At 45.8% G+C, this 144,179-nt stretch overlaps 1 protein-coding gene across 2 annotated transcripts; it reads left to right on the forward strand.

Moving 5' to 3' along the window:
* Positions 1-42,075: 42,075 nt before the first annotated feature.
* LOC134965029 (phospholipase A2 inhibitor and Ly6/PLAUR domain-containing protein-like) lies at positions 42,076-115,539 on the forward strand. 2 transcript variants are annotated; one of them, XM_063941615.1, is made up of 5 exons: positions 42,076-42,215; positions 51,328-51,447; positions 71,903-72,049; positions 95,520-95,663; positions 115,194-115,539. In XM_063941615.1, exons 1-5 carry the CDS (start codon positions 42,095-42,097, stop codon positions 115,406-115,408), a joined length of 747 nt encoding a protein of 248 aa, XP_063797685.1. In that variant the 5' UTR covers positions 42,076-42,094; the 3' UTR covers positions 115,409-115,539. The 2 variants fall into 2 exon arrangements, with proteins under 2 accessions (XP_063797685.1, XP_063797686.1); XM_063941616.1 differs by lacking the exon at positions 95,520-95,663.
* The last annotated feature ends 28,640 nt before the right edge of the window (positions 115,540-144,179 follow it).

Raw genomic sequence — 144,179 nt, forward strand, 5'->3', positions numbered from 1 at the left:
CGTTAGGAGTCTGCAGTGCTGACAGTGTCCAGCAGGTCCGTCATTATATAATATATACCTGTCCTGCAGTAGTGATATATATATTTTTTTTATATCATTATCATCCAGTCTATACTAGCAGCAGACGCAGTACGGTAGTCCACGGCTGTAGCTACCTCTGTGTCGGCAGTCGCTCGTCCATAATTGTATACCTACCTGTGGTGTTTTTTTTTTTTTTCTATCTTCTTCATACTAGTAGTTAACTTTAGGAGTCTGCAGTGCTGACAGTGTCCAGCAGGTCCGTCATTATATAATATATACCTGTCCGGCTGCAGTAGTGATATATATATATTTTTTATATCATTATCATCCAATCTATATTAGCAGCAGACGCAGTACGGTAGTCCACGGCTGTAGCTACCTCTGTGTCGGCAGTCACTCGTCCATCCATAATTGTATACCACCTACCTGTGGTGTTTTTTTTTTTTCTATCTTCTTGATACTAGTAGCTTACTTTAGGAGTCTGCAGTGCTGACAGTGTCCAGCAGGTCCGTCATTATATAATATATACCTGTCCGGCTGCAGTAGTGATATATATATATTTTTTTTATATCATTATCATCCAGTCTATATTAGCAGCAGACGCAGTACGGTAGTCCACGGCTGTAGCTACCTCTGTGTCGGCAGTCGCTCGTCCATCCATAATTGTATACCACCTACCTGTGGTGTTTTTTTTTTCTATCTTCTTGATACTAGTAGCTTTCTTTAGGAGTCTGCAGTGCTGACAGTGTCCAGCAGGTCCGTCATTATATAATATATACCTGTCCGGCTGCAGTAGTGATATATATATATATTTTATATCATTATCATCCAGTCTATATTAGCAGCAGACGCAGTACGGTAGTCCACGGCTGTAGCTACCTCTGTGTCGGCAGTCGCTCGTCCATCCATAATTGTATACCACCTACCTGTGGTGTTTTTTTTTTTCTATCTTCTTGATACTAGTAGCTTACTTTAGGAGTCTGCAGTGCTGACAGTGTCCAGCAGGTCCGTCATTATATAATATATACCTGTCCGGCTGCAGTAGTGATATATATATTTTTTTTATATCATTATCATCCAGTCTATATTAGCAGCAGACGCAGTACGGTAGTCCACGGCTGTAGCTACCTCTGTGTCGGCAGTCGCTCGTCCATCCATAAGTATACTAGTATCCATCCATCTCCATTGTTTACCTGAGGTGCCTTTTAGTTGTGCCTATTAAAATATGGAGAACAAAAATGTTGAGGTTCCAAAAATAGGGAAAGATCAAGATCGACTTCCACCTCGTGCTGAAGCTGCTGCCACTAGTCATGGCCGAGACGATGAAATGCCATCAAAGTCGTCTGCCAAGGCCGATGCCCAATGTCATAGTACAGAGCATGTAAAATCCAAAACACCAAATATCAGTAAAAAAAGGAGTCAAAAATCTAAAATAAAATTGTCGGAGGAGAAGCGTAAACTTGCCAATATGCCATTTACCACACGGAGTGGCAAGGAACGGCTGAGGCCCTGGCCTATGTTCATGGCTAGTGGTTCAGCTTCACATGAGGATGGAAGCACTCAGCCTCTCGCTAGAAAAATGAAAAGACTCAAGCTGGCAAAAGCACCGCAAAGAACTGTGCGTTCTTCCAAATCCCAAATCCACAAGGAGAGTCCAATTGTGTCGGTTGCGATGCCTGACCTTCCCAACACTGGACGTGAAGAGCATGCGCCTTCCACCATTTGCACGCCCCCTGCAAGTGCTGGAAGGAGCACCCGCAGTCCAGTTCCTGATAGTCAGATTGAAGATGTCAGTGTTGAAGTACACCAGGATAAGGAGGATATGGGTGTTGCTGGCGCTGGGGAGGAAATTGACCAGGAGGATTCTGATGGTGAGGTGGTTTGTTTAAGTCAGGCACCCGGGGAGACACCTGTTGTCCGTGGGAGGAATAGGGATATTGACATGCCTGGTGAAAATACCAAAAAAATCAGCTCTTCGGTGTGGAAGTATTTCAACAGAAATGCGGACAACATTTGTCAAGCCGTGTGTTGCCTTTGTCAAGCTGTAATAAGTAGGGGTAAGGACGTTAACCACCTCGGAACATCCTCCCTTATACGTCACCTGCAGCGCATTCATCATAAGTCAGTGACAAGTTCAAAAACTTTGGGCAACAGCGGAAGCAGTCCACTGACCAGTAAATCCCTTCCTCTTGTAACCAAGCTTACGCAAACCACCCCACCAACTCCCTCAGTGTCAATTTCCTCCTTCCCCAGGAATGCCAATAGTCCTGCAGGCCATGTCACTAGCAATTCTGACGAGTCCTCTCCTGCCTGGGATTCCTCCGATGCATCCTTGCGTGTAACGCCTACTGCTGCTGGCGCTGCTGTTGTTGCTGCTGGGAGTCGATGGTCATCCCAGAGGGGAAGTCGTACTCGTAAGACCACTTTTACTACTTCCACCAAGCAATTGACTGTCCAACAGTCCTTTGCGAGGAAGATGAAATATCACAGCAGTCATCCTGCTGCAAAGCGGATAACTGAGGCCTTGGCATCCTGGGCGGTGAGAAACGTGGTTCCGGTATCCATCATTACTGCAGAGCCAACTATAGACTTGTTGGAGGTACTGTGTCCCCGGTACCAAATACCATCTAGGTTCCATTTCTCTAGGCAGGCGATACCGAAAATGTACACAGACCTCAGAAAAAGACTCACCAGTGTCCTAAAAAATGCAGTTGTACCCAATGTCCACTTAACCACGGACATGTGGACAAGTGGAGCAGGGCAGGCTCAGGACTATATGACTGTGACAGCCCACTGGGTAGATGTATGGACTCCCGCCGCAAGAACAGCAGCGGCGGCACCAGTAGCAGCATCTCGCAAACGCCAACTCTTTCCTAGGCAGGCTACGCTTTGTATCACCGCTTTCCAGAATACGCACACAGCTAAAAACCTCTTACGGCAACTGAGGAAGATCATCGCAGAATGGCTTACCCCAATTGGACTCTCCTGTGGATTTGTGGCATCGGACAACGCCAGCAATATTGTGTGTGCATTAAATATGGGCAAATTCCAGCACGTCCCATGTTTTGCACATACCTTCAATTTGGTGGTGCAGAATTTTTTAAAAAACGACAGGGGCGTGCAAGAGATGCTGTCGGTGGCCAGAAGAATTGCGGGACACTTTCGGCGTACAGGCACCACGTACAGAAGACTGGAGCACCACCAAAAACGCCTGAACCTGCCCTGCCATCATCTGAAGCAAGAAGTGGTAACGAGGTGGAATTCAACCCTCTATATGCTTCAGAGGTTGGAGGAGCAGCAAAAGGCCATTCAAGCCTATACAACTGAGCACGATATAGGAGGTGGAATGCACCTGTCTCAAGCGCAGTGGAGAATGATTTCAACGTTGTGCAAGGTTCTGCAACCTTTTGAACTTGCCACACGTGAAGTCAGTTCAGACACTGCCAGCCTGAGTCAGGTCATTCCCCTCATCAGGCTTTTGCAGAAGAAGCTGGAGACATTGAAGGAGGAGCTAACACAGAGCGATTCCGCTAGGCATGTGGGACTTGTGGATGGAGCCCTTAATTCGCTTAACAAGGATTCACGGGTGGTCAATCTGTTGAAATCAGAGCACTACATTTTGTCCACCGTGCTCGATCCTAGATTTAAAACCTACCTTGGATCTCTCTTTCCGGCAGACACAAGTCTGCTGGGGTTCAAAGAACTGCTGGTGACAAAATTGTCAAGTCAAGCGGAACGCGACCTGTCAACATCTCCTCCTTCACATTCTCCCGCAACTGGGGGTGCGAGGAAAAGGCTCAGAATTCCGAGCCCACCCGCTGGCGGTGATGCAGGGCAGTCTGGAGCGACTGCTGATGCTGACATCTGGTCCGGACTGAAGGACCTGACAACGATTACGGACATGTCGTCTACTGTCACTGCATATGATTCTCTCCCCATTGAAAGAATGGTGGAGGATTATATGAGTGACCGCATCCAAGTAGGCACGTCAGACAGTCCGTACTTATACTGGCAGGAAAAAGAGGCAATTTGGAGGCCCTTGCACAAACTGGCTTTATTCTACCTAAGTTGCCCTCCCACAAGTGTGTACTCCGAAAGAGTGTTTAGTGCCGCCGCTCACCTTGTCAGCAATCGGCGTACGAGGTTACATCCAGAAAATGTGGAGAAGATGATGTTCATTAAAATGAATTATAATCAATTCCTCCGTGGAGACATTGACCAGCAGCAATTGCCTCCACAAAGTACACAGGGAGCTGAGATGGTGGATTCCAGTGGGGACGAATTGATAATCTGTGAGGAGGGGGATGTACACGGTGATATATCGGAGGATGATGATGAGGTGGACATCTTGCCTCTGTAGAGCCAGTTTGTGCAAGGAGATATTAATTGCTTCTTTTTTGGTGGGGGTCCAAACCAACCCGTCATTTCAGTCACAGTCGTGTGGCAGACCCTGTCACTGAAATGATGGGTTGGTTAAAGTGTGCATGTCCTGTTTATACAACATAAGGGTGGGTGGGAGGGCCCAAGGACAATTCCATCTTGCACCTCTTTTTTCTTTCATTTTTCTTTGCGTCATGTGCTGTTTGGGGAGTAGTTTTTGGAAGGGCCATCCTGCGTGACACTGCAGTGCCACTCCTAGATGGGCCAGGTGTTTGTGTCGGCCACTTGGGTCGCTTATCTTAGTCACACAGCTACCTCATTGCGCCTCTTTTTTTCTTTGCGTCATGTGCTGTTTGGGGGGTGTTTTTTGGAAGGGCCATCCTGCGTGACACTGCAGTGCCACTCCTAGATGGGCCAGGTGTTTGTGTCGGCCACTTGGGACGCTTATCTTAGTCACACAGCTACCTCATTGCGCCTCTTTTTTTTCTTCTTTGCGTCATGTGCTGTTTGGGGAGTAGTTTTTTGAAGGGCCATCCTGCGTGACACTGCAGTGCCACTCCTAGATGGGCCTGGTGTTTGTGTCGGCCACTTGGGTCGCTGAGCTTAGTCATCCAGCGACCTCGGTGCAAATTTTAGGACTAAAAATAATATTGTGAGGTGTTCAGAATAGACTGAAAATGAGTGGAAATTATGGTTATTGAGGTTAATAATACTTTGGGATCAAAATGACCCCCAAATTCTATGATTTAAGCTGTTTTTTAGGGTTTTTTGAAAAAAACACCCAAATCCAAAACACACCCGAATCCGACAAAAAAAATTCGGTGAGGTTTTGCCAAAACGCGTTCGAACCCAAAACACGGCCGCGGAACCGAACCCAAAACCAAAACACAAAACCCGAAAAATTTCCGGTGCTCATCACTACATAACACACCATACTCATGCACATTACACACATATACATAGCACACTATAACGTAGATAGTACACCATACACAAATACACATTGCACACATACACAGCACATCATACACACACAACTACTGATCACACTCATACATAGCACACCACACTCACATTGCACAAAATCACATACATAGTACACCACACATACATATTGCACACACAGCACACCACACATACATTGCTCACAAATTCATAGCATATCACACACTCATACACAATGCACATACATAACACAGCATATACACATATTCTCACCATGCACATTGCACACATGCATACATAGTACAGTACACCACATACACATTAGCCACACATACAAAATAAATATAGCTGCCATAATTTATTAAACATCGCCTCCCCCTTCCCCTTCCTTCGTGAGACCCACACCTGTCTCTCTGATGCAGAGCTGCTCAAGAAGACACAACAAGCAATGGTAGATGCTAGAATCAATTTGGAGAAAGGATCTCTGATGTCATGGAGAGGAACCACGACACCAGGGGGAGGAGCTAGGACAGCGGGATAGTTCTACTATCCACGCCACCAACTACTCTCTTTAGTAACCCGGTTGCAAGCAAAGCGAGCCACCGAGCCCAAAGCATGGCGAGCGAAGCCCACGAGGCTACATTTCGGGTACACTCTTCGGGCACGACTCCTCCCCCTGGTGACATGGCTCCTCCCCCTGGTGACGTCAGATGTCCCTTCCCCAACTTGGCTCCCCCTACATGAGTCAGCCAGCCAGCCTCTTTGTAAGTGTGAAGAGCAGGGCAGGCAGCTGCGCACTACTGACACAGCTGCCTGCGCTTCACTCTGTCTCAGCCCCATCCTTCCTCAAAAGAAACATTGGTGAGCTGTGCAATGGATCGGCAGGCAGGGGGGGTTTCCAGGTAGTCGGAAACCCCTCCTGCGTGCCCGTATGCACCACTATCACTACCGCTGTCTCTGGTGACACAAACCGCTTACTCTGTATGACTTTGTTACCTCTGTTACCCCTGACAACCGCTGTTATATCTGCTATCATGTGTTATCCTAAATAAACCTGCAAGCCTGGCCTGGGCAAGGAAAAACTGTCTGAACTAAACTCTATTTAACTTTCTTCTGGTGCCTATTATTCTACACTAATAGGACATACAGTATTAGCATATCTCAGATGTTTCTTATGCAGTTAGTAAGCACAGAGTAGATGCATCTTCTCCGGAGCACAGTGGTGAGATTTAATGTTTCTTAACGCTTAGCATTGCTGAAATCACTGCTATAACCATTGCTAAACCTGATGGTGTTCAATATGGCTGTCTCTCACCACTGAATTATTTTCCCATGCCATGGCGTAGCCTATCATTTATTGAAGTGGTAAAAGTATCTCTGCATAGTGCTTCAGAAGGGATAAATAACCCCTATTGATCTGGACAGTTTGCACTGTGGCAGCTGAGTTACTTTCCTTACGATCAGAATCTATATGGAATGGAGGTGTGGTTTTGAGATCTACATTCATTAGATCTACAGTCATTAGATCGATCCCATATGGTGGACAGACACAAGGTCAACATGGACAAAAGGTTGACACTGGACAAGGTCAAAAGGTCAACATGGCAATGGTCGATACAAAAATGGTCGACACGCTTTTTTTGTGTGCATGTTTTGGGGTTAGTGTGGATAGTTTTGTCATCTAGTACCACCATATGTAGAAACTAGAGATGAACGGGTTTGGTTCGTTAAGATCCGAACCCCCTCGAACTTCACCTATTTTTCACGGGTACGAGGCAGAACAAAAATGTGGAGGGTAAAATAGGAAAAGATCAAGACCCACTTCCACCTCGTGCTGAAGCTGCTGCCACTAGTCATGGCTGAGATGATGAAATGCCACCAACGTCGTCTGCCAAGGCCGATGCCCAATGTCATAGTAGAGAGCATGTAAAATCCAAAAAACAAAAGTTCAGTAAAATGACCCAAAAATCTAAATTAAAAGCGTCTGAGTAGAAGCGTAAACTTGCCAATATGCCATTTACGACACGGAGTGGCAAGGAACGGCTGAGGCCCTGGCCTATGTTCATGGCTAGTGGTTCAGCTTCACATGAGGATGGAAGCACTCATCCTCCCGCTAGAAAACTAAAAAGAGTTAAGATGGCAAAAGCACGGCAAAGAACTGTGCGTTCTTCTAAATCACAAATCCCCAAGGAGAGTCCAATTGTGACTGTTGCGATGCCTGACCTTCCCAACACTGGACGGGAATAGGTGGCGCATTCCACCATTTGCACGCCCCCTGCAAGTGCTGGAAGGAGCACCCACAGTCCAGTTCCTGATAGTCAAATTGAAGATGTCACTGTTGAAGTACACCAGGATGAGGATATGGGTGTTGCTGGCGCTGAGGAGGAAATTGACAAGGAGGATTCTGATGGTGAGGTGGTTTGTTTAAGTCAGGCACCTGTTGTCCGTGGGATGAATATGGCCATTAACATGCCTGGTCAAATTACCAAAAAAAATCACCTCTTCGGTGTGGAATTATTTTAACAGAAATGCGGACAACAGGTGTCAAGCTGTGTGTTGCCTTTGTCAAGCTGTAATAAGTATGGCTAAGGACATTAACCACCTAGGAACATCCTCCCTTATATGTCACCTGGAGCGCATTCATCAGAAGTCATTGACAAGTTCAAAAACTTTGGGTGACAGCGGAAGCAGTCCACTGACTACTAAATCCCTGCCTCTTGTAACCAAGCTCCTGCAAACCACACCACCAACTCCCTCAGTGTCAATTTCCTCCTTACACAGGAAAGCCAATAGTCCTGCAGGCCATGTCACTGTCAAGTCTGATAAGTCCCCTCCTGCCTGGGATTCCTCCGATGCATCCTTGAGTGTAACGCCTACTGCTGCTGGCGCTGCTTTTGTTGCTGCTGGGAGTCGATCGTCATCTCAGAGGGGAAGTCGGAAGACCACTTGTACTACTTCCAGTAAGCAATTGACTGTCCAACAGTCCTTTGCGAGGAAGATAAAATATCACAGCAGTCATCCTGCTGCAAAGCGGATTACTCAGGTCTTGGCAGCTGTGTTGGTGTTAAACGTGTGTCCGGTATCCACCGTTAATTCACAGGGAATTAGAGAATTGCTTGAGGTACTGTGTCCCCGGTACCAAATACCATCTAGGTTCCACTTCTCTAGCAGGCGATACCGAGAATGTACACAGACCTCAGAAAAAGAGTCACCAGTGTCCTAAAAAAATGCAGTTGTACCCAATGTCCACTTAACCACGGACATGTGGACAAGTGGAGCAGGGCAGACTCAGGACTATATGACTGTGACAGCCCACTGGGTAGATGTATTGCCTCCCGCAGCAAGAACAGCAGCGGCGTCACAGTAGCAGCATCTCGCAAATGCCAACTCGTTCCTAGGCAGGCTACGCTTTGTATCACCGCTTTTCATAAGAGGCACACAGCTGACAACCTTTTACGGAAACTGAGGAACATCTTCGCAGAATGGCTTACCCCAATTGGACTCTCCTGGGGATTTGTGACATCGGACAACGCCACCAATATTGTGCGTGCATTACATGTGGGCAAATTCCAGCATGTCCCACGTTTTGCACATACATTGAATTTGGTGGTGCAGAATTTTTTTTAAAACAACAGGGGCGGGACTTCCGGTGGGCAGGGCACCTCGTGTGGCTGCATTTTAATATCTATCCAGACGTGGATCACATGAATCTGCCTCCATCTACCACTATTAATCTATTTATGGGGATTCTGATTGTATCCTCGGATAGCTGAGGAGTGGAGGATTCCTTAGATACCTATTTCACGTCTGGAGCTTCTATATATCCCCCGGAGTCCGGCCTCTGATAGTGGCCTGTATGAGCGCCTCTCCTTTGGCGCGAAAGCTGGCGTGCCGGAGCGCCCACCCTTACTACAGTTTGCTACTCTTCCTACCCGACTTCACTGTCTCCCTCGACCCCTCTCTGATTGCTGATATCTGGAGTGGACCCACTGACGACTGCCTGTGGGGGATGCGCCCCTGCCCGCAGGTTACTTTATGCTCGATGGCCTGACCCTCTCTCCCGGCTGTGAGTGATCGGGCTGGGGTGGGTGCCCTCCTTCACCGCTGGACGTGCTGTTGCACTCAGTCCGTGCCCGTCCGCTTGGCCGCCAAAGATTGACCGGCGGGAGCCGACGTCGTGACTGCGGGAGACCCTGGGCCCGCTTACCTGACCCTCTCCTTCCGACTGCTGTTGGCTGACATCGGGCTGCGGGGGGTCCCGCTGTGGAGCGCCTGCCGGGCGGAGTTGCTGCGCTGCCCGGGATGGAGGGGCGCACCTGGCTGGTGTCTTCTGCCTTGGGCCGCCTGTTTCTTTCCTCCCTGCGTTGGGCTTTGATCCTGCTGCGCCTGAAGGCTTTGTGCTCTGGCTCGCCGCTTCACCACCGCTGCGGGATACGAGTGGACTCACTGCTACCCGAACGTGCTCTTTCCCTGCGGGCTGAGACGGCTGTAACACCGTAGCCTCAGGGGCGGACGTCGCCTGAAGTGATCCTGGCTGGCGGGGTTTGTTGCTGCGGAAGAGTCTTCCATCCTTACTGCAGGGATCCTTCCAGTCTGCAACGTTCTCACTGGATATCATCTCCTATTTACCTGGTATTTGTCATTTACCCTTACTAACAACCTTTTCCCTCCCTATCTTGTGTTTTACCCTTCCCCTCAGACCCCTTCTGCCCGCTCCCCCCCTCCCTTTTTTCCTACCCCGTCCTTCCTATACCTCTGGTGGCCACAATAAACTGTATCCAGCTGGAAACTTTACATAGGCTGCTCACCTTTACTTTAGTTTGCAGCTGCGAAGGGCTCACTGAGATTTTTATTTCAAGTGGGTCTGATCTACTGTTGGTCATACATTTGTGACTGTTATTCCATTTTTTTTATTTTTTATTTAATTTACGTTTTTGCGTCAAAACCTGCCCCTGCTGCCCCCTCTCTACTTCTGCTGGGAGGCCTCCTGTGTCATCGGTTATTACGTGGCCCCGGCTGGTGCTGCCAAGACGAACTCTACTCTCAGAAGAGGACTTTCCATCTGGCCTATTTGACTGCCGGCCACAGGCTTTAATTGCAGTCTTTGACTCATAGCGCACCCTAATTTTCTCTCACTATCCGCTGATTCCTTTTGGAATTTCTTTGTGCTGTTTGTTATTTTTCATATTTTATTGAATGTTTTCTTCTATTTTTTATTTTTTTTCCCTGCTTAGAATCATATATGACGTTTGTTATTTTGCCAGATACTCTATTCTGTATTGCTTGACATAACATTTTGTATCTGGATACATAGTATATTGTTTATAGATATATGTTTTCACTCCAATTGAGAACTGCCGTAGCTTTTTGCCGAGGCTATTTTATGGGCTCTCTTGCAGGTTGTGGTATGATCTAGATAATGGGCTTGGCTTAGCACCTCCGTCTGAGTTTTATATGTAACTGCCTCTGTACTTCTGCCGTTGTCTACATCGGGGGAGGCACTAATTGTAGGTGACGTTGACTGTTTCATATTTCATTCTCTGAGGTATGGACAGATACCTCGACAGGAACATGCCCCCGAAACAGTCCAATACCTCTTATAAAGCAGGGAAGGGGAAAGAGCCCCTCCCCAAATCAGGCCCACCCTCCCCGGTTGGACACGGGACGGAATCACCTAGCTTACCTAGTGACAAAACCCCTCCCCTCACGGCTAAAGAGATTTCTGACTTCCTCATGCCCTTGCTTGATAAGCGATTTTATGACCTACAGGCCCGATTAGAAACGGGCTTGGCTCGCATAGACTCTCATGCGACGCTTCTTACTGCGTTGGAAACGAGACTGGGTGACACTGAGGACTTGGTCCAATCCTGTCAGGAGGGGATATCATCCCAACATAAATACATACAACAACTGCAGGATAAAGTTGAGGACCTGGAGAATAGATCTCTGAATAATAACCTTCGATTTATAGGTGTTCCGGAGTCCTTAATGGGCCAAGCCCTCTCCTCATACCTTTCTATAGATCTCCCAAACTCGTTGGGAATTGCTGATGATATGGAAATCCCACATCTTGAAAGAGTCCATAGGTTGGGGGCGATACAGGATGGGGCGCGGAAGCGCTCACGCCCGGTCATTACTCGATACCTTGACTATAGGGCCAAAGAACAGGTTCTCACGGCTTATCGTAAATCTAGAGAATTGTTAGTGAAGGGTCACAAGATCTTGATATTCCAAGATTTCTCAGCTGCAGTGGCTCAGAAAAGAAAGGAATTCACTGAAGTTTGTTCTCATTTACACAGTAAAAATATAATTTTTGCTCTGTTGTACCCAGCCAAACTACGGGTCACAGAGTATGGTAATCAAGTGTTTTACACAGACCCGGAGGTAGCGAGATCTCACTTTCTGACTCATAAATCCCCATCAGGATCACCTGTCAAATAGGGTATCTGTCGGGGAGGAGATATGGGTTGATTACATCGTGTACTCCCGCCTCGGGCGGATGTGTGCTATCCAATTATTGGTTTATTCTTCTTTCTAAAGTTAATATAGGCCCTCATTCCGAGTTGATCGCTCGCAAGGCGATTTTAGCAGAGTTACACACGCTAAGCCGCTGCCTACTGGGAGTGAATCTTAGCTTCTTAAAATTGCGACCGATGTATTCGCAATATTGCGATTACAAACTACTTAGCAGTTTCAGAGTAGCTTCAGACTTACTCGGCATCTGCGATCAGTTCAGTGCTTGTCGTTCCTGGTTTGACGTCACAAACACACCCAGCGTTCGCTCAGACACTCCCCCGTTTCTCCGGCCACTCCTGCGTTTTTTCCGGAAACGGTAGCGTTTTTAACCACACGCCCCTGAAACGCCGTGTTTCCGCCCAGTAACACCCATTTCCTGTCAATCACATTACGATCGCCGGAGCGAAGAAAAAGCCGTGAGTAAAAATACTATCTTCATTGTTAAATTACTTGGCGCAGTCGCAGTGCGAATATTGCGCATGCGTACTAAGCGGAATTTCACTGCGATGCGATGAAATATACTGAGCGAACGACTCGGAATGAGGGCCATAGTACTTTACTATAAGTATCTACTTTTACTAATTTAGTAATACCTTTATTGGTATTTTGTGTGCGCACCACTAGACCTAGTTGGTGCCCACTATGGTTTTGGATGTTAAGAAAATGTTGGAAAAAAGAGTTATGAGTCATTATGGTTCACTATTGTTATTTCACATATTAAGTCTGTGCCATATATTCCATGTCATGCTGATGTTTATGCTGTTGAAATCGCTGATGTTCAGGCGGCCTTGGGTTGGGAGGTGCGCCGCTGTCCGCTTGAGTTTATTGCTTACCAGTCAAGTTTCTCATGGCCCTGGGGGGATTGGGTAGCCATGTCGTCTGTAGTTTCTTCCTCAGATGAGGTACTACCCCCGAAGCCGATACAATTTATTTCTTGGAATGTTGGAGGACTTAATTCCCCAGTCAAGCGACGACGTGTGGTCACGCACCTCAAACGTTTCCATCCCGATGTGATTTTCTTACAGGAAACTCACTAGCTGGCGGGTGAGGAAAATGTATTGAAGGCTCCATGGCTTGGTCCCTGTATCGCTGCTCCCTTTCGCACAAAAGCCAGAGGGGTAGCCATACTTTTTCAGAAAAACCTTCCTGTTACTGTCCTGACAGAAATCATTGATCCCGAAGGCAGATATATCATTATGGACATAGAGCTTTTTCATACAAACTATACCCTTGTCAACTTATATGCCCCAAATGTCAATACACATACATTTATTCATGACATTGCCCATATTCTTCTAAGCAGAACTAACTACTCCCTAATAGTGGGTGGGGATTATAACATGGTGGACGATCCTACAGTTGACAGATCACGAGTGTGCCGAGAACCACTGATTCCCAGAGCAGACACCTATTGGCATTTCGCGACTCCTTGGACCTGTCTGACCCATGGAGATTGCTGCACCCGACTGACAAGACGCACACCCATTTATCGTTGGCACATGGAACTTTGTCTCGTATTGACAGGTTTTTCATTGCCGATGACTTAATGTCCCAGATTGCTGGGGTAGATATATTAGACATATTGATCTCAGATCATGCCCCCGTCACATTAGCGCTGGCTCATCCCCACATGGATTCGACAGATCGTATCTGGCGATTTCCACAATACCTGGCAAATTCAGAGGACTTTAAACTATACCTAACATATCATTGGACTAATTACGTTGATGACAACATAGAATATTGGGACAATCCTGACATTTTTTGGAATGCCTCGAAAGCAGTGATGCGGGGTCATATTATTAGTTATGTCACCCGGAAAAAAAGAGATTCCAAATTGGAATACACTATGTTAAAAGCAACTTTGTCCAGTACCTTCCGAATGTATACTTCTAATCCAACAGAGACTACCCTTGACGAATACAAACAGTCTAGACGCCTACTTGAAACCTACTTAGCTACCCAAGCGAAACATTCCTTAGATTTCACCAAAAATAAATTTTATAGATGGGGCAATAAGGCTGGTAGGTTATTGGCGGTCATTTCTAGACCCCCCCCAAAAACGACATGTTATAACTAGAGATGAGCGGGTTCGGTTCCTCGGAATCCGAACCCCCCCCGAACTTCACGCTTTTTACACGGGTCCGAGGCAGACTCGGATCTTCCTGCCTTGCTCGGCTAACCCGAGCGCGCCCGAACGTCATCATCCCGCTGTCGGATTCTCGCGAGGCTCGTATTCTATCGCGAGACTCGGATTCTATATAAGGAGCCGCGCGTCGCCGCCATTTTCACACGTGCATTGAGATTGATAGGGAGAGGACGTGGCTGGCGTCCTCTCCGTTTAGATAGAGAGTGAGACACTTGATTTACTGGAGCATTAGGAGTACTCAGAGAGTGCAGAGTTTTGCTGATAGTTATACTAGTGGTGACCACCAGTTTTATTTATTATTTAATATAATCCGTTCTCTGCCTGAAAAAAAACGATACACAGTCACATACCATATCTGTGCTCAGCCTCAGTGTGCTGCATGATAATATCATCTATGTATATCTGACTGTGCTGAGTAGTGCTCACTGCTCACACAGCTTAATTGTGGGGGAGACTGGGGAGCAGTTATAGCAGGAGTACATATTTAACAGTGCACACTTTTGCTGCCAGAGTGCCAGTGTGACTGACCAGCAGTGACCACCAGTATATTGTCTGCCTGAAAAAGTTAAACACTCGTGTGGTGTTTTTTTTTTTTTATTCTATATATAAACGCATTCTGCTGACAGTGTCCAGCAGGTCCGTCATTCATTATATTTCTTCATACTAGTAGTTTAGGAGTCTGCAGTGCTGACAGTGTCCAGCAGGTCCGTCATTATACAATATATACCTGTCCTGCAGTAGTGATATATATATATTTTTTATATCATTATCATCCAGTCTATACTAGCAGACGCAGTACGGTAGTCCACGGCTGTAGCTACCTCTGTGTCGGCAGTCGCTCGTCCATAATTGTATACCTACCTGTGGTGGGTTTTTTTTTCTATCTTCTTCATACTAGTAGTTTAGGAGTCTGCAGTGCTGACAGTGTCCAGCAGGTCCGTCATTATACAATATATACCTGTCCTGCAGTAGTGATATATATATATTTTTTATATCATTATCATCCAGTCTATACTAGCAGACGCAGTACGGTAGTCCACGGCTGTAGCTACCTCTGTGTCGGCAGTCGCTCGTCCATAATTGTATACCTACCTGTGGTGGTTTTTTTTTTTTTCTATCTTCTTCATACTAGTAGTTTAGGAGTCTGCAGTGCTGACAGTGTCCAGCAGGTCCGTCATTATACAATATATACCTGTCCTGCAGTAGTGATATATATATTTTTTTTATATCATTATCATCCAGTCTATACTAGCAGATGCAGTACGGTAGTCCACGGCTGTAGCTACCTCTGTGTCGGCAGTTGCTCGTCCATAATTGTATACCTACCTGTGGTGGTTTTTTTTTTTTCTATCTTCTTCATACTAGTAGTTTAGGAGTCTGCAGTGCTGACAGTGTCCAGCAGGTCCGTCATTATACAATATATACCTGTCCTGCAATAGTGATATATATATATTTTTTATATCATTATCATCCAGTCTATACTAGCAGACGCAGTACGGTAGTCCACGGCTGTAGCTACCTCTGTGTCGGCAGTCGCTCGTCCATAATTGTATACCTACCTGTGGTGGTTTTTTTTTTTTCTATCTTCTTCATACTAGTAGTTTAGGAGTCTGCAGTGCTGACAGTGTCCAGCAGGTCCGTCATTATACAATAAATACCTGTCCTGCAGTAGTGATATATATATATTTTTTATATCATTATCATCCAGTCTATACTAGCAGACGCAGTACGGTAGTCCACGGCTGTAGCTACCTCTGTGTCGGCAGTCGCTCGTCCATAATTGTATACCTACATGTGGTGGTTTTTTTTTTTCTTTCTTCTTCATACTAGTAGTTTAGGAGTCTGCAGTGCTGACAGTGTCCAGCAGGTCCGTCATTATATAATATATACCTGTCCTGCAGTAGTGATATATATATATATATTTTATATCATTATCATCCAGTCTATACTAGCAGACGCAGTACGGTAGTCCACGGCTGTAGCTACCTCTGTGTCGGCAGTCGCTCGTCCATAATTGTATACCTACCTGTGGTGGGTTTTTTTTTTTCTATCTTCTTCATACTAGTAGTTTAGGAGTCTGCAGTGCTGACAGTGTCCAGCAGGTCCGTCATTTTACAATATATACCTGTCCTGCAGTAGTGATATATATATATATTTTTTATATCATTATCATCCAGTCTATACTAGCAGACGCAGTACGGTAGTCCACGGCTGTAGCTACCTCTGTGTCAGCAGTCGCTCGTCATCCATAAGTATACTAGTATCCATCCATCTCCATTGTTTACCTGAGGTGCCTTTTAGTTGTGCCTATTAAAATATGGAGAACAAAAATGTTGAGGTTCCAAAAATAGGGAAAGATCAAGATCCACTTCCACCTCGTGCTGAAGCTGCTGCCACTAGTCATGGCCGAGACGATGAAATGCCATCAACGTCGTCTGCCAAGGCCGATGCCCAATGTCATAGTAGAGAGCATGTAAAATCCAAAACACCAAATATCAGTAAAAAAAGGACTCAAAAATCTAAAATAAAATCGTCGGAGGAGAAGCGTAAACTTGCCAATATGCCATTTACCACACGGAGTGGCAAGGAACGGCTGAGGCCCTGGCCTATGTTCATGGCTAGTGGTTCAGCTTCACATGAGGATGGAAGCACTCAGCCTCTCGCTAGAAAAATGAAAAGACTTAAGCTGGCAAAAGCACAGCAAAGAACTGTGCGTTCTTCGAAATCACAAATCCACAAGGAGAGTCCAATTGTGTCGGTTGCGATGCCTGACCTTCCCAACACTGGACGTGAAGAGCATGCGCCTTCCACCATTTGCACGCCCCCTGCAAGTGCTGGAAGGAGCACCCGCAGTCCAGTTCCTGATAGTCAGATTGAAGATGTCAGTGTTGAAGTACACCAGGATGAGGAGGATATGGGTGTTGCTGGCGCTGGGGAGGAAATTGACCAGGAGGATTCTGATGGTGAGGTGGTTTGTTTAAGTCAGGCACCCGGGGAGACACCTGTTGTCCGTGGGAGGAATATGGCCATTGACATGCCTGGTGAAAATACCAAAAAAATCAGCTCTTCAGTGTGGAAGTATTTCAACAGAAATGCGGACAACATTTGTCAAGCCGTGTGTTGCCTTTGTCAAGCTGTAATAAGTAGGGGTAAGGACGTTAACCACCTCGGAACATCCTCCCTTATACGTCACCTGCAGCGCATTCATCATAAGTCAGTGACAAGTTCAAAAACTTTGGGCGACAGCGGAAGCAGTCCACTGACCAGTAAATCCCTTCCTCTTGTAACCAAGCTCACGCAAACCACCCCACCAACTCCCTCAGTGTCAATTTCCTCCTTCCCCAGGAATGCCAATAGTCCTGCAGGCCATGTCACTGGCAATTCTGACGAGTCCTCTCCTGCCTGGGATTCCTCCGATGCATCCTTGCGTGTAACGCCTACTGCTGCTGGCGCTGCTGTTGTTGCTGCTGGGAGTCGATGGTCATCCCAGAGGGGAAGTCGTAAGACCACTTTTACTACTTCCACCAAGCAATTGACTGTCCAACAGTCCTTTGCGAGGAAGATGAAATATCACAGCAGTCATCCTGCTGCAAAGCGGATAACTGAGGCCTTGGCATCCTGGGCGGTGAGAACCGTGGTTCCGGTATCCATCATTACTGCAGAGCCAACTATAGACTTGTTTGAGGTACTGTGTCCCCGGTACCAAATACCATCTAGGTTCCATTTCTCTAGGCAGGCGATACCGAAAATGTACACAGACCTCAGAAAAAGACTCACCAGTGTCCTAAAAAATGCAGTTGTACCCAATGTCCACTTAACCACGGACATGTGGACAAGTGGATGTCACAATCCCATGTAGTTTCTACTCCATGCCTGGGGTGGCGCTCTCTGCTCTGGTGTTCAGAGTTCTGCTCTGTATCTGCATCTTGATTAGTAGCTGCTACCACAGCTGTGAGCAGCACCTGTACTCACTACTTAGGCCAGCCACACAGGCTCCCTGGTGCCAGTTCATCAAGTCAAGTTTGTTACAGCTCCTGGTCCTGGTCATGATCTCTGCTGCTAAATCGACCAAAGAACTGCCAGTGCTCTTGTTCCCGGCGAGTTTCTCCGCAGTCTACCCCAGTGTCTCCGGTGCTTCCAGCATTAACTGCTGCACAGCTTCCAGCATTCTCAAGCAGCTTCTGGACTTTAATGTGTCTCGGTCATCAGCGTGCTGGGAGTCAGTGTCTGCATCAGAGTCTTTAAGTATTATTTTCAAGTTCCTAGAATCATCAGTGTCCAGTCACCGTGTACTACTCTGCAAACCATCAGTGTCTTTAATTGTTATTTTCAAGTTCCTGGAATCATCAGCGTCTTCAGTCACCGTGTACTACTCTGCAAACCATCAGTGTCTTTAATTGTTATTTTCAAGTTCCTAGAATCATCAGTGTCTCCAGTCACCGTTTGCTACTCTGCAAACCATCAGTGTCTTTAATTGTTATTCTCAAGTTCCTGGAATCATCAGCGTCTTCAGTCACCGTTTACTACTCTGCAAACCATCAGTGTCTTTAATTGTTATTTTCAAGTTCCTAGAATCATCAGTGTCTCCAGTCACCGTTTACTACTCTGCAAACCACCAGTGTCTTTAATTATTATTCTCAAGTTCCTGGAATCATTAGCGTCCTCAGTCACCGTTTACTACTCTGCAAACCACCAGTGTCTTTAGTTATCATTCTCAAGTTCCTGGAATCATCAGCGTCTCCAGTCACCATTTACTACTCTGTAAACCACCAGTGTCTTTAACCATTATTCTTAAGTTCCTTAACTCATCAGCATCTTCAGTCACCATTTACAAGTCTGCAAATCACCAGTGTCTTCAATCATCATTTACAAGTTCCTTAACTCATCAGCATCTTCAGTCACCATTTACAAGTCTGCAAATCACCAGTGTCTTCAATCATCATTTACAAGTTCCTTAACTCATCAGCATCTTCAGTCACCATTTACAAGTCTGCAAATCACCAGTGTCTTAAATCATCATTCACAAGTTCCTTAACTCATCAGCACCTTTAGTCACCGTTCACAAGTTTACAAATCATCAGTGTCATCCTGTGTTCCAGTTACAGTGCAATCCTGCAACCCTGGTACGTGCATACTCTACCACAGTCTACATCATTCTCATGTACTCAGTTTCCTGGCATCCCATGCCCCCTCAGTTTTCCCTTTGTGTTCTCTAGTTATTCCTGCTTTATATTTATTGTTTACAGTTGTACATTGCTTTAATAAACTAGTTATTATTCCGTGAACCTCAGTCCCTGCTAATATGTTTTCACACTGGGAGATCCAAACGAATTCTGACAGTATGAACTGGCCAAAAACAAACAGCAGGGGAGATAATTGCAGTCTGCCTGAGGGAGTTTTCTCACAGCTCGTTAACCCCTCAGCTCCCGTGACATCACCTTCTTTAGATTTGTTACAACTGGGGGTTTTAAAGGAGCAGTTAGACCAGCTACAGACTTTAGTGTCCGGTATTCTATGCGTTCTTCCTGAATTCCTGGGGAGACTGGTGGACCCCAGTAAAATAGCTCCAGAAAAGGAGTTTTCTTCTGACCCATGGACTAGGCATGATAGGGGCACCTCTCCTCCTCAGACAAGAGGCAAGTTCCAAAGTTTCCCTCGACCTAGCCTCTCTGAAACAGAATGCCAGTATCGAAGAGACTATAAACTTTGCCTGTATTGTGGGGGTCAAGGACATTTTGTTTTAACCTGTCCCATTCGAAAACCAAGAAATGAGGGCAGAGTGTATCTCCAATCTTTAAATACCATCTGTCACAAAACTGGTCTTCCACCTAGAGTTTCCAAGCCTGTCGCCCCAGGAGGGGGTTCTTCAGAGTGTCCAGCCCCAAGAAGGGGTTCTTCAGAGTATCTTGCCCCAAGAAGGGGTTCTTCAGAGTGTCCAGCCCCAGTGAGGGGTTCGGAGCGTCCAGCCCCAGTGAGGGGTTCTTCAGAGCGTCCAGCCCCAAGAGGGGGTTCTTCAGAGCGTCCAGCCCCAGTGAGGGGTTCAGAGCGTCCAGCCCCAGTGAGGGGTTTTTCAGAATGTCCAGCCCCAAGAGGGGGTTCTTCAGAGCGTCCAGCCCCAGTGAAGGGTTCAGCGCGTCCAGCCCCAGGAGGGGGTTCTTCAGAGTGTCCAGCCCCAGGAGGGGGTTCTTCAGAGGGTCCAGCCCCAGGAGGGGGTTCCGAGGGTCCAGCCCCAGGAAGGGGATCCGAGGGTCCAGAGCCAGAGGGTCTACAGAGTGCTACCCAGCCAGAGGGTCTACAGAGTGCTACCCAGCCAGAGGGTCTACAGAGTGCTGCCCAGCCAGAGGGTCTACAGAGTGCTGCCCAGCCAGAGGGTCTACAGAGTGCTGCCCAGCCAGAGGGTCTACAGGGCGCTGCCCAGCCAGAGGGTCTACAGGGCGCTGCCCAGCCAGAGGGTCTACAGGGCGCTGCCCAGCCAGAGGGTCTACAGGGCGCTGCCCAGCCAGAGGGTCTACAGGGCGCTGCCCAGCCAGAAGGTCTACAGGGCGCTGCCCAGCCAGAGGGTCTACAGGGCGCTGCCCAGCCAGAGGGTCTACAGGGCGCTGCCCAGCCAGAGGGTCTACAGGGCGCTGCCCAGCCAGAGGGTCTACAGGGCGCTGCCCAGCCAGAGGGTCTACAGGGCGCTGCCCAGCCAGAGGGTCTACAGGGCGCTGCCCAGCCAGAGGGTCTACAGGGCGCTGCCCAGCCAGAGGGTCTACAGGGCGCTGCCCAGCCAGAAGGTCTTCAGAGCGCTGCCCAGCCAGAGAGCCTTCAGAGCGCTGCCCAGCCAGAGAGCCTTCAGAGCGCAGCCCAGCCCCGTGAAGAAGGGGCTCTTGCCTCAGCCCAGCCCCGTGAAGAGGGGGCTCTTGCCTCAGCCCAGCCCCGTGAAGAGGGGGCTCTTGCCTCAGCCCAGCCCCGTGAAGAGGGGGCTCTTGCCTCAGCCCAGCCCCGTGAAGAGGGGGCTCTTGCCTCAGCCCAGCCCCGTGAAGAGGGGGCTCTTGCCTCAGCCCAGCCCCGTGAAGAGGGGGCTCTTGCCTCAGCCCAGCCCCGTGAAGAGGGGGCTTTTGCCTCAGCTCAGCCCCGTGAAGAGGGGGCTCTTGCCTCAGCCCAGCCCCGTGAAGAGGGGGCTCTTGCCTCAGCCCAGCCCCGTGAAGAGGGGGCTCTTGCCTCAGCCCAGCCCCGTGAAGAGGGGGCTCTTGCCTCAGCCCAGCCCCGTGAAGAGGGGGCTCTTGCCTCAGCCCAGACCCGTGAAGAGGGGGCTCCTGCCTCAGCTCAGCCCCGTGAAGAGGGGGCTCCTGCCTTAGTTCAGCCCCGGGAAGAGGGGGCTCCTGCCTTAGTTCAGCCCCATGAAGAGGGGGCTTCTGCATTAGTTCAGCCCCGTGAAGAGGGGGCTTCTGCCTTAGTTCAGCCCCGTGACGAGGGGGCTTTGAGCATTATGTCAATTTCAGAAGAAGAATCTAGCACTCTCGTTTCTCACAACACAGGCCATATATCTAGACACATAGGCACTGTTGTAGTCCTGGGTTCCGATTCTACTACTAACTTGTTGGCTCACGATTTGGGTACAGCCCAGTCCCCCAGGACTTCCAGGAAGGACCAAATCCAAAAAGTACCATCCAAGCCTTTAATCCAAGTTCAGTTAGGATCATCATATATTTCTGACCAGTCTTCTGAAAGTCTGTCCCCTCCTCAGTGTCCTGATGATCCATCTCCAGTGTTTCCAGAAAATCAAGTTTCCACTTCACAGAATTCATCCAACGCTCCATCTTTGGATTACTTTGATGGAGATTTAACGCAATACTACGCACTAGTTAATCGATCTGTTTCTATGATGGAGATAGATCTTTCCCTTGGAATTACTCCATCCAACATAGTTAAACTTTTATTCCTGACCTTCAGAGGAGAGGCCGCGGCTTGGGCTAGTCCACTTATTGAGACCAATGACCCAGTTCTTCTCAATCTTGTGGCCTTCAGTGAAATGGTAATTAAGAAATTCAATTCATGGTCTTACCAGTCTTCAGTCCCAATTGAGGTTCCTGCCCAGCCGGGGTCATCTAAGGTATCTATCTATCTTGATTCATCCGAGAATCCTGTTGCCAGCTTAGAGACTCCAGCAATCAGCTTACCTGTTGGTTTTCTTCAGCTCCAGTTTATTGTTCCTACTGGGAAATCCACAAAAAGGAGAAAGAAGAAAAAGGGAAAATCTAAGTTGAAAGCCTCTGTTGGACTTCCTTTGCAGCATGAGGATACCGTGATATGCCCTCTACCTTTTGATTCAGACTCTGACATGTGTTGAGCGTCTGGAATCCGCTCCTTAGGGAGGGGGTACTGTCACAATCCCATGTAGTTTCTACTCCATGCCTGGGGTGGCGCTCTCTGCTCTGGTGTTCAGAGTTCTGCTCTGTATCTGCATCTTGATTAGTAGTTGCTACCACAGCTGTGAGCAGCACCTGTACTCACTACTTAGGCCAGCCACACAGGCTCCCTGGTGCCAGTTCATCAAGTCAAGATTGTTACAGCTCCTGGTCCTGGTCATGCTGATCTCTGCTGCTAAATCAACCAAAGAACTGCCAGTGCTCTTGTTCCCGGCGAGTTTCTCCGCAGTCTACCCCAGTGTCTCCGGTGCTTCCAGCATTAACTGCTGCACAGCTTCCAGCATTCTCAAGCAGCTTCTGGACTTTAATGTGTCTCGGTCATCAGCGTGCTGGGAGTCAGTGTCTGCATCAGAGTCTTTAAGTATTATTTTCAAGTTCCTAGAATCATCAGTGTCCAATCACCGTGTACTACTCTGCAAACCATCAGTGTCTTTAATTGTTATTTTCAAGTTCCTGGAATCATCAGCGTCTTCAGTCACCGTGTACTACTCTGCAAACCATCAGTGTCTTTAATTGTTATTTTCAAGTTCCTAGAATCATCAGTGTCTCCAGTCACCGTTTGCTACTCTGCAAACCATCAGTGTCTTTAATTGTTATTCTCAAGTTCCTGGAATCATCAGCGTCTTCAGTCACCGTTTACTACTCTGCAAACCATCAGTGTCTTTAATTGTTATTTTCAAGTTCCTAGAATCATCAGTGTCTCCAGTCACCGTTTACTACTCTGCAAACCACCAGTGTCTTTAATTATTATTCTCAAGTTCCTGGAATCATCAGCGTCCTCAGTCACCGTTTACTACTTTGCAAATCACCAGTATCTTTAATTATTATTCTCAAGTTCCTGGAATCATCAGCGTCTTCAGTCACCATTTACTACTCTGCAAACCACCAGTGTCTTTAGTTATCATTCTCAAGTTCCTGGAATCATCAGCGTCTCCAGTCACCATTTACTACTCTGTAAACCACCAGTGTCTTTAACCATTATTCTTAAGTTCCTTAACTCATCAGCATCTTCAGTCACCATTTACAAGTCTGCAAATCACCAGTGTCTTCAATCATCATTTACAAGTTCCTTAACTCATCAGCATCTTCAGTCACCATTTACAAGTCTGCAAATCACCAGTGTCTTCAATCATCATTTACAAGTTCCTTAACTCATCAGCATCTTCAGTCACCATTTACAAGTCTGCAAATCACCAGTGTCTTAAATCATCATTCACAAGTTCCTTAACTCATCAGCACCTTTAGTCACCGTTCACAAGTTTACAAATCATCAGTGTCATCCTGTGTTCCAGTTACAGTGCAATCCTGCAACCCTGGTACGTGCATACTCTACCACAGTCTACATCATTCTCATGTACTCACAGTTTCCTGGCATCCCATGTCCCCTCAGTTTTCCCTTTGTGTTCTCTAGTTATTCCTGCTTTATATTTATTGTTTACAGTTGTACGTTGCATTAATAAACTAGTTATTATTCCGTGAACCTCAGTCCCTGCTAATATGTTTTCACACTGGGAGATCCAAACGAATTCTGACAGTGGAGCAGGGCAGACTCAGGACTATATGACTGTGACAGCCCACTGGGTAGATGTATGGACTCCCGCCGCAAGAACAGCAGCTGCGGCACCAGTAGCAGCATCTCGCAAACGCCAACTCTTTCCTAGGCAGGCTACGCTTTGTATCACCGCTTTCCAGAATACGCACACAGCTAAAAACCTCTTACGGCAACTGAGGAAGATCATCGCAGAATGGCTTACCCCAATTGGACTCTCCTGTGGATTTGTGGCATCGGACAACGCCAGCAATATTGTGTGTGCATTAAATATGGGCAAATTCCATCACGTCCCATGTTTTGCACATACCTTGAATTTGGTGGTGCAGAATTATTTAAAAAACGAGAGGGGCGTGCAAGAGATGCTGTCGGTGGCCAGAAGAATTGCGGGACACTTTCGGCGTACAGGCACCACGTACAGAAGACTGGAGCAACACCAAAAACGCCTGAACCTGCCCTGCCATCATCTGAAGCAAGAAGTGGTAACGAGGTGGAATTCAACCCTCTATATGCTTCAGAGGTTGGAGGAGCAGCAAGAGGCCATTCAAGCCTATACAACTGAGCACGATATAGGAGGTGGAATGCACCTGTCTCAAGCGCAGTGGAAAATGATTTCAACGTTGTGCAAGGTTCTGCAACCTTTTGAACTTGCCACACGTGAAGTCAGTTCAGACACTGCCAGCCTGAGTCAGGTCATTCCCCTCATCAGGCTTTTACAGAAGAAGCTGGAGACATTGAAGGAGGAGCTAACACAGAGCGATTCCGCTAGGCATGTGGGACTTGTGGATGGAGCCCTTAATTCGCTTAACAAGGATTCACGGGTGGTCAATCTGTTGAAATCAGAGCACTACATTTTGGCCACCGTGCTCGATCCTAGATTTAAAACCTACGTTGTATCTCTCTTTCCGGCAGACACAAGTCTGCAGGGGTTCAAAGAACTGCTGGTGAGAAAATTGTCAAGTCAAGCGGAACGCGACCTGTCAACATCTCCTCCTTCACATTCTCCCGCAACTGTGGGTGCGAGGAAAAGGCTCAGAATTCCGAGCCCACCCGCTGGCGGTGATGCAGGGCAGTCTGGAGCGACTGCTGATGCTGACATCTGGTCCGGACTGAAGGACCTGCCAACGATTACGGACATGTCGTCTACTGTCACTGCATATGATTCTCTCCCCATTGAAAGAATGGTGGAGGATTATATGAGTGACCGCATCCAAGTAGGCACGTCAGACAGTCCGTACGTATACTGGCAGGAAAAAGAGGCAATTTGGAGGCCCTTGCACAAACTGGCTTTATTCTACCTAAGTTGCCCTCCCACAAGTGTGTACTCCGAAAGAGTGTTTAGTGCCGCCGCTCACCTTGTCAGCAATCGGCGTACGAGGTTACTTCCAGAAAATGTGGAGAAGATGATGTTCATTAAAATGAATTATAATCAATTCCTCCATGGAGACATTCACCAGCAGCAATTACCTCCACAAAGTACACAGGGAGCTGTGATGGTGGATTCCAGTGGGGACGAATTGATAATCTGTGAGGAGGGGGATGTACACGGTGATGAATCGGAGGATGATGATGAGGTGGACATCTTGCCTCTGTAGAGCCAGTTTGTGCAAGGAGAGATTAATTGCTTCTTTTTTGGTGGGGGTCCAAACCAACCCGTCATTTCAGTCACAGTCGTGTGGCAGACCCTGTCACTGAAATGATGGGTTGGTTAAAGTGTGCATGTCCTGTTTATACAACATAAGGGTGGGTGGGAGGGCCCAAGGACAATTCCATCTTGCACCTCTTTTTTCTTTCATTTTTCTTTGCGTCATGTGCTGTTTGGGGAGTGTTTTTTGGAAGGGCCATCCTGCCTGACACTGCAGTGCCACTCCTAGATGGGCCAGGTGTTTGTGTCGGCCACTTGGGTCGCTGAGCTTAGTCACACAGCTACCTCATTGCGCCTCTTTTTTTCTTTGCGTCATGTGCTGTTTGGGGAGTGTTTTTTGGAAGGGCCATCCTGCGTGACACTGCAGTGCCACTCCTAGATGGGCCAGGTGTTTGTGTCGGCCACTAGGGTCGCTGAGCTTAGTCATCCAGCGACCTCGGTGCAAATTTTAGGACTAAAAATAATATTGTGAGGTGTTCAGAATAGACTGAAAATGAGTGGAAATTATGGTTATTGAGGTTAATAATACTTTGGGATCAAAATGACCCCCAAATTCTATGATTTAAGCTGTTTTTTAGGGTTTTTTGAAAAAAACACCCGAATCCAAAACACACCCGAATCCGACAAAAAAAATTCGGTGAGGTTTTGCCAAAACGCGTTCGAACCCAAAACACGGCCGCGGAACCGAACCCAAAACTAAAACAGCCGGGTTATCACAAAGTCTCAGGAAATCGTAGAACAATTTCAGTTCTACTTTCAGTCCTTGTTTCAATCGACACAAATAGATACCGATATACAAACACAGTTGCTCACAGATGTAGTATTGCCCCCCCTGACCAGAGACCAGAGAGAGGCTCTTGTGGGTCCTATCACGGCGGAGGAAATTAACATCGCCATTTCCAATTTGCCCCATGGTAAGTCCCCAGGCCCAGATGGCTTGTCGGGCGATTATTACCGCATGTTGCAGGCCCAAATTGTCCCTTCATTACTGGAATTATTTCACGCAATACATGAACGGAGTTCCCCATCACCGCTTTTTAACAAAGCTTTTATTACCCTTATCCCCAAACCTGGTAGGGACGCCAATTTCCTTTCCTCCTACAGACCAATTAGTCTACTAAATGTAGACTACAAACTACTGGCCAAAATAATGGCGACGCGGCTCCAATCCATTCTCCCTAACATTCTCACCACGACACAAATGGGTTTTGTAACTGGCAGACACGCAGTTAAGGCAATCCGCATGGCACTAGCGGCGGTAGCGGCGTCCCAGTCTCCCTGCACAGACTCAAACATGCATCTTAGCCTCGATGCCAACAAGGCTTTTGACATGGTACTATGGCCACATTTGTTTGCTGTGTTGGAGAGAAGGGGGTTTGATATGAGTTTTATTAACTATATACGATATATCTACACCGCTCCATCTGCCTCCCTATTAATTAACGGGATCAGAGGCCAACGATTCCTATTGGAAAGGGGAACCCGTCAAGGATGCCCTCTATCACCTCTACTATTTAACTTGGCCCTCGACCCGCTACTTAGGACATTGCAGGATTGGTCTGTTTTTAGAGGTATAAAAGTGGGTGGTCAGGAAATTAAACTTTCAGCCTTTGCTGACGATATCCTTCTTTATATATCGGACCCCGAGCATTCCCTTGCTCAAATTTTGGACAAGATTCAATTATTCGGCCTTATTTCGGGTTTTAGTATTAATATGGACAAATCTAAAGCCTTGTTATTGTGTGGCAATGTGACATGTCCGACTTGGGCCACACGTTTTCCCTTACACTGGGTGTCCACATATATTATATACTTGGGTGTTAAGGTACCACGTTATATTTCAGAACTCTACACACTTAACATACATAAGATAATACACACTCTAACAGATGATATTAAGAGATGGGAGCGTCTTCCATTGTCGTATCTTGGTAGGGCTAGCCTCTTAAAAATGGTGGCTATACCACGCATACTGTACCCCTTGCAAATGCTTCCCATACTGCTGACGAAGCAAGCCTCACAACAGATTAACAAACTTATTAGAACCTTCATATGGAGGGGGGGCCAAGCACGTATTGCTCTGCGCAAGCTTGCTCGACCTAAATCCAATGGGGGTATCAATTTTCCAGATGTAGTGGTTTATAATCATGCTGCTCTTCCGAGACACTTAAGGGATTGGTTGCAGAACAGCTCTATCTACACGAATACACTCCTCGAACAGTGCTTCTTACCGACTATAGCCTTGACATGTTTCCTCCACCAACATGACTCGGAAATACCTGATCATATTCGGTCTAATCCTCTTCTATGGTCTACCAGGAAGATGTGGCACATACTGCGACATGACGCAAAATTGAACCCGTATCATTCCTTACACCTACCCTTAATTAAAAACCCAGACTTCTTAGACGGCATGGCTGCCCATCCCTTCAGGGTGTGGGGGGAGGATGGTATAACGTCAATTCGCTCCTTGGTGTCAGTGGAGGACCATCGTCTACTCACCTTTTCAGAAGTCTCAGCGAAACATGATGTGATTGCTTCGTCCCCCCTCCCATTTCTACAGACGCAATTCTATGTCAGGCATGTCCTTGCACGTTTGGCGGATGGGGACTGGACCAACCCTCTGGACGGCCTCTTAACACACCCTGTACCGAGTCATAAGGCCATTTCCATCTATTACACCTTTTTGAGAAAAATATTAGATCACGCTACTGTGAGGGGTGGTATGTCCACATGGTTGGTTCACTTTCCTGGTCTGACCATACCAATTATGGAAAAATCATTACTTTAATCCCGAAAAGTCCTCCCAGCAAGCATGTACACTGAATTGTTTCTTAATGTGTATCACAATACTTATTTATCCCCATTGCGGCGCTTTCATATGGGAGCGACTGACACACATTCCTGCCCAAAATGCCACCAGAGTGAAGCGGACACCTTTCATTGTTTGTGGACATGTCCGATTGTGCAATACTTTTGGCATCTAGTTAGGAGATATGCAGAGGCAAACCTAATAACCTATGTACCCTTTACCCCCGAATGGGCAGTATTGGGTATCATTGACCCTGCCCTCCGCATGCCGTCGGAATGTAAAAAACTATTGATAGCCTTAAGTGCGGCGGGGGGAAAAGACAATATTACAGGGGTGGATAGATAGTACACCACCACAGATACCACTATTTTTAAATAAACTTCATCATATATTTAGGATGGATTGTGTGGAGGCTATTGTAGATAAAGGTAAGCAAATAGAACGATTTTTCCACCTGTGGGAATCCTACATCTCCACTTTGCCCCTCACTACACGTCTAAACATCCATAACAGCCTCAAAAACACCACATGGTACCTGACTAGATTGGCTGCACAGGAACAACCTATATCGTTGGTCTAGGTGTGGGCGGATATGGCGGTATCCCTCTGGGTTGATCATACTGTGTACAATAACATTAGCATGATAACAGACTCATTTTTTGAAAATTTATGTTTTTATTATTCGATAAAGTGGAAGAAATTGTTGTATACTTTCTGACTTTAATATCTGTGTAATTTCACTTTGTGATATTTCTACGATATGTGATTTCCATGATGTCTTAATAAAAAATTTTTGGAAAAATAAAAAAAACGACAGGTGCGTGCAAGAGATTCTGTCGGTTGCCCAAAGAATTGCGGGCCACTTTCGGCATTCAGCCACCGCGTGCCGAAGACTGGAGCACCAGCAAACACTCCTGAACCTGCCCCGCCATCATCTGAAGCAAGAGGTGGTAACAAGGTGGAATTCAACCCTCTATATGCTTCAGAGGATGGAGGAGCAGCAAAAGGCCATTCAAGCCTATACATCTGCCTACGATATAGGCAAAGGAGGGGGAATGCACCTGACTCAAGCACAGTGGAGAATGATTTCAACGTTGTGCAAGGTTCTGCAACCCTTTGAACTTGCCACACGTGAAGTCAGTTCAGACACTGCCAGCCTGAGTCAGCTAATTCCCCTCATCAGGCTTTTGCAGAAGCAAACTACAAGAGAGAAAGGCGCCTCCCTGAGCCTATGTTGAAATGCTGCCTGCCGCTCTCAAAGGAATAGGGTATTAGCGATCCCTAAACAAATGGAAACACAAAAACTGGACGAGAGAGCGCAGGCAGACTCCACTGAAGTTTCACAATTTTAATATATACAGTGATCACATAATACGGTATACATATACCTATTTAATACTAATAAAACCAATAAAATTCCGCACTACAACTCCATATATTCCACACAGTTTAGTGCACTGATAGACTGGTATAAAGATGATATAAAATTGATAGTCCTAAGAGTTGACAGCTGATGTTTAGATGCTGAAAGTCTGGATATTATCCATGTAACAGTCTCATATTTGTAATGAATTTGTTCAGATAAAAGTCAGATGAATACAAAGTAAGTGCACTGTTGGTTATAAATCAGACCTCTATTGATTACCTCAAGTGGACACCGCACCAGTTCCGTTCTATTTAGTGTAGCCTCATATCAGGGTAATGACGCTTACCACTTCCTCGGTGTACGTATAGCACTAGCAAGTGCTCGGGTGCCGCTAGCTCCAGCGGCTAAGTCCAATGCTCTCTCCTTGCTGTAACGTGTCAGACTAGTAACCGCTCACCGCTTCTACGGATCATCTGGCGGTGCTGTAATTAACCAAGATGCCATTGATCCGAGGCGATGAGCTGGCAGCCACGGTCCCCGTATTGCAAAAGGGACCAGTGCAGGTGGCTCTGCTCGGGCAAATTTGACCCGACAGTGGAGTGGAGCTGGAACGGGTAAAAAGCCGTAAGAGGTAAAGGTGTTCAGATGAGAAGTAGTCGGATCCTAAAACAGCCCTATTCTTCTAAGCAGAACTAACTACTCCCTAATAGTGGGTGGGGATTATAACACGGTGGACGATCCTACAGTTGACAGATCACCGAGTGTGCCGAGAACCACTGATTCCCAGTGCAGACACCTATTGGCATTTCGCGACTCCTTGGACCTGTCTGACCCATGGAGATTGCTGCACCCGACTGACAAGACGCACACCCATTTCTCGTTGGCACATGGAACTTTGTCTCGTATTGACAGGTTTTTCATTGCCGATGACTTAATGTCCCAGATTGCTGGGGTAGATATATTAGACATATTGATCTCAGATCATGCCCCCGTCACATTAGCGCTGGCTCATCCCCACATGGATTCGACAGATCATATCTGGCGATTTCCACAATACCTGGCAAATTCAGAGGACTTTAAACTATACCTAACATATCATTGGACTAATTACGTTGATGACAACATAGAATATTGGGACAATCCTGACATTTTTTGGAATGCCTCGAAAGCAGTGATGCGGGGTCATATTATTAGTTATGTCACCCGGAAAAAAAGAGATTCCAAATTGGAATACACTATGTTAAAAGCAACTTTGTCCAGTACCTTCCGAAACAGCCCTGTTTTAGGATCCGACTACTTCTCATCTGACCACCTTTACCTCTTACGGCTTTTTACCCGTTCCAGCTCCACTCCACTGTCGGGTCAAATTTGCCCGAGCAGAGCCACCTGCACTGGTCCCTTTTGCAATACGGGGACCGTGGCTGCCAGCTCATCGCCTCGGATCAACGGCATCTTGGTTAATTACAGCACCGCCAGATGATCCGTAGAAGCGGTGAGCGGTTACTAGTCTGACACGTTACAGCAAGGAGAGAGCATTGGACTTAGCCGCTGGAGCTAGCGGCACCCGAGCACTTGCTAGTGCTATACGTACACCGAGGAAGTGGTAAGCGTCATTACCCTGATATGAGGCTACACTAAATAGAACGGAACTGGTGCGGTGTCCACTTGAGGTAATCAATAGAGGTCTGATTTATAACCAACAGTGCACTTACTTTGTATTCATCTGACTTTTATCTGAACAAATTCATTACAAATATGAGACTGTTACATGGATAATATCCAGACTTTCAGCATCTAAACATCAGCTGTCAACTCTTAGGACTATCAATTTTATATCATCTTTATACCAGTCTATCAGTGCACTAAACTGTGTGGAATATATGGAGTTGTAGTGCGGAATTTTATTGGTTTTATTAGTATTAAATAGGTATATGTATACCGTATTATGTGATCACTGTATATATTAAAATTGTGAAACTTCAGTGGAGTCTGCCTGCGCTCTCTCGTCCAGTTTTTGCAGAAGCAGCTGGAGAGATTGAAGCAGGAGCTAAAATGGAGCGATTCCACTAGGAATGTGGGACTTGTGCATAGGCAAACGCAGGGGGGGTTTCTGCTTGCCTGGAAACCCCCCTACTCTCTGCGAAGTTTCTCAAATTATGACAATAATAGCAATAGTATATAATACGATTACTAGAGCTGCTGCCACATCATGCAGGTTATGGAACAGAGCGGAGCTACTGCACATGCCCAGTGGTAGCAACTTCTTCTACCAAGTTTGCTCTATGTGAGGATCTGAGTCCTCACTACGTGCTCTGGACCAGAGAGTAGCTACCAGGAAGAAGAGACAGGAGCTTACCATGTGGTGGGAGAATGTGTGCTTAGAAAGTGCAGTACTGGTTCTACTATAGTTGTGTACTTTATTTATACTGTAGTTTGTTTAACCTTTTCCTGACCACTTCTTTATATAATTTAAGTGTTTGATACAGCCCATACTATAGACAATCTAAAGTTCTAAATATTAATACTGTATTCCGTACAGTATCCAGTGTATAAAAAGACTGATGTGTACATTAATGTCCAGGGACGTTGCTAGGTTCTTCTACCGCTCCCCTAGTCTCCTGCACTTACTCCAATGTTCTGCAGAGTGGGAGATTGTGGACTACATTTGGAAACCCCTCTCTAGAAATCCTGCGTTTGCCACTGTTGTGGATGGAGCCCTTCATTCGCTTAACCAGGATTCACGGCTGGTCAATCTGTTGAAATCAGAGCACTACATTTTGGCCACCGTGCTCGATCCTAGGTTTAAAGCCTATGTTGTATCTCTCTTTCCGGCAGACACAAATCTGCACATGTTCAAAGACCTGCTGGTGAGACAGTTGTCAAGTCAAGCGGAACGTGACCTGTCAACAGCTACTCCTTCACATTCTCCCGCAACTTGGGCTGCAAGGAAAAGGCTAAGAATTCCGAGCCCACCCGCTGGGGGTGATGCAGGGCAGTCTGGAGCGAGTGCTGACATCTGGTCCGGACTGAAGGACCTGCCAACGATTACTGACATGTCGTCTTCTACTGTCACTGCATATGATTCTGTCACCATTGAAAGAATGGTGGAGGATTATATGAGTGACCGCATCCAATTAGGCATGTCAGACAGTCCGTACGTATACTGGCAGGAAAAAGAGGCAATTTGGAGACCCTTGCACAAACTTGCTTTATTTTACCTAAGTTGCCCCCCCCTCCAGTGTGTACTCCGAAAGAGTGTTTAGTGCAGCCGGTCACCTTGTCAGCAATCGGCGTACGAGGTTACTTCCAGAAAATGTGGAAAAGATGATGTTCATCAAAATGAATTACAGTATAATCAATTCCTCCGTGGAGACATTCACCAGCAATTGCCTCCAGAAAGTACACAGGAACCTGAGATGGTGGATTCCAGTGGGGACGGATTAATAATCTGTGAGGAGGGGGATGTACACAGTGAAAGGGGTGAGGAATCGGATGATGAGGAGGAGGAGGTGGACATCTTGCCTCTGTAGAGCCAGTTTGTGCAAGGAGAGATTGATTGCTTCTTTTTTGGTGGGGGCCCAAACCAACCAGTCATTTCAGCCACAGTCGTGTGGCAGACCCTGTGGCTGAAATGATGGGTTTGTTAAAGTGTGCATGTCCTGTTTATACAACATAAGGGTGGGTGGGAGGGCCCAAGGACAAGGACAATTCCATCTTGCACCTCATTTTTTTTATTTATCTCTGCATTATGTGATGTTTGGGGCTAATTTTTTTAAGTGCCATCTTCTCTGACACTGCAGTGCCACTCCTAGATGGGCCAGGTGTTTGTGCCGCCCACTTTGGTCATCCAGCATTCTCGGTGCAAATTTTAGGACTAAAATAATGTTGTGAGGTGTGAGGTGTTCAGAATAGACTGGAAATTAGTGTCAATTATGGTTATTGAGGTTAATAATACTATGGGATCAAAATAATCACCAAATTCTATGATTTAAGCTGTTTTTTAGGGTTTTTTTTTTTTTTAAACACCCGAATCCAAAACACACCCGAATCCGTCATTAAAATTTTAAGGGAGGTTTTGCCAAAACGCGTCCGAATCCAAAACACGGCCGCGGAACCGAATCCAAAACCAAAACATAAAACCCAAAAAATTTCCGGTGCACATCTCTAGTTTAAATGTAATACTCTTATTTTTACTGCCCATGGGGATGCTCTTATGGGTATATTTGTCTAGTATTGATTAAAAAACATTCCATATTTCAGCAGTGTTCTTTCCCTGAAACAAAGGGGGTAATTCCAAGTTGATCGCAGCAGGAATTTTGTTAGCAGTTAAGCAAAACCATGGGGGTCATTCCGAGTTGTTCGCTCGCAAGCGGATTTTAGCAGATTTGCTCATGCTAAGCCGCCGCCTACTGGGAGTGAATCTTAGCTTCTAAAAATTGCGAACGATATATTCGCAATATTGCGATTACACACCTCGTAGCAGTTTCTGAGTAGCTCCAGACTTACTCAGCATCTGCGATCATTCCAGTGCTTGTCGTTCCTGGTTTGACGTCACAAACACACCCAGCGTTCGCCCAGACACTCCCCCGTTTCTCCGGCCACTCCTACATTTTCCCCGGAAACGGTAGCGTTTTTTCCCACACGCCCATAAAACGGCCTGTTTCCGCCCAGTAACACCCATTTCCTGTCAATCACATTACGATCGCCAGAACGAAGAAAAAGCCGTGAGTAAAAATCCTAACTTCATAGCAAATTTACTTGGCGCAGTCGCAGTGCGGACATTGCGCATGCGCATTAAGCGGAAAATCGCTGCGATGCGAAGATTTTTACTGAGCGAACAACTCGGAATGACCCCCCATGTGTACTGCAGGGGAGGCAGATTTAACATGTGCAGAGAGAGTTAGATTTGGGTGTGGTGTGTTCAAACTGAAATCTAATTTGCAGTGTAAAAATAAAGCAGCCAGTATTTACCCTGCACAGAAACAAATAACCCACCTAAATCTATCTCTCTCTGCAAATTTTATATCTGCCCCCCCTGCAGTGCATGTGGTTTTTCCCAATTGCTAACAAACTTTCTGCTGCAATCAACTCAGAATTACCCCCAAAGTTTCCCAATCTATGTCCTTTAGTGCATGTTTCTGCCTGTTAAAATTAAAATTAGCTTTTTTAAAGTTAAGAATCTTAGTTGAACCTATTGGATTCTGCTTTTAAAAACTAATGTTGAATGTGATCATATTACGATCACTGTTACCCAAGGTCTCGCGTACTGTGGTATTTGCTATTATCTCCACATTGGCCCTCATTCCGAGTTGTTCGCTCGCTAGCTGCTTTTAGCAGCTTTGCACACGCTAGGCCGCCGCCCTCTGGGAGTGTATCTTAGCATAGCAGAATTGCGAACGAAAGATTAGCAGAATTGTGAATAGAAAATTCTTAGCAGTTTCTGAGTAGCTCGAGACTTACTCCTACACTGCGATCAGCTCAGCCCGTTTCGTTCCTGGTTTGACATCACAAACACGCCCTGCGTTTGGCCAGCCACTCCCCCGTTTCTCCAGACACTCCCGCGTTTTATCCTGGCACGCCTGCGTTTTTCCACACACTCCCAGAAAACGGTCAGTTTCCGTCCAGAAACCCCCACTTCCTGTCAATCACACTCCGATCACTTCAACGATGAAAATTCTTAGTTCGGACGCGAGTAAATCTACTAAGTTTTGTGCTAAAATACTTAGCGCATGCGCACCGCGTACCATGCGCATGAGCATTTTCGCCTTAATCGCTCCATTGCGAAAATCGGCAACGAGCGAACAACTTGGAATGACCCCCCTTGTTAGTTAGTACTAGGTCCAGTATAGTCCTTACTCTGGTTGGTTCCTCAACTATTTGTGACAAGTAGTTATCTATAAGCATATTTAAGACATTTTTACCTCTAGCTGTATCACATGAATCTCTGGCCCAATTTATGTCCAGATGGACATAGTGGTAATTAATAAATTCCATTGTTTATTTTCATATATGTGCTTTGATACATTTTTATTCGGCCACAGCATACTGATTTTCAAAACAGCACAGAACCATTATTTTTTATTATAGGGCGGGATGCATTTAGCTTCACATTTTGGGACTAATTCAGATCTGATCACTGCGCTGAAAATTTGCAGAGGTCTGCGATCAGATAGTCGCTGCCCATAGAGAGTGAAAACCCAGCCCGTGCAAGTGTGCGAATGCATGCGCACGCCATGCGAAAACTTTGCCAGACAGCGGACATCTGCAAATCCGTTCGCAACTCACTCACCATCTAATGATTTTTCCAGTCTGTGCAGTCTGTTTGTAGCCCAGGACGTACTCCTACAGTGCAATGCAAACAGGCTGATTGGGGCCGGAGCTGGCGTCACACACCCTCCCAGGAAGAGCTGGGAACGCCTGCCTTTTACTGACACTCCCAGTAAACGGCCAGTTGCCACCCACAAACGTCCTCTTCCTGTCAATCACCCTATGTACATCTAGCGATCAAAATTTTTGCACCATTCTGTCTCTGTTTGGGCTCGCGCCTGCATATTGCGGTGCATGCACAGTCATTCGATAATCCACCTCGTGTATTTGGTCACAACTATTTTTTGAATCGGCAATACTCATATACTACAGAGTGAAGGACCGATGGACGACCAGCGGTGAGAGAAAGCCTTTTGCATGCACAGCACCTGGTAATAAAACCCCAGGTGGAGGGACAAAGCCATATCCTGCACTAACACCCGGGAGGTCCAGTGTATTGCTGGTAACACCCGGTAACGAGATCTTGAGTGGACAGGCAGAGCCGTGCTCTATATTGGCGTCCGGGAGGTCCGGTGAGGCAGTTCCTTATTATAAAAAGTGATAAACAAAAAGCTGAACTGTTGGAACGCTGTAGCTCTATTGGTGAATATATGAGGCAGAGTTTTATTGTTCTAAGAGACTTTTTATGAATAAATATACATCATGTTTTTATTATTCTTGTGTTGGCTGGACTGCATATTCATAAATTAAGGTGTAAGGAAATACCATGTTATTAGAAGATTTACATATTAATTATATCTGCTGAATAAGAACGGCACTGAGAGTTTTTTTAAATACTTTTTTTGTTGTGGTCTGTAACATGTGTGGCTGATGGGCTGATCGGCGGTTCTTTTGAAAATACAGCTGCAGTTCTGACTAGAGCGCTTTGGATAAGGGTCTCTTATTTTTGTTTTTCCTGTAAGCCCATTATGTGTTATGCATTTCACAAGTCACTGCAAGCGTAATGGCGTTCTTTAACTCTGTATGTTTACAGAACATTGCATAATGCAACTCTGCTGGTAAGAGCTGTCCAGGGGTTAAAGTGGGCCAGAACTGGGCGGAACTGCGTTCCATCACTTGTGATTGCAGGCGGAATGCGTTCCGCCTCTGTCCGCCCACCTTGCACGGCAAAAGCAGCATTTGTGAAGGAGGCAGGATTATTCACCTTTGCTGCCCCGCTGTGCGCTGCCTCCGCCGGCGCCGCCCATATGAATAGATGTGGTGGGCGGGCGGCGCTAAAGGCAGCAGTGAGTAGGTGGCCCACCTCCCCAGCTAGAATAAAATGGCTAGAATAAAATGGACGTCACAGTCAGTGACACCATCGCGGCGCCGCAATATCTTTTTGACGTCTCTTCCATGGGCTCCACGATTTTATGGTTCCGCAGCCAACAGCCATAAATCCCCCCCAACCCCAACCCAACCTGCGAGCCACATACATCTATATTGTAAGCACGGCCGATGGAGTGGGTCTCCTCAGCTGCCGTAGTATGCCACAAATAATAAGTGATCACAGCACTGACAGCCGGCAGAGCTGAATAAGCAGCAGGAGAGGGGCATTATGTATGTAAGGGGCACTTTCTGCGATGTAATCTAAATTAGAGATACTAATGTGTGGCCACACCCCTTCCTTGTGAGACCACACCCTTTTTTGCAGCACGTGCCGTCGGCGCGCATTGCTCCTTTCTGAAGTATGGGAGGTAGGGCACAAATATATAGTTTGCAGGGGGCGCTGGACACCCTGCCACCGGCTTTGGCTATACCTATGGATGGGGGGCGGGGGGGAGAGTGGGTGGCGGGAAAAATGAGTTCCACCACCTCTCCAGGACCACTTTAAGCACTGGAGCTGTCCTTTGCAGTAGAAGGACTTCCAGGTTTAGGACCCAGGTGTCCTCCTGTGCATGCTTCGAATGACTCACACGCCACAGGCTTTGCTGGAAGGAATTCAATAGGCTTCCATAGGGCAACGCAAGCTCTGGAATGATTTGCATTCCAGACCTTGGTGCATATGAGAAAGGTGGACAAACCTCTGAAAACTGCATATTCAGTGTTTGTCCTCAGTTTTATCTATGATGCAGCCCATGATCCCATGCTTTACATATACCCTAGTTCCCTATATCTGCATAAACCAATGTTCCCTGCTTGTCACTGTGGAACATAAAAGTAATTAAGCATAATTAGGAATGAGATCACCATAACTTTTGGAATCCATGGGATAGAAAAATACCACAGTTCTGCTAGTTGGGTGAGGGGGAATTTATTTAGGGAAAAAAATAACATTTTGGGCTGCAAAACTCTTTATCTAATTTTTCCTGGCTTGAACATTCACTCTCTGCATAATGGGGGTCATTCTGACCGGATCGCTCGCTGCAGTTTGTCTCAGCACAGCGATCGGGTCGGAGCTGCGCATGCGCTGGCGCCACAGTGCGCCGGCGCATGGCAGCCATCGTTGCCTAGCGATCGCCTCTGTCGCAGATGCGGTTGCTGTGCGGGAGGGGGCTGGATAGCAGTGTTAAGCCGCCGTTTAGGGGGAGCAGTGCGGCCAACGCAGGCGTGGCTGGACCGTTGGGGGGGCTGGCCGCGGCGGCTGCGTGACATCACACGCAGCCGCTGTGGGCCGGGGAGCGAAGAATACCTCCCGGCCAGCACGCTTAAGCTGCGCTGGTCGGGAGCTACTCTTGTGCGATGTCTTCGCACTTCTGTGGGGGGGCGGCACTGTGGCGTCCCCCTACATGTCAGTGTGAATGATCATAGCTGTGCTAAATTTAGTACAGCTACGATCAACTCGGAATGACCCCCAGTATACTTTAAGGTAAAGCCAAAACATACTGTATCTGATGAGAAGCCTGGATACTTGCATCTCAGCTTAATTGGCAGTTTGAATCAGAGTACGGAACAAACAAAAAGTAACAATGAAGGAGCGATTTGGTGCAAAATCTTCCTTTCTTTCTCTCTTTTTTTTTTTCTGCATGCAGGTAAAAGCCATCTGCTTTGCATCTAGTGAACCAATACCGGACAAATTCGTATTTACACTCAAATTTAGTTTTAAGATAAGACACAATTTTAACGCAGGGTACAACACTACACAGAATATTGTGTGCAGAGACAATAAACTATATTTCATAGAGTGCACACCCAATTAATCTATCAGTGACGTACAGTCAGGGCCGGCGCAACATGCTTAGCAGAGAGTATGCAAAGCAGGGAGGTGCCAGGCTGGAGAGGTGCATTTCCTGCTCTGCTACCCTGCTAGCCTAGGGCCCGGTGGGTAATGGGTTCCTGGTCCACCTGACATCTGTAATCTTTAATTTCACTATGGGGATACAACAGTACTGAGTTGAGCTGATGCTGGGCCAGTGGCAGTGAGTTCTGCTCTGGGAAGAGTGGTAGTGTATAAGTGGAGCAGGAGGTTAGGAAACCAATAGCATCAGGGGATTGAGATTGGGAGAGAAGATGTTTGCAGAGCATCGAGAGGCAGACTGACCCAGGCAATGCGGAGGGAGAGAGGTGAGGCACCTGTACAAACGCTGCAACCAGCAGGAGAACTCATAGGAACTAGCTGTCATACCACAGACACTGAAAGGGCGCAGCTTCACTGATCTAATGGATCAGGTAAGCAGGTCAGATTTATGGGGTAGCTGCATTCAACAGGCAGTGGGGGAGGAGGGCATCACACAGTGACTGGGAGAGAACATAGGGGTGAGGGGCGACACAGTGGCTGGAAGAGAACACAGGGGTGATGGGGGGGTGACAGTGGCTAGGAGAGAAACACAGGGGTTGGGGTGCAACAGTGACTGAGAGAGAACACAAGGACATGGGGTGACACAGTGGCTGGGAGAGAACACAGGGACATGGGGTGACACAGTGGCTGGTAGAGAACACATAGGGTGTGAAATAAATAATGAATATCACAGAAATGGAAGAATGGCAGAAAGGGGACACATTGAAGCAGTACGAAGTACAAATAGAGGCAAAATTGGCCCACAATAGGTTACATAGAAGCAGAAAGGGGAACAGAGACAGTAGGCGGTACAGATAGAGGCACACAGAGGTAGAAAGGGGTAAACATAGAGGCACAGGCAGAATGGGACACACATGGAAACACAGACAGACAGAAGGCGATAGAGGTAGAAGGAAATGTGTAATTGGTTGGTTTAGGTAACACAACAAATGGCTTCAAAGTTGAAGACAGGTCTCGAGTGATATGTTTTTAAAATTAAAAAGTGATTTAGAGGAAAGTGGGTCTGGATTCAGAGGGTTTGGTAGGCATCTGCTGGTTGTATCAACGGGCCGGCACCAATATGCTTACTGGTGGTAAATTACATCGGTTGCGCTTTACTGACATTTCAGGGGCAGCACAAAATGATCATCTGGCTCTTTTGTAGCTGTCCGCTGTTGCTGCTGTGCCGACAGCATGAAGCTCTTCACTCTCCAGTCCACCCAACATCTCCAAAGCCAGGTTTCTACCTCCGATGTGTATGACAAACAGGCAACAGCAGGCACTTCAGTCTTCAGCACTGCACCCCCCCCCCCTTCTCTCCCTTCTCCTCCCGTGGACATTATGTGTAAGGAGCACTACTGCTCTGGGCATTATGTGTTTAAGGGGCGCTGCTACTATGGGCAATATGTGTATAAGTGGTACTACTACTGTGGGCATTACATGTAAGGGGCACAACTACTGTGGACATTATATGTAAGGGACACTACTACTGTGGGCATTTTGTGTAAGGGGCACTACTGTGGGCATTATGTGTAAGAGGCACTACTAAGGGCATTATGTGTATAAATGGCACTACTACTGTGGGCATTATGTGTATAAATGGCACTATTACTGCCCTATTATAGCTGTTAACAAGGCTCCTGTGACAGAGCAGATTAACTCTGCAGCAGCAGTGGGAGCGCCGAAGAGCTCCATTGGAAGAGACGTTGTCACACTTGGATCTCACTGTGAACCACACAGGAGCATGCAGGTGGGCATGGAGCCCAGAGGCAGGTGTCTCTATAACCTCTTGGAGTAAAGCCCCTTCTGTAACCCTAAATGCTGGGCTGCTGGGAGGTGCAGATCCTCCTCTTTCTCTCTCATTTCCTCTGGGAGAGCTGTCTGTGATCGTGGTGTACTGCCCGGCAAAAGGCCTGTTCAGCAGTCAGCATTTCTGTGTCAGGTGCTATTAAAGCCACAGAGACCTGATGTAGAAGTTCTGAGAGCTGAACAGGAAATGGCTGGGCAGCTATGATAATGGGGAACCCGAGACTGGTACAGAGATGGAGACAAGGCTGTCTCTGTCTCTGAAAATAAAATTTGGTCCGTCAGGGGGGTTTCTGAGCATTCAGAACCCCCCCTCCCTTGAATGTGCAAAATCCAAGTCACATGAATCCAGTGTCGGCTTACCAAATAGGCAGAGTAAGCACCGGCCTATGGCCCCAGTGCCTTTTAGGGACCCCGCAACAGCGGATCAAAATTATATTTATTTGATCTTAAAAGAAAATTACAATCAAGCTTTCTTAAATTGTTTCCTAAAGGTACACTAGAAGAAATTAATCAACTCAAAGAAATGAAAACTTTACATTAAAGACTCTATAGAGAAAGTACTTAATTAATGTAATGTACCCATTACCAACTTAAAGTATATAAAGTATAAACCATAAATCAGATTCACCTTACAGTTTCCAGATCGTAGACTTTTGTTTAGTTAAAATAAAAACCTATTGGGAGATAATTTGCGAGGGGGTCCCCCAAGATTTCCCCAAATTAATCTTAATTTGGGAAATTGCAATTTCAGATATTTTTTTTTTTTTTAAATCACATCTGCCGTCACCTTAAATATAAATGGCAACCTATTCACAAATATTTCAATCCTATATTTTAAAATCAAATTTAGGCTAAATCTGTGTTTCTGGTGCATGTGTAAAGGGATCGTGATAAAATCAGAATCAATGTAAAAATAGTTCATATATATTTTCTCCTCTCTCGCAGTTTTTTCTACTGTTAATTCTAATATGGGCTGTGCCACTAAAAATATTTGCAGTCAAGGAGCTCAATTGCCTATTTTCACACCTGAAAGGAGTTTCTCCCAACTCTCCTGTACTGAAATAAGCAGCAAGCATAATTTTAAAACAGGTAAGTTAAACAGTATTTAACCAAACAATATATTAACAACGTTATAAGCACTAATATGGATGGACTTTAATCAGTGACATCTGCTTGATATATCTGCATGTGGACTGACTTACTAATTACATGCTGGTTGCTGAATTAACATCTTGCACTGCACTTTTTGGGTTCATTAGTTAACTAGGATCGGCTGGTTTAAGTTTACTATGTGCCAGTAGTTTAAAACTTGCATGTACCTTATATTCCCATGGGCCTTTTTAATTAAAGTCATATGGGAATTGCAGTATTCATTGTACCTGGTCTTTGTGTGGAATATAGTATTTATATGTGTTAAAACACATTTTTTATCTTGTATGTTTTAGTATTTTAGCACTGGCCGGTGCTTAATTGTGATAATTATACATATGAAGTAAAAAATACTTTTGTACAAAGTGAGAAGCACTGTCTTATTGTTTGGTTAGTTTTTTATCTTTTTGGGGAAATTTGGGATCAAGTCCCCTAAGATTAGCTGCCCTCACTCTGTAGGTGACAGCGCCAGGTGTACATTTCTGCATTATTAAACAGTATTTGATTTAATACCAAAGAGGACCCAAAATGGAGTAACTTCTTTTAAATACATCTCTGATTTCCTTAGCACCCATGAATTGGATTATGGGGCAAATTCAGTATGAATCGCAAGCAGCGATTCATACGGAATTTTTGCTGAGGGGCCGCAGGCGCATGCGCAGGCAGAGGCGGTCGCGGGGCGGCAACGCTCTATTTTCTGGGTGGAAACGGAGCGTTGCAGGGGCGTGCCAGCCCAAACGGTTGGCTGGTACGCGCGAACGGGGGCGTGTCGGGGGTGCGGCCACAGCGGCTGCATGACGTCACACGGCCGCTGCAACAACAAAAATGGCGCCAGGACTCCTGCGGCCGCAGCTAAGCTGCGCCAGCAGGAGTCATCCTTAATTTCTGCTAACCAGCAGAAATTGCGTGCTGTTCGCAATTTCTGCTTGAAGCAGAGGGGGAGGCGCTGGTCAGCATGCTGGGCATCCTTGCCCAGCGCTGGGCGGCCCCCAGCATGCGTGCTAATGGTTAGCAAATTCTGCTGATTAGCAGAATTTGCTAACCTTACTGAATTGGCCCCTATATCAGCATCATTTCCTCATAATTTCTTGTTCAATCAAGGAGTCCCTTTTACAGACCTCACAGTGTCCTCCTACAAAAGTACAGATGTAGCCACGCTCATCGTGGCCACATCTATGCGCCAGTGCGCACTTGTTTTGTGCCACCACGTGCATGCCTGCCGTGCGCTTTAGTTGTGCCGATTGAGAATGTATTGAGTGGCATTTGCTGCAGCTAGGTGTGCCCGGGGGAAGGGGTGGGGTTGGTTTGACTAGGTGCGCCCGGCGTGTACATATTGCGGTGTATACGCGGTGAAGCCATCATGGGCGCGGCAACATTTGTATCAGCCAATCGGCTACTAACTGCCATGTTATAAGCTGTGCTAGAAAAACCAGTTAGAAGCTGAATGGTTACTTTATCTCTCTCCCCTTTATCTCTCTCCATTATTTGATGCAGTTGTAACATTTCATCGTTGATGCTATGCACAGGCTGGTCATCTATCTTCTAGAGATGAGCGCCTGAAATTTTTCGGGTTTTGTGTTTTGGTTTTGGGTTCGGTTCCGCGGCCGTGTTTTGGGTTCGAACGCGTTTTGGCAAAACCTCACCGAATTATTTTTGTCGGATTCGGGTGTGTTTTGGATTCGGGTGTTTTTTTCAAAAAACCCTAAAAAACAGCTTAAATCATAGAATTTGGGGGTAATTTTGATCCCAAAGTATTATTAACCTCAAAAAACATAATTTACACTCATTTTCAGCCTATTCTGAACACATCACACCTCACAATATTATTTTTAGTCCTAAAATTTGCACCGAGGTCGCTGTGTGAGTAAGATAAGCGACCCTAGTGGCCGACACAAACACCGGGCCCATCTAGGAGTGGCACTGCAGTGTCACGCAGGATGTCCCTTCCAAAAAACCCTCCCCAAACAGCACATGACGCAAAGAAAAAAAGAGGCGCAATGAGGTAGCTGACTGTGTGAGAAAGATAAGCGACCCTAGTGGCCGACACAAACACCGGGCCCATCTAGGAGTGGCACTGCAGTGTCACGCAGGATGTCCCTTCCAAAAAACCCTCCCCAAACAGCACATGACGCAAAGAAAAAAAGAGGCGCAATGAGGTAGCTGTGTGAGAAAGATAAGCGACCCTAGTGGCCGACACAAACACCGGGCCCATCTAGGAGTGGCACTGCAGTGTCACGCAGGATGTCCCTTCCAAAAAACCCTCCCCAAACAGCACATGACGCAAAGAAAAAAAGAGGCGCAATGAGGTAGCTGTGTGAGTAAGATTAGCGACCCTAGTGGCCGACACAAACACCGGGCCCATCTAGGAGTGGCACTGCAGTGTCACGCAGGATGGCCCTTCCAAAAAACCCTCCCCAAACAGCACATGACGCAAAGAAAAAAAGAGGCGCAATGAGGTAGCTGACTGTGTGAGTAAGATTAGCGACCCTAGTGGCCGACACAAACACCGGGCACATCTAGGAGTGGCACTGCAGTGTCACGCAGGATGTCCCTTCCAAAAAACCCTCCCCAAACAGCACATGACGCAAAGAAAAAAAGAGGCGCAATGAGGTAGCTGTGTGAGTAAGATTAGCGACCCTAGTGGCCGACACAAACACCGGGCCCATCTAGGAGTGGCACTGCAGTGTCACGCAGGATGTCCCTTCCAAAAAACCCTCCCCAATCAGCACATGATGCAAAGAAAAAGAAAAGAAAAAAGAGGTGCAAGATGGAATTATCCTTGGGCCCTCCCACCCACCCTTATGTTGTATAAACAAAACAGGACATGCACACTTTAACCAACCCATCATTTCAGTGACAGGGTCTGCCACACGACTGTGACTGATATGACGGGTTGGTTTGGACCCCCCCCAAAAAAGAAGCAATTAATCTCTCCTTGCACAAACTGGCTCTACAGAGGCAAGATGTCCACCTCATCTTCACCCTCCGATATATCACCGTGTACATCCCCCTCCTCACAGATTATCAATTCGTCCCCACTGGAATCCACCATCTCAGCTCCCTGTGTACTTTGTGGAGGCAATTGCTGCTGGTCAATGTCTCCGCGGAGGAATTGATTATAATTCATTTTAATGAACATCATCTTCTCCACATTTTCTGGATGTAACCTCGTACGCCGATTGCTGACAAGGTGAGCGGCGGCACTAAACACTCTTTCGGAGTACACACTTGTGGGAGGGCAACTTAGGTAGAATAAAGCCAGTTTGTGCAAGGGCCTCCAAATTGCCTCTTTTTCCTGCCAGTATAAGTACGGACTGTGTGACGTGCCTACTTGGATGCGGTCACTCATATAATCCTCCACCATTCTATCAATGTTGAGAGAATCATATGCAGTGACAGTAGACGACATGTCCGTAATCGTTGTCAGGTCCTTCAGTCCGGACCAGATGTCAGCATCAGCAGTCGCTCCAGACTGCCCTGCATCACCGCCAGCGGGTGGGCTCGGAATTCTGAGCCTTTTCCTCGCACCCCCAGTTGCGGGAGAATGTGAAGGAGGAGATGTTGACAGGTCGCGTTCCGCTTGACTTGACAATTTTGTCACCAGCAGGTCTTTCAACCCCAGCAGACCTGTGTCTGCCGGAAAGAGAGATCCAAGGTAGGCTTTAAATCTAGGATCGAGCACGGTGGCCAAAATGTAGTGCTCTGATTTCAACAGATTGACCACCCGTGAATCCTTGTTAAGCGAATTAAGGGCTGCATCCACAAGTCCCACATGCCTAGCGGAATCGCTCCGTGTTAGCTCCTCCTTCAATGCCTCCAGCTTCTTCTGCAAAAGCCTGATGAGGGGAATGACCTGACTCAGGCTGGCAGTGTCTGAACTGACTTCACGTGTGGCAAGTTCAAAGGGCATCAGAACCTTGCACAACGTTGAAATCATTCTCCACTGCACTTGAGACAGGTGCATTCCACCTACTATATCGTGCTCAATTGTATAGGCTTGAATGGCCTTTTGCTGCTCCTCCAACCTCTGAAGCATATAGAGGGTTGAATTCCACCTCGTTACCACTTCTTGCTTCAGATGATGGCAGGGCAGGTTCAGTAGTTTTTGGTGGTGCTCCAGTTTTCTGTACGTGGTGCCTGTACGCCGAAAGTGTCCCGCAATTCTTCTGGCCACCGACAGCATCTCTTGCACGCCCCTGTCGTTTTTTAAAAAATTCTGCACCACCAAATTCAAGGTATGTGCAAAACATGGGACGTGCTGGAATTGGCCCAGATTTAATGCACACACAATATTGCTGGCGTTGTCCGATGCCACAAATCCACAGGAGAGTCCAATTGGGGTAAGCCATTCCGCGATGATCTTCCTCAGTTGCCGTAAGAGGTTTTCAGCTGTGTGCGTATTCTGGAAAGCGGTGATACAAAGCGTAGCCTGCCTAGGAAAGAGTTGGCGTTTGCGAGATGCTGCTACTGGTGCCGCTGCTGCTGTTCTTGCGGCGGGAGTCCATACATCTACCCAGTCGGCTGTCACAGTCATATAGTCCTGACCCTGCCCTGCTCCACTTGTCCACATGTCCGTGGTTAAGTGGACATTGGGTACAGCTGCATTTTTTAGGACACTGGTGACTCTTTTTCTGAGGTCTGTGTACATTTTCGGTATCGCCTGCCTAGAGAAATGGAACCTAGATGGTATTTGGTACCGGGGACACAGTACCTCCAACAAGTCTCTAGTTGGCTCTGCAGTAATGATGGATACCGGAACCACGTTTCTCACCACCCAGGATGCCAAGGCCTCAGTTATCCGCTTTGCAGTAGGATGACTGCTGTGATATTTCATCTTCCTCGCAAAGGACTGTTGAACAGTCAATTGCTTACTGGAAGTAGTACAAGTGGGCTTACGACTTCCCCTCTGGGATGACCATCGACTCCCAGCGGCAACAACAGCAGCGCCAGCAGCAGTAGGCGTTACACGCAAGGATGCATCGGAGGAATCCCAGGCAGGAGAGGACTCGTCAGACTTGCCAGTGACATGGCCTGCAGGACTATTGGCATTCCTGGGGAAGGAGGAAATTGACACTGAGGGAGTTGGTGGGGTGGTTTGCGTGAGCTTGGTTACAAGAGGAAGGGATTTACTGGTCAGTGGACTGCTTCCGCTGTCACCCAAAGTTTTTGAACTTGTCACTGACTTATTATGAATGCGCTGCAGGTGACGTATAAGGGAGGATGTTCCGAGGTGGTTAACGTCCTTACCCCTACTTATTACAGCTTGACAAAGGGAACACACGGCTTGACACCTGTTGTCCGCATTTCTGGTGAAATACCTCCACACCGAAGAGCTGATTTTTTTGGTATTTTCACCTGGCATGTCAACGGCCATATTCCTCCCACGGACAACAGGTGTCTCCCCGGGTGCCTGACTTAAACAAACCACCTCACCATCAGAATCCTCCTGGTCAATTTCCTCCCCAGCGCCAGCAACACCCATATCCTCCTCATCCTGGTGTACTTCAACACTGACATCTTCAATCTGACTATCAGGAACTGGACTGCGGGTGCTCCTTCCAGCACTTGCAGGGGGCATGCAAATAGTGGAAGGCGCATGCTCTTCACGTCCAGTGTTGGGAAGGTCAGGCATCGCAAACGACACAATTGGACTCTCCTTGTGGATTTGGGATTTCAAAGAACGCACAGTTCTTTGCGGTGCTTTTGCCAGCTTGAGTCTTTTCAGTTTTCTAGCGAGAGGCTGAGTGCTTCCATCCTCATGTGAAGCTGAACCACTAGCCATGAACATAGGCCAGGGCCTCAGCCGTTCCTTGCCACTCCGTGTGGTAAATGGCATATTGGCAAGTTTACGCTTCTCCTCCGACAATTTTATTTTAGGTTTTGGAGTCCTTTTTTTTCTGATATTTGGTGTTTTGGATTTGACATGCTCTGTACTATGACATTGGGCATCGGCCTTGGCAGACGACGTTGCTGGCATTTCATCGTCTCGGCCATGACTAGTGGCAGCAGCTTCAGCACGAGGTGGAAGTGGATCTTGATCTTTCCCTAATTTTGGAACCTCAACTTTTTTGTTCTCCATATTTTATAGGCAGAACTAAAAGGCACCTCAGGTAAACAATGGAGATGGATGGATTGGATACTAGTATACAATTATGGACGGACTGCCACGGTTAGGTGGTATAAAAAAACCACGGTTAGGTGGTATATATTATAATAATAATACAATTATGGATGGACGGACTGCCTGCCGACTGCCGACACAGAGGTAGCCACAGCCGTGAACTACCGCACTGTACACTGGTTGATAAAGAGATAGTAGTATACTCGTAACAACTAGTATGACACTATGACGACGGTATAAAGAATGAAAAAAAAACCACGGTTAGGTGGTATATATTATAATAATAATACAATTATGGATGGACGGACTGCCTGCCGACTGCCGACACAGAGGTAGCCACAGCCGTGAACTACCGCACTGTACACTGGTTGATAAAGAGATAGTAGTATACTCGTAACAACTAGTATGACACTATGACGACGGTATAAAGAATGAAAAAAAAACCACGGTTAGGTGGTATATATTATAATAATAATACAATTATGGATGGACGGACTGCCTGCCGACTGCCGACACAGAGGTAGCCACAGCCGTGAACTACCGCACTGTACACTGGTTGATAAAGAGATAGTAGTATACTCGTAACAACTAGTATGACACTATGACGACGGTATAAAGAATGAAAAAAAAACCACGGTTAGGTGGTATATATTATAATAATAATACAATTATGGATGGACGGACTGCCTGCCGACTGCCGACACAGAGGTAGCCACAGCCGTGAACTACCGCACTGTACACTGGTTGATAAAGAGATAGTAGTATACTCGTAACAACTAGTATGACACTATGACGACGGTATAAAGAATGAAAAAAAAACCACGGTTAGGTGGTATATATTATAATAATAATACAATTATGGATGGACGGACTGCCTGCCGACTGCCGACACAGAGGTAGCCACAGCCGTGAACTACCGCACTGTACACTGGTTGATAAAGAGATAGTAGTATACTCGTAACAACTAGTATGACACTATGACGACGGTATAAAGAATGGAAAAAAAACCACGGTTAGGTGGTATATATTATAATAATAATACAATTATGGATGGACGGACTGCCTGCCGACTGCCGACACAGAGGTAGCCACAGCCGTGAACTACCGCACTGTACACTGGTTGATAAAGAGATAGTAGTATACTCGTAACAACTAGTATGACACTATGACGACGGTATAAAGAATGGAAAAAAAACCACGGTTAGGTGGTATATATTATAATAATAATACAATTATGGATGGACGGACTGCCTGCCGACTGCCGACACAGAGGTAGCCACAGCCGTGAACTACCGCACTGTACACTGGTTGATAAAGAGATAGTAGTATACTCGTAACAACTAGTATGACACTATGACGACGGTATAAAGAATGGAAAAAAAACCACGGTTAGGTGGTATATATTATAATAATAATACAATTATGGATGGACGGACTGCCTGCCGACTGCCGACACAGAGGTAGCCACAGCCGTGAACTACCGCACTGTACACTGGTTGATAAAGAGATAGTAGTATACTCGTAACAACTAGTATGACACTATGACGACGGTATAAAGAATGAAAAAAAAACCACGGTTAGGTGGTATATATTATAATAATAATACAATTATGGATGGACGGACTGCCTGCCGACTGCCGACACAGAGGTAGCCACAGCCGTGAACTACCGCACTGTACACTGGTTGATAAAGAGATAGTAGTATACTCGTAACAACTAGTATGACACTATGACGACGGTATAAAGAATGAAAAAAAAACCACGGTTAGGTGGTATATATTATAATAATAATACAATTATGGATGGACGGACTGCCTGCCGACTGCCGACACAGAGGTAGCCACAGCCGTGAACTACCGCACTGTACACTGGTTGATAAAGAGATAGTAGTATACTCGTAACAACTAGTATGACACTATGACGGTATAAAGAAAGAAAAAAAAATACCACGGTTAGGTGGTATATATTGTAATACAATTATGGATGGACGGACTGCCTGCCGAGTTCCGACTGCCGACACAGAGGTAGCCACAGCCGTGAACTACCGCACTGTACTGTGTCTGCTGCTAATATAGACTGGTTGATAAAGAGATAGTATACAATACATACAACAATATACTACTATACTGGTGGTCAGGCACTGGTCACCACTAGTCACACTGGCAGTGGCACTCCTGCAGCAAAAGTGTGCACTGTTTAATTTTAAATTAATATAATATTATGTACTCCTGGGGGCTCCTGCTATAACAACCTGCAGTGCTCCCCAGTCTCCCCCACAATTATTATAAGCTTTGCCTTTTATACATTGATGTGCAGCACACTGGGCTGAGCTGAGTGCACACAGACTGAGTCACACTGTGTGACTGGCTGCTGCTGTGTATCGTTTTTTTTCAGGCAGAGAACGGATATAGCAGAGAACGGATATATATTAAAATAAATAAAAGTTAACTAACAACAACTGCACTGGTCACTGTGGTAAACTCTGTCTGACTCTGCACAATCTCTCTCTCTCTTCTAATCTAATTTCTAATGGAGAGGACGCCAGCCACGTCCTCTCCCTATCAATCTCAATGCACGTGTGAAAATGGCGGCGACGCGCGGCTCCTTATATAGAATCCGAGTCTCGCGAGAATCCGACAGCGTCATGATGACGTTCGGGCGCGCTCGGGTTAACCGAGCAAGGCGGGAGGATCCGAGTCTGCTCGGACCCGTGAAAAAAACATGAAGTTCGTGCGGGTTCGGTTTCAGAGAAACCGAACCCGCTCATCTCTACTATCTTCATAACCAGTTTTATGTTTTGTTTTTTTAAATAAATACTGTAAGGGCCCATGTATGTTACTTAGGAACCATGAAGCCATTCTCCAGCTTTAGTACTAAGAAAACGTATGTTGCCTTCTTTATACACGTTAATATATTGTTGTTTTATTCTAGGGCATTTTATTTGGTGTTTCACTTGTCATAATTACAACATCAACAAGTGCAACGACCAGCAGTATCTATGCCAGCCTGATGAGGACGTCTGTTTGTTTGAAAGAACAAGAAGTTTATATGGTATTTTTGCTTCAAATTATATCCACTGTACAGCACAAATAAAACATATATTTGTATTTAAATAAATAAACTTATAGGCATTTAATCCTGGTGTAAAAAACTTGAGGATACTTTGCTGAGAGATGGGACTGCAAATTAACCGGGGACCTCACAGACATGGTGGATATATTAGGATGATGGAGGATTTTATTATTGTCTAGGATTTAGGGGAGGTCTAGCATAGCCTATTTGCTGATAGATGGGCTGGAGTGAACCTGGCAAGATGGACAAGATGTTTGTAAAGGTTTTAGCCTTAAGGGATGTGATTGGGTGGCCATTATGAGGTTAGATAAATGGATTGGTTGCATGAGGTCTCTTCCTCTGTACGGTATGATTGCCTGCTGCCTACACTAGTTTTGAATCTGTGTGGACTGTGACATTTTCTCAGGGGTAAATTTAATTTTGCAATCCATTGCTTCTTGGCATGTTTATATAGGGCCACCATGGGGAGGGACAGCCAGTACTCCCATTTTGGGCCGATGGCAGAATTAATTGCTAATCACATACCTACTAGCACTGGCTGGAGAGTTACATGAATGACTCATCACAATGCTAAGCTGTGTGTGATGAGTTATTTGTCTACTAACTTCAAAGTCAGCGCTAGCAGCACATGGAGCCATAGGCGTGTGCACGGAGAGTGCCTGGTGGGCACAGGCACCCCCTAATGTCTGGTACCCCCCACACTTCATGTCTGCAGCACAGTTATCACCGAGCGCCCGGATCATTCCTGTGCCTATCCAGCTGCGCCCGCCACCCAGTCAGGACGGACTGATATGCCATATGTGCAGAGCAGGATTAAGGGGGTGGGGGCCCAGGGGGTAAGTAATCCCTGCACCCCCTGTCTCCAGGGGCCCATGGCCAGAGCAACTCTGTCCCAGCTCCAGCCTCTGCCGCAGCTCTCCTAGCAGCAGTGGAGGCTGGAGATTACAGATGCCGCAGAACCCTCTCCCCATGCGACAGTCAGCGGAACTCACCCAACATAGGCTGCGTAGCTTCCCTTACCCTGGGCTTCATCAGCAGGTGCCTCCAGCCACCCCAGTCGACCACCAACAGCAGGCAGCACTCCCCCCACGGCAGCCAGCAGAATCCGTCCTGCACAGCCAGCTCGCGCCTCCAAGCCCCAGCCAGCTTTACGCAGGCTGCGGGTAAATACAAAGGCTAAACCCCCCACCCACCACCCTCCTGCTCCAGCATTCCCATACATTCTGCAGGGAAGTGCTCCCACAACAATCCCACCTCCCTGTTGGTATCCCCCGCAGCTAACCAGCCGCAGACAGCTCCCTGCAATCCCCCAGGTAACCCGCCAGCTACCATATCATTTCCTGGATAGCCCGGCCTGGCAGCCAACCCCTCCTGCGGAGCAAAGAAATTGGCAATTAGACAAAGTTCATCAGGTTCCGCGACGCAAGTCCCGGAACAGGTAATTTAGGGAGCTAACTGTGCCCCTCAGCGGCCGCCCCAAGCATCTGCTTACAGTACGCAAGAGACTGTGGCCGCTATTAGTCCCTCCTTTGGTTTTGCTGCTTGCAGTCAGCCTCAGGTAGTTCCCCAGCACTCCCCCCTCAAACCCAACCAGTGCTTTTGTTGCACAGCAGGCACAGGCAGCCATGGGATAGTTGCTGACAAGTGGGGGAGGGACTCAATGTCTTAAGTACCCTGAGCCCCCCAAAGGCTTAATCCGGCCCTGCATATGTGTGAGTGTATTACTTAATTTACTGGCCAGTGGGTGCACTGACGTTAGTACATCCTCCCAGCTCCACCTCGCGATGTGACGTGATGGTGTCATGCCCCGCATCCTCCCTCCCGGCCGCCCATGCCCTCTCTATCCTGCCCGCACTCTCTCTGCCTCCCGTGCTCTTTCTCTCTCCTTGTGTGCCGCCATGCCCCAATGTTCCTCTCAGGAGGACTCGGAGGATGAATTCATGAGCGCCTGAAATTTTTCGGGTTTTGTGTTTTGGTTTTGGGTTCGGTTCCGCGGCCGTGTTTTGGGTTCGAACGCGTTTTGGCAAAACCTCACCGAATTATTTTTGTCGGATTCGGGTGTGTTTTGGATTTGGGTGTTTTTTTCCAAAAACACTAAAAAACAGCTTAAATCATAGAATTTGGGGGTCATTTTGATCCCAAAGTATTATTAACCTCAAAAACCATAATTTACACTCATTTTCAGTCTATTCTGAATACCTCACACCTCACAATATTATTTTTAGTCCTAAAATTTGCACCGAGGTCGCTGTGTGAGTAAGATAAGCGACCCTAGTGGCCGACACAAACACCGGGCCCATCTAGGAGTGGCACTGCAGTGTCACGCAGGATGTCCCTTCCAAAAAACCCTCCCCAAACAGCACATGACGCAAAGAAAAAAAGAGGCGCAATGAGGTAGCTGTGTGAGTAAGATTAGCGACCCTAGTGGCCGACACAAACACCGGGCCCATCTAGGAGTGGCACTGCAGTGTCACGCAGGATGGCCCTTCCAAAAAACCCTCCCCAAACAGCACATGACGCAAAGAAAAAAAGAGGCGCAATGAGGTAGCTGTGTGAGTAAGATTAGCGACCCTAGTGGCCGACACAAACACCGGGCCCATCTAGGAGTGGCACTGCAGTGTCACGCAGGATGGCCCTTCCAAAAAACCCTCCCCAAACAGCACATGACGCAAAGAAAAAAAGAGGCGCAATGAGGTAGCTGTGTGAGTAAGATTAGCGACCCTAGTGGCCGACACAAACACCGGGCCCATCTAGGAGTGGCACTGCAGTGTCACGCAGGATGGCCCTTCCAAAAAACCCTCCCCAAACAGCACATGACGCAAAGAAAAAAAGAGGCGCAATGAGGTAGCTGTGGGAGTAAGATTAGCGACCCTAGTGGCCGACACAAACACCGGGCCCATCTAGGAGTGGCACTGCAGTGTCACGCAGGATGTCCCTTCCAAAAAACCCTCCCCAAACAGCACATGACGCAAAGAAAAAAAGAGGCGCAATGAGGTAGCTGTGTGAGTAAGATTAGCGACCCTAGTGGCCGACACAAACACCGGGCCCATCTAGGAGTGGCACTGCAGTGTCACGCAGGATGGCCCTTCCAAAAAACCCTCCCCAAACAGCACATGACGCAAAGAAAAAAAGAGGCGCAATGAGGTAGCTGTGTGAGTAAGATTAGCGACCCTAGTGGCCGACACAAACACCGGGCCCATCTAGGAGTGGCACTGCAGTGTCACGCAGGATGGCCCTTCCAAAAAACCCTCCCCAAACAGCACATGACGCAAAGAAAAAAAGAGGCGCAATGAGGTAGCTGTGTGAGTAAGATTAGCGACCCTAGTGGCCGACACAAACACCGGGCCCATCTAGGAGTGGCACTGCAGTGTCACGCAGGATGGCCCTTCCAAAAAACCCTCCCCAAACAGCACATGACGCAAAGAAAAAAAGAGGCGCAATGAGGTAGCTGTGTGAGTAAGATTAGCGACCCTAGTGGCCGACACAAACACCGGGCCCATCCAGGAGTGGCACTGCAGTGTCACGCAGGATGTCCCTTCCAAAAAACCCTCCCCAAACAGCACATGACGCAAAGAAAAAAAGAGGCTTTTTACTGATATTTGGTGTTTTGGATTTGACATGCTCTGTACTATGACATTGGGCATCGGCCTTGGCAGACGACGTTGCTGGCATTTCATCGTCTCGGCCATGACTAGTGGCAGCAGCTTCAGCACGAGGTGGAAGTGGATCTTGATCTTTCCCTAATTTTGGAACCTCAACATTTTTGTTCTCCATATTTTAATAGGCACAACTAAAAGGCACCTCAGGTAAACAATGGAGATGGATGGATTGGATACTAGTATACAATTATGGACGGGCTGCCGAGTGCCGACACAGAGGTAGCCACAGCCGTGAACTACCGCACTGTACTGTGTCTGCTGCTAATATATAGACTGGTTGATAAAGAGATAGTATACTCGTAACTAGTATGTATGTATAAAGAAAGAAAAAAAAACCACGGTTAGGTCACTGGTATATACAATTATGGACGGGCTGCGGAGTGCCGACACAGAGGTAGCCACAGCCGTGAACTACCGCACTGTACTGTGTCTGCTGCTAATATATAGACTGGTTGATAAAGAGATAGTATACTCGTAACTAGTATGTATGTATAAAGAAAGAAAAAAAAACCACGGTTAGGTGGTATATACAATTATGGACGGGCTGCCGAGTGCCGACACAGAGGTAGCCACAGCCGTGAACTACCGCACTGTACTGTGTCTGCTGCTAATATATAGACTGGTTGATAAAGAGATAGTATACTCGTAACTAGTATGTATGTATAAAGAAAGAAAAAAAAACCACGGTTAGGTCACTGGTATATACAATTATGGACGGGCTGCCGAGTGCCGACACAGAGGTAGCCACAGCCGTGAACTACCGCACTGTACTGTGTCTGCTGCTAATATATAGACTGGTTGATAAAGAGATAGTATACTCGTAACTAGTATGTATGTATAAAGAAAGAAAAAAAAACCACGGTTAGGTCACTGGTATATACAATTATGGACGGGCTGCCGAGTGCCGACACAGAGGTAGCCACAGCCGTGAACTACCGCACTGTACTGTGTCTGCTGCTAATATAGACTGGTTGATAAAGAGATAGTATACTACTAATATTATATACTGGTGGTCAGGTCACTGGTCACTAGTCACACTGGCAGTGGCACTCCTGCAGCAAAAGTGTGCACTGTTTAATTTTAATATAATATTATGTACTCCTGGCTCCTGCTATAACCTATAACTGGCACTGCAGTAGTGCTCCCCAGTCTCCCCCACAATTATAAGCTGTGTGAGCTGAGCAGTCAGACAGATATATAATATATATAGATGATGCAGCACACTGGCCTGAGCCTGAGCAGTGCACACAGATATGGTATGTATGTGACTGAGTCACTGTGTGCTGTGTATCGCTTTTTTCAGGCAGAGAACGGATTATAAATAAAAGTGGTGGTCACTGGTCACTATCAGCAAAACTCTGCACTGTACACTACTGAGTACTCCTAATGCTCCCCAAAATTAGTAAATCAAGTGTCTAAACGGAGAGGACGCCAGCCACATCCTCTCCCTATCAATCTCAATGCACGTGTGAAAATGGCGGCGACGCGCGGCTCCTTATATAGAATCCGAGTCTCGCGATAGAATCCGAGCCTCGCGAGAATCCGACAGCGTCATGATGACGTTCGGGCGCGCTCGGGTTAACCGAGCAAGGCGGGAAGATCCGAGTCGCTCGGACTCGTGAAAAAAAACATGAAGTTCTGGCGGGTTCGGATTCAGAGAAACCGAACCCGCTCATCTCTATGAATTCTGCAGACAGAGAAAGTTCAGCAAAGACTGAGACAGTAAGTAACCAACCACTCAGTCAGTGACTAAGTAAACTGCAGTGCTGCAGCTGAGGAGCCTGCCATGCTCCTGCAGGGGAAAGAGAGTGGGCCAGCAATGGGGAATATACTGTCTGCATGTATACAGTATATACATGAAGTTACCAATAAATTCCGGCTCATACTGTGTGGCGTAATATGAATTTCAGCTCATACTGTGTCATTCTGAGTTGTTCGCTAGCTGCATTCGTTCGCTGTGCAGCGATGAGGCAAAAAAATGGCACTTCTGCGCATGCGTATGCGGCACAATGCGCATGCGCGGCGTACTATTACAACGAACAATGTAGTTTCACACAAGGTCTAGCGAAGCTTTTCAGTTGCACTGCTGGCCGCAGAGTGATTGACAGGAAGAGGGCGTTTCTGGGTGTCAACTGACCGTTTTCAGGGAGTGTTCGAAAAAACACAGGCGTGCCAGCAAAAATGCAGGCGTGGCTGGGCGAACGCAGGGCGTGTTCGTGACGTCAAAACAGGAACTGAACAGTCTGAAGTCATTGCAAGCGCTGAGTAGGTCTGAAGCTACTCTGAAACTGCACATAATGTTTTGTAGCTGCTCTGCGATCCTTTCATTCGCACTTCTGCTAAGCTAAAATACACTCCCAGAGGGAGGTGGCATAGCGTTTGCATGGCTGCTAAAAACTGCTAGCGAACTTGGAAGACCTCGTAAACCACAACGTCAAGCTCCATGGTTCGACAACAGTGTTAGTGAGCTCAAGAAAAGGGGGCGTAGACTGGAAAGACGATGGAGGAAGACTAACCTAGTGGATGACAAAATAAAACTAATAAAGCATAACGAAGAATATCAATCGACAATCACTCGTAAGAAAGCACAGTTCCTGTCAAATGAGATCACAGCAGCAAACAATAGGCCAGCTCAACTTTTCCGCACAGTGGAGATGCTTTGCAAGCCAGCATGCCTGCAGACTGATGAGACCCTCTCCCAGGCAAGATGCAACGAGTTTGCAAACTTCTTTGCAGATAAAATATCCACCATCCGGGCTGGAATCTCCACAGTGCCATCAAAGGAGTGCCAAACTACAAAGCCCGCCAATATAAGCTACCTGCCTTCATGGACCAGCTTTGATCCAGTGGCGTCCCACCACCTGTGATCTGGACCCAGCCTCAACCAAGCTTCTAATAGGTTGTATGGATATAATTGGTCCTGTCTTTACAAAAATTGTTCAATGCTCTTTGCAGACAGGCATTTTTCCTGGACCCCTAAAGGAAGCAATTGTTAGACCGCTTCTTAAAAAACCTAATTTAGATCCCGACTGCATGACCAACTACAGACCGGTATCAAACCTTCCTTTCCTAGGAAAGGTTATTGAGAAAGTCGTTGCAAATCAACTGGAAACCCGTCTGACAACCCATGATATTTATGATCCATTTCAATCAGGATTCAGGAGAAGACATAGCATTGAAACAGCCCTGGTGTGTGTGTTAAATGATCTTCTGATGGCAAAAGACAGAGGTGACTGTTCAATATTAATCCTTCTGGATCTCTCGGCAGCATTTGATACCGTGGACCATGGGCTTCTGATTGAGCGACTGATACATTTCTGTGGTCTGGATGGCACAGTCCTAAGATGGTTCAAATCATTTCTCACAGGCAGGTCACAGAGAGTATCATCTGGATTATACTCATCACCACCAGTGTCATTGCCATGTGGTGTCCCACAAGGTTCTATACTATCCCCCATGCTTTTTGCAGTATACATGCTCCCATTGGGCGAAATAATCAGGCGCCATGGCCTGGTCTACCACTGCTATGCAGATGATACACAACTGTACTTGTCCTTTGCTCCGGGCACTGATAACCCAATAGCAACCCTTAATGGCTGTCTAGCTGAACTACAGGAGTGGATGAGCGCCAGCTGGCTGCGACTGAACCCGGATAAAACAGAGGTCCTTATGATACGACCGCAACATCAAAGGACAAGACTGCAGCATAGCCAACCAACTGGACTTACACTCGGGGATTCAGAATTACAGACCAGTGATCGTGTGCGGAATCTTGGCGTTGTCCTGGATGGTGGCTTAACACTTAAACATCAGATATCAGCCACAATCAAATCCTCATTCTTTCACCTGAGGAACATAGCCAGAATCAAGCACTTAATTCCCTCAGATGATATGCCAAAAGTCATACATGCATTTGTATCATCTCGTTTAGACTACTGTAATGCCCTCTACCTTGGTCTCCCAGCAAAAGAATTGCAGTGCTTACAGCTGGTGCAAAACACAGCTGCCAGGCTATTAACCAACCAGCCCCGTTCTAGCCACATAACACCCATCCTCTACTCCCTTCACTGGCTGCCTGTACGATGGCGAATCATCTTCAAGATTGGCTTACTGAGTTTCAAAGCATTACATGACCAAGGCCCAAGGTACCTCAAACAGCTTCTGACCCCATACTGCCCCACTCGATTACTGCGATCTGTAGATGAAGGACTTTTAGCAGTACCTAGAATCTACCGTAATTCATCTGGGGGTCGAGCTTTTAGTCATGCGGCTCCGACTCTATGGAACTCACTTCCCCGCACAGTGCGAGAGGCCCCAACTATAGAATCCTTTGAAAGTAGACTCAAGACTTTTCTGTTTACTCAAGCATTCCCATAATTGTCCCTTTTAGTATCTTCATGCTTCTGTATTTTATGAAAATGTACTTAATTATTTTCTGTACTATATTATGCTATGTATCTGTTAAGCGCCTTGAGTCCTATGGGAGAAAGAGCGCTATATAAATAAAATTATTATTATTATTATTAATGACCACCACCACTGTGTGGCATAATGTGAATATGGCTCATACTGCGTGGCATAATGTGAATTTTCGCTCATACTGTGTGGGGTAATGTGAATATGGCTCATACTTTGTGGCATAATGTGAATTTGGCTCACACTGTGTGGCGTTATGTGAATTTTGGCTCATACCGTGTAGGGTAATGTAAATGTCAGCTCATACTGTGTGGTGTAATGTCAATTTTGGCTCATACTGTGTGGTGTAAAGTAAGTTTCAGCTCATGCTATGGGGCGTAATGTGAATTTCAGTCCATACTGTGTGGCGTAATGGGAATTTCGGCTCATACTGTGTGGCGTAATGTGAATTTCGGCTCACACTGTGTTGCGCAATGTGAATTTCAGCTCATATTGGGGGTCATTCTGACCCGACCGCACGCTGCAGTTTATCTCAGCGGTGCGATCGGGTCAGAACTGCGCATGCGTCGGCGCATACCAGACGGCCAAAGGCCTTCGGGCTGCTACGATCGCCTCTGCCTGATTGACAGGCAGAAGTGGTCGCCGGGCGGGGGATGGAACGGCAGCGTTTGGCCGCCATTTCGTGGGTGCGGTCCAGCCAACACAGGCATGGCCGGGCCGAACGGGGGGGGATGTTCGGGCCACAGCGGCTGCGAGACGTCACACGCAGCCGCTGCGGGCCGGGGAGCGATGAGTAGCTTATGGCCAGCACGCTAAAGCTGCGCTGGTCGGGAGCTACTCTTGAACTGCAAAGGCATCGCCGCTGTTTGATGCCTTTGCACTTCTGCGGGGCGGGGGGGGCGCTAACATACGGGGCGGGATAGCCCTGTGCTGGGCGTCCCCCCGCATGTCAGTGTGAATGACCGTAGCTATGCTAAATTTAGCACAGCTACGATCATCTCGGAATGACCCCAATTATGCGGTGTAATGAAAATTTCAGTTCATACTGTGTGGGGTAATGTGAATTTTGACTCATACTGTGTGGCGTAATGTGAATTTCGGCTCATACTGTGTGGGGTAATTTGAAGTTTGGCTCATACTTAGTACCGTCGGTGGTCGCACCATTATGTTTCATTCTACTTCTCTGGGATGTATTATATCTACTGTATTATTAGGAACTAGTGAGAAATTAGATAAAGCCATGTGATTTTATTGAATGTAAACTAGTGCTAGACATGTCCCTGAGCTGTGTTAGACACGCCCAAAAGGCGGTGATAGACACTCCCAAAAGGTAGCACTAGACATGCCCCTCCTGCAGTGCACCCCCTAATAAAATGAGCTTTGCACTACTATGCATGGAGCTAGCATTGTGAGATGCTGCATTCCCAGCAGGCCTGTGATCTGTTAATGCCCCCTCCCCGCCACATTCATCCTCACTCTTCCATGAGGTGTGATTCACTCCCTATGAGTGCCTCTGTACCCCTCCCCACCATTGATGTACTTTTGCATCCCATCACACACTCCATGTGTACCTCATGTACCTCCTCAATTTCTAATGTGTGCCTCTGACCCCCTCCCCTCCTCCCCATGATTGCCTCTGACCTCCTTCCCCCCATGAGTGCCTTTGGCCTCCTTCCCTCCCAATGAGTGCTTCTGAATCCTTCCCTCCCCATGACAGCCTCTTCCCCATGCCCGCTACATGAGTGCCTCTGCCTCCCACCCCTCCCCATTTTTACCTCTGAATCTTTCCCTCAAAATTAGTGTCTCTACCTCCCAATCCACACATGGGCTGTGTTATTGCACCTCCTTCACTTACTATGTAAGGGAAGGAGGGGCAATTCCTCCTTCACTTAAATGGTACTATGGTACCATTCCTCTCTCTCTGCCATCTGCCCCTATTTCTTCTCTCTTTCCTGTCTCCCCCTATTCCTCCTTTCTTTCTCCTGTCTGCCCCTATTCCTACTCTTTCTCTCCCACCTACCCGTATTCCTGCTCTCTAAGCCATCTGCTCCTATTCCTTCACTCTCTCCTGTCTCCCCCTATTTATCCTCCCTATCTCGCATCTGCCCCTACTCCTTCTCTCTCTCTCTCTCTCTCTCTCTCTCTCTCTCCTGTCTGCCCCTATACATCCTCCTTCTCTCTCCCACATCTGCCCCTATTCGTCCTCTCTCTTCCATATCATCCTATTCCTCCTCTTTCACCTGTCTACCTTATTCCTCCTCTGTCTCCCATCTCCCCGCTTTCCTCTTCTCTCTCTCTCTCTTTCTCTCGCATGTCTCCCCATACCTCCTCTGTCTCACATCTTCCTTATTCCTCCACTCTCCTTTTTGCCCATATTCTGGGGGGATGGGGGGGGGGGGGGCAGTTCTCTGTCAGTCCTGGACGCCACAATTTCTGTTGGCAGCCCTACGTTTTTGCACTAGATATAAAATGGCAATCATATTAGAAGCGTATAATGCATAGCATAGTTCTTAGTGTTTTTCATTTTTCTGTTTTATGATTATTTTTATGCTATCCTCTCATTTAATCTCTTCTGCTGTTATCCTCTTGTTTCAACCTCTCTGCTGTTATCCTCTCGTTTCATGTCTTCTGCTTTCATCCTCTCTTTTCATCTCTTCTGCTGTCATGCTATCTTTTCTTCTCTTCTGCTGCTTTCTCCTTGTTTAATATGTTCTTCTTCCTCCTTTCTTCTTTTCCTCCCTTGGTTCTCCTTTTTTTCAACCTCTGTACCTCTGTGCTCTAGTGTTTCATCAATGGATTGTCCTGAACAATCAGCTACTGTATTAAGTGATCATATATTACTGCTTACAGTAGTTGCTTAACCTGCCTTTCTGCAGCGGGGTACATTGGTTTCCACAGGGAAACATCGGGGTGTAGAGATGGATCTTGATCCAGGCATCAACAGGCTAAAGCTTCACACCATCCCAGGATGCATTGGGGCCTCCTCTATAACCCGGCCTCCAGGCACTGTGAGCTCAGTTTCGAGTTGGTGCCTGCAGAAGCAGGTCACTTAACAGGGGGGCTGCACTGTGCAGCCCTGAAAAAGCTTTTAGAAGACTTCAAGGGCCGCAGCACTTACATGTCAGGGTGACATTCTGTGCTGCGGCTCCGTCACCTCCCCAGCGGCGTCGCATACTCCCACTGGCTCTGTTCCAGGGTACTTGCGGCGGAGACGCTCTTGCTCCAGGCACATGGTCGCAGACGCTCTCCTGGCTCGCGTGGCTGCTACTGAAGGGAGGAGGTAAAAGGGTCCCCAGGCAGGATCCGCCATTAAATCGAGTTCCTGTCGCAGTCTAAGGAGATGGACTGCGACGCTGGCATGGACACTCTAACAGAGCAGGGACCCAACTGTATCCACCAGGGCATAGGAGTACAGGTCGGATATAGTATCAATATCCTCTTTATTAAGACTCCATAGTACCAGGTGGAGAGGACCAGCATAGGGGAGAAGGCTCTTGACCTGTAGCCCCTCCCCCAGCTCTGGGCGCCATCTACTGCTGGTGTTCCCACCCTGGAGCTGCCTCACACTCTCCCTCACTCCCTGACTGAGATGCTGGCCGCCATCTTCTATGATTAGCTGCGACTGGTCTCCGGAACTGCAGGGCAAGGTCTCCTCTGTAAATCCGCCTGTACATAAGCGCCGTGATATTACAGACACTGAAGTATTCTACATGTCATTATTAAGACAGCATTAGTTAAGAACAAGTGTACCTGTACCGGAATATATTGGACGAGTATTCTAATCTATACATCCGGTCTCGGGCTGCGCATTTATATATATATATATATATATATACACACATATACTAGTCCAGTGCAGTTTTATTGTCGTACTAAAATAATTATCTGCATTGTCACTGTGACTGTGTGCGCCTGTAACTACTGGGTGGATTTCACTTTCAGTGTACCACATCTATATCCAGGGACGTGCAGTCAGGGGAGGCAGTGCCTCCCCTGTCATTCCTGAGTAAAATAATACAAAGAAGATAGTTATGACACATAATGTGTGTCATATGTATCTTTTTTTATATCATGTTAATGTTTTAAAATGTAAAATTGCTCTTTAAAGGCTTTTGTGCAGCATCGATAACGGTGCCTCCTGCTGTGCACTGTAAGCGGGCGGAAGCAGGGGGCGGACAGGGGGCGGGGCCAAGCAAAGGGCTGTAAAAACCCATTGATAAAAGTAATGCAAGCGGCACCTGTGTAAGTGCCGCAGAACAGCAGGGGCACTGTGATTGGGCAGCACTGACAGTGACTATATCCGGCTGTCACTGCCAGTGCTGTACGGGGGAACATCTAAACGACATGAATAGAAGTGGCAGCGTCTGGAGCAGCCAGCGTCTGGTAAGTGGACAAGTCAGTGTGTGTGTGTCTGACTCTGTCTGTCTGCGTCTCTCAATCTCCTAGGCCCTGCTGTCAGTGCCCCTGCCCCTCCGGCATTAACACCCCCCACTCTCGGGCCGCGGCGCCAGTGTAACAACTACTGCTACGCCGCGGCCCGTTTGTGATAGCGGCGCAGCGGAAGGCTTTCATAGCCTTCCCTGCGCCGCATACTCTCTGGGATCCAGTGCATTCTCCCCTGCGTGTGATGTCACTGCCCCCGCCACCGGTGCGACCAGATCCCCGGACTCCACATCCCAGCACCTGACCTGCTGCCTGTGCCTGGAAGACAAAGAGATGGAGAAGGAACGGGCAGAGCGGTTTGGACGCCGCACAGATTTTACAGGTGAGTGCTCCACTGTGCAGTGTCCGGTGCAAGCTTGGGGCCAGGAGAGAACTCTGGTGGGCACACATAGTAACACGCCCCCACCCCAACCCAGTGATGTGCATGTGGTCAGGGTGTCACCACTTCCCCGCGTCTCTCCCTCCGTACTGCCCCGCGTCTCTATGCCCTCTCTACCACCCCGCGTCTCTCTATGCCCTCCCTACTGCCCCACATCTCTCTATGCCCTCCCTTCTGCCCCACGTCTCTATACCCTACCTATTGCCTCGTGTCTCTCTGCCCTCCCTACCGCCTCGCGTCTCTATGCCCTCCCTACTGCCCCACATCTCTCTATGCCCTCCCTTCTGCCCCACGTCTCTATACCCTACCTATTGCCTCGTGTCTCTCTGCCCTCCCTACCGCCTCGCGTCTCTATGCCATCCCTACCGCCCCACATCTCTCTATGCCCTCCCTACCGCCCCGCGTCTCTATACCCTCCCTACTGCCCCACGTCTCTCTGTGCTGTCAATGCTGCCCTGCGTCTCTCTATACCCTCCCTGCCAGGACAGTCGGGAGGTATGTAATAGGCCCTGCAGAAATTTCACTCCAGGCCCATGAGGACCTTAATCTGGCATTGTGTAGGAATACACACTACATGAGTAAGGCAGATGAGAACTCTCCTCTCCCATATAGCTCTCTGCAGCCCAGCTCATTACCAGTTTATTAGTAGCCTAGCAACAATTAATAGGAACCACAGGCAGAGCTGCGGAGAACATGAAACTAGCATTTCTGTCTGGAATTTTTTATTTTTTATTGTGATCACTTTCCTCTCTCGCCACTTCACCTCTGTTGCACCTCTCTGCCAGACGCTCCGTCGGCTCTCCTTTGCAGAATCAATCCCCCTGTCTCTCCCCCCTTCCCCCTCCTCTCTCTCTCTCTCTCTCTCTCTCTCTCTCTCTCTCTCCCCTCCTCTGGATTAGAACAAAGTTTATAAGTATAATTTTCATTTTTACAGGTACCCCTATTGGATTCTACATAGACAAGTGGACGTGATCGGCGTGGGATGTAGGTAAGTAATCTCTCTCTCATTTGTACAGGTACCCCTATTGGATTCTACATGGACAAGTGGACGTGATCGGCGTGGGATGTAGGTAAGTATGTGTGAGTGTGTAAGTGTGTTTTAAGAAATTTTTACTTTCACGGTGTGTGTGTTGTGGTTTTATTTGGGTATTTTTGTTGTAAAACTACAGGTACCAGCAGGCCCGTTATTTCCCCGCATGCTGGGCCTTGAGGTTCTCCAAGTACCAGCAAGCGGGGGGAGGATTGCTGGGCCTTGTAGTTCCACAACAAAAACCAATATTCCTTTGTTTTACACACTTATGGCTATCAGCCCGGCACCCACCGCCCAGGGGTGCTGGGGACAGCCTCGGGCTTCACCCTTGGGTGCCTGGAGGGGGGGACTCCATGATTTAAGGGGTCACCACTCCTCCCGGGAACCACGACCAGGGGTGACTAGTTGGGGGGGTAATGCCACGGCCGCAGGGACCTCCATAAATGTGTCCCCCGGCTGTGGCATTATCTCCCTGGCTAGTAGAGCCCAGTGCTTTTTTTAAAAATATGGGGACCCCTACATCTTTTGTCCCCTATGGTTTTGGAACCAGGACTGGACTAAGAGCCCAGTGCTGGTTGTCTAAATACGGGGAACCCCTGTCCAATTTTTTTCCCTGTATTTAAACAACCAGGACCGGCTCAAAGAGCCCAAGGCTGGTTATACTTAGGAGGGGGGACCTCACGCATTTTTTTTTTACATTTTTTAACCCATTCAGACCCTTTTCCATTAAGTTAATGGAAGCCCTGGACAACAAAATTGCATTCATGTCCTCCTCCCACTCCTTTCCCAGTCCCAAACACAATTTTTTTTTCTAGAAAAATGTATAATATATCACAAGTCTGATGAGCAGGCAGCGGGCATTGGCGGCATTGGACTGAGATGCAAATTAGTGGCGGAGGGCTGGGTCAGTTAATGGTGGGCGAGTTTGTAAGCCATTGGCGATGGCAGCAGGCAGCGGCTCAGAGGCAGTAGCGGGCATTTGCTCAGCGACGGTAGGGGTCATCGACAGGATTTGGCGGACATTATGGCTGTAGTGCCTCACCAGCCACTGACCTCACCGCACGCCACTGGCTATATCTATCACTGTATTCTGTACCCTAAGGGACTAGGTGCGTCAAGGTCCATATATAGTGCTTCACAGTATTTACCATCTAGTGTATTCTACTGTGTACTCAGTAACATAATACCGCATTTATTAGCTGGTGTTATGTACTGTGTACATAGTCACATAGTACCGGATTTAGAAGCTGGTGTTGTGTACTGCGTACGTAGTCACATAGTACCGGATTTAGACGCTGGTGTTGTGTACTGTGTACGCTGTCACATACTAGGGGATTTAATCGCTGGTATTGTACTCTGGCTGCATCGTACTCATACGCTCTGCAGTTACATTCACTAAAATGTCTAACACAAAGGGCGGGAAATCCACAAACGCTCCTGTATCATGCAGCGCATGCGCCAGGGATTTGCCTGAGGGGGAAGCTGTGTATGACGGTCTGTGTACTGTGTGCCATACATCTCCCAGTCAGTCTGCAGCTCCTGTAACCAATCAGGAGCCACCTTGGGTGGCGTTCTCAACAATGCTCAATACGCTTGTGACACGCCTTGTGACCCCTATGGGACCTCCTGTGCCATTGCAACCACATATTGTCCCTATGGTAAATCCACGGGTGGATAATTTGTCTACCCAGTTGCAGCAATTGAATCAATCTTTGGTTAGACATAAACCTACCCCAACTCACTCTCGTGTCAAGGTGTCATCTAAGTGGTCTACTTCCTCCTCACAATCCACTAATCTCTCGGAAGATTCTTCTGATGAAGATGGGGAGTATACCGACCCGTCAGACACTGATACAGTTGCTTCTGATGAGGAATCTACTTTTCAGGTTGATGTCCCTGATTTAGTGGTTGCTATTAAGCATATCCTACAGATCACCGATGATGATGAGGATTCCACTATAGTTTCTAAAAAACCTGATAATTTTAAACGTCAGAAGGTAACTAAAACATTATTACTACATTCTGACCATTTAGTAGACATACGTCAAGAACCCTGGTCTTCGCCAGGAAAGAAATTCCCCCTATCTAAAAAGATGGTAGCTCGTTATCCTCTCCCCTCTGAGTTGTGTAACAAGTGGGAAAATTCACCGCCGGTGGATTCCCATGTCACCCGTCTCGATAAGCGTGTGGAGGGATGCCTGAAGTCTATTTACTCCCTTACAGGTGCTGTACATAGACCCACTATAGCAGCCTCTTGGGCTGCAAAAGGTATTGAAGCATGGGTTCAGGCATTAGAGGAAGAGCTGCCTCAGGATCTGACATTGCCAGACAGTACCTATCTCACATTACCACCGCCTATTACATTCAGAAGGCGTCCTCTGAGGCACATGTGTTAGCGGCCAAGGCATCGACTACGTCCATCTTGGCTTGCCGTATTCTGTGGTTGAGGTCATGGAAGGTGGACCTGGACTCCAAAAAGACCTTGGAGGTACTCCCTTTTAACCACTTGCCTGGCATGGTCTCATCAGATGCGACCATGCCTGCAAGTGCTCTATCTGACCTGGTCGCACGGGATGCGACCAGTCAGATAGCGAGTGTTAGCAGCGGCAGGGAAGATAAACTTCCCTCCGCTGCTGCTGTCAGAGGGACCGGAAGGTCCCTCTGCCTCCCTGCACTCTCCCCATGTCTGCCGTGCTGCCGATCACTGCTGATCAGTCAGCACGGCGGGATTTCCCCCCTCCAGCGGCTGCAGACAATGGCAGCCGCTGGGGAGTGTAAATAAACCCTCCCTAGCTGTCCCCAGACCCCCCCTGCATACCTCGAGGTTGTCTCAGCTTTCAAAATGAAAGCCGCGATGTTCCCGATGTTCCGATGGTTGCGATGTTCCCGATCGATGTTTCGATGTTTGGGGGGGACATTTGAAAAAAAATTCAAAAATCCCCCCCCCCCCCCCCCTTTTTTTAAACTAAAATCATTTGGGGTAGGGTATAATTCATGTTCTTCACCTAATTCACTCATAAAAAAAACCACGACAATTTAAGGGAGACATCCTATTTGGGGAAGATCTCAATAAGATTGTGACTGACTTAGCGGCTGCTTAGACTGCATTTCTCCCGAATACTAATCCTTCTGCACAGAAGGGAAAAGGTACCACTTTTCGCTCCTGTTGACCTCAAGGGAAAGCAAAAGGTCAGGCATTCCAGAGACAATCTTGTGCTCCCATAACCAGTGCCCAAGGCAAAACAATCCTGGGCCGCCCATCAGCCTGCTTCTAAACACGACAAGCCTGCTGCATGACGGGACGGGCCTCCCCCTGGGGGACCCCAGGGTGGGATGCCGACTTCTGCGATTCACCCAGGTCTGGTTAAAGACCACTTCAGATGCATGGGTGCGAGAAGTTGTATCTCATGGGTATGCAGTCTCTTTCAAGAGACATCCCCATCGCCAGTTCTGCACAATGGTTATTCCTTCGGATCCGTTGGAGGCGCAAGCTCTACATCTGGTTATGCGTTCCCTCCTGTTTTTGATACAGGAGTGGTAGTGCCGGTACCTCTGTCCCAGAGGGGCAGAGGATACTACTCGACCCTGTTTCTAGTCCCGAAACCCAATGCGTCTTTCCGGCCTATACTCAACCTCATATAACTAAACAAATTTGTGAGAGTGTCCAAGTTCTGTATGGAAACTCTGCGCTCAATTGTACTGGCCAAGGAACCCGGAGATTATATGGTATCTCTGGATATACAAGATGCTTACCTGCATATACCTATTGTCATATCACATCAGCAATATCTGCGGTTTGGAATTGGCAACCTTCACTATCAATTCCAGGCTCTGCGGTTTGCACAGGCCATGGCCCCTCGGATCTTCACCAAAGTAATGGCCGTGATGACGGCTCATCTCCGTCACCAGGGAGTCAGGATCCTGCCATCTCTGGACGACTTGCTGATTCTGACGAACTCCCACAATGTCCTCGTCAGTCATCTACAACTGACAATAGACTTCCTACAAGCCCACAGGTGGCTTATCAACTGAAAGAAGTCCTCGCTGGTCCCTGCTCGGAGCATGGTGCACCTTTGGGCACTGCTGGACACACACAGTCAACGGCTATTTCTGTCTCCAGAGAAGGTCCTGAAACTTCAGGACAGGATCAGATACTTCCTCTCTCACCCAAGAGTGTCGATACACTCTGAGATGCAAGTACTAGGCCTCATGGTGTCGGCATTCGACGTGGTAGAGTGCGCTCAATTTCATTCTGCAGAGGTTAATCCTTTCCAAGTGGGATGGCCTACCTCATCGGATCAGGTCTCACATGATCTCCTTGACTCCGGAGGTTCGTCTGTCGCTGACCTGGTGGCTACAGGACCAGTAGTTGAGCAGGGGCCAGCCTTTCTGGATCCCCAACTGGGTTCTACTGACTACGGAGGTGTAGGGGCGCGGTGTTAGAGCAACACTCTTTCCAGGGTTGTTGGGCCAAGGAGGAATCACTCCTCCCGATAAACATTCTGGAATTGCGGGAGGTGTTCAATGCTTTGTCTCTCGCCCTGCCTCTAATATAGAACAGGCCTGTTCAAGTACGGTCAGACAACGCCACCACGGTTGCGTACATAAACCATCAAGGCGGCACTCCAAGCCGCATGGCAATGATGGAAGTGTCAAAAATCCTTCGTTGAGTGGAACGCCATCTGCCAGCAATATCAGCAGTGTTTATTCCGGGAGTCCTCAACTGGGAAGCGGATTTACTCAGTCGTCAGGACGTGCACGCCAGAGAGTGGAGTCTCCATCAGGAAGTCTTTCAACTCCTAGTGGACAAGTGGGGCCTACCAGATGTAAACCTGATGGCGTCTCGAAACAATCACAAAGTTCCGGTCTTCGGATCAAGAACCAGGGATCCTCAAGCAGCGTTCGTCGACGCACTGGCAATTCCAATGAACTTTCGGCTGCCATACGTGTTCCCTCCTAGGCGCTTTGTCCTGTCGTCCACCCTTCCTGATATTTCACCATGACCAGGTGGTTATTAGAACTCGCCCGGGTTATTTACCTAAGGTGGTGTCATCTTTTCACCTTAACCAAGAGATTGTGGTACCGGATTTCATCTCTTCTGGTTTGTCCTCCAAAGAGCGGTCTTTGGATGTGGTACGGGCTCTCCGTTTATATGTGGAGAGGACCGCCTCTCTCAGGAGGTCAGATACCCTTTTTGTACTTTTTGGTTTTCACAAATGTGGCTGGCCTTCATATAAGCAGACCTTGGCCAGATAGATTAGAATGGTGATTGCACAAGCCTATGCACAGGCTGGTCTCCCAGCTCCTGCTGCTATTAAAGCCCATTCTACTTGGTCTGTTGGACCTTCTTGGGTGGCCCGCCAAGGCACGTCCGCTGAACAATTGAGCAAGGTAGCTACGTGGTCCTCAGTGAACACGTTCATTAAGTTCTATGCCTTCGATACTTCTGCCTCCAAGGATGCTTCCTTTGGACGCCAGGTTCTCATACCCGCTACGGCGTGTCCCCTCCCATGAGGAACTGCTTTAGGACATCCCCGATGTTTCCCTGTGGAAATTAATGTACATCGCTGCAGAAAAGGAGATTTATGGTAGACATACCATTGTTAAATATCTTTCTGTGAGTTACTTTGGTTCCTCAGGGCGCACACCCTGTTGCATCTAGCTTCTATGGGTTTGTATGGCATTAGCCGCTAGTCCCTTCTCCTGTCATGAGAATGTGGTTCTATGTGATTAACATCTATCTTCTCTTTTACCTGCTCCTGCATTGGACTGGTTAACGAAACTGAGCTCACAGTCGCTGGATGCGGGCTTATAGAGGAGGCCCCAATACATCCTGGGACAGTCTAAAGCTTTAGCCTGTTGATGCCTGGATCAAGATCCATCTCTACTCCCCGATGTTTCCTTGTGGAACCAATGTACATCGCAGAAAGAGATTTAACAATGGTAATTCTACCATAGATCTCCTTTTTTTGATTTTCATCTTATTCTTTTGTTTTCTATCCTAGTGCCCTCTTCTCCTCATCTTGCCTCATCTGTGCTGGGTTATATGTTCAGCCGTTTTTCTGTCTTAGCTCACCCCTTTCTATTTTATCCCCTCTGTTTCTAATTCCTCTGCCTGCTGTTGCTTCCTCAGCCCCTACACACGCTTTATAGCAATCATCCTCATTGATTGGTGGCTTTTTTAAATTATGCACAGGTGAGTTAAACTCTATGTTGCTGGGTCAGGAGTTATCCAACCTGTTCATAAGAAAATAATTGCAAGACTCATGGCTTTCCAAAAGTATACCATTGCTTATGAGAATTCTTTATTCTTCAAACTGCGTATAATACATTAATGGTAAAAACTTTTACATCTAATACTAAAAATATTGATATGTTACCTTTTTCTGTCTGATTGCTAAAAACTGCTTATTACTGTCAGTTTATTATTTTATTGCATTGTCCTACTGTTCACTTTTTGTTTGATGGATAATTTAATGTATAAACAGTTATTCTTCTCTGTTTTAGATGGTAGAGATGATACAGAAATTACCAAACGATGTGGAAAATCCAGTGAATGCAGGAGATCTGGGATAATACGAAGCTCAAATAAGACCATTACGATGAATACCACCTGTTGTGATAAGAATTTATGCTATGCTGCCTTACCAACCTGTAAGTATCAATCTGCAACTTTTGTTACAAAGGGGGTCATTCCGAGTTGTTCGCTCGTTATTTTTTTCGCTACGGATTAGTCGCAAACTGCGCATGCTCAATGCACGCAGCGCGCCTGCGCCAAGTAAATTAGCACAAAAGTTTGGTATTTTACTCACGGCCTAACATAGTTTTTTCATCGTTCTGCTGATCGTAGTGTGATTGACAGGAAGTGGGTGTTTCTGGGCGGAAACTGGCCGTTTTCTGGGAGTGTGCGGAAAAACGCAGGCGTTTCAGGGAAAAACGCGGGAGTGTCTGGAGAAACGGGGGAGTGGCTGGCCGAACGCTGGGCGTGTGTGTGATGTCAAACCAGGAACGAAACTGACTGAACTGATCACTATTTGTGAGTAGGTCTGGAGCTACTCAGAAACTGCTAAGAAATTTCTATTCGCAATTCTGCTAATCTTTCGATCGCAATTCTGCTAAGCTAAGATATTCTCCCAGAGGGCGGCGGCTTAGCATGTGCAATGCTGCTAAAAGCAGCTAGCGAGCGAACAACTCGGAATCACCTCCAAAGCCTCTTGAATTACCTCCCTACTTTGCCTACAAGCTGGGCACTAGGACCCAGGGAGGTCTGTCCTCCAATCTGCTGTATTACTGCACAATGGGGGTAATTTCCGAGTTGATCGTCGCTTTGCTAAATTTAGCACTGCTACGATCATGCACTCAGACATGCGGGGAGACCACGCCCCTTAAACGGCGGCTTAACGCCGCCGTCCAGCCCCCTCCCGGCCAGTGACCGCCTCTGCCTGTCAATCAGGCAGAGGCGATCGCTAGGCAACGACGGCCTTCGGACGTCTGGCATGCACCGGCGCACTGCGGTGCCGGCGCATGCGAAGTTCCGACCTGATCGCTGCGATGAACTGCAGCGAGCGATCGGGTCGGAATGACCCCTAATGTTGTTTCCGAGTACCTGGAAACCCACTTGAAGAACCAAGTGTTTTATTTTTGAGACAGAGACAGCAGTCTCTCCATCTCAGCAAAAGCCGCAGTCGCAATTGCGAGAGCTGCATAGAAAAAGTCCGGGGGTAGCTGTGGCTGCGCATACTCAGTCACAGCAGCTCCTTCCATCCTCACAGAACTGACAGCCTGCTGGCGCCTCACAGCCCCTGTATATATGTATACTGTATATATTTATACTGTACATGAAGTGTGTATGTGTGCTTGTGTATGTACAGTATGTATGTGTGCTTGTGTATTGTAAAGTTCGATTATTTTACAAGGAAAAGCAATACCTAATCACACTGTGGTTCGGGATGCTGCGGCCGTTAAACATAAGCAAATAACCGCTAAGATATGTATGCACGTTGCGTATACACGCTGACACGCTATGCACACAATGCAGCGACATGTGTGGCTGAATACACCTTATCCCCAAACAAGAATGGAATGCGACACCAGTAGTTAAATGTAACGTTGTGGTCCAACGCATCAACAGTATTTACTCAAAAGATACAGATAAAAGATACAACAATATTACAGAGAAGAGCTACAACCAATAGTACATACGTTTGTTCACGAGCGCTCCCGGATCCAGGAATCAGTCAGTCTTAGCAAGATGACCTTCAGATAATAGACTGAGCCTGGTCAGGAGGACTCTCTTTATACAATGCGTCCAAATACAGTACAATGGGGAATGTAAGCTCTTCTTCCATAGTTCAAGGGGCAGGACATTTACAGTACATGAGGGGTCATAGGTTGGTTTAAATCAGGGGTGGGGAACCTCAGGCCCGAGGGCCATATAAGGCCCGCAGAGCCACTTGATCTGGCCCGGCCAAGCTTACCTAGCCCGGCGCCCGCCTAGATTTTGTTACTAGTGGGCGCATGGCTTCTTACCCTCCGTAGCAACCGGAGGCAGTAGCTCACTCTTGAGCTCCGGCTTCCGGCTCTGGCAGTGTTATGGGAGAGATGTCATGACTTCTCTCCCATAGTTCTGAGGAGCGAGCGGCCAGGTGGAGGGAAACGGTCTGGAAGCAGGATCGGGGCTGGAGAGTATTGTGGGGGGTGTTTCTTTTTATGTGTGTGTGTGTAAGCGTCGCTACTAGGGGGCATATCTAATGGGGCATAACAACTGACTGGTGGCATATCTAATGGGGCATAACAAGTGACGGGGCATATCTAATGGGGCATAACAAGTGACTGGGGGCATATCTACTGGGGCATAACAACTGACTGGGGGCATATCTACTGGGGGCATAACTACTGACTGGAGGCATAGCTACTGACTGGAGGCATAACTACTGACGGGGGGCCTAACTACTGTGGGCATATCTACTGGAGGCATATCTACTGGGGGCAGGATTATTTTTAAGTTGATAATTTTTATATGGCCCCCGAAGGATTTTATAAATATCCAAATGGCCCTTGGTAGAAAAAAGGTTCCCCATCCTTGGTTTAAATGAATGGGCGATGCTTGGTCCAGGTGTACTTGCAGCTGTTTGCCACTAGGTTACCGCAGAATATCAAGAGTACAGTATTTACAGTAGTTTATGAATATTACAATTCTGCGCATATCTATGTGCAGAAACATGTGATAAACTGCACATCTGGATATCAAACATTAAGTCCTAACCTTGCTCCATCCCCTCACATCCTGTAACCCTGAATAACACTGTTGTTCTATCTTTTGAGTATATGTAACTTGCTGGAAAAGTGTGTGGAGACTATGTGTAAATTATGCACTATATAAATAGAATATTGAATATGACTTTGTGGCTTTTCTGTGCGAATGCTACAGTGTTTACTCATACCACGCGCTAATACGCAAGGTTCGTGAACCAGTGTACGTAGCGTGCATGTATGCGTACGAATGGCGAAAATACACACGCACAGAGGCCACTCTGGTGTTTGAATGTGGTGTGTATGTAATATTTTCAACTTCGACAGTCCACCCTTTGACAGCAAACAATAACTGTCACAAATTACTAACAAAATATTTCAAAACACATAACAGGTGACCTAGACACATGTATGTACTTATTTCGCAAATCAGACACTGACTATGGTTGGCGAAGACATGGAGGAGGACGAGACATCCTCTATATGCACTCTACATCTGCACTCTATGGCCCTCATTCCGAGTTGATCGCTAGCTGCCGTTGTTCGCAGCGCAGCAATCAGGCTAAAAATCAACACTTCTGTGCATGCGTATGGGCTGCAGTACGCACGCGTGAAGTACTTTCACACAAAACTATGCAGTTTTACACAAGGGCGAGCAACGCTTTTCAGTCGCTGTCTTGATCGGTAAGTGATTGATAGGAAAGAGGTGTTTCTGGGTGGTAACTTGCCATTTTCCCGGGAGTGTGCTAAAAAACGCAGGCGTGACAGGTGAAAACGCAGGCGTGCCTGGGGAAATGGGGGAGTGGCTGGCCGAACGCAGGGCTTGTTTGTGACGTTAAAGCAGGAACTAAACTGACTGAAGTGATCGCAAGGTAGGAGTAGGTCTGGAGCTGCTCAGAAACTGCATGAAAAATTTCACGAGCAGTTCTGCTAACCTTTCGTTCGCACTTCTGCTAAGCTAAGATACACTCCCAGAGGGAGGTGGCTTAGCGTTTGTACTGCTGCTAAAAGCAGCTAGCGAGCGATCAACTCGGAATGAGGGGCTATATCCACTGGTTGGGTATGGGATGACATTCAACCTATAGAGTATGCTGGGACAGTGCTATAGCCTAAGATGTCTGATATGACCGAACGTTGCATACATACATATACCTATGTCTTTGCACGCTGATGTCCGGATTCGGTAGAAGTTTTGCTGGGTAGAAGGAGAGAAAAACACAAAAAGATGGTGAAAGAAACTGGCCATGAAATTCATTTACATTCCTATCACAGCATTGTCTCTATCGTCGGATCGTATACCAGATCTGCCGCATTTACAACGACCCTGTTCCTTAGACTCATCAAATATGTATTATGCCTTTTTCGCTGCATCAAAATCCGAACACATTTAAATATCAGGCCGATAATTTTGACAACACCCAGGATACAGAGGAGAAACTTCCCCACATTTGCAATCAAACCTTGTGCCCACTCTCCTAACCCAGAGAACCACTTGAGTGGGTTCAACCATGAGGACCATCCAGTCAATTCATTACCCACAGCCGCTAAAGTGACATTATGTTTCCTTCTAAACTCCCATTTCAACTGCAAGATTCCGTCCATCTTTTGATCATTGATCTCTGTTGGGTCCTCAGTACTGTTCGTAATATACGTGCAGCACTTCACACCATACTGAGTCGCCAAGGTAACACAATACCCACCTGTCACGGCCGTGACGTAATTCAAGACCATTCTGTGTTGGACCAGTTCCTTCTTGTAGGCCTGTAGTTCCCTACCCGTATACCGAAGGTGTCGTCATACATCTCAGTGATATTATCTATCAAGTTCGCTAGCACATGGATATACCTATAATTTATAATTCCTCTGACAGTATGGGTGATATCTAATGCAAGAAGAATCTGAATCCCGGTGGATTCATGAATCAAATTAGAGGCTGCGAGCTCTCTCCTGTCTATGAGGTGTCTCTTGAAAATGTGTTCGTAGTGGGTGTGAGTATCAGGAGGCGGAGCGATGTCTTTCATTTTGTCATGTGCAATGGTCATGACTTCTGGTAGTACTCTGCCTATGTAACACAACCCTTCAGAGCTCGGAGTAAGCCACTTGTACACCTTCCTTCCACATATGAAGTAAGCCTCATCTGGGAGAACATAGGGGACAAAATGCATCAGTATCATGTCACAGATACTCCTTACAAAGAAACCTGTCCCCAGTTTTTCCATTTGTTTGACACAAGTATCTGGCTGGATGAAGTGCCCACAATATCCCTGTGACACTTTTCCAGCCCACATGGTTTTGATCCTACGTGTATACTTGTATCGGAAGTACCTCCCACTTGTGGTTATCCCACGCACAAGTTCAGAGTTGATGGGTTCTTTGTCAGCTCTATGTGAGAAGGTTATTGTCTGATTGTTCCAAGTCACTTCCCAATTTCCTGGTTTCTGGAAATTGGTTATGTTGAAACACAGTAGTGATCTATCTATGTGGTACTGGTGGAGCTTTAGGCTAGGGGGTCTAGATATATTGTATTTTCTGTCCACCGGTCTCCCCCCATGCAATTTGAGTACCTCATTTAGTGTTAATGGGTATGGCACTAATCCCAATTTACTCTGTCCTTGAGGTACCTGTGAGCACACCCAGCATTCTGTTTGGTTTAAGACCGTACCCACTAATGAGTGATAGTCACTCAAAGGATGTCCGTCAATATTGATATTATTGTTTGATTGACATCTCTGAATGCACTCATCTTTGACTATGTTATCGCAGTACTTACATATGCAGTATTCATCAGACAACTACCCTTCACATTGCCTCCGAGCTCCGTGACTACCAGATCTCTTACTTATACCAGCTTTGACCATAGTGATGGACTGATCCTGGGGTCCGACAAATTCATCCTCTCCATCAGAACCCATTCCAGATCCTTGCTTGACTTATCGGGGGCCCTCGCAAAAACAAATTGTCCTGATCAAAAAGAGACTCACGAGAAATATCCGGAACAGTCTCCATTTCGAGGAGAGGAAGGGGGGGGGGGGAATAAAGAGGGGGGGGGGGAGTTTTGGAGAAAAAAAATTATGATAACAGTCCTTGATGTTGTTTTTCACCATGTCCAGGTGCAGTTTCGACAGTCCTGCCTTTCAGCTTTCCCGGAATAGATTCTACAGTGATATCAGGTTTTCTACACCTTTCTCTTTCTCACGAGCTTTCTCCGGGTTAGCAACCTTGCAGTGGGATGAGTGGACCAAAGTCTCTCTCTCGGCAACCTTTAGTGATGTCGTGCTGGTCAACAAAACTTGATACGGTCCTTCCCGCTTGTCTATGAGGCAACCTGAGTGTAGAAAATTTCGAATTATCACATAGTCCCCAGGTACAATTTCATGACAATTACTGTTTGGTAGGTCAGGAATCGCCAGTTTCAAATTCCTTTGCTGGTTTCTCAATTGCTGGCTCATCCTAACCAAGTATTGTGCAGTCATTTCATTATTGCATTTCAGATCATCCTGGGGATCTATCATTACATGGGGCTGTCGTCCAAAAAGATTTTCAAAGGGTGATAGGTTAAGCGGTGACCTGGGAGTGGTTCTGATGCTGTACAACACTAGTGGCAGTGCCTCTGGCCACAACAGTCCAGTTTCAGCCATCACTTTGCTCAGCTTGTTCTTAATTGTGCTGTTCATTCTCTCCACCTTCGCACTGGCCTGTGGTCGGTAGGGAGTATGTAGCTTACTATTAATACCCATAAGTTTGCACATAACCTGAAAGACTTCACCTGTAAAATGGGTACCCCTATCACTCTCAATAATCCTAGGGATACCATATCTACACACAAATGCCTGCACAATTTTCTTATCGGTAAATACAGCAGTATTTGTGGCAGCAGGAAATGCCTCTACCCAGTTTGAAAAGACATCAGTGCATACCAGTACATATTTCAAATTACTACAGGGTGGTAGCTGTATGAAGTCGATTTGTATTACCTGGAAAGGTCCGTCTGTAGGAGGGATATGGGATGGCTCCATCGGAATTGTCTTACCAATATTCTTCCTCAAGTAAGTAAGACATGTCATTGCTTTCTTGCTTGCCTGAGAAGAGAACCCTAGTGCACTCCAGTAAGCTCTAACCAATTTGTCAGAAGCCTTCCAGCTGCCGTCATAAAATTTCTGAGGTGCCACAGGGCCCCGAAATCATGCACTACTCCGAAAGCATATCTTGAGTCCATGTATTTATTAGCTGACTTACCCTTTGCCAACTCACATGCTCTGGTCAGTGCTACCAGTTCAGAGACTTGTGCTGAGTGAGGTGGACCAAGGGGTTCAGCTTCTGTGATACCTTCGTCATCTACAACTGCGTATCCAGTGCACAGGTCTCCTGAGTCCGTCTGTCTGTGACAACTACCGTCAGTGTAAAAGGTAAAGTCTACATCTTCTAGTGGGTTGTCACTGATGTCGGGTCTTGCAGTGAAAGTCTGGTTCAAGTATTCCATACAGTCATGCATATCAGTGTCTGTACTAAATCCTCCTTCACCATTATTCTCATCCTCCACGCTTTGTGCATGACAAGGCACACTTGGCAAATAAGTTGCAGGATTTAGTGTGCTACACCTTTTTATGTTGATGTTTACAGGGGCCATCAGTGATAGTTCCCAGTTTGTAAACCAAGCAGATGAGACATGTCTGGTTTGGGTGGAGTTTAGCAAGGCTGATATTGCATGAGGTGTATGGATTGTCAGGTCATGCCCTAACACTATGTCTTCACTCTTACTTACCAACAAAGCTATAGCTGCAACACTTCGTAGGCAAGTGGGGAGAGACTGTGCTACAGTGTCCAGCTGTGCACTGTAGTAGGTTACCGGTCTGCTGGCATCACCATGTTTCTCTGTTAGGACCCCTGCCGCGCACCCAGCACTTTCGGTACCATACAATTCAAATGGTTTCTCATAATCTGGCATCCCCAATGCTGGTGCTTGAGACAAGCACTCTTTCAGTCTGTCAAACGCTAGTCCGGACTCCTCAGTATGAGTAACCCGTTCTGGTTTACTTGAAGAGACCATTTCTTGCAGTGGTAATGCCAAAATAGAGAAACCCAGAATCCAGTTCTGACAATATCCACACATTCCTAGAAATGTGCAAATTTGTTGTTGAGTCCGCGGCAGAGTCATGTCATGGATGGCCTGTATCCTGTCTGTGGTCAGGTGTCTTTGTCCTTGTGTCAAGCAGTGTCCCAAGTATTTAACCCTTGTCTGGCACAACTGTAATTTATCCTTAGAAACCTTGTGTCCTGTCTGGGAGAGATGAAACAGAAGCTGTTTAGTGTCTGCCAGGGAATTCAAATGAATCAGAGCATAACAACAAGTCATCAACATATTGTATCAGCACCAACCCATTAGCAGGCTGAAAGGATTGTAAACAGTCATGTAGGGCTTGGGAGAAAATACTTGGGCTGTCAATGAAACTTTGAGAGAGACGGGTCCAGGTGTACTGTACTCCCCTGTAAGAGAAGGCAAAGAGGTACTGGCTGTCGGGGTGAAGAGGAACGGAAAAGAAAGCAGAGCAAAGGTCAATCACAGTGAAGTAAGTAGAGGTAGAGGGAATCTACATCAGAATGACAGCTGGATTGGGCACTACAGGGAATTGGCTCTCGACTATTTTGTTTATCCCCCTTAAATCCTGCACTAGCCTGTAACCCTCCCCCGACTCTTTTTCACAGGGAAGATGGGACAATTGGCTGTGCTGGAAGTCCTGACTAGGATGCCCTGCTGTAGCAGCCGTTCTATGACAGGGTATACTCCTAATTCCACCTCTAGATTCAGAGGGTACTGGGGGATTTTTGGAGCTATCCTGACATCCTTTATTTGTACTACAACTGGGGCTACATTTGCCATCAATCCAGTGTCCTGTCCATCTTTGGTCCATAGGGAACCCGGTATTTGTGAGATCATTTCCTCTACCTGTGATGGACATGTGCCTAGAACGGTAGAGTGCAACATTAGCCTTTGAGGTGTGTCTAACATATCTTGTACTTCCTGTGCATGACTTTCAGGGATATCTAAAAACAGACCCTCAGGGGTACAATATATAACACACCACATTTTACATAATAAGCCTCTGCCAAGTAGGTTAGTCGGGGCCGATGCAGCCAACAAGAATGAATGTTTGGTATGCAAGGGTCCTATCTTAACCTGTGCAGGTCTAGTCAAAGGATACTGTTGCACTTTTCCCGTTACTCCCATTGCCGAAATAGTTTTGCCCGTGGTCATTATTCCTGTTGAAGAGGTTAATACAGATCTGTCCGCCCCTGTATCTACAAGAAAAGGTTGTCTTGTACCAGCTACCTTGACCATGACCTCAGGTTCGTCTCTGAGGCTATTTGTCAACCTCACTGGCTGTAAGATACAGGTGTGACCTCCTTCCTATAGTCTGTATTGTTGGTTTCCCCGGAGTGCATTGGCAGCTATCATATGTGAGGGAAGTAACTGTGATGAGTTGGAGGCCTGCCCATCCCTCCTTGGGTGAAATCTATGTGTCTCCCCTCTATGTGGCTCAAAATCCCTTCTATATGTCCCTTGGTCCCGTCTATGTGTTGGGTAGTTTTGTGTACGTGGCTCGTGTCTATGGGCTTGTGGTCTTTTCAGTGTACAGTCCCTAGAGAAATATCCCTCTTTCCCACAAGTGTAACACCTACTTACCCTCCTTCTCGGTTCTTCAATCACCTGTGGGATTAGTTGTATAGTTTGGCCTTCCAGAGCCTGTATATTAACCGTCATCAACCTTTCCCCCTGCTGTTCTTTATGTTTGAAGATATTCTTGTCATGCTCAATAGCAGACTCTCTCAGAGCATCTACAGTGACCCCTCTCCAATTAGGCAAATAAGTCTGTACCCTGACTTTCAATGCCTCTTAGAGTCTGTCCATTAACACAGAGACAGCTACCTCCCTGTGGTTTACATCATTCCTTATATCACTCATCCCAGTGTATTTAGCCATATCTTGTAAGGCTCTATGAAAATATTCGGATGCCATTTCACTTTCTTTCTGTTTGATAGTGAAAATGTTATTCCATTTTACAATTGTGGGGAAATACAATCCTAGTTGTATATTGATTTGTTTCACGTTCTCCTGATTGTATTCATCAGTCAGAGGACTGTCTGCCTCTATCTTACAATCCGTTATAAACTTTTGGGTGTCAATATTAGGGGGTAGGCACGCTCTTAACACTGTCCGCCAGTCTTTGTTTGTGGGTTCATGGGCATTACCCAGATCCTTAATAAACTTCTGGCATCCGGCTAAATCTTTCCTGGGATCGGGGAATTCTGAAATGATTGGCCGCAGTTCCGACCTGGACCACGAGCAATACATTGCAATATTCCTGATGGGGGTTACTCCCTGGTTATCAGTTCTCCCATTGGGAACTGCTATTACCCGGACAGGGTTTAACCCAACCACTTCATTCCTGTTTGTCTCAGTGCATGGAGCTACTGTCTCTACGTAATGAACAGTCCCATACTTACCAGTGGCTATGATCTCACCCATCCCTCCAGTGGAAGATACAGCCACTGCTCTTACTTGTTGGGCTGTGCCCACCTGAGTTTCCTGCGTGGTGGCTGCCTGAGAAAGGACTGAGATCAGGCTGGGCTCATCATCCTCCTCTGAACTATAACCCTTGGAAGAACTTAGGACAGGGTACAATTTGCATGGGTTAGGGTTAATACATTTTTCAAATGCCTTTTTATCATCTCCTAGTATGCTATTGGTTGTAGCATCCTTCTCTCCATCGACATATGGCGGTGGTGGTGCACTCGCATTCACATTCCTGTCTGGTTTGTAACTTGCTACACGAGCAAGTTCCCTTTGCAATTCTCCCTCTTGTTGCCATATGTTTAAACAGTCGTTATGTCTGATCTTTTGTTTCTTGGATTTGATCAAACATATTCTATTTCTAACATTTTACAGCACCTCTGGTTCAAAACTACCAACCCTAGGAAATGATGCCCTGTCTTCAACAGTTATACGTACCCATTCATCACAAAAAGCCTCCGTGTAAGGACCATACTTCCTACACATAATATACCAAGCGGACCCTCTCGGCCTCTGCTCCTCAGCCGGAACCCTGGCTCCTGAACGCCTCTCGCGTGCCCACTTGGCTCCCATTGTGGACTTTTTAAACACAAACACCAAATGACTCACGCGAAACAACGGTGGAAAGTTCCTCCGAGCGCTTTTCACCCACTCCGTCTCCTCTGGACAGTACCATGGTCCACTCCAGTAGTGATCGCCCCGCGTACCAGTGAGGAACCCAGCCAGACCCCTCAGCACTGGAAGTATGAAGTATTAACAGCAATAAATCAATACTTCACCTTTTTCAGTGGAGGTTAAAGGCCTGATCTTTTTGGTTTCTATCCACTGGAATTTTCTTGGGTGAGAAACACCTTATCGATCACCCTTTCCAATGAATGTCCACCAGGAATATTTCCTGAGAAAGAGTCAGCGAAAAATTCCTTTACTTTACACAAATCACATCTGTGTATGCTAATACAGCTCGTATGATGACGCAATTGCGCGTAATTACGCAAATGGTATCACGTTGCACCACGTATCACACACACAAACGTGCGGTCCAATCGCACGGCTTATAGATACTTGTTATCTATACGCTCTACGATCACGGGAGTCAAATTTACCAGCTGTGCTCCACAGCCAGAGCATAACACCAAAAATCACGCTCCTCCGCACATTTTACCTTTAAAAACACACACACTACGTGCCTCAATACCAATTAATACGTGAGGTCGCTAACCTTCACGCCACCGAGCCTCTGCTAACTCAGTGCCTCACCGACGAGATCCCGCTTTCCGGGGTTCAATACACTCACAATTTCTTTTCAACAACCCACACTTTTAGATTTTCTGTACAGAAAAAAAAAATCACTCCCTTTGATTGATAGCTTGCCACAGAGGTACTACACTTAAGTTATAATAAGTTTTTCAGTAATCTGTCTAAAATCGGATAGTTACTTGTTAATGTTCAACGATAATTATTTTATCCCACCTTAAGATTGACTTATTTTATGTGCCTAACTTTCGCTTGCGTAAATACGCACTCACGTTTCCCGCCTCCTTTGCGTCCACGTGTGTACCGTGCGTCGCTATATACGCGTCCAAGTATTAATTTACTATGGCACGTGTATACTTGCGTACGCAAGTGTGTATCGGCGCGTACTTTTGCACGCAGTTTGCCACATTCTCTTACTCAACTCTAGTAATACAAAAAGAAAAAACACTATTTGTATTGTAGCAGTTAGATAAATGCTTCCACGTTCCCTTTGAGCACCGGAAGTCCCCTGCCGGAAAGCTTCCGCTTCGTGCTACCTAAACTTTTAGGCAGGAATGGAGTTTCACTTATGAAATGCAAATATTTTGCGATTAATACACAATACGCTTTTGTTCCTTACACACCCTGAAAATCACCCACGTGGATAACTTCCGTTGAGTGCTGCCCAAACTTTTAGGCCAGGACCAAGTTTTGTATGTGCTTTTACAAATACCCACTAAACAAAATACAATAAATGTATAACAAATAACTTATCCGATTTTATGCAGATCTATAATGACTACTACAACCTATGGCAACAATATGTGAGAATATACACACATATATACGCTTGTGCGCGCTTTCGCACCAAAAGTAACACACAAAAAAAACCTTTTCCTTGCTGTCCCTTGGTTCGCACCAGCACCTCTGAGACTATAAAGGACAGACGTGGTTTAACAACATTAGGTAGTTTTAACACAAAACAAAATTACTTTAGACGCATCTCCACCCTTTTTTGTTAGACCAAAGTCTGTAAGGTTGAATGTGTGAAATGGTGTTGGTGTGTCCTAATGTGCGCTTTTGTTGGCAGCCCGTAGAAAGTTGCTGATAGGGGAATTTCTCCAAAACCCCTGATTCTGGAAATGTGTGTATTGTAAGCAATTTGTGTACAGGTGCTAACTCTATGAATGGATGATGGAGACTTCCCTTAGCTCTTATGTATCGAGGCGATGTACAGTTCTCCAAAGGGCCCGTCCTGGAAGGATCTTCCACCAGATAAATCTCCGATATTGCACGAATTTATACAAAAATAAATGTAAAAACCATATGGTGTAGTACGTTTTAAATAAATTTCATATATGTTCAAATGAAATAGATGAACAACACCCCTTTTAGGAATCCTTAATGGACGATTTTATGTAATTACCAAATAGAAACAGTAAGTACGCAGTTAAGTGCCTCGTGCCTCCTCCCAGAAGTGACACCCGAACAATGGTGCAAAAGATAGTAGAAATGGCTCAATTACCAGAATATGGACTAAAAACAGCGTGTAGCCACTCTCCTTTCAGTCGTCCCAAGTGATCACTCAGCAAAGCCCACACCTAGTTGTTTTCAGTGCCTCGTACCTCTTCCAAAGAAATGACATCCGTGTGTGGAGTACAATAATAATAAAATTGGCTTAATTACCAGACTGAAGTGTCAATCAGCATGTGTCTATTCCCTTTATGGTAATCACGGGTAGAACCTCTTCAGACAAGTGTGGCCAGATGTACCATGGGTTTATGTGAAAAAATATAAAAACCGCCTAGTATAATATGTTTTTATTTTTTCCAACTAAAATTTAAAAACCTATGGACTGATCCCTTACTGGAATCCTGAATGTAAAATATAAACAATTACCAGATGACAATAAATGTAAAACAACTTTAAAACCAAGTCCTTGATTTCTCAGACAACACTCATTGGACAGCATAGGTAACAGCAGAATTGAATCAATTACCAGAGACCCAGAGTATACGTGCATCAATACTCTGGAGGGTGTGGAGAAAGCTGTAGTCCCAGTCAGCGCTCCGGATCGCTCCCTGGACCCCTCACCTGTCCTGATAGTTGACGAAGACTCTGTCACCGTAGCTGTCCCTCCACCAACGCGTTTCAACCCGCACCCGGGTCTTTTTCAAGGTGATGAGCATGCCTTCCCATAATCCTGTATTTAAACCCCCTTTACCCAATCAGGAACAGTCCTTATTCCTAGTAGGTTAGTTCAGCTGTGCACAATTCATTATATTAGTACAGACCCTCCCTCCGTTGTCATAGACACGGACCCCAAACTTCCTGCTGCCTAGCTGCGGCACTTGTCCTTATTACTTCCGGTTAGCGGTTCCCATGGTTACGGGTCCGTGCGTTATGGTCCCTTACCCCGAACTTCCGCTGTCAGTATCCTCCACCTTGCTGCTGTTCTCGTTCTCGTCACTTCCGGTTAGCGGTTCCCATGGTTACGGGTCCGTGCGTTATGGTCCCTTACCCCGAGCTTCCTCTGTCAGTCTCCCCCGTCCAGCTGCTGCTCTCGTCCTCGTCACTTCCGGTTAGCGGTTTCCATGGTTACCGCTCCGTACATCGTAGTCTCTTACTCCTCGTTGTTTTTCGGTATCCCTAGTATCCAGGCGCTCTATGATTTGTGTCCTGGTAATATCCTACTGTCGGTTTCCATACGTGTTCCATTCCTTGATGTGTATTTCACAGTTACCAAATTTTTTTTTTCCCAAAAATGCCCCACACAATTCCTTATAGAGATAATGACACAGGACAGTTTCATTGTGACATCTTCAATATTTTGAAGTCAGTGTCCCATTGCTTCTAGATTTTCCTTTCTTTCTTCTTTTGTGTACACATATTTTGTCCTCAAAAAAAGACAAAAGCATATGTGTAAATGAAACCGCAATACCCTTCCCTATAGAAGGTTGTATTTCTGTGGTGAAGGCTTGAATGTAAGAATAACGGTGGGCTTAATAAAGGTGTAAATATTGTATTTATAATTACAAAAACCACTTGAGTTCAAAGTCTAAATTAAGACCATGTGGTTTGAGTGTATTAAGTTCATAGATGAGTTTCATCTCGGCCTTCGCTAGTTGTGTGCCTATATCTTTTTGAGGAGTGTGTCCCTCAATGAGTTTAATCCCAGCAAACTGTTTGATATGGTTAGTAGAACAATTGTGTGTACTTTTAAAATGACTTGACAAGGAATGTGTATCCAACCCTTTCCTAATATTGCGGAGGTGTTCCCCCAAACGAGTTTTTAATGGTCTGGAGGTCCTCCCCACGTAAAACAAATTGCATGAGCATTCTATTATGTATATTATATTGCAGCTATTGCATGTGATGAATTCATCAACTTGATGTTGTATGCCGTTAATTTCCACTTTTTCTACTTTCCTCTGTTCGCCTTTTACGTTTCTACACCCTAAACACATACCGCATCGATGGAATCCTTTAGTTCGGATGCTTCTCTTTATTTGAGGTCCAGAGTGTAAACTTCTCACCAATTTATTGCCTATATTGGCTGCTCTTTTGTAAATGAAGACTGGTTTCTCCGGTATAGCTCCTCCTATAACCAGGTCCTTTTTCAAAATACCCCAATGTTTGCGGAAAGACTTTTCCACTGCTTTGTACTGTGCTGTATAGCCTGTAATAAATGCCCATTGGGTCAGACAGAATTGAACAAATAAAGAACGGAAAGCCCTTTAAGAGCTTAAATCCAACACTGACATAGTAGTCAAGCCCGCTGATAAGGGGGACGGAGTGGTCCTGATGGATAAAAGCTGGTACGAGAATGAGGTGTATAGACAACTGAATGATGGAATCACCTATCAAAAACTGAGAAGCGATCCCACAAAAAAGATCATTGTGGAACTTCAGAGTTTGATCAATAGCTACCATCAAAAAGGAATCCTCAAAGATAGAGAGGCTAAATTCTTATGGAATCCGGAACCTACGATACCAGTGATTTACGTTCTTCCCAAAATTCACAAAGACCCTTTACAACCGCCAGGGAGACCGATAGTGGCGGGCATAGATTCCATTACCGCCAACCTCTCCGAGTTTATAGATCATCATCTTCAGCCATTAGTACTCACTAACAAATCCCACATAAAAGATACAAAGGACATACTCCAATTACTACCCTGGGTTCCGTGGGAAGAAGAATATCTCCTAGTTACAGGAGACGTTAAATCTCTCTATACGATAATAGACCACATGGCAGGTGTTGCGGCAGTTGAGAACTTCTTGGAATTAAGTAATATTGAGAAGGGACTACAAGAGCTCATTATTGAAGGTATTACCTTCATTCTCAACAATAATTATTTCATGTTTATGGGAGAATTTTTCCTGCAGAAGGTAGGCACGGCGATGGGCACCAGGTTTGCCCCAAGCTATGCTAACATCTTCATGGACCAGTGGGAACTGGACCGTATTTGGAACAACAACCCATATGGGGCGAACCTGGTGACCTGGGTTCGCTGTATAGATGATGTGTTTTTCATTTGGAAGGGAGACAGAGATCTTCTGGAGGAATTCTTCGATTATCTGAACACCAACGTGCTCAATATACAATTCACTTTTGATAGCAGTCCATCATCAGTGAATTTTTTAGATCTCACGATCTATATAGAGAGTGGTATATTAAAAACCAAAACGTTCACAAAACCAACAGATTCGCAAACGTACATTCATTCCACCAGCTGCCATCATAGTGATTGGCTCAACTCCATACCAGGCGGACAATTGAAATGCATTAGGCGTAATTGTACGGACGATAGTGTCTATCACCAACAAGCTTAACAACTGTCTCAGAAATTCAATAAAAGTGGGTATGCTCCAACTGTTATAGATAAAGCATTAGACCAAGTGAAGACAATTGATAGAAATACACTTTTGGAAAAACAAATATGCAATGTACAACTAGAACAGAATAAATTTCAATGGGCATTTATTACAGGCTATACAGCACAGTACAAAGCAGTGGAAAAGTCTTTCCGCAAACATTGGGGTATTTTGAAAAAGGACCCGGTTATAGGAGGAGCTATACCGGAGAAACCAGTCTTCATTTACAAAAGAGCAGCCAATGTAGGCAATAAATTGGTGAGAAGTTTACACTCTGGACCTCAAATAAAGAGAAGCATCCGAACTAAAGGATTCCATCGATGCGGTATGTGTTTAGGGTGTAGAAACGTAAAAGGCGAACAGAGGAAAGTAGAAAAAGTGGAAATTAACGGCATACAACATCAAGTTGATGAATTCATCACATGCAATAGCTGCAATATAATATACATAATAGAATGCTCATGCAATTTGTTTTACGTGGGGAGGACCTCCAGACCATTAAAAACTCGTTTGGGGGAACACCTCCACAATATTAGGAAAGGGTTGGATACACATTCCTTGTCAAGTCATTTTAAAAGTACACACAATTGTTCTACTAACCATATCAAACAGTTTGCTGGGATTAAACTCATTGAGGGACACACTCGTCAAAAAGATATAGGCACACAACTAGTGAAGGCCGAGATGAAACTCATCTATGAACTTAATACACTCAAACCACATGGTCTTAATTTAGACTTTGAACTCAAGTGGTTTTTGTAATTATACATACAATATTTACACCTTTATTAAGCCCACCGTTATTCTTACATTCAAGCCTTCACCACAGAAATACAACCTTCTATAGGGAAGGGTATTGCGGTTTCATTTACACATATGCTTTTGTCTTTTTTTGAGGACAAAATATGTGTATACAAAGAAGGAAGAAAGGAAAATCTTGAAGCAATGGGACACTGACTTCAAAATATTGAAGATGTCACAATGAAACTGTCCTTTGTCATTAGCTCTATAAGGAATTGTGTGGGGCATTTTTGGGAAAAAAACATTTGGTAACTGTGGAATACACATCAAGGAATGGAACACGTATGGAAACCGACAGTAGGATATTACCAGGACACAAATCGTAGAGCGCCTGGTTACTAGGGATACCGAAAAAAAAACGAGGAGTAAGAGACTACGATGTACGGAGCGGTAACCATGGAAACCGCTAACCGGAAGTGACGAGGACGAGAGCAGCGGCTAGACGGGGAAGACTGACAGAGGAAGCTCGGGGTAAGGGACCATAATGCACGGACCCATAACCATGGGAACCGCTAACCGGAAGTGACGAGGACGAGAGCAGCAGCTAGGTGGAGGATACTGACAGCGGAAGTTCGGGGTAAGGGACCATAACGCACGGACCCGTAACCATGGGAACCGCTAACCGGAAGTAATAAGGACAAGTGCCACAGCTAGGCAGCAGGAAGTTTGGGGTCCGTGTCTATGACAACGGAGGGAGGGTCTGTACTAATATAATGAATTGTGCACAGCTGAACTAACCTACTAGGAATAAGGACTGTTCCTGATTGGGTAAAGGGGGTTTAAATACAGGATTATGGGAAGGCATGCTCATCACCTTGAAAAAGACCCGGGTGTGGGTTGAAACGCGTTGGTGGAGGGACAGCTACTGTGACAGAGTCTTCGTCAACTATCGGGACAGGTGAGGGGTCCAGCGAGCGATCCGGAGCGCTGACTGGGACTACAGCTTTCTCCACACCCTCCAGAGTATTGATGCACGTATACTCTGGGTCTCTGGTAATTGATTCAATTCTGCTGTTACCTATGCTGTCCAATGAGTGTTGTCTGAGAAATCAAGGACTTGGTTTTAAAGTTGTTTTACATTTATAGTCATCTGGTAATTGTTTATATTTTACATTCAGGATTCCAGTAAGGGATCAGTCCATAGTTGGGAGGACCTCCAGACCATTAAAAACTCATTTGGGGGAACACCTCCGCAATATTAGGAAAGGGTTGGATACACATTCCTTGTCAAGTCATTTTAAAAATACACACAATTGTTCTACTAACCATATCAAACAGTTTGCTGGGATTAAACTCATGAGGGACACACTTGTCAAAAAGATATAGGCACACAACTAGCGAAGGCCGAGATGAAACTCATCTATGAACTTAATACAGGTTGAGTATCCCTTATCCAAAATGCTTGGGACCAGAGGTATTTTGGATATCGGATTTTTCCGTATTTTGGAATAATTGTACACCATAATGAGATAGCATGGTGATGGGACCTAAGTCTAAGCATAGAATGCATTTATGTTACATATACACCTTATATACACAGCCTGAAGTCAATTTTAGCCAATATTTTTTTATAAATTTGTGCATTAAACAAAGTGTGTGTACATTCACACAATTCATTTATGTTTCATATACACCTTATACACACAGCCTGAAGGTCATTTAATACAATATTTTTTATAACTTTGTGTATTAAACAAAGTTTGTGTACATTGAGCCATCAAAAAACAAAGGTTTCACTATATCACGCTCAATCAAAAAAGTCCGTATTTTGGAATATTCCGTATTTCGGAATATTTGGATATGGGATACTCAACCTGTACACTCAAATCACATGGTCTTAATTTAGACTTTGAACTCAAGTGATTTTTGTAATTATACATACAATATTTACACCTTTATTAAGCCCACCGTTATTCTTACTTTCAAGCCTTCACCACAGAAATACAACCTTCTATAGGGAAGGGTATTGCGGTTTCATTTACACATATGCTTTTGTCTTTTTTTGAGGACAAAATATGTGTATACAAAGAAGGAAGAAAGTAAAATCTAGAAGCAATGGGACACTGACTTCAAAATATTGAAGGTGTCACAATAAAACTGTCCTTTGTCATTAGCTCTATAAGGAATTGTGTGTGAGGCATTTTTGGGAAAAAACATTTGGTAACTGAAATACACATCAAGGAATGGAACACGTATGGAAACCGACAGTAGGATATTACCAGGACACAAATCGTAGAGCGCCTGGTTACTAGGGATACCGAAAAACAACGAGGAGTAAGAGACTACGATGTACGGAGCGGTAACCATGGAAACCGCTAACCGGAAGTGACGAGGACGAGAGCAGCTGCTGGACGGGGGAGACTGACAGAGGAAGCTCGGGGTAAGGGACCATAACGCACGGACCCGTAACCATGGGAACCGCTAACCTGAAGTGACGAGGACGAGAGCAGCAGCTAGGTGTAGGATACTGACAGCGGAAGTTCGGGGTAAGGGACCATAACGCACGGACCCGTAACCATGGGAACCGCTAACCGGAAGTAATAAGGACAAGTGCCACAGCTAGGCAGCAGGAAGTTTGGGGTCCGTGTCTATGACAACGGAGGGAGGGTCTGTACTAATATAATGAATTGTGCACAGCTGAACTAACCTACTAGGAATAAGGACTGTTCCTGATTGGGTAAAGGGGATTTAAATACAGGATTATGGGAAGGCATGCTCATCACCTTGAAAAAGACCCGGGTGCGGGTTGAAACGCGTTGGTGGAGGGACAGCTACGGTGACAGAGTCTTCGTCAACTATCAGGACAGGTGAGGGGTCCAGGGAGCGATCCGGAGCGCTGACTGGGACTACAGCTTTCTCCACACCCTCCAGAGTATTAATGCACGTATACTCTGGGTCTCTGGTAATTGATTCAATTCTGCTGTTACCTATGCTGTCCAATGAGTGTTGTCTGAGAAATCAAGGACTTGGTTTTAAAGTTGTTTTACATTTATTGTCATCTGGTAATTGTTTATATTTTACATTCAGGATTCCAGTAAGGGATCAGTCCATAGGTTTTTAAATTTTAGTTGGAAAAAATAAAAACGTATTATGCTATGCGGTTTTTATATTTTTTCACATAAACCCATGGTACATCTGGCCACACTTGTCTGAAGAGGTTCTACCCGTGATTATCATAAAGGGAATAGACACATGCTGATTGACACTTCAGTCTGGTAATTAAGCCAATTTTATTATTATTGTACTCCACACACGGATGTCATTTCTTTGGAAGAGGTACGAGGCACTGAAAACAACTAGGTGTGGGCTTTGCTGAGTGATCACTTGGGACAACTGAAAGGAGAGTGGCTACACGCTGTTTTTAGTCCATATTCTGGTAATTGAGCCATTTCTACTATCTTTTGCACCATTGTTCGGGTGTCACTTCTGGGAGGAGGTACGAGGCACTTAACTGCGTACTTACTGTTTCTTTTTGGTAATTACATAAAATCGTCCATTAAGGATTCCTAAAAGGGGTGTTGTTCATCTATTTCATTTGAACATATATGAAATTTATTTAAAACGTACTACACCATATGGTTTTTCCATTTATTTTTGTATAAATTCGTGGAATATCGGAGATTTATCTGGTAGAAGATTCTTCCAGGACGGGTCCTTTGGAGGACTGTACATCGCCTCGATACATAATAGCTAAGGGAAGTCTCCATCATCCATTCATAGAGTTAGCGCCTGGACACAAATTGCTTACAATACACACAAAGTCTGTAAGGGCCTGCAAGTCCGCGAGTATGAGGTGAACTGGACGAGCTCCCAACTGTAAAGTTCGATTATTTTACAAGGAAAAGCAATACCTAATCACACTGTGGTTCGGGCCGCTGCAGCCGTTAAACTTAAGCAAATAACCGCTAAGATATGTATGCACGTTGCGTATACACGCTGACACGCTATGCGCACAATGCAGCGACACATGTGGCTGAATACACCTTATTCCCCAAACAAAAATGGAATGCGACACCAATAGTTAAATGTAATGTTGTGGTCCAACGCATCAACAGTATTTACGCAAAAGATACAGATACAGTAAAAGATACAACAATATTACAGAGAAGAGCTACAACCAATCCTACATACGTTTGTTCACGAGCGCTCCTGGATCCAGGAATCAGTCAGTCTTAGCAAGATGACCTTCAGAGAATAGACTGAGCCTGGTCAGGAGGACTCTCTTTATACAATGTGTCCAAATACAGTACAATGGGGAATGTAAGCTCTTCTTTCATAGGTCAAGGGGCAGGTCATTTACAGTACATGAGGGGTCATAGGTTGGTTTAAATGAATGGGCGATGCTAGGTTTACTTGGTTTACTTGCAGCTGTTCGCCACTGGGTTCCCGCCGATTATCAAGAGTACAGTATATACAGTAGTTTATGAATATTACAATTCTGCGCATATCTATGTGCAGAAACATGCGATAAACTGCAAATAGCGACTGGAATGTGGCTCTTAAAATACTGCACATTTGGATACCAAACATTAAGTCCTAACCTTGCTCCATCCCCTCACATCCTGTAACCCTGAATAACTCTGTTGTTCTATCTTTTGAGTATATGTAACTTGCTGGCAAAGTGTGTGGAGACTATGTGTAAATTATGCACTATATAAATAGAATATTGAATATGACTTTGTGGCTTTTCTGTGCGAATGCGTATGCTAACGTATTTACTCATACCACTCGCCAATACGCAAAGTTCGTAATAGCGTGCATGTATACGTACCCACGGCAAAAACGCGCACGCACAGAGGCCACTCCGTTTGGTCTTTGCATGTGGTGTGTATGTAATATTTTTTACTTCGACAGTATGTATTTATGTATGTATGTATGTATGTATGTGTGCTTGTGTGTGTATGTATGTGTGCTTGTGTATGTATGTATGTATGTATGTATGTATGTATGTATGTATGTATGAAAGTATGTGCTCCCACAGCCCTGCAAGACTTAGGCTGGGCGGCCATAGGGGGAATAGACAGAGGCACTGGAGGAGTAGGGTGATAGGTAATGATGCGGCCAATGGAGGATGGTGTGAGAAGGGAGGGCTGCCGCCTTGCAGACAAATATTGCCTGAGCTGCTCCTTTTTAAAAAATAACTATATACACCGATCAGTTGTGCTGATTGATTAGTGGGCAGGAGGTGGGGTTTCCAGGTACTCGGAAACCACCCCTGCGTGCACATATGTATATATGTGAGTCACACGCATATCATCTAATGTGTACCTACCCACCAGATATCTTGCGCACACAGGGCCTGATTTTGTTGTGGAAGTAAAGAATAAAAAGCACATAACTTTGTGTCTGGAACAAACCATTGTGTTTAAGATTTAGATTTGGGTGGGTTATTTTGTTTCTGTGCAGAGTAAATACTGCTTGCTTTATTTTTACACTGCAATTTATTTTTCAGTTTGAACACACCCCACCCAAATCTACTCTCTCTGCACATGTTATATCTGCCCCTCCAGCAGTGCACATGGGGGGTAATTCTGAGTTGATCGCAGCAGCAAGTTTGTTAGTAATTGGGCAAAACCATGTGCACTGCAGGGGGGGCAGATATAACATGTGCAGAGAGAGTTAGATTTGGGTGGGTTATTTTGTTTCTCTGCAGGGTAAATACTGGCTGCTTTATTTTTACACTGCAACTTAGATTTCAGTTTGAATACACCCCACCCAAATCTAACTCTCTCTGCACATGTTATATCTGCCTCCCCTGCAGTGCACTTGGTTTTGCCCAACTGCTAACAAAATTGCTGCTGCGATCAACTCAGAATTAGGCCCATGGTTTTGCCCAACTGCTAACACATTTGCTGCTACGATCAAGTCTGAATTACCCCATGTTACAATGCAAGGGATGCAATTACATTTATATTTTTTCTGTGCAGGAAAAGTACTGGCTGCTTCTGCATGTAGCCCACAAACGTTACACGGCTTTATTCTTATACTGCAATTTAGATTTCAGTTTGGACACACCCCACCCAAATCTAACTCTCTCTGCACATGTTACAGCTGCCTCACCTGAAGTGTAACATTGTGTTGCCCAGGTGCACAGTAATTTGCTTTTTGTTTGCTTTACTTAGAATCATGCTCACAACGTGTTGGGCAAAAATTCCCGGCATATCATGGCGTTGGCGGGTGCAAATCTGCATCTTCCCTACTTGACTACGTTCGGCTGCAGAGCATGTAGAGTGAGGAAACACACAAGATGCGCTCGGCAAATCGGCAATTATTCAACGCTGCATCAGGTCTACTCTATTGTATGCAATGCCGCTAATTTTGGTTATCATACACAATGTTTAGATTAGCATCATTGGAGATCAAGAAGTAATTTCTCTTACTCCTTCTCAGTGCCACCCATTAGTAGTCAGGACAATGGACTTATCTGCCCATCCTGCTTCATTCCAAACTCGGATCGTTGTCTAGGGCGAAACAGTCTAAAATGCACAGGGAATGAAAACCACTGTATTCACTACATGAGAACCGATACACAAGGTACGTTCCATGACAACTACGTCTTACAGTTGAGATGGCATGCTATGTAATATATGGAAAAAGTACCATATTATATAATAATATATTTGATATAATATAAGTGTGACCTAAAGTTTATTGTTCATAAAGCTCTTTTAACATCAATCTAGACTGACAAATAATGTGGTTGTGTCTTGTGACGTACACTGTGAATGGTAATGTGTTTGTGGCTGGAAATGTGTATAATAATTAGTGATGTGCACCGGAAATTTTTCGGGTTTTGTGTTTTGGTTTTGGATTCGGTTCCGCGGCCGTGTTTTGGATTCGGACGCGTTTTGGCAAAACCTCCCTGAAAATTTTTTGTCGGATTCGGGTGTGTTTTGGATTCGGGTGTTTTTTTTACAAAAAACCCTCAAAAACAGCTTAAATCATAGAATTTGGGGCTCATTTTGATCCCATAGTATTATTAACCTCAATAACCATAATTTCTCTAACGTCCTAGTGGATGCTGGGGACTCCGAAAGGACCATGGGGAATAGCGGCTCCGCAGGAGACTGGGCACAAAAGTATAAAGCTTTAGGACTACCTGGTGTGCACTGGCTCCTCCCCCTATGACCCTCCTCCAAGCCTCAGTTAAGATTTTGTGCCCGAACGAGAAGGGTGCAATCTAGGTGGCTCTCCTGAGCTGCTTAGAGTAAAAGTTTAAATAGGTTTTTTATTTTCAGTGAGACCTGCTGGCAACAGGCTCACTGCATCGAGGGACTAAGGGGAGAAGAAGCGAACTCACCTGCGTGCAGAGTGGATTGGGCTTCTTAGGCTACTGGACATTAGCTCCAGAGGGACGATCACAGGCCCAGCCATGGATGGGTCCCGGAGCCGCGCCGCCGTCCCCCTTACAGAGCCAGAAGACTGAAGAGGTCCGGAAAATCGGCGGCAGAAGACGTCCTGTCTTCACTAAGGTAGCGCACAGCACTGCAGCTGTGCGCCATTGCTCTCAGCACACTTCACACTCCGGTCACTGAGGGTGCAGGGCGCTGGGGGGGGGCGCCCTGAGACGCAATAAAAACACCTTTTTTGGCAAAAAATACATCACATATAGCTCCTGGGCTATATGGATGTATTTAAACCCTGCCTATTTTTACATAAAAAAGCGGGAGAAAGGCCGCCGAAAAAGGGGCGGAGCCTATCTCCTCAGCACACTGGCGCCATTTTTTCCTCACAGCTCCGTTGGAGGAAGGCTCCCTGACTCTCCCCTGCAGTCCTGCACTACAGAAACAGGGTAAAACAAGAGAGGGGGGGCACTAAATTGGCATATAAATATACAGCAGCTATATTAGGGAAAAAGACTTATATAAGGTTATCCCTGTATATATATAGCGCTCTGGTGTGTGCTGGCAAACTCTCCCTCTGTCTCCCCAAAGGGCTAGTGGGGTCCTGTCCTCTATCAGAGCATTCCCTGTGTGTGTGCTGTGTGTCGGTACCTTGTGTCGACATGTATGAGGAGGAAAATGGTGTGGAGGCGGAGCAATTGCCTGTGTTAGTGATGTCACCCCCTAGGGAGTCGACACCTGACTGGATGGTCTTATGGAAAGAATTACGTGATAGTGTCAGCACTTTACAAAAGACTGTTGACGACATGAGACAGCCGGCAAATCAGTTAATACCTGTACAGGCGTCTCAAGCACCGTCAGGGGCTCTAAAGCGCCCGTTACCTCAGGTCGATACAGACACAGACACGGACACTGACTCCAGTGTCGACGGTGAGGAAACAAACGTATTTTCCAGTAGGGCCACACGTTACATGATCACGGCAATGAAGGAGGTTTTGAACATTTCTGATACTACAAGTACCACAAAAAAGGGTATTATGTGGGGTGTGAAAAAACTACCCGTAGTTTTTCCCGAATCAGATGAATTAAATGAGGTGTGTGATAAAGCGTGGGTTTCCCCCGATAAAAAACTGCTAATTTCTAAAAAGTTATTGGCATTATACCCTTTCCCGCCAGAGGTTAGGGCGCGTTGGGAAACACCCCCTAGCGTAGATAAGGCGCTCACACGCTTATCAAAACAAGTGGCGTTACCGTCCCCTGATACGGCCGCCCTCAAGGAACCAGCTGATAGGAAGCTGGAAAATATCCTTAAAAGTATATACACACATACTGGTATTATACTGCGACCAGCAATCGCCTCAGCCTGGATGTGCAGTGCTGGGGTGGCTTGGTCGGATTCCCTGACTGAAAATATTGATACCCTGGACAGGGACAATATATTATTGACTATAGAGCATTTAAAGGATGCATTTCTATATATGAGAGATGCACAGAGGGATATTTGCACTCTGGCATCAAGAGTAAGTGTGATGTCCATTTCTGCCAGAAGAGGATTATGGACGCGACAGTGGTCAGGGGATGCGGATTCCAAACGGCATATGGAAGTATTGCCGTATAAAGGGGAGGAGTTATTTGGGGTCGGTCTATCGGACCTGGTGGCCACGGCAACGGCTGGAAAATCCACCTTTTTACCCCAAGTCACCTCGCAGCAGAAAAAGATACCGTCTTTTCAGGCTCAGTCCTTTCGTCCCCATAAGGGCAAGCGGGCAAAAGGCCACTCATATCTGCCCCGGGGCAGAGGAAGGGGAAAAAGACTGCAGCAGACAGCCTCTTCCCACGAACAGAAGCCCTCCCCCGCTTCTGCCAAGTCCTCAGCATGACGCTGGGGCCTTACAAGCGGACTCAGGCACGGTGGGGGCCCGTCTCAAGAATTTCAGCGCGCAGTGGGCTCACTCGCAAGTGGACCTCTGGATCCTGCAGGTAGTATCTCAGGGGTACAAATTGGAATTCGAGACGTCTCCCCCTCGCCGGTTCCTGAAGTCTGCTTTACCAACGTCTCCCCCCGACAGGGAGGCGGTATTGGAAGCCATTCACAAGCTGTATTCCCAGCAGGTGATAATCAAGGTACCCCTCCTACAACAGGGAAAGGGGTATTATTCCACGCTGTTTGTGGTACCGAAGCCGGACGGCTCGGTGAGACCCATTTTAAATCTGAAATCCTTGAACACTTACATAAAAAGGTTCAAGTTCAAGATGGAGTCACTCAGAGCAGTGATAGCGAACCTGGAAGAAGGGGACTATATGGTGTCTCTGGACATCAAGGATGCTTACCTCCATGTCCCAATTTGCCCTTCTCACCAAGGGTACCTCAGGTTTGTGGTACAGAACTGTCACTATCAGTTTCAGACGCTGCCGTTTGGATTGTCCACGGCACCCCGGGTCTTTACCAAGGTAATGGCCGAAATGATGATTCTTCTTCGAAGAAAAGGCGTCTTAATTATCCCTTACTTGGACGATCTCCTGATAAGGGCAAGGTCTAGAGAACAGTTAGAGGTCGGAGTAGCACTATCTCAAGTAGTACTACGACAGCACGGATGGATTCTAAATATTCCAAAATCGCAGCTGATTCCGACGACACGTCTGCTGTTCCTAGGGATGATTCTGGACACAGTACAGAAAAAGGTGTTTCTCCCGGAGGAGAAGGCCAAGGAGTTATCCGACCTAGTCAGGAACCTCCTAAGACCAGGCCAAGTGTCAGTACATCAATGCACAAGGGTCCTGGGAAAGATGGTGGCTTCTTACGTAGCGATTACATTCGGCAGATTCCATGCAAGAACTTTTCAGTGGGATCTGCTGGACAAATGGTCCGGATCGCATCTTCAAATGCATCAGCGGATAACCCTGTCTCCAAGGACAAGGGTGTCTCTCCTGTGGTGGTTACAGAGTGCTCATCTCCTAGAGGGCCGCAGATTCGGCATTCAGGATTGGGTCCTGGTGACCACGGATGTCAGCCTGAGAGGCTGGGGAGCAGTCACACAGGGAAAAAATTTCCAGGGCTTGTGGTCAAGCATGGAAACGTCACTTCACATAAATATCCTGGAACTAAGGGCCATTTACAATGCCCTAAGTCAGGCAAGACCTCTGCTTCAGGGTCAGCCGGTGTTGATCCAGTCGGACAACATCACGGCAGTCGCCCACGTAAACAGACAGGGCGGCACAAGAAGCAGGAGGGCAATGATGGAAGTGGCAAGGATTCTTCGCTGGGCGGAGAATCATGTGATAGCACTGTCAGCAGTGTTCATTCCGGGAGTGGACAACTGGGAAGCAGACTTCCTCAGCAGACACGATCTTCACCCGGGGGAGTGGGGACTTCACCCAGAAGTCTTCCACATGATTGTGAACCGTTGGGAAAAACCAAAGGTGGACATGATGGCGTCCCGCCTCAACAAAAAACTGGACAGATATTGCACCAGGTCAAGGGACCCTCAGGCAATAGCTGTGGACGCTCTGGTAACACCGTGGGTGTACCAGTCAGTGTATGTGTTCCCTCCTCTTCCTCTCATACCAAAGTACTGAGAATCATAAGAAGGAGAGGAGTAAAGACTATACTCGTGGCTCCGGATTGGCCAAGAAGGACTTGGTACCCGGAAATTCAAGAGATGCTCACAGAAGACCCGTGGCCTCTACCTCTAAGAAAGGACCTGCTCCAGCAGGGACCATGTCTGTTCCAAGACTTACCGCGGCTGCGTTTGACGGCATGGCGGTTGAACGCCGGATCCTGAAGGAAAAAGGCATTCCGGATGAAGTCATCCCTACCCTGATCAAAGCCAGGAAGGATGTAACCGTACAACATTATCACCGTATTTGGCGAAAATATGTTGCGTGGTGCGAGGCCAGGAAGGCCCCTACAGAGGAATTTCAACTGGGTCGATTCCTGCATTTCCTGCAAACAGGACTGTCTATGGGCCTAAAATTAGGGTCCATTAAGGTTCAAATTTCGGCCCTGTCAATATTCTTCCAAAAAGAACTAGCTTCTGTTCCTGAAGTTCAGACGTTTGTCAAGGGAGTACTGCATATACAGCCTCCTTTTGTGCCTCCAGTGGCACCTTGGGATCTCAATGTAGTTTTGGGGTTCCTAAAATCACATTGGTTTGAACCACTCACCACTGTGGACTTAAAATATCTCACATGGAAAGTGGTAATGCTGTTAGCCCTGGCTTCAGCCAGGCGTGTTTCAGAATTGGCGGCTTTATCCTATAAAAGCCCTTACCTAATTTTTCATACGGACAGGGCAGAATTGAGGACTCGTCCTCAATTTCTCCCTAAGGTGGTTTCAGCATTTCACTTAAACCAGCCTATTGTGGTGCCTGCGGCTACTAGGGACTTGGAGGATTCCAAGTTACTGGACGTAGTCAGGGCCCTGAAAATATATGTTTCCAGGACGGCTGGAGTCAGAAAATCTGACTCGCTGTTTATCCTGTATGCACCCAACAAGCTGGGTGCTCCTGCTTCTAAGCAGACTATTGCTCGTTGGATTTGTAGTACAATTCAGCTTGCACATTCTGTGGCAGGCCTGCCACAGCCAAAATCTGTAAAAGCCCATTCCACAAGGAGGGTGGGCTCATCTTGGGCGGCTGCCCGAGGGGTCTCGGCTTTACAACTTTGCCGAGCAGCTACTTGGTCAGGGGCAAACACGTTTGCTAAATTCTACAAATTTGATACCCTGGCTGAGGAGGACCTGGAGTTCTCTCATTCGGTGCTGCAGAGTCATCCGCACTCTCCCGCCCGTTTGGGAGCTTTGGTATAATCCCCATGGTCCTTTCGGAGTCCCCAGCATCCACTAGGACGTTAGAGAAAATAAGAATTTACTTACCGATAATTCTATTTCTCATAGTCCGTAGTGGATGCTGGGCGCCCATCCCAAGTGCGGATTGTCTGCATTACTTGTACATAGTTATTGTTACAAAAATCGGGTTATTGTTGTTGTGAGCCATCTTTTCAGAGGCTCCTTCTGTTATCATGCTGTTAACTGGGTTCAGATCACAAGTTGTACGGTGTGATTGGTGTGGCTGGTAAGAGTCTTACCCGGGATTCAAAATCCTTCCTTATTGTGTACGCTCGTCCGGGCACAGTATCCTAACTGAGGCTTGGAGGAGGGTCATAGGGGGAGGAGCCAGTGCACACCAGGTAGTCCTAAAGCTTTTTACTTTTGTGCCCAGTCTCCTGCGGAGCCGCTATTCCCCATGGTCCTTTCGTAGTCCCCAGCATCCACTACGGACTATGAGAAATAGAATTATCGGTAAGTAAATTCTTATTTTACACTCATTTTCAGTCAATTCTGAACACCTCACACCTCACAATATTATTTTTAGTCCTAAAATTTGCACCAAGGTCGCTGGATGGCTAAGCTAAGCGACCCAAGTGGCCGACACAAACACCTGGCCCATCTAGGAGTGGCACTGCAGTGTCAGGCAGGATGACACTTCAAAAAAATAGTCCCCAAACAGCACATGATGCAAAGAAAAATGAAAGAAAAAAGAGGTGCAAGATGGAATTGTCCTTGGGCCCTCCCACCCACCCTTATGTTGTATAAACAGGACATGCACACTTTAACGAACCCATCATTTCAGCGACAGGGTCTACCACACGACTGTGACTGAAATGACTGGTTGGTTTGGGCCCCCACCAAAAAAGAAGCAATCAATCTCTCCTTGCACAAACTGGCTCTACAGAGGCAAGATGTCCACCTCCTCCTCATCGTCCGATTCCTCACCCCTTTCACTGTGTACATCCCCCTCCTCACAGATTATTAATTCGTCCCCACTTGAATCCACCATCTCAGGTCCCTGTGTACTTTCTGGAGGCAATTGCTGCTGGTGAATGTCTCCATGGAGGAATTGATTATAATTCATTTTGATGAACATCATCTTCTCCACATTTTCTGGAAGTAACCTCGTACGCCGATTGCTGACAAGGTGTGCGGCTGCACTAAACACTCTTTCGGAGTACACACTGAAGGGAGGCCAACTTAGGTAGAATAAAGCCGGTTTGTGCAAGGGCCTCCAAATTGCCTCTTTTTCCTGCCAGTATACGTACGGACTGTCTGACGTGCCTACTTGGATGCGGTCACTCATATAACCCTCCACCATTCTTTCAATGGTGACAGAATCATATGCAGTGACAGTAGACGACATGTCAGTAATCGTTGGCAGCTCCTTCAGTCCGGACCAGATGTCAGCACTCGCTCCAGACTGCCCTGCATCACCGCCAGCGGGTGGGCTCGGAATTCTTAGCCTTTTCCTCGCAGCCCCAGTTGCGGGAGAATGTGAAGGAGGAGCTGTTGACGGGTCACCTTCCGCTTGACTTGACAATTTTCTCACCAGCAGGTCTTTGAACCTCTGCAGACTTGTGTCTGCCGGAAAGAGAGATACAACGTAGGTTTTAAATCTAGGATCGAGCACGGTGGCCAAAATGTAGTGCTCTGATTTCAACAGATTGACCACCTGTGAATCCTGGTTAAGCGAATTAAGGGCTCCATCCACAAGTCCCACATGCCTAGCGGAATCGCTCTGTTTTAGCTCCTCCTTCAATGTCTCCAACTTCTTCTGCAAAAGCCTGATGAGGGGAATGACCTGACTCAGGCTGGCAGTGTCTGAACTGACTTCACGTGTGGCAAGTTCAAAGGGTTGCAGAACCTTGCACAACGTTGAAATCATTCTCCACTGCGCTTGAGTCAGGTGCTTTCCCCCTCCTTTGCCTATATCGTAGGCAGATGTATAGGCTTGAATGGCCTTTTGCTGCTCCTCCATCCTCTGAAGCATATAGAGGGTTGAATTCCACCTCGTTACCACCTCTTGCTTCAGATGATGGCAGGGCAGGTTCAGGACAGTTTGCTGGTGCTCCAGTCTTCGGCACGCGGTGGCTGAATGCCGAAAGTGGCCCACAATTCTTCGGGCCACCGACAGCATCTCTTGCACGCCCCTGTCATTTTTTAAATAATTCTGCACCACCAAATTCAATGTATGTGCAAAACATGGGACGTGCTGGAATTTGCCCAGATGTAATGCACGCACAATATTGGTGGCGTTGTCCGATGTCACAAATCCCCAGGAGAGTCCAATTGGGGTAAGCCATTCTGCGATGATGTTCCTCAGTTTCCGTAAGAGGTTGTCAGCTGTGTGCCTCTTATGGAAAGCGGTGATACAAAGCGTAGCCTGCCTAGTGTTAGGTGCCGCTCGGTCTGCTTCCGGGCGACGCTCACGGCCGCCGCACCTCCCTCGCTGCCCACCCGGCGCCTAGCAATGCCAGGACGCCGTGCGTACTGTAGCCGCCGGGTCCCTGGCAACGCTAGGACGCCGGGCGTCCTCAGCCGCCGGGTCCATGGCAACGGGGACGCCATTGGCGGACCGCGTTCCCCGTTGCCAGATAAGACGGATTAGTTGTTCGTGCAGCAGGGCAGCTGCACGACAACTATTAATTAGTGTCTGGGGGCTGGTCTTGCTGTCCCTCCTGTCATTGGCCAGCAGGGCCTTTTTATGGGAGCCAGCACACTGCAGCCTCGCCGGTGATAGCTTCCTGTACGCTGTTCCTGCCTTGCTGAGTTTGCTCCTGGTCTGCTGTATCTGGTCAATCCTGTTTCTCGTGCTCCTGAGTCCTGGAGTTCTGAAGCCGGTCCTGGGAATCCTTCCAGTCCAAGTGAACCTGTTGCAGTCATCTGGGGGTTCTGGTTGATTGGGGTTCTCTCCCGGTTCCGTGAGTGGCGGCTTCTGCCGTGTGTTGCGGCCTAGGCCGTTTAATCCTAGCGTTTGTTTTGTACTGGTGTTTTTGCGGAGGTTTCCGCTTTTCACTGTCCTCCCCGGTACACGGCGGTGCCGTGTGGGGTGTGGACAGTGGTATCTTCTGTTGTTCTTTTCCTTTGGCGGTGTGCCGCACATATATTTAGTTTTAGGGTAGTTAGTAGCCCCTAGCCTTCTATTGCTTTAGTTAGAGGTCCCCTTGTTATTATCCTGTCTCGGTTCACGCCTTGTCTCACTCTAAGACCTGGGGGCATCGGAGTTGGGCAGACATAATCCGCCCTTCAAATGCGGCTGCCGTGGGCCCAAGAAACCATAGTCATGCAGGCGTGAACTGACCACACGGGTAAAACAATGGCGGTAGGGTGCTAGGGGCTATTTCCACACCACACCTTATTTCAGCGTCACGTCCTGGTGCTCTGGACTCACTACGCAACATCTCTCCTGTTCTGAGCATCAGGAACGTAACACCTAGGAACGAGTTGGCGTTTGCGAGATGCTGCTACTGGTGCCGCCGCTGCTGTTCTTGCTGCGGGAGGATATACATCTACCCAGTGGGCTGTCACAGTCATATAGTCCTGAGTCTGCCCTGCTCCACTTGTCCACATGTCCGTGGTTAAGTGGACATTGGGTACAACTGCATTTTTTAGGACACTGGTGACTCTTTTTCTGACGTCTGTGTACACTTTCGGTATCGCCTGCCTAGAGAAATGGAACCTAGATGGTATTTGGTACCGGGGACACAGTACCTCAATCAAGTCTGTAGTTGCCTGTGAATTAACGGTGGATACCGGAAACACGTTTCTCACCACCCAGGCTGCCAAGGCCTGAGTTATCCGCTTTGCAGCAGAATGACTGCTGTGATATTTCATCTTCCTCGCAAAGGACTGTTGGACAGTCAATTGCTTACTGGAAGTAGTACAAGTGGTCTTCCGACTTCCCCTCTGGGATGACGATCGACTCCCAGCAGCAACAACAGCAGCGCCAGCAGCAGTAGGCGTTACACTCAAGGATGCATCAGAGGAATCCCAGGCAGGAGAGGACTCGTCAGACTTGACAGTGACATGGCCTGCAGGACTGTTGGCTTTCCTGTGTAAGGAGGAAATTGACACTGAGGGAGTTGGTGGTGTGGTTTGCAGGAGCTTGGTTACAAGAGGAAGGGATTTAGTGGTCAGTGGACTGCTTTCGCTGTCATCCAAAGTTTTTGAACTTGTCACTGACTTCTGATGAATGCTGTCCAGGTGACGTATAAGGGAGGATGTTCCTAGGTGGTTAACGTCCTTACCCCTACTTATTACAGCTTGGCAAAGGCAACACACGGCTTGACACCTGTTGTCCGCATTTCTGTTGAAATCATTCTACACCGAAGATGTGATTTTTTTTTTGTATTTTGACCAGGCATGTCAATGGCCATATTCGTCCCACGGACAACAGGTGTCTACCCGGGTGCCTGACTTAAACAAACCACCTCACCATCAGAATCCTCCTTGTCAATTTCCTCCCCAGCGCCAGCAACACCCATATCCTCATCCTGGTGTACTTCAACAGTGACATCTTCAATTTGACTATCAGGAACTGGACTGCGGGTGCTCCTTCCAACACTTGCAGGGGGCGTGCAAATGGTGGAAGGCGCAACCTCTTCCCGTCCAGTGTTGGGAAGGTCAGGCATCGCAACCGACACAATTGGACTCTCCTTGGGGATTTGTGATTTAGAAGAACGCACAGTTCTTTGCTGTGCTTTTGCCATCTTAACTCTTTTAGGTTTTCTAGCAGGAGGATGAGTGCTTCCATCCTCAGGTGAAGCTGAACCACTAGCCTTGAACATAGGTCAGGGCCTCAGCCGTTCCTTGCCACTCCGTGTCGTAAATGGCACATTGGCAAGTTTACGCTTCTCCTCAGATGATTTTGATTTAGATTTTTGGGTCATTTTACTGAGCTTTATTTTTTTGGATTTTACATGCTCTCTACTATGACATTGGGCATCGGCCTTGGCAGACGACGTTGATGGCATTTCATCATCTCGGCCATGACTAGTGGCAGCAGCTTCAGCATGAGGTGGAAGTGGATCTTGATCTTTCCCTATTTTACCCTCCACATTTTTGTTCTCCATTTTTTAATGTGTGGAATTATATGCCAGTCTCAATTGCAATGGCCTACTACTATATATACTGCGCACAACTGAAATGCACCACAGGTATGGATGGATAGTATACTTGATGACACAGAGGTAGGTAGAGCAGTGGCCTTCTGTACAGTACTGCTATATATTATATACTGGTGGTCAGCAAACTGTGCAAAACTAAAATGCACCACAGGTATGGATGGATAGTATAATTGACGACACAGAGGTAGGTAGAGCAGTGGCCTTCTGTACCGTACTGCTATATATTATATACTGGTGGTCAGCAAACTGTGCAAAACTGAAATGCACCACAGGTATGGATGGATAGTATACTTGACGACACAGAGGTAGGTAGAGCAGTGGCCTACTGTACCGTACTGCTATTTATTATATACTGGTGGTCAGCAAAATTATGCACTGTACTCCTACTATATACTACAATGCAGCACAGATATGGAGCGTTTTTCAGGCAGAGAACGTATAATACTGGTGGTCACTGGTCAGCAAAACTCTGCACTGTACTCCTCCTATATAATACTGGTGGTCCCCAGTCCCCACAATAAAGCAGTGTGAGCACAGATATATGCAGCACACCGAGCACAGATATGGAGCGTTTTTCAGGCAGAGAACGTATAATACTGGTGGTCACTGGTCAGCAAAACTCTGCACTGTACTCCTCCTATATAATACTGCTGGTCCCCAGTCCCCACAATAAAGCAGTGTGAGCACAGATATATGCAGCACACTGAGCACAGATATGGAGCGTTTTTCAGGCAGAGAACGTATAATACTGGTGGTAACTGGTCAGCAAAACTCTGCACTGTACTCCTCCTATATAATACTGGTGGTCCCCAGTCCCCACAATAAAGCAGTGTGAGCACAGATATATGCAGCACACTGAGCATAGATATGGAGCGTTTTTCAGGCAGAGAACATATAATACTGGTGGTCACTGGTCAGCAAAACTCTGCATTGTACTCCTCCTATATAATACTGCTGGTCCCCAGTCCCAACAATAAAGCAGTGAGCACAGATATATGCAGCCACCTGAATAAAACTGAGAGGACGCCAGCCACATCCTCTCACTATCATTTCCAATGCACGAGTGAAAAATGGCGACGACGCGCGGCTCCTTATATAGAATACGAATCTCGCGAGAATCCGACCGCGGGATGATGACGTTCGGGTGCGCTTGGGTTAACCGAGCAAGGTGGGAAGATTCGAATCTGCCTCGGACCCGTGTAAAAAGGGTGAAGTTCGGGGGGGTTCGGATTCCGAGGATCCGAACCCGCTCATCACTAATAATAATGAGGCTGGGAATGTATAATGTGGATGGTAATGTGTCTGTGGCTAGAAATGTGTATAATAATGTGGCTGGGAATGTATAATGTGGATGGTAATGTGTCTGTGGCTGGAAATGTGTATTATAATGTGGCTGGGAATGTATAATGTGGATGGTAATGTGTCTGTGGCTGGAAATGTGTATAATAATGTGGCTGGGAATGTATAATGTGGATGGTAATGTGTCTGTGGCTGGAAATGTGTATAAAAATGTGGCTGGGAATGTATAATGTGGATTGTAATGTGTCTGTGGCTGGAAATGTGTATAATAATGTGGCTGGGAATGTACAATGTGGATGGTAATGTGTCTGTGACTGGAAATGTGTATAATAATGTGGCTGGGAATGTATAATTTGGATGGTAATGTGTCTGTGGCTGGAAATGTGTATAATAATGTGGCTGGGAATGTATAATGTGGATGGTAATGTGACTGTGGCTGGAAATGTGTATAATAATGTGGCTGGGAATGTATAATGTGGATGGTAATGTGTCTGTGGCTGGAAATGTGTATAATAATGTGTCTGGGAATGTATAATGTGGCTGGTAATGTGTCTGTGGCTGGAAATGTGTATAATAATGTGGCTGGGAATGTACAATGTGGATGGTAATGTGTCTGTGGCTGGAAATGTGTATGATAATGTGGCTGGGAATGTATAATGTGGGTGGTAATGTGTCTATGGCTGGAAATGGATATAATAATGTGGCTGGGAATGTATAATGTGGATGGTAATGTGTCTGTGGCAGGAAATGTGTATAATAATATGGCTGGGAATGTATAATGTGGACGGTAATATTCCTGTGGCTGGAAATGTGTATAATAATGTGGCTGGGAATGTATAATGTGGCTGGTAATGTGTCTGTGGCTGGAAATGTGTATAATAATGTGGCTGGGAATGTATAATGTGGATACTAATGTGTCTGTGGCTGATGCTGACATCTGGTCCGGACTGAAGGACCTGCCAACGATTACTGACATGTCGTCTACTGTCACTGCATATGATTCTCTCACCATTGAAAGAATGGTGGAGGATTATATGAGTGACCGCATCCAAGTAGGCACGTCAGACAGTCCGTACGTATACTGGCAGGAAAAAGAGGCAATTTGGAGGCCCTTGCACAAACTGGCTTTATTCTACCTAAGTTGCCCTCCCTCCAGTGTGTACTCCGAAAGAGTGTTTAGTGCCGCCGCTCTCCTTGTCAGCAATCGGCGTACGAGGTTACTTCCAGAAAATGTGGAGAAGATGATGTTCATTAAAATGAATTATAATCAATTCCTCCATGGAGACATTCACCAGCAGCAATTGCCTCCAGAAAGTACACGGGGACCTGAGATGGTGGATTCCAGTGGGGACGAATTAATAATCTGTGAGGAGGGGGATGTACACAGTGAAAGGGGTGATGAATCGGACGATGATGATGAGGTGGACATCTTGCCTCTGTAGAGCCAGTTTTTGCAAGGAGAGATTGATTGCTTCTTTTTTGGTGGGGGCCCAAACCAACCAGTAATTTCAGTCACAGTCGTGTGGCAGACCCTGTCGCTGAAATGATGGGTTCGTTAAAGTGTGCATGTCCTGTTTTTACAACATAAGGGTGGGTGGGAGGTCCCAAGGACAATTCCATCTTGCACCTCTTTTTTCTTTCATTTTTCTTTGCGTCATGTGCTGTTTGGGGAGTATTTTTTGGAAGGGCCATCCTGCGTGACACTGCAGTGCCACTCCTAGATGGGCCAGGTGTTTGTGTCGGCCACTAGGGTCGCTTAGCTTAGTCGTCACACAGCTACCTCATTGCGCCTCTTTTTTTCTTTGCGTCATGTGCTGTTTGGGGAGTATTTTTTGGAAGGGCCATCCTGCGTGACACTGCAGTGCCACTCCTAGATGGGCTAGGTGTTTGTGTCGGCCACTTGGGTCGCTTAGCTTAGTCACACAACGACTTTGGTGCAGCTCTTTTTTTCTTTGCATCATGTGCTGTTTGGGGACTAATTTTTTAAGTGCCATCCTGTCTGACACTGCAGTGCCACTCCTAGATGGGCCAGGTGTTTGTCTCGGCCACTAGGGTCGCTTAGCTTAGTCGTCACACAGCTACCTCATTGCGCCTCTTTTTTTCTTTGCGTCAATTGCTGTTTGGGGAGCATTTTTTGGAAGGGCCATCCTGCGTGACACTGCAGTGCCACTCCTAGATGGGCCAGGTGTTTGTGTCGGCCACTTGGGTCGCTTAGCTTAGTCACACAACAACTTTGGTGCAGCTCTTTTTTTCTTTGCAGTATGTGCTGTTTGGGGACTATTTTTTTAAGTGCCATCCTGTCTGACACTGCAGTGCCACTCCTAGATGGGTGTCTGGGAATGTATAATGTGGCTGGTAATGTGGCTGTGGCTGGAAATGTGTATAATAATGTGGCTGGGAATGTACAATGTGGATGGTAATGTATCTGTGGCTGGAAATCTGTATGATAATGTGGCTGGGAATGTATAATGTGGGTGGTAATGTGTCTATGGCTGGAAATGGATATAATAATGTGGCTGGGAATGTATAATGTGGATGGTAATGTGTCTGTGGCAGGAAATGTGTATAATAATATGGCTGGGAATGTATAATGTGGACGGTAATATTCCTGTAGCTGGAAATGTGTATAATAATGTGGCTGGGAATGTATAATGTGGCTGGTAATGTGTCTGTGGCTGGAAATGTGTATAATAATGTGGCTGGGAATGTATAATGTGGATAGTAATGTGTCTGTGGCTGGAAATGTGTATAATAATATGGCTGGGAATGTATAATGTGGATTGTAATGTGTCTGTGGCTGGAAATGTGTATAATAATGTGGCTGGGAATGTACAATGTGGATGGTAATGTGTCTGTGACTGGAAATATGTATAATAATGTGGCTGGGAATGTATAATTTGGATGGTAATGTGTCTGTGGCTGGAAATGTGTATAATAATGTGGCTGGGAATGTATAATGTGGATGGTAATGTGACTGTGGCTGGAAATGTGTATAATAATGTGGCTGGGAATGTATAATGTGGATGGTAATGTGTCTGTGGCTGGAAATGTGTATAATAATGTGTCTGGGAATGTATAATGTGGCTGGTAATGTGGCTGTGGCTGGAAATGTGTATAATAATGTGGCTGGGAATGTACAATGTGGATGGTAATGTATCTGTGGCTTGAAATGTGTATGATAATGTGGCTGGGAATGTATAATGTGGGTGGTAATGTGTCTATGGCTGGAAATGGATATAATAATGTGGCTGGGAATGTATAATGTGGATGGTAATGTGTCTGTGGCAGGAAATGTGTATAATAATATGGCTGGGAATGTATAATGTGGACGGTAATATTCCTGTAGCTGGAAATGTGTATAATAATGTAGCTGGGAATGTATAATGTGGCTGGTAATGTGTCTGTGGCTGGAAATGTGTATAATAATGTGGCTGGGAATGTATAATGTGGAAAGTAATGTGTCTGTGGCTGGAAATGTGTATAATAATGTGGCTGGGAATGTATAATGTGGCTGGTAATGTGTCCATGGCTGGAAATGTGTATAATAATGTGGCTGGGAATGTATAATGTGGAAAGTAATGTGTCTGTGGCTGGAAATGTGTATAATAATGTGGCTGGGAATGTATAATGTGGCTGGTAATGTGTCTGTGGCTGGAAATGTGTATAATAATGTGGCTGGGAATGTATAATGTGGATGGTAATGTGTCTGTGGCTAAAATGTGTATAATAATGTGGCTGGGAATGTATAATGTGGCTGTAATGTGTCTGTGGCTGGAAATGTGTATAATAATGTGGCTGGGAATGTATAATGTGGATGGTAATGTATCTGTGGCTGGAAATCTGTATGATAATGTGGCTGGGAATGTATAATGTGGATGGTAATGTGTCTGTGGCTGGAAATGTGTATAATAATGTGGCTGGGAATGTATAATGTGGATGGTAATGTGTCTGTGGCTGGAAATGTGTATAATAATGTGTCTGGGAATGTATAATGTGGATGGTAATGTGGCTGTGGCTGGAAATGTGTATAATAATGTGGCTGGGAATGTATAATGTGGATGGTAATGTGTCTGTGGCTGGAAATGTGTATAATAATGTGGCTGGGAATGTATAATGTGGATGGTAATGTGTCTGTGGCTGGAAATGTGTATAATAATGTGGCTGGGAATGTATAATGTGGATGGTAATGTGTCTGTGGCTGGAAATGTGTATAATAATGTGGCTGGGAATGTATAATGTGGATGGTAATGTGACTGTGGCTGGAAATGTGTATAATAATGTGGCTGGGAATGTATAATGTGGATGGTAATGTGTCTGTGGCTGGAAATGTGTATAATAATGTGTCTGGGAATGTATAATGTGGCTGGTAATGTAGCTGTGGCTGGAAATGTGTATAATAATGTGGCTGGGAATGTACAATGTGGATGGTAATGTATCTGTGGCTGGAAATGTGTATGATAATGTGGCTGGGAATGTATAATGTGGGTGGTAATGTGTCTATGGCTGGAAATGGATATAATAATGTGGCTGGGAATGCATAATGTGGATGGTAATGTGTCTGTGGCAGGAAATGTGTATAATAATATGGCTGGGAATGTATAATGTGGACGGTAATATTTCTGTAGCTGGAAATGTGTATAATAATGTAGCTGGGAATGTATAATGTGGCTGGTAATGTGTCTGTGGCTGGAAATGTGTATAATAATGTGGCTGGGAATGTATAATGTGGAAAGTAATGTGTCTGTGGCTGGAAATGTGTATAATAATGTGGCTGGGAATGTATAATGTGGCTGGTAATGTGTCCGTGGCTGGAAATGTGTATAATAATGTGGCTGGGAATGTATAATGTGGAAAGTAATGTGTCTGTGGCTGGAAATGTGTATAATAATGTGGCTGGGAATGTATAATGTGGCTGGTAATGTGTCTGTGGCTGGAAATGTGTATAATAATGTGGCTGGGAATGTATAATGTGGATGGTAATGTGTCTGTGGCTAAAATGTGTATAATAATGTGGCTGGGAATGTATAATGTGGCTGTAATGTGTCTGTGGCTGGAAATGTGTATAATAATGTGGCTGGGAATGTATAATGTGGATGGTAATGTATCTGTGGCTGGAAATATGTATGATAATGTGGCTGGGAATGTATAATGTGGATGGTAATGTGTCTGTGGCTGGAAATGTGTATAATAATGTGGCTGGGAATGTATAATGTGGATGGTAATGTGTCTGTGGCTGGAAATGTGTATAATAATGTGTCTGGGAATGTATAATGTGGATGGTAATGTGTCTGTGGCTGGAAATGTGTATAATAATGTCGCTGGGAATGTATAATTTGGATGGTAATGTGTCTGTGGCTGGAAATGTGTATAATAATATGGCTGGGAATGTATAATGTGGATGGTAATGTGTCTGTGGCTGGAAATGTGTATAATAATGTGGCTGGGAATGTATAATGTGGATGGTAATATTCCTGTAGCTGGGCAATATGTGCAACAATGTAATTGGGAATGTATAGTATAATGTGAGTAGTAATTTACCTGTGGTAGAGAGAGAATATACAATGTGGAATGTAATGTGGTCATGTTGCTAGAACATGTTGTTGGATTATAAGGATATCCTCTATTGACCTTCCCATTCCCTCCTGAATGCAAGTGTTAATTTACTATTTATTTTTCATTACAAGTTATTTATATACTGTAGCACACACATATTCCACAGCCCTTATTCAAACTGCTATCTACCACCTATAATATAAAGCCCTTACAATGCCCTCCCTCCCACATCTCTGACCTTTTACAAAATATTCCCCATGTCACCCAATCCGTTCAGAAGACCTTCACCTACCCTCCTACATCACACTCCTGCCAGCAGGATTCTGTCTATGCTATTCCATACATTTGTATTACCCCTGACCAGACTATTCACAAACTCCCAATTTTGCAAGCGCTCCCCTTGAAAGCATCTTCTATGCCCCACTCCATCTTAAGTTAACTTCCTGCTCATGCTCCACCTACCCCCATGGGCGGATTTAGGGGTGAGGGTGCCCCTAGGAACAATAGAAAGGCCGCCCTCCCCCCCACACCCAATTTTATTATTTACGTTTATTGGTTGTAAGCCCTCATTACATGATAGCCAATTTAATAGAGCAATAAATAAATGCCACTAACTATGATTTTCTTTTTCTTATTTCATTTTTAATTCTGTATACATATTTACTAAGTAGGACAGCTTACAGGGGCAGTATGTGCATGTCTTACCCACTTACACTCCATTCATGATGTCATATGGTACAGTGGAAATATTTTGCAGTTACTGGACATTTCAGTCTGACAGTACCAACACAAACAACCAAGTGCAGCCTCCCAACAGATGCCGCCCCTAGGCACATACCCCACGTCCCTAATGTCTAATTCACCACTGCCTACCCCCTACATTTATTTCATTCCATTGTCATCACAGTTTTTTCCCCACCATCTAGTATGTTAGCTCTCCTGAGAATTATATGTTCTCTTGCTTCTATATGTGTTTGTGTCAGGGACTGGGTGCAAAAATCGGCTATCCACTACATAGGAACACGTGCACACATTGGAACCCGAGCATGACCACACATCATGGGTATTTGTCACTAGTCACTGGTGCCTGGCCCCGCATCAGTCCCCTGTTTCAGCATGGTATCCATACACAGTGCCAGGAGGCGGAGTTGCTCAGCCAGCCCTTCAGGCAGCTAGACCTACCTTATCAGTGGGATGTAGTCAGCATGCCGGCATCTGCGATGCCAGTGCCGGAATCCCAACATCTATCAAAATACTGGCGTCGGCATCCTGACTGCCGGGATCCCAAATGTAAGTATGCCGGGGAGGGTTAGGCTGTATGGGATAGGGTTAGGCTTAGGCTGCAGTGAGGGAGGGTTAGGGTTAGGCTGCGGGGACGGAGGGTTAGGGTTAGGCTGCGGGGAGGGAAGGTCAGGGTTAGGCTGCAGGGAGGGAGGGTTAGGTGGAGGATTAGGATTAGGATTAGGGTTCCTTTCCTGTGGAGCCCCTGTCGGGATTCCAGTGTCGGTATTTAGACTGCCGACATCTTAACTGCATTTGCCAGTAGTACCAGATGGCCAATCCACCACTGGTTTATACACTGTAACATTCAAGATAATGATATCATTTTTTTTTAGCACTGAGCAGTTTAGTGAATTTGTAATAAGTGTTATCCATGTTAGAGGACCTAAAATAAGAAAGACACCACAGCATCTTGTTCTCTTTAAACTATTTCATAACATATCCAAAATGGTGGAAAATTCTATTTCACCCTGTTATATGTTGCATAAGCCTGATATTATTAACTCATAAATGAAGAAATATTTCACAAAAGCTAACAAATATTGTATTGCGTCCATCTAGCCTGAACCATGCAGCAAGGCTTAACCTATTGTAAGACTCATACTACTGTAATTCTATATATTTATTGCAGATGTTTACTCAGTGACAGAGAACTTACATGGTTGTGCCACCAATGACATCTGTGAAGTTGGATCCAGCATTGTACATTCAAATTCTGATAAGAACAAACATATAAAAACTATTATCGTGTGCAATGGTTCTTCCTTAAACTGGAAAGCAGCCTGCAGTTCAATGGATGTCATCATTCCCATCATTATTATCCTGCAAATGTACGTAGTTTTGTAACATGGCAGGGGTATATATACCATAGGTTCAACTTCTAACTGCTGTATGGGGATAGTAATGTAGTGGTAAAATAGTGCTACAAAGTGTGGCACATATATGGAAATTGTACTATTAAAGCATGTTCACAGCAAGTGGTTATGGTCTATTTATGAACATTTTTTATTGTTTGCATCTGGTAAAACTATAGAGCTTCACCCAACAAGTAATCAGCTACATTTCTATAATGTGATGCACTACGGACCAGTCATTTATTTACTAATACATTAATTATTACAATCTATATTCCATACAACGTATACAGACTAGGGATGTTGTTGTTGTTGTTGTTGTTGGAATCCATTTAAACTACCAGTATGTTATTTGGATTGTGGGAAGAAACTGGAGCATATACAAACTCCACACAGTTAGGGCCTGGTGGGAATTGAACCCACAACCTCATTGCTGTGGGGTTGTACTGCTAACCAATACAGCATTACATACTGATCCCGGTGATGCTCTTTACTTCTTTAGAGTTGATTAAATTCCTTTCAAAAAATCCTTACTAGGAACCTTGATTGAATGAAAAATGTTTAACCCAAAATAAAAAAAAATGGATTAGAAATTTAAAAAGTGATATACTGTAAAAACTATTCATCTTTTGCCATTTGTCCTAAGTATACTTTCAATTATAATTTGACTCTCCTATACACCAGTAAAATGGGGTGCTTATATGTTTTATTTTATTTCTAATATTAATATAACACTTCTGTAATAATATCCTTTAAATCCATTGAATTCTACAATGTGTTCTATATAGACCAGTGCCGTAACTAGGCATTTTAGCGCTGTGTGCAATAAACGACAGTGGCGCCCCCCCTATGTAAGATAGGGACAGTGCGCGCCGTAGGCGCGCGAAAAATTTATAGGGGCGTGGCTTCACGGGGAAGGGGCGTGGCCACAAAATAATAGCAATTCATACTACGGTGCACAGTAGTCTACATTATTCAAATTACGCTGCACAGTAGCGCCACTACACCAGGTAGAGCCCCTTTTATACATTACAGCAGACAGCGTCCCCCTTTTTACACATTGCGGCAGCCAGGCCCCCTCTTTACACATTGCGGCAGCCAGTCCCCCTTTTTACAGAGATTGGGTATCTGCACACTCATAATATATTGTTTATTGTATTTTCTGTGAGTGTATGTGGTTCATCACCATCCACTCACTTAGTGAACCCCTAATATTATATCACAAATGTTGTTCAATATATTCAGGGGGTGCTGTCAACTACAGTGCACTGAAGCAAGAATGTGAGAGGAAAAAACAGAAGGAAGTCTGTATTGTTGACGCACTGAGAGAATATGGGTTTATTCTAAAAGATAACCTTTATTCGATATACATTAAAATAAGGTTGGATATTTGTCCTGAGCTACCGTGAAACATAAGAGTTAAAATCACAATACTAACATATACGTGAAAAGAATAGAAAAATGTGTGAATAAAGAGTTAAAAACATGTCCACATGTGTTTCTCGTCTAGTTCCTGGAAGTTATTGTAATGACTGGTATATTGATTGTCTTTATCCAATATCACGAGGGTTTATCCTAAGTTAATGGAATTAGGACCCACTATGCTGTATTAATAATTCAAACAGACAATCTTCATGTGTGTGTATCCTTCACTCCATGGAGGTTACCAGCTAGAGGATACTCTCCAGATACGGAGACTGTAGATTCAAATATATGTACATATATCATCCAATTATACGTAGGGGGTTATCTTCAATTATATGTAATTGCTGTAATCTCAATTTCCCTATGTTCAGAGTCACGGATCTTTATTAAAATAGAAATCTCTATATATCCGGAATCCTTCACACTGACTACCTATACCAATACAGAGTATGTTATGTATGTGAGCTGAATTACTTTATAGGTTATGGTAATATCCACTTTATAGAAGGCAACCGACGTGCATTAGGGGTATGGCAGCCCCAATTTTATAAAGGATTGCTGATTTTTAGGGGTATGGCAGCCCCAATTATATTTAGGGGTTTAGCAGCCCCACTTTTCTGGGAAATTGCTTATATTAAAGGTATAGCAGCCCACTTTGTGGGAGGCAACCAACATACATTAGGGGTATAGCAGCCCCAATTTTATAAGGGATTATTGATATTTAGGGGTATAGTGGCCCCACTTATATTCAGGGGTTTAAGCCCCACTTTGCTAAGAAATTGCTTATATTAGAGGTATAGCAGCCCCAATTTTCTAGAAAGCAATCTACCTATAGGCGCAATTTATTTCCTGTGCGTCTATAATAATTCTAAAAGTTGTTACATATATCTACAATTAAATAGCAATCCAAGCTCTTAATATAAAGTAGCCCACATATATATTAATAATGGTAGCTTTTAAGGAATATTTCCTATTTTTTGGAGTGATGATTAGCAGGTATAGTATTTTTAATATTCATGTAGTATGACACGTATATATGATTATGCCAAAACTATCTCGGATATAGGGAAATTCATCTATCGTTTCTAGTAAATTTATTACATCTATCCAAAATTTTTAATATATGAGATAACCACTGTATAAGGAGACCTTTGTAAGTATCTCAAGAGGTATGTATCATAATGTCATGTATTTCAGCTGTCACTTGTGCCCCAGTCACATAACTATGACTGTATTAATAATCATAAATATTGTAAGACTTATGGTTTTGACATAGCCTTTATTGCTAGTAGCTACTTCATTGATCTTTTGAAATATATAAATGTCCCCTGGCTCCTATGTGTTGCCAGTTAAATTGCTACAGTGTATTCTATTCAGTATAATAAGTTCAAATATATCACTGTTTCTGGCTGCTCAAAGTTGCCAATTCACTTCTATGTAACAATATTATGTTGATCCCATCTCAGCTCCTTGACTCTCTAAAAATGTTACAATCATACACAGTTGCAACTGCTGCTGAGATTTGTAGCTACTAGTTCAGTGTCTGAGGTTAATGACACACCTCCAGCTGTCATTAGATGTATCAATGTAAGCAGCTAGTGTGGAGTAGACTGCAGCTTAATACTGTCTCCTTTTTCTTAAAGACTATTATTTGTCACCCTGTTTAACATAGGATATCTACTGTCTAGTATACAGATATCTATCATGCGATCTATATGTTCAGCCCTATACAGTCTGGTGTCCCTATCACTGGGGACTAGCAGCTGACCTCCTGTGATTATTCCTATATTAACGTGTCCGCATGTGTTCATATGTGCAAATAATATAATACAGATATGTGATTCTAGAATATTAGTTGGAAGTTTGTAATAATAGGGACCTTGTATTGTAGAGGGCTGAACAATGGAGATCAACCATGTGTAGTGTCATGACGTTAATATAGGAATAATCACAGGAGGTCAGCTGCTAGTCCCCAGTGATAGGGACACCAGACTGTATAGGGCTGAACATATAGATCGCATGATAGGATATCTACTGTCTAGTATACAGATATCTATGTTAAACAGGGTGACAAATAATAGTCTTTAAGAAAAAGGAGACAGTATTAAGCTGCAGTCTAATCCACACTAGCTGCTTACATTGATACATCTAATGCAGTGGCGTAACTAGAAATTTTTCTCCCCCAAGCCAAAAAATTCTTCGGTGCCCCCCCCCCATAATTGGCACTAGGAAAGGGACAAACATGTGCGCGCCGAAGGCGCGCGGCGCCAAAAAGGGCGTGGTTTTGTTTAAATGGGCGTGGCTTCGCATAAAGAGGCGTGGCATTGCAGGAATGGACTACCTTATACCCCAGTTTTGCAACCTGCACGCCCAGACGTTAGCCACCACAGGAAAGAAAAATAATCCTGATTCATGCCCCTTCCATTATTTGTCATTTTTCCTCCTTATAGTAATGCCCAGTATACATTATGCCACATACTGCAAAGGCCCTCAGACATTATGCCACACACAATAATGCACATGACACAATATGCACACACCGTAATGCCCCCGACACATTATGCCACACACCGTAATGTCTATGACACATTATGACAGGAATCGCAATGCCCGTTATACATTATGCTACACACTGCAATGCCCCTGATACATTATACCACATACCACAATGCCCATGATATAGTATACCACACACCGCAATGTCCGTGATACATTATGACACACACCGCAATGCCCGTTATACATTATGCCACACTGCAATGACCCTGAGACATTATACCACATACCACAATGCCCGTGATATAGTATACAGACACCGTAATGCCTGACACATTATGCCACACACCGCAATGCCCATTATACATTATGCAACACACTGCAATGACCCTGAGACATTATACCACATACCACAATGCCCGTGATCTAGTATACCATACACCGTAATGCCTGTGACACATACCGCAATGCCCGTTATACCCTATGCCACACTGCAATGCCCCTGAGACATTATACCACATACCACAATGCCCGTGATATAGTTTGCCACACACCGTAATGCCTGTGACACATTCTGACACACACCGCAATGTCCGTGATACATTATGCCACACACCGTAATGCCCATTACACATTAAGTCCTACATTAAGGCTTCTAATTACTTTTAAATTACCTGCTCGTTGCCAGGGGTTTCATGCTCTTGGTTCCATGCACGGTGCCAGGGGTTTTCATGCTCAGGGTGTCATGCTCGTTGCCAGGTGTTTCATGCACTCGGTGTCATGCTCGTTGCCAGGGGTTTCATGCACTGGGTGTCATGCTCATTGCTAGGGGGTAGTGCTTGTTGCTAGGGCTGTGCTCCCAGTGCCACATATGTCCTCAGTGCCAGATATTCCCCCACGGTGCCAGGTACTCACATGCCCCCAGTGCCAAATATAGCCTCTCCCCCCAGTGCCACATATGCCCCCAGTGCCAGATATTCCCCCACAATGCCAGGTGCTCACGTGCCCCCAGTGCCAAATATAGCCCCCCATGTGCCAGGTACACATACAGTGCCATATATGCCCCCTCAGTGCCATATATGCCCCCTCAGTGCCTCCCCAGTGCCATATATGCCCCCTCAGTGCCCCCAGTGCCATATATGCCCCCTCAGTACCCCCCAGTGCCATATATGCCCCCTCAGTGCCCCCCCAGTGCCATATATGCCCCCTCAGTGCCCCACCAGTGCCATATATGCCCCCTCAGTGCCATATATGCCCCCTCAGTGCCCCCCAGTGCCATCTATGCCCCCTCAGTGCCCCCCAGTGCCATATATGCCCTCAGTGCCCCCCAGTGCCATATATGCCCCCTCAGTGCCATATATGCCCCCTCAGTGCCATATATGACCCCTCTGTGCCCCCCCAGTGCCATATATGCCCCCTCAGTGCCATATATGCCCCTCAGTGCCACCCCAGTGCCATATATGCCTCCTCAGGCCATATATGCCCCCTCAGTGCCCCCCCCCCTGTTCCATATATGCCCCCTCAGTGCTCCCCCAGTGCCATATATGCATACCTCCCGCAGTGTCCCGCGATGGGGGGGGCAGTTGGGAGTCTCCTACAGTCACTGCTCTGCATAGCAGAGCAGTAGCGAATAGACGCTGTGCGCATGCGCACAGCGTCTATTCAGCGCAGACAGTGGGAGAGAGGGCATGCCAGCAGCTCACAGAACGCTGGGCATGCCCCCTCAGTGACGAAACGGGGGCGTGGCCCGCGATCGCGGGTCCTCCGCGAAGCCACGCCCCCTTTTCATAGGACACGCCCCCGACACGCCGGAGACTCAGAGGGACACAGGAGAGGCGCACGCTGTGCCCTCCGTGTCCCTACTTCACAGCGGGGGGCTAGTGACAACAGATTGACATGCGGACGTTCGTCCGCATGTCAATCTGCTCTAAATCAGTGGCGGCGCCCCCGCAGCCCCTCGCCCCCAAGCCACCGCGAGGGCTGCGGGGGCAGTAGTTACGCCACTGATAATGACAGCTGGAGGTGTGTCATTAACCTCAGACACTGAACTAGTAGCTACAAATCTCAGCAGCAGTTGCAACTGTGTATGATTGTAACATTTTTAGAGAGTCAAGGAGCTGAGATGGGATCAACATAATATTGTTACATAGAAGTGAATTGGCAACTTTGAGCAGCCAGAAACAGTGATATATTTGAACTTATTATACTGAATAGAATACACTGTAGCAATTTAACTGGCAACACATAGGAGCCAGGGGACATTTATATATTTCAAAAGATCAATGAAGTAGCTACTAGCAATAAAGGCTATGTCAAAACCATAAGTCTTACAATATTTATGATTATTAATACAGTCATAGTTATGCGACTGGGGCACAAGTGACAGCTGAAATACATGACATTATGATACATACCTCTTGAGATACTTACAAAGGTCTCCTTATACAGTGGTTATCTCATATATTAAAAATTTTGGATAGATGTAATAAATTTACTAGAAACGATAGATGAATTTCCCTATATCCGAGATAGTTTTGGCATAATCATATATACGTGTCATACTACATGAATATTAAAAATACTATACCTGCTAATCATCACTCCAAAAAATAGGAAATATTCCTTAAAAGCTACCATTATTAATATATATGTGGGCTACTTTATATTAAGAGCTTGGATTGCTATTTAATTGTAGATATATGTAACAACTTTTAGAATTATTATAGACGCACAGGAAATAAATTGCGCCTATAGGTAGATTGCTTTCTAGAAAATTGGGGCTGCTATACCTCTAATATAAGCAATTTCTTAGCAAAGTGGGGCTTAAACCCCTGAATATAAGTGGGGCCACTATACCCCTAAATATCAATAATCCCTTATAACATTGGGGCTGCTATACCCCTAATGTATGTTGGTTGCCTCCCACAAAGTGGGCTGCTATACCTTTAATATAAGCAATTTCCCAGAAAAGTGGGGCTGCTAAACCCCAAAATATAATTGGGGCTGCCATACCCCTAAAAATCAGCAATCCTTTATAAAATTGGGGCTGCCATACCCCTAATGCACGTCGGTTGCCTTCTATAAAGTGGATATTACCATAACCTTTAAAGTAATTCAGCTCACATACATAACATACTCTGTATTGGTATAGGTAGTCAGTGTGAAGGATTCCGGATATATAGAGATTTCTATTTTAATAAAGATCCGTGACTCTGAACATAGGGAAATTGAGATTACAGCAATTACATATAATTGAAGATAACCCCCTACGTGTAATTGGATGATATATGTACATATGTTTGAATCTACAGTCTCCGTATCTGGAGAGTATCCTCTAGCTGGTAACCTCCATGGAGTGAAGGATACACACACATGAAGATTGTCTGTTTGAATTATTAATACAGCATAGTGGGTCCTAATACCATTAACTTAGGATAAACCCTCGTGATATTGGATAAAGACAATCAATATACCAGTCATTACAATAACTTCCAGGAACTAGATGAGAAACACATGTGGACACGTTTTTAACTCTTTATTCACATATTTTTCTATTCTTTTCACGTATATGTTAGTATTGTGATTTTAACTCTTATGTTTCACGGTAGCTCAGGACAAATATCCAACCTTATTTTAATGTATATCGAATAAAGGTTATCTTTTAGAATAAACCCATATTCTCTCAGTGCGTCAACAATACAGACTTCCTTCTGTTTTTTCATCTCACATTCTTAGTCCCCCTATTTACACATTGCGGCAGCCAGTCCCCCTTTTTACACATTGCGGCAGCCAGGCCCCCTTTTTACACATTGCGGCAGCCAGGACCCCTTTTTACACATTGCGGCAGTCAGGCCCCCTTTTTACACATTGCGGCAGCCAGTCCCCCTTTTTACAGCCAGTCCCCCTTTTTACACATTGCGGCAGCCATCCCCCTTTTTACACATTGCGGCAGCCATCCCCCTTTTTACACATTGCGGCAGACGGTGACCCCCTGAGAAAGAGAGAGAGAGAGAAAGAGAGATATACTTACCATCTCCCTGCTGGCAGTCAGGCTCCTCGTGCAGCTCCCTCGGTGCAGGCAGTGAGGTGAGAAGGAGGAGGAGGGAGGGGGAGCAGGGAGCCGCAGCAGCACTATGTCATTGGTAGTAAGCGCCGCTGCAGCATCCCCCTCTCCTTCCGTATTGGCTGCCCGGCGCTGCTGTGGATGCTGGGATGGAGGAACCGCATCCCAGCATCCACAGCAGCGCCGGGCAGCCAATACAGAAGGAGAGGGGGATGCTGCAGCGGCGCTTACTACCAATGACATAGCGCTGCTGCGGCTCCCTGCTCCCCCTCCCTCCTCCTCCTTCTCCGCTGCCCGGCGCTGGTCCTCTTCTCCCTCCACAGCGCGGCGCACGGCGCACACAGCAGAGGCGGCATGTAATGAGTCAATTTGACTCATTACATGCCGCTGGCCGTGCGCCCTCAGGGCAACTGCGCTGTGTGCCAAGCCCACTTGGCACACACGTAGTTACGGCCCTGATATAGACCCTTCTGCAGTAATTAACTACAAACTGGAGGAACTGAGTAATGTGATGGCTACAGTTAACATCCATGGAGAGTAGGTGTCCCTTTATTATTACATATTTCTTTTATCTGTAATATACACAAACATCATACAGTATATGGCAGTAGTTCTCAAGCTCAGTCCTCAGGACCCTGGACAGCTCGCATTTCCAAGGTTGCCTAACAGGTGTACTGGTGTATTCATTACGCACTGAAACATTTTAAAAGATCCACAGGTCGAGCTAATTATTTCACTTGTGATTCTGAGAGGAGACCTGGAAAACATGAACTGTTTGGGGCCCTGAGGACCGAGTTGAGATCCTATACTATATGGTATAATTTAAATTTGATTAATATTCGTACATTTTTATTTTCATTTCTTGATGTAACACCCCTTTCTGTAGCAGTTTTATATGATTTATTAATGGTGTAGGTGCTTCTCACATCTGTAATTGGTTTTCAGTGCCTCCACCTGAATCTTGACACAATGTGCTCTTCTGGGGAGTGTTCAGGGTCAAAAACAGCAGGGGGAGATTTGGGGAACCCACTGCCCAACACATACTTGGAGCAGAGGCGGAACTACCGCCAGTGCAACCAGTGCATTGCACTGGGGCCCGCCACTGTCCAGGGGCCCAAAGCATGTAATGAGTCAAACTGACTCATTACATGCCGCTGTGTGCTGCGGACAACCGCTGCCCGCAGCACACAGCTGCCCGGACAGAGAGGAGAGGAGCAGCCGTACGGGGGAGAAGGAGGAGGAGGGAGGTGGAGGAGGGAGCCGCAGCAGCGCTTTACTACTGGTTGAGGCGCTGCTGCTGCTGGCCCTCTGCTTCACTATAGGCTGTCTTCCGAGAACAGCCTATAGTGAAGCAGAGGGCTAGCAGCAGCAGCAGCGCCTCCACCAATAACACAGCGCTGCTGCTGCTCCCTCCTTCACCTCCCTCCTCCTTCTCTCCTGTCCAGGAATCGTGACCAGAAGCTGCACCGAGGAGCCTGAGCCAGCAGAGAGTGTAAGTATAATTCATTCTTTCTTTCTTTCTTTCTTTCTTTCTTTCTTTCTTTCTTTCTTTCTTTCTTTCTTTCTTTCTTTCCATGTACAAAAACGGGGACTGTCTGCCGCAATGTGTAAAAAGGGGGAATCTGCCTGCCGCAATGTGTAAAAAGGGGGAATCTGCCTGCCGCAATGTGTAAAAAGGGGGAATCTGCCTGCCGTAATGTGTAAAAAGGGGGAATCTGCCTGCCGCAATGTGTAAAAAGGGGGAATCTGCCTGACGTGATGTGTAAAAAGGGGGAATCTGCCTGCCGTGATGTGTAAAAAGGGGGAATCTGCCTGCCGTGTAAAAAGGGGATGCTGTCTGCCGCAATGTGTAAAAAGGAGGAATCTGCCTGCCGTAATGTGTAAAAAGGGGATGCTGTCTGCCGTAATGTGTAACAAGGGCACGCTGTCTGCCGTAATGTGTAAAAAGGGGACGCTGTCTGCCGTTATGTGTAAAAAGGGCACGCTGTCTGCCGTTATGTGTAAAAAGGGACGCTGTCTGCCGTTATGTGTAAAAAGGGCACGCTGTCTGCCGTAATGTGTAAAAAGGGGACGCTGTCTGCTGTAATGTGTAAAAAGAGGAATCTGTCCGCCGTAAGGTGTAAAAGGGTCTCTACCTGGTGTAGTGGTGCTACTGTGCGGCGTAATTTGAATAATGGAGACTAATGTGCACCGTTTTATGAATTGGTATTATTTTGTGGCCACACCCCTTCCCCACGAAGCACTGCCCCTGTTTTGCATGCAGGGGTGGGGCTCCAATGCCGTTTCTTGCACACAGTGCTAAAATGTCTAGTTACGGCACTGTTGCTAGGTATCCATTTCTCTGGCCTGAGCAGGTCCCCCTCACCAGATCCTCCCCAGGGGTGAGGGGGTGGACTTGGATGGGATGGGGGGCCCAAAGCATTTTGTCGCACCTGGGCCCACCGCTCACTAGTTCCGCCACTGACTCGGAGCACAAACACTACAGGAATGAGCCGCACAGATTGGTTACAGAATCCATCCTGGGATTAGAGCAAAACCTAACGCTATATCTTTCCCTAGTACTAAAAAGTTAACCTAATGCAGAGTTTCCCAAACTTCACCATTACAGTCCAGATTTTTAGGATAGCCATACTTGAGTCCAGATGGTTAACTCAAATTGACACAGTATCCTATTAAATGGCCTGTGTTTAAGCATGGATATCTTTAAAACCTAGACTGTAGTGGCAGAGTTTAGGAAACTCTGCCCTAATAGCAATATAACAGTCCAACAGCATAAAGAGAGCAAGTGTGATCAGTGTACTGTACTTATCTGTGCTGCCCCAAGTACAAGTCTCCCGATTCTATCCTGTGATGGCTTCTGCAGCTGCTGCTCATGCAACTTCAGCCAATACTTGTCTTTTGTCCAGTACCTCAGAGGTAGCGTCTAGTTACCCTTCGTGGAGAGGACCTTTCCCATAAGCCCCTTGGTCCATGTCACCAACTATTTGGAATAACCTGTAACCTGTGGCAAGCAAAGGTACAATGGTGAATATACAAAACAAAATAACCTCAAACAAACGGAGAATGGACAAAAGATTTCGCTGCTGTAAGGGCGGAAGTTCTCTACTACCCTCTCGTGCTGTCACTTCCTGGTCCTGATCACGAAGGTAACACAGACACAACAGTACCTCAGAATGGAAACCACGTCAGTGTTTGTGCTTCTTCCACTTCCAGCATACAAACCCACTTCTGTATGTGATCTCTCTTCTGGCTTCCCAGATATCTCTCTATCTCTGGTCCCACTGGGTTTACCAGCATGCTCTGGCTGCATTTCTCTGTGGAGGAACCTCTTTTCTCCCCTTCTCTAGGGAAATATCCCCAGGGAGGGGAACCACTTTACCCACTTACTGCTCCATACTCATCCCCAATTCCATACTGCAGTTTTTGGACCCTCACACTTTTTCTGACATCCTTTTTTCAGCCCAACACATGCTTGGGGCTGTAGTATCCTTATTACAGAGTCTTTTAAAGTGACATTTGTAGACTCCAGGTGCCTGTGTACTGGACAACATGGCACAGGGGCCATCATTGATAACATGGGTTCAGTAGTGCCATACAAGCGAATATAAATGAAAACAAAATCCATAAGTACAGAAAATTACAAATACTATATAAATTCACATAGATATATAATCACAGCAAGAAGTTATAATTATGTACGGAAAACAAAGGAGAGAATACCTTTCTCAGAATGCTCCATATATGTGGAGTTTGTATTTTCCTGCATGTGTTATGTGTTAGCTTCTTCTGCTTGTTCTGGTTTCCTCTTACACTCCAAAAAAAACATACTGGTGAGTTTATTGGTTTCTGGCAACAAAGAATTAACCCTAGTGTGTGTCCATTTGATAGAAAATATACTCTAGATTGTAAGCTCTACTGGGTAAAGAACTGATGTAAAGGAAAGATCTCTGTAAAGCACTTAGGAACACATGGGAGCAGGGGTTAAAGTGGGCCGGAACGGGGCGGAACTGTGTTTCGGAAGTTCTAATTGGAGGCGGAACCAGTTCCGCCTCCGTCCGCCCACCTTAACTACACACAGGCAGCCTAAGTACTGAGGAATCGGCCTCACACATATGCTACAGCCAAACTGCTGCTGCTGCCCTGCCTCCACCGCCCGCCAATAACATCCTGCCCGTCAGTCTCACTCATGCACACTGTCCGCCCTGAGTGACCCCGCTCGTCTACGCCTCTCGCTGGCTTCAAGTTCGGGCATGGGCTTCACTATACACCACCCACTGATACCGTGGACACCCATGTCACGTGTATCAATGACGTGGAGGTGGGTGGGCGGCACCCAAACCCTGTTCCGCCAGCCTGTAAGAGGATGTCATCACACAGATCTGCATTTACAGTCTACAGGCAGCAGAAGAGCCGCCCTTACTGTGTACCCAGGCACGCGGACACTGTGGGCTTGGAGGTAGGACGAGACTCAATCTGTAATGTAATTTAAAAAAAGAAACATGCAATAGCAATGTAATATTTTATTTATTTATATAATATAACTATGTCTAAAACTGCCTATGTAATGAAGTCTATGATAAATAATGAATGTTTATGGCCCTCATGCTACAAGGGACGCAGAAGTCCAAAAATCTCAAACAGATGATTTTCGAACTTTTGTGCATGCGCAATGGCCATGAACTTTCAGAGTGCGATCACATCCCGTAAGGATACGATTGCACAATGATCGACAGTGGCGGGCGGCAAGGGGGCAGCAACACAGCATTTTGGGGAGTGGTCCGGACCATTTTCTGGGCAGCTGCGTAACGTCACACACAGCCACTGCGAAGGAAAAGATGGCAGCGGTGCGCTTATGCAGGGGGTCTACCCTTATTCTCGGTTTTGAAATGCTTGCTGTGCGCCTTGCCCTGCTACTGAAGCTGAATGAGTATCTGAATATGTTCTTTAGTGTTCACATTACCATGCTTGCTAATAAATTATATTCAATTTGAGAGACAGACTGCCATGCAACATATATATATATATATATATATATATATATATATATATATATATATATAGCTTTGTGCAGGCCGGCACTCCCAGTAATGCAATTACAGTGGCCCAGGTGCCCTCCGCAGCATAGTGTAGATACAAGCAAAGAATGACGGCACTCCAGGACTTGTATAATCAAAATCCGTGTATTGAAGGCATCACAAACAATGTACTACATTGTTTGTGATGCCTTCAATACACGGATTTTGATTATACAAGTCCTGGAGTGCCTTCATTCTTTATTTGTATATATATATATATATATATATTTTTTTTAATAGCTGACTACTTTGTAGGGGTACTACTCTGTCAATGCGTGCTATGAGAGAGATGTCATGATGTCTCTCTCATAGTGCTGGGGAGCCGGACGCCAGGAGCATCACAGCGATCGGACGCGGGAGCGGGGCTTGGTAAGTATGGTGTTTTTTTTTTTTTTTTAAACATGTCTGACTACTACTGGGGGCATAACTACAAGGGGGCTAAACTACAAGGGGCCTAAACTACTGGGGGCATTACTACTTAGGGCAAACTGCTGGGGGCAAACTACATGAGGCTAAACTACAAGGGGGCAAGCTACTGGGGGCATTACTACTTGGGTCAAACTACTGGGGTCAAACTACATGGGTCTAAACTACAGGGGCACATTACTACTTGGGGCAAACTACAGGGGCATTCCCACTGGGGGCATTACTACTTGGGGCAAACTACATGGGGCTAAACTACAGGGGCATTACTACAGGTGACATTACTACTGGGGCAATACTACACAGGGGCATTATCATTAAGGGCATTACTAATGGGGGCACTACTAATGAGGGCATTGTAAAAGGGGCACTTCATAAGAAGCATCACTGCTGGGACATAAGGGGCACTGCATAAGGGGCACCACTACTATGGGCTCTATATAAGGGGCACTACCAGGCAATATTACTATTGTGTGACCATGCCCCTTTCTATTTAGACTATGCCCCCTTTTGGGGCGCGCACAATACCTTTATTACATGGGCGCCGGGGGTGTGTGTGTGTGTGTGTGTGTGTGGGGGGGGTGAATTCCACCACCTCTCTAGGACCACTTTAAGCACTGCATGGGAGCAATATAAGTGACTGTTAGTTAATTAATTTATCAATTAGTAAGTAAATAAATTATTAATTAACAGGTGCTTAGAATCTATAGAGGATAAAGGTGTACACCAATGGTTTCCAAACTCGGTCCTTAAGGACCCCAACAGTTCATGTTTTCCAGGTCACTGGCAGGTGCACAGGTGTATTCATTGCTCTCTGATACATTTTAACCACTTGCCTGGCATGGTCACATCAGATGCGACCATGCCTGCAAGTGCTTTATCTGACCTGGACGCACAGGATGCGACCAGTCCGATAAACAGTGTTAGCAGCGGCAGGGAAGGGAAACTTCCCTCCGTTGCTACTCACAGAGGGACCGGAAGGTCCCTCTGCCCCCTGCACTCTTCTCTACTGATTGCCGTGCTGCCGATCACTGCTGAATGGTCAGCACGGCAGGACCCCCTCTCCAGTGGCTGCAGACAATAGCAGCCGCTGGGGAGTGTAATTAAACCCTCCCAAGCCCCCCCTGTGTACCTGGAGGCTGTCCCGGCTTTCAAAATGAAATCTGCGATGGTCGCAATTTTTTCGATGTTCCGATGGTCACTGTGTTCCCGATCGATGTTTGGAAAAAATAATATTTAAAAAAAAAAATCAAAAAAATCTTTTTTTAATATATTTTTTTAACTAAAATGATTTTGGATAGCGTTAAATTCATGTTCTACACCTAATTCACTCATAACCCCCCACCACACACACACACACACACACACACACACACACACACACACACACACACACACACACACACACACACACACGATTTTGGAGCTGTTTGGGGGGGGGGGGAAATTGGCAGTTAAGTGGTTAAAAGAAGTTGGAAGAGAATGCAGAGCTAGAAAGCTGCAATGAACAAAGTCTAAAATTATTTCCATTGTTCTATGGGGGTCATTCCGAGTTGATCGCATGTAGCAACTTTTTGCTGTTCATGAGATCAACCTGATGCCACCTATGGAAGAGTGTATTTTAGCATAGCAGGGCTGCGAACGCTTCTGCAGCCCTGCTCTGCTAAAAAAATTTCAAGCAAATCAAGACCAGGGCTGCAGCTACTTACCCTGTGCGATGGATCCAGCAATGAAGGTCCCGGTCCTGACGTCAGACATCCGCCCTCCTAACGCCTGTTCACGCCTGCGTTGGACTTACCACGCCTGGAAAACGGTGAGTATCCGCCCCGGCCCACCTCCCGCCTGTTCGTCTTCTTGTGATCGTGCCAGCGATCACATTTCTCATTGGCGGCGTCATCGCGCGTGCACAATGCGGCCACCGCGCATGCGCATTTCCGACCTTTTCACAACGCAGCGAAGAACCGCTGCGTGCGAACGGGTCGGAATGACCCTCCATGTACAGTAGCTTGATGTTGTATCTTTACATCAACTGATTTATTTTCTGAAGGGAAATAGCCTTTTCACTTCAGTGATATTTACATCTGCACAAAAGAGGAAATATTTACTTTACAGAAACTATTAGATACGCTTTGCTAGATACAATAGCTAACAAATTAAAAAAAGATAAATAAAAAACCCTTCGAGTCTATAATCTGCTATTACAGTATCATTAAACTAAAAAGTTTCCCTCACTTAAAATTTTTCCATTCTGGGAAATTTATTTTTCAAATACAAATAAGAAACAAAATGCAGTTAAAATTTCTGATTTTATGATCTGTCCCAGTGTTGCTGTACAGAGGGGAACAGACTGCACCCTGAAGACTGCTGTCAGAGGAAGATACAGAAGTAAGGAGAACCGGTCGTGCAGATCTGTTTAGGTTTAGTTAAAAATATATTCCATATTCAAGATATAAAACTATTAGTTACTAAAAATCCTTTATTTTGGTACAACGGAATATTCTTTTTTTTTTTTAAACAATATTTTTTATTGAGACATCATGGATAATTCATACAGTAACAATTTGATCATGAACACATTTATAATTGAAGAGAGTGTATTTGAACAGTGTACGGTAAATTCTCATAGTATCATAATGAAAATACAGTAGGTGATACACAGTATATAATTGTTCATTAAAGTCACTCGTGTTGTCGTGGTTAATACAAAGGCCCTGAGGGGGAGCCGCCAACAACCTTCAGCCCTCAAACCAGAGATATAGGTGGATCCTATGCAGCCAATCTGGTTAAATACCACGCGGTGCTCTTTAGACTATGGTAAATTTGTAGTCGCGTGGTGAGGGGGAGACTAGAAATATATGAATCCCATAAAGTGAAAAAACGACCCACCTGTTTACCCCTATCCACAATTGCCTCCACCCAATCCATCCGGAATAGGTGATGTAATTTAGTAAGGAATAAAGGTATCTGTGGGGGCGTGTTATCTATCCAACCTTGAAGTAACGTCTTTTTTCCCGATGCACTAAGGGCTATCAACAGTTTCTTACACTCTGATGGCATCCGAAGATTAGGATCGATGATACCTAAGATCGCCCATTTGGGGGTAAATGGCACAAAATTGATTAGTTTGGCTTCGGCGTATCTTCTAATAAGATGCCAAAAGTACTGTACAATGGGTCATGCCCATAAGCAATGGTAGGTATCCGCCTCACTCTGGTGGCATTTTGACACGAATGTGTTTCCGACGGTCCCATGTGGAAACGCCACAATGGGGATAAATGAGTATTGTAATATACATTAAGAAACAATTCGGTGTACATACTCGCCGACAGAACCTTTCGTGAGTATAATAAGGCTTTCTCCAATATGGGTATAGTCAGTCTAGGAAAATGAGTAAACCATTTGGACATGCCGCCTGTTATGGTAGCATGATCCAATATTGTTCTTAGAAACGTATAATGTATAGATATGGCTTTATGTTTGGGTATGGGGTATAATAAGAGGCTGTCCAGTGAATTATTCCAATCTCCGTCCATAAAATGTGTGAGGACATGTCTGACATAAAATCGTGTTTGCAAAAATGGCAAGGGAAACGGAGTAACCATGGCGTGTTGTGCAGATACTTCAGAAAAGGTTACCATGCGGTAGTCGTCCACGGAGACCAATGACGAATCGAAGTTATTCCAACCTCCACATAGTAAAGGGGTGAGCAGCCATGCCATCCAAAAAATCAGGGTTATGGATTAAGGGTAAATGTAAGGAATGATATTGATTCAGTTTCGCATTGTGGCACAAAATGTGCCATATTCTCCTGGTGGACCACAGGAGCGGGTTTATTTTAATATGGTCTGGAATTTCCTGGTCATGCTGGTGGAGGAAACATGTTAAGTTAGTGTCCGGTAGAAAATTTTCACAACGGAATATTCTAAACAGAATACATCATTTAGTATTACCAATTTTTATGTTTGGTGTAGTCTGGAAAAATGTAAGTACATTTTATGTAGAATGAGCAATGTTAAACTCCCTTTTAACATTCTTTTTTTTTTCCAGGGCTTACTCTGCTCCAAAATATGGACAAACACAAAAACACAACTGGGTGATATGTATCTTATACTAATCAGATGCTTTTTCAAACTCAGATTCATTATATATTATTCTGTGATTTGCGCAAAATTGCATCCAATGTTGTGGTTTTAAAATGCACAAACCAGATGCGATTTATTGCAAATCTAGCATCAAGCCAAAGCAATTCATTTAGAATTTAATCCTTTGCCATGTTGTCAGTGTTGAAGTACATGTTCAAGTATGTTCAAGATATACATTTTAGGAGGTGTATCTCTTTGTGTTCCATACCCAATGGTGCAGTTAATGTATTGGCGATGATGAAAGTTATAGATGTACTCTGCATTCATCTGTATGCTATACTTGATAGAGATACTGTAAATATATATAAACGTTGTACATCTCATAAAATATGTGGTTATTGCAACACTGGAGAAGGGGTATAACTTAAAAAGGTTCTTGCATTTTCCCATAATCTGCGTACTTTATATTTCTTGTGCATTTAGATTTATTTAAAACACTCCTTCCATACAGGCTTTCCTCTAAAGAGTTTATTTTAGTTACACGTCCAGTACCACAGATTGGGAGCCTAGACTACATTGTACTGTATAAATGGTCTGCAGTTTCGGCTCATTTCTTCTACACCTTGTACCATATTTACTCTACCCTATTATTACACACCTGTTATTAAAGTCACATAGAGCTAAAAAGACAGAAAGTAAGGTGACACCATCGTTTCTAAAATCAGAATGAGCTCAATGAAAAAGGCATGAAGGTATAAACTGGAGCTACAGGAGGACTGAGGAGGAGAAATCATTCTTTGAAAAAGACCCTTTCTGCAGTAAGTAACGCAGCTGATATTTGTATTTTCAATCATAAAATGAAATCTTGTTTTCTAGCAAATTAAACTTTTTCACCAACCAGAAAATTCTCATGGGAAACGAATAATCATATGAGGTGCCATTGTGTTACTTTTCTTCTCTAAATGTCCCTGCTTGGTAAATATATAAGTAGGTTCTAGAATAGTGATATCACTACAGGTATTACTTAGAAGTGCACCTTATATGTGTCTCACATCTCACACATATTTGGCTATTGATAATAGTTATTAAAATCACAATTACAGTATATGCCAATGAGACCTCCAGGACATGGATGGAACATATAACTGGACTAGCATGTTGCTAGTTGTTTAGATACAAATATGAGAAGTGGTTGCCAAACTCTGTCTTCAAGGCTCCCTAACAGACCATGTTTTAAGTTTGTCCATGCATGAGCACATGTATTTTAATTGATACCTCATTCAATTTAATATAACCATCTGTTCTCAAGCATGAATAACCTTAAAATCAGGACTGCTAGGTTGACTTGAGGACCAGGTTTGGGAACCAGTGAGCTACATAATTACAGGAGGCATGCTTTGGAATTACCAGAACATATTTTCAAGGATTTCAAATTGATTTTCAAACCATATTGCAAAAAGGTTAGTCTTTGATGATTATTTAGTTAATTGAATGTGTTTTTTTTTCAAGATTAAAACATGGCTTTGAAAGAGAAAAAAATATTTTTGACCCACAGTTTATTTTTTTAACCAGGCTCATCTGTTGGAGCCAGGAATAATAGGAGTGTGATGAATTCCACTACAATAAAACAACGGGTGGTCTTCAGTTTGCAGGCGGCGGGCTCCCGACGACCAGCATACCGGCGCCGGAATCCCGACCGCCGGCATACCGACAGCTTTTCTCCCTCTTGGGGTCCATGACCCCCCTGGAGGGAGAATAGATAGTGCGCCACCGTGCCTGCAGCGTGGCGAGCGCAGCAAGCCTACAAGGGGCTCATTTGCTCTCGCCCAGCTGTCGGTATGCCAGCGGTTGGGATTCCGGCACCGGTATGCTGGCCGCCGGGAGCCCGACCCTCCGGTATAACATACTACACCCTAAAACAACATGTTTATATATTTATATATATATATATATATATATATATATATATATATACACTGCTAAAAAAAAATAAAGGGAACACTTAAACAACACAAAGTAACTCCAAGTCAATCACACTTCTGTGAAATCAAACTGTCCACTTAGGAAGCAACACTGATTGACTTCAATCAATTTCACATGCTGTTCTGCAAATGGAATAGACAACAGGTGGGAATTATAGGCAATTAGCAAGACACCCCCAATAAAGGAGTTGTTCTGCGGATGGTGACCACAGACCACTTCTCAGCTCCTATGCTTTCTGGCTGATGTTTTGGTCACTTTTGAAAGCTGGCGGTGCTTTCACTCTAGTGGTAGCATGAGACGGAGTCTACAACCCGCACAAGTGGCTTAGGTAGTGCAGCTCATCCAGGATGGCACATCAATGTGAGCTGTGGCAAGAAGGTTTGCTGTGTCTGTCAGCGTAGTGTCCAGAGCATGGAGGCGCTATCAGGAGACAGGCCTGTACATTAGGAGACGTGGAGGATGCTGTAGAAGGGCAACAACCCAACAGCAGGACCGCTACCTCCGCCTTTGTGCAAGGAGGAACAGGAGGAGCACTGCCAGAGCCCTGCAAAATGACCTCCAGCAAGCCACAAATGTGAATGTGTCTACTCAAACGATCAGAAACAGACTCCATGAGGGTGGTATGAGGGCCCGACGTCCACAGGTAGGGGTTGTGCTTACAGCCCAACACCGCGTAGGACGTTTGGCATTTGCCAGAGAACACCAAGATTGGCAAATTCCCCACTGGCGCCCTGTGCTCTTCACAGATGAAAGCAGGTTCTCACTGAGAACATGTGACAGACGTGACAGAGTCTGGAGATGCCAAGGAGAACGTTCTGCTGCCTGCAACATCCTCCAGCATGACCGGTTTGGCAGTGGGTCAGTAATGGTGTGGGGTGGCATTTCTTTGGGGGGCCGCACAGCCCTCCATGTGCTCGCCAGAGGTAGCTTGACTGCCATTAGGTACCGAGATGAGATCCTCAGACCCCTTGTGAGACCATATGCTGGTGCGGTTGGCTCTGGGTTCCTCCTAATGCAAGACAATGCTAGACAATGCTAGACCTCATGTGGCTGGAGTGTGTCAGCAGTTTCTGCAAGATGAAGGCATTGATGCCATGGACTGGCCCGCCCATTCCCCAGACCTGAATCCAATTGAGCACATCTGGGACATCATGTCTCGCTCCATCCACCAACGCCACGTTGCACCACAGACTGTCCAGGAGTTGGCGGATGCTTTAGTCCAGGTCTGGGAGGAGATCCCTCAGGAGACCATCCGCCACCTCATCAGGAGCATGCCCAGGCGATGTAGGGAGGTCATACAGGCACGTGGAGGCCACACACATTACTGAGCCTCATTTTGACTTGTTTTAAGGACATTACATCAAAGTTGGATCAGCCTGTAGTGTGTTTTTCCACTTTAATTTTGAGTGTGACTCCAAATCCAGACCTCCATGTGTTAATAAATTTGATTTCCATTGATAATTTTTGTGTGATTTTGTTGTCAGCACATTCAACTATGTAAAGAACATAGTATTTAATAAGAATATTTCACTCATTCAGATCTAGGGCTAGATGCATCATCGCTTGGAGAATGATAAAATGGAGAGTGAAAAAGCACCAGCCAATCTGCTCCTAACTTCCATGTCATAGGCTGTGTTTGAAAAATGTCAGTTAGGAGCTGATTGGCTGGTACTTTTTCACTCTTCATTTTATCACTTTCCAAGCGATGATGCACCTGGCCCCTGGGATTTGTTATTTTAGTGTTCCCTTTATTTTTTTGAGCAGTGTATATATATATATATATATATATATATGAATACAGCAGCAGCCGGCACTCCTAAAAACAGTCAAATTGCTCAGGTGCCAGAACACTCAGTATGTAGAAGTCCAGTCAAAGAACAGCACTCAGAGACAGCAGCAGGTCAATGCATATATAATTGACAATTATATATGCATTGACCTGCTGCTGTCTCTGAGTGCCGTTCTTTGACTGGACTTATATATATATATATATATATATATATATATATATATATATATATATATATATATATATATATAAAAAATCTTATGGATAGGTCAGTAAACAAAAATGTTGCATTCAATTTCTTTGCAGCAGATTGTTGGAAGATATGTCAAAACGAATGCAGTATCCGTACATGTCACTGTTTAATTTATAGTCAAATAAATATGGCATGTGTGGGGCGGGTTGTAAAGCCGCCAGAGGTGCGGGTCACCGGCCAAACTCGGATGTTTCTTTAAAACGGCAATCAGTAACAATGCCAAACCATGCCTTGTAAATGACTGTCATGTTAAAATAAAAAAAAGTCTGAGTCCGGTCGGCAACCTGCACCTTTGGCCTACTTAGGCGGCATTACACCCCACCCGTGGACTAGTGTATTTTTGTTTATATAAATATCTATCAGATTCTATAGTGGATCATCTATATGAATAATGAAAATAATTCATGTTTAAAAATTGCACTTCTGGAAAGTGTTGTGGGAGGTGGTAAGAACATTGTCATTAGGAACGCATATCATTAATTATCAGTCACAGAATCTTACCCTATAATTTGGAAGATTCATTACATGCATCAAATGACATGTACACTGGCATGGATATCATTACTATATGTTTAGCCCAGAAACTGGATACCAAAAAAACCTGTTTGATCCTTAGTAAATACTGACTTTAACTGTTGCATGACCAGTATTCATTTGCACCATAATGACTGGAACAATTGCCTAACTGTTTGTGTTGTTCTGGTTTCAACATACAGTAAATAACTAAGACCAAGTTAGTATACAAATATATACTAGTGACCCGCCCCGGCTTCATTCGGGAGCAGTTTTGAATATATGGTGATAGGCTTTTTTAACCGAGGTCTTCTAAGATTTCCTTGTAACTACAGAAAGGCGGAGGAATAGTTGCACAGGATAAATGTGAGGGAATAAATGAATAATCAATTCAGTGTGTGGTGTCTCTCCTATTACTGATAGATCAGTAAGTAATAGTGCTGATCAAAGAATGTACCAGGTAGTCACATGTGACCTAAGTCTAGTGGTATTGAGCCTGACCTATCAGTGGTGCTCCCCTCAGTCAAACGTAACATACTGTATATAGAACAACAGAAGGAAAAGAAAACAGGACTCTTTTGGGGGACACGCTTAGAAGGGAGACAACTTTGGGTGATCCTATGTGCTATTTATTAGCATAAGGCTTAACCTTTATTGGGTATACCTTAAAACTACCCTCTGTAAGGGTCCCACTGAAAACAAATGTACAAACAAAGAACATATAATACATCTGTGAATGACATTGTTCACAGACTTATCACGTTGGCTGTGCAACACAGCCGATGGCAGATACAGTACACAGTATCTGCAGATACAGATGCGTCCTTTTGTATCTTTGCTGTGTTGCACATGCGGATCCTGGCACAACGGGAGCTGCCACTATCACTGTATTCATATTGCAGAGCCGCAGAATCAACTGATCGCTAGCTCCTGCGGCATACTGTAATGCTGCAGCAAATGCTGCAAAGGTACAAGAGGACACATCTGTATATCGGTGCATCGGGCTGTGAGCGTACACTTGCTGCAGAGGCCGCCAGTGACTGACATCACAACTGGGTATTTACATGTGCACGACACAGTGGGCCGACGATTGGTAAGTGTGTATGCACTTACCAATCATCAGATAGGTCAGAGTATACGCTGGTCAGCTGATCCATCATCCTAGTGTGTACCCAGCATTACAAGTTAAATGCGCACAGCAACAATTGTAACAAATGATGTTAGATCAAAATATGCAGTGTTTAAAAAAATAAATATATAAATAGAATGTATGGTTTGTGTATGTCTTCACTGTATGTATGTGGGAAGAAGAGTTGAGTTTTTACGTGTTTCGGAATGTGGTCATCAAATAAATACTACAGTGTAGATAATGGGGGGGGGGGGGGTACCCCTCTCACCTCCCTTTTACTATAAAGTACCTTTCGGGGTATCTTTTTTTCCATGATCTCTATTTAATTCCTTCTCACAGTGCCACAGATAAGTTGGTTCCCTGCCTCCCACGTGTAAGATAAATTAAAGAAAAGGAGCAGATAAACCATGAGAACAAGAGGGGACTCACAGTATACTGTATTTGCTACTCTCACATACTTTCCAGGAGACTCCTGATGCTGAGATATTTCTCCCTGATGTTTGATAACATTCAACCCTCCCAATTCCTGCTTGTTTCTACCATAAAAATGGGCGGGGCAGTGGGCGTCGTGCAGCAATTTACTATGACTCATGTCATGGCCTATCCCCTTGCAAGGTTTTGTCACTAGGCAGGGTGATGTGATTGCGAGTGCCATTCTCCTCCCCTCACTCCTGGACTGCCCCCCTCTCAGATCTCCATGGGGAAAAGGAGGCAAGTACACTATACTGTACATCACCTTGATGATAAAAAAAAATGCATGCACACTACAGTATGTAACTGGACAGTGTAATGCACAGGCAATAAAGTTGTGGAGGGAATGCAAAATTAAAATGGGTAAGACAAAAATACAGTACTTTTTTTTTTTTTTAAGCGCAGAACAATAAAGATAACTTTAGCCTATATACTGTATGTGCAAGCTGATGACGTGTTACTGCTGCAAACCGATTCCTCATTTCACTGTAATCTTGCAAATAGTTTGCAGCAGCATTATCGTGATATTAGCATACTGCATTCAGTCAATCAATCAATCAATCAATCAATCAGACGAGGGTGTTGGTCATCGTCGGCATCATCATCATCATCATCAGTTTGCAACTTGGACCAGGGGTCCAGCACCTATACCTCTAATCAGATCCTCAGCATAACAGGTACTCGGCATTAAATTCAGTTACTGTATTTTGAGAACCTCCCATACCTGCACTCAGCATGGAATTCCTTTACTGTATATTTCGCCCCCTACCATATCATTTGGTTTGCATGTGCAATGCAAAAATAAGCAAAATGTGTTTACCTCCAACTCTGTACGATCTTTACAGTGATTCCTAAGGGAAAAATCTATCAAAGCTTGGAGAGAGATACAGTAAAGTGGAAAGAGATAAAGTATTAGCACATCATCTCTTAACAGTTGTTTTTCAAACAGAACCTGTAACATGGCAATTAGGAGCTGATGGGTTGGTGCTTTATTTCTCTCCAGTACTTTGTTTCTCTCCACTTTATCTCTCTTAATAATCTCCCCACAAATCATTAAACACAAAGGAAAACTATTACAACTTTGACTATTAACAGTGACATACTTCAAACAAAAAACATGTCATGTTTCTATGATACTGTTCCTTTATATACAGGATGTTTTTAATTCACCTTGCAAAGTGAGTGCTAAGAAGCTTGTCTTGTATAAATAGTGAAGGAAAAATGTTTGAAATACAGGTTCTATATATATATATATATATATATATATATACACAGCTCAAAAAAATAAAGGGAACACTTAAACAACACAATGTAACTCCAAGTCAATCACACTTCTGTGGAATCAAACTGTCCACTTAGGAAGCAACACTGATTGACAATCAATTTCACATGCTGTTGTGCAAATGGAATAGACATCAGGTGGAAATTATAGGCAATTAGCAAGACACCCCAATAAAGGAGTTGTTCTGCAGGTGGTGACCACAGAACACTTCTCAGCTCCTATGCTTTCTGGCTAATGTTTTGGTCACGTTTGAAAGCTGGCGGTGCTTTCACTCTAGTGGTAGCATGAGACAGAGTCTACAACCCACACAAGTGGCTCAGGTAGTGCTGCTCATCCAGGATGGCACATCAATGCAAGCTGTGGCAAGATGGTTTGCTGTGTCTGTCAGCGTAGTGTCCAGAGCATGGAGGCGCTACCAGGAGACAGGCCAGTACATCAGGAGACGTGGAGGAGGCCGCAGGAAGGCAACAACCCAGCAGCAGGGCCGCTACCTCCGCCTTTGTGCAAGGAGGAACAGGAGGAGCACTGCCAGATCCCTGCAAAATGACCTCCAGCAAGCCACAAATGTGCATGTGTCTACTCAAACAATCAGAAACAGACTCCATGAGGGTGGTATGAGGGCCCGACATCCACAGGTGGGGGTTGTGCTTACAGCCCAACACCGTGCAGGACGTTTGGCATTTGCCAGAGAACACCAAGATTGGCAAATTCGCCACTGGCGCCCTGTGCTCTTCACAGATGAAAGCAGGTTCTCACTGAGCACATGTAACAGACGTGACAGAGTCTGGAGACGCCAAGGAGAACGTTCTGCTGCCTGCAACATCCTCCATCATGACCGGTTTGGCAGTGGGTCAGTAATGGTGTGGGGTGGCATTTCTTTGGGGGGGCGCACAGCCCTCCATGTGCTCACCAGAGGTAGCCTGACTGCCATTAGGTACCGAGATGAGATCCTCAGACCACTTGTGAGACCATATGCTGGTGCGGTTGGCCCTGGGTTCTTCCTAATGCAAGACAATGCTAGACCTCATGTGGCTGGAGTGTGTCAGCAGTTCCTGCAAGACGAAGGCATTGATGCTATGGACTGGCCTGCCCGTTCCCCAGACCTGAATCCAACTGAGCACATCTTGGACATCATGTCTCGCTCCATCCACCAACGCCACGTTGCACCACAGACTGTCCAGGAGTTGGCGGATGCTTTAGTCCAGGTCTGGGAGGAGATCCCTCAGGAGACCATCCGCCACCTCATCAGGAGCTTGCCCAGGCGATGTAGGGAGGTCATACAGGCACATGGAGGCCACACACGCTACTGAGCCTCATTTTGACTTGTTTTAAGGACATTACATCAAAGTTGGATCAGCCTGTAGTGTGTTTTTCCACTTTAATTTTGAGTGTGACTCCAAATCCAGAGCTCCATGGGATAATAAATTTGATTTCCATTGATAATTTTTGTGTGATTTTGTTGTCAGCACATTCAACTATGTAAAGAACAAAGTATTTAATAAGAATATTTCATTCATTCAGATCTAGGATGTATTGTTTAAGTGTTCCCTTTACTTTTTTGAGCAGTGTGTGTGTGTGTGTGTGTGTGTGTGTGTGTGTGTGTGTGTGTATATATATATATATATATATATATATATATAAAACAATTATTTCATAGTATATTACTTACTCTTAACCACACTTGGTTATAAATATCAGTCCTGCTCATTAGTCTTTCACCCCTTGATGAAGTCAGACAGACGAAACGCGTTGGTGTACCTCATTGACTCTCCACACTAAGATAAGCTAAATTCTGTAATTTTAAACCTTTGTGCATTTTAGCATCTTAAAAATCCTTTATTAATTTTTTTAAAATATAAAAAAGAAACATTATTACGGTTTATGCACTTGTTTGTGTAAAAAACTTTTTTTTAACATGTATGTATTCTGAGAATAAATCTGTTGTTCAGCTTTTTTTACCAAAAGTCAGTATCCCATCCTTTTTTATATATAGAGTTTTATATAGAGAGTTTCTTCCTGTTTTCTATAGTTAAAGATAAATCGTGATTCAAACACTGCTGGTCGCTGACACCCAGAGCCAGATTAAGGGGGGGGGGGGTCACAGGGGTTAAGTACCCCTGGGCCTCTTATCTCAAGGGGCCCCCCGGCTACGCTGCTCTGCCTCTGACACAGCTGTCCCCTGCTGACTGCACACAGTTGCGCACTGAGCAGCTGGCAGCTGCACGAAGAGTTAAGAGCTACAGCAGTAGCTCTCTGGTTTGCAGGGGCACACCTCCTCCCAGCAGTGACGTGCGGTGAGGTCAGGGGCTGGGGAGGCACTGCAGCTAAACCCCCCCACCCCCCGGGAAAAAAAATGCAGTCCCCCCACACCGCTAAAACCAGCACCAGGCAGAACCAGCTAGGGGGGGTAATGCCATAGCAGGGGAGACACTCAGTGTGGGGTCCCCCTGCCATGCCATTAAACACCCCCCAAAGAGAAAAAGGAATTAACAGAACAGGACACCTGCCCCTAACTGTTATTCTTCCGGCGCTGATATTATATGAAATTAATTAAAGTGTATCAAAAGCAGCTGAGTAAGACAACTGGCTAGGTTGCCAACTATATAGAAAACAGAGAAAAAGTATATACTCCGCGCTATATGTACACTGTATCAAGTTAAACTATAGTATGCAGTCTGTCATATAGAATAATTGACTCAGTAGAACTAAAAAGATACGTATCAATAAATTCTTTATCCAATAATCGTTAAAAATTACACATTTTGAACAAAACAAGCAGCATATACTTAGCAACAATTAATTAGTAATAATCAAAATTAATATAGCATACAATATGGTAAGAATTCTTTGTTATAATGCCATATAAAAATGAATACACTGGCGTCCCAGTGTTTAATAAAATGTCCCGCAAGGAATAATCACAGCCTTGTTAATGATGAACTTTTATATATAATGATGTATATTTACCCATGTGCTGGTTCCTGAGAATTTAAATGAACAGGGTCCGTTTAAATATCTGTGCACATATGCGGGTATAAAATTGCTTAAGCTAATTAAAGCTGGTTTGGTAAATGCCGTGTAATTATCACGGCTGTGCTCCGGATAAATAGGATTCTTGATAACCTGTGTACAGGACTCCAAAGAACTCACTTCCTCGTCACGGGTGTTAGACCTCACTGCGGAGGCCAGCAGCAGTCACTCAGTGCGGGTGAGCGGAGTACCGGACGTCTGCAGCACACCACGGAGATCGGTGTCAGTGCTCCTGCTGAAAGCCGCCGGCTGAAGCGCCCGGCGTTTATCCAGACCGTAGTAGATTGTGGCTGTGAGAAGCCGTTAGCAGGGTCAATCAGCGGGTATTGCCGAACAGCTGGACTTTAGAAAGTGGGCGTCCCCCCAAACCAGTCAGCCCAGTAAACACCCCCCAAACCAGTCAGCCCAGGGCTGGTATTCCTCGGAAAGTGGGGCCCCAAAAAAATTAAAATGGGGTCCCCCCTCCCGAGCAATAACCAGCACTGGGCTGATAGCCCAGTGCTATGCCCCGCACCCCTGGTGGCGGTGGGTGCGGGGTTCATTGTATGCTAATACTGTTCTTTACAGGTGGCCTACAGGTCCCAGCAAGCCTGCCCCAGCATGCTGGCACTTGGAGAACCACAAGTACCAGCATGCCCGGACATAAATGGCCCACTGGCACCTGTAGTCCACCTGTAAAGAATAGTAATATTGTTCTTTACAGGTGGCCTACAGGTCCCAGCAAGCCTGCCCCAGCATGCTGGCACTTG

The sequence above is a fragment of the Pseudophryne corroboree genome, chromosome 10 (assembly GCF_028390025.1).
Source record: "Pseudophryne corroboree isolate aPseCor3 chromosome 10, aPseCor3.hap2, whole genome shotgun sequence".
In the NCBI taxonomy this organism is placed as follows: domain Eukaryota; kingdom Metazoa; phylum Chordata; class Amphibia; order Anura; family Myobatrachidae; genus Pseudophryne; species Pseudophryne corroboree.

Bases quoted from the DNA above. Each gene is read 5' to 3' on its own strand.
- LOC134965029 (XM_063941615.1), top strand. From the start codon at position 42,095: ATGGGCTGTGCCACTAAAAATATTTGCAGTCAAGGAGCTCAATTGCCT. The intron at 42,216-51,327 runs GTAAGTTAAACA...GTTTTATTCTAG, and splicing joins CAAGCATAATTTTAAAACAG to GGCATTTTATTTGGTGTTTC. The intron at 72,050-95,519 runs GTAAGTATCAAT...ACTCCTTCTCAG, and splicing joins CTATGCTGCCTTACCAACCT to TGCCACCCATTAGTAGTCAG.